Genomic DNA, 121,896 nt, shown 5'->3' on the forward strand with positions numbered 1-121,896 from the left:
AAAATGGGTTAACCAACGTGCGAAGTTTGATTTTGACAAAACTTTGCCGTGTCGCAACTCGATTATCAATAGTGCGCATAATGCACACGGCGGAGGGCGTAGATGCGCACCTTAGCGATGTGACTCGCGACACCGCGAAGTTGGTCAAAAATCGAACTTCGCACGTTGGTTCAAGTGTGCTTTCACATTATTGACCTGAGAACTTTCTTTGCAAATTGACCATTTTTTGCATTTTCATGCAATAGTCTTATTGCATTATTAAGCTTGAGCTTGATTGGCCGCCCGTGGTTGCTACTCCAGTATCGCCAGATTAGCTGCACTTACACAAGGAACCAACCAGATGACTGCTTGGGATTAACAGACACCCTCAGTGTATTAGTGCTGGTGATCTTCTATTTTTAGGCAACAATGATGCCTACCACGTCAGAATGTAGACCATCGAGGGGAAGGGGAAGGAGTTTATGATGCATTCAACTGGCTTCTACGGTAGACCGTCTACGCGTCTACGCCAGTTTATGCGGGAAGGGTGAAGGGATGGTGTATTTTTTATGGCAGAGAGGCTTGCTGGTTTGGTTAGCAGACTGCCTATGAGTCTATGCATGCTATAAAAAGTTTAACTTTTACTGTGCGCTTTGTTTTCAACATGCCCGTGAGAGAGAGAGAGCAGGACAGTACCAACACACGGCGCAAGTAAAAGTCAAAAGAATTTATAGCACGTACAGAGGCTCATGCATCAGGCGTAAGAAAAGGCATGCTATAATGATGAAATAATGGAAGCGTAGGGAAACGGTTTATTTCTGTCCGTCTCGGGTTCTAGCTAAGGCTATGAACTGTGATAGATACATCAACTGTGATATATTAGGAGTGGTAGATAGAAGCAAGTGAAAGATACAACTACAATGTGCGAGGAAAGGGACGGGCCTGGGATTGAACCCATGACCTTCTGCTTATGAAGCAGAAGCGGTAGCCATTAGACCACCAACCCCGTCTATTATTACAGTATACAACATAGCTGTCCTGAAAATTTGTTTGAAGATCAAAAGCTTGTTCATAAGACAATGTTTCGATTTCAAGCACTTCAACTTGCTATTGCAAAGCTCCAGAAAATTCGTCCGAGAAAATCCCCCTTGCCAAAATGATTCATGAATGTGCCTAAAGTAGTTGTTTATGCTATAAAAATTCTATTAGTTTTTATACAAGCTTCTAATAAATTAAAAAAAAATCTATAGTAAACAGTAGTTTGTTCTATGTTGACTATCTTTTCTGTGAATGCATAGTAAGGAGAAATCATCACCCCTATTTCCCTTATTTATTATATGATGAAGATACATGGCTGGCTCCTGATGAGGCGTTGTGCTTCGTTTATGACAACGACAGCTCATCTCAATGATAAAGATCAGACAGTGCACTGAGCCATCTTTTCCCATGCCAGGAAAAAATCTCATAAAAAACACCCGCCTTGGAGTGGCCTTTAGCAGAAAGGAAAAGATAGTCACCTTTGAAATCAGGAAAAAGGGCAACAGAAAACGTCTTCTAAGGAGTTCGGAAAAATGAAACACCATATGAAGTGTCATCTTGTTTTATTGACATCATATATAATCGGTCTCGTCTCGGTAAGCGTCCGGAATGACAACGGGTGGTAGCTTAGCGCCTAAAACCGACACCGTCTAGTTGCGTGGGTTTCGTATGGATTACTATTTTTATTGTAATGATTTAAGAGCGGAAAGGATTTTCAACTGGCATTCAATATAGTTTATTTTTTTTGGCTTCAGGGTGGATTCTCATATAATCCACGTGGATGGACATGATCGAAAAGCATTAGGATCGGTTGTATATCAGTTTTAGGGACTTTACTTCGCATAGCTCTGTTTTCAATCATAACAATTGAGATTGGCGTATATCACATATATGATTCCACCCCCAAAAATTCATATTTTCCCGAACGATGGCAAAATATTATTTCTCTCAATGATACGCTTCGATGGCGTGTATTTGTGCCAAATTGATTGAAAACCGAACCACGGTGTGTCTGAAACCGTTATTAACAGAATAAAATTACCATCCATTATGCAGAGTAAAAATCATTCAAAAGTTATGCCATCCTAGCATTATCTTCGTGAGTTTGATAATGTTTCACTGAGGGTAATAGAAGTTTCAAAATATTTGAAGATTACGGGTACCGTAAAACGGGGTGAAGTTGATCACTTTAGAGCGATTCTGTACTGTAACTCCTAGTAGAATACATGTACTGGTTGGATATCTATCGAATCATACAAACGAAATCGAAACGAAACCCAAACATATTGTGAAGTGTTTGATTCCGGTGTGAAGTTGATCAATTATTGCGATAAGTTTCCTAGGATAAAGAGATATACTATTCACTAAATTTGGGGTAACTGAATCTGGATCAAGTTACAACTTAATGATACATCGGTCAATTTTAAATTTGATTGTTGTAAATTACAGAACACACCACGTTAAATGCGGGGCCCAGATAGCCGTAGCGGTAAACGCGCAGCTATTCAGCATGACCATGCTGAGGGTCGTGGGTTCGAATCCCGCTGGTCGAGGATCTTTTCGTAAAGGAAATTTTCTCCATTCCCAGGGCATAGAGTATCTTTGTAGGGGCCCAGATAGCCGTAGCGGTAAACGCGCAGCTATTCAGCAAGACCAAGCTGAGGGTCGTGGGTTCGAATCCCACCGGTCGAGGATCTTTTCGGGTTGGAAATTTTCTCGACTTCCCAGGGCATAGAGTATCTTCGTACCTGCCACACGATATACACATGCAAAAATGGTCATTGGCATAGTAAGCTCTCAGTTAATAACTGTGGAAGTGCTCATAAGAACACTAAGCTGAGAAGCAGGCTCTGTCCCAGTGGGGACGTAACGCCAGAAAGAAGAAGAAGAAGAGTATCTTTGTACCTGCCACACGATATACACATGCAAAAATGGTCAATCGGCAAAGAAAGCTCTCAGTTAATAAATGTGGAAGTGCTCAAAGAACACTTATCTGAGAAGCAGGCTTTGTCCCAGTTTTGACGTAACGCCAAAAAGAATAAGAAGACCACATTAAACGCCTAAAAGTATGCATTTTTTTAAATTAGCAACTCACGCGCAAAAAAGTACATTTTTTACTAAGAAAATGATTGTTTATCCACAATGCAAATTCAAAACTGGATTCACAGAACATATCTGGAATGTATGAAACAGTTTATTTTAATTGTGTCTTTATATAGCCTTGTCAAAAGTCGATTGGTTGGAGGAGAACCCTTCAACAGTTCATCAACATTTCCTTAAACAGAATTTAGGATCATCAAGAGCAGCCATCAGGTAATACGACGCCACATAAATTGTGCTAATTGAAATCGAATCATAGCTCTCTTGACAGTTTATACATGTGGGTACGTGAATTAATCACTTCTCCCCACTATCGTTGGGCGATTTTGAATCGATGTTCCGAAAATCTATGTTTGCTTTCCGATTAATCGATTTTTTGAATCGATGTTTGGAACATCTAAAATCGGGTGAATCGATTTTCTTCATTCGATTCTTTGATTCGATTAATTTTGTAGAAATCGTTAAACATTTCTTAATGAGTTTATGGAAAAGAAACCATGTTTTATACTAATCTTGAAGAAGTAAATCTGTTCGATAGATTTTCGACACTTTTGATTGAAAGATGTTGAAATCGAATGCAAATGCATTTGGTCTCATTTCAAGCTTCATAAATTTCAATTTTCATCCGAGTCGAATCGATTCGGAAACACCGATTCAAAGGATTCGATTAAATCGGTGAATCGATTCGGCAGTTCAAATGTGAATCGATTCAGTAACATCGATGTTCTGGACAAATTTGCCCAACCCTACTCCCCATTGATCAACTACACCCCGAATTACGGTATTTCAGAAATGTAGGATATACATACAGTCACTTCTCCGCACATCTCAGTATTTCTCCCTATGTCGATGATTTCTTCGGTCCCTTCATTCTACATACAATTTCCCTCTCCATATCTCGATATCCATCTTATCTCGATGTGCTCCTGTTGATTTTCTGTTCCCAATTTTCTTTTCGTATGTCGATTTCACAAATACCGAAGGTTACTAGACCAGATTTTGGTGATTCGAAACAAATTAGGAGCGAGAGATAACGTGTGCTTGTTTATTATTTTCTTTATTTTCCTAAAAACGGAGCGGTTTTCAATCTAGTAGGGGAAGTGTACCAGTTTTGGCCACCCTAAGGAAAAATATTGTTTATACATAAATCAAACGACCTTTGGTTATTATCAATACATTAAACGAAAGCTTTCAATCCAAGCTTACTAGAGAAAATATAAAAACTAATCAGATACTTTGTTTTTGTATTAAAAACGGGGGTAGGAATACTGGACCACTTGCACCAGTATTCGCCACGATTTCAATTTCGGTTCCTGAATTCGCCACCTACGTTGATTTCTTATGGAGGGTGGCGAATCAGGAACACCATGGCGAAAAATAGGTGCAAATGAGCAACAATTTTAAGGAAAATGATTTTTTTCTATTTTTTTCTGAGAAAATTTTGCGGTTTCCAAGAATGTTTCCGAAGCATCTTAAAGCAATTTAGCGAACACTAAACAATTGGCAATCATATATGTCGTAAATCGGTAAATAATCCGGGGTGGCGAATAACTGGAACATGGCGAATACCGGTACACCTTCCCTATTCATAATAGAAATGTTCTTTGTCTCGATCTCTCTATATCTCAATAGTCCTTTCAATATCGAGATGTGGAGAGTCGACTGAATTCATATTTAAGCAAAGCAAACCACAATGATATACAGTTTTGGAAATATCTCCAAAGATACTTCTTCCAGATTCGAAATTATTGTTTAGCGTGACACAACAAAAAGTGTTTTCGGTTATTCGAGAATGCTTTGGTATTATTCAATCAATTGATGGTTCGGCCTTCCTTAGCCGAGTGGTTAGAGTTCGCGGCTACAAAGCAAAGCCTTGCTGAAGATGTCTGGGTTCGATTCCCGGTCGGTCCAGGATCTTTTCGTAATGGAAGTTTCCTTGACTTCCATGGGCATAGAGTATAATCGTACCCTTTCACACGATATACGAATGCGAAAATAGCAACTTTGGCAAAAAAGCTCTCAGTTAATAACTGTGCAAGTGCTCATAAGAATAACGTGATTTCGGGTGAAATTGATCATTTTTCACGGTTTTTCAAGTCTGTTTTCTATAATGTTAACAATGCCAAACAACTAAATGCAGGAAAACAAGTACGAAGGTGAGCCTCATCGACTTATGTACCGAAATTTTCTAACAAATGTCATTTTAGTGTTAACAAATATCTCTAAAATAAAAAATCAGAGGATCTCATTTCGGGGTGAAATTGATCACTTGTCAATGTCATTATTGTTAGTTTTCAAAACAACTCTATATGATAAATTTGAGCTCCCTGAATCCGAATATGCTTGTCAAATTCTTAACAATGCAATAATTATATAAATAACGAAGAGTTAAATTTCAAGAATTACGTGGAAAACGCCTAAATGTATGCAATTTCCTAAGGAATTCAGTGATATCTAACAGAAATTCCATTATTTCAACCATATGAGCTGATTGGTACGAGTTTTGGTGATGAAATCTGGTTTAGGGATATATCTCAAGCATCCTCACAAATTTTCAGGTTTATATCATGTTCAAATCTTGCTTATAAATAGAAGTTCATAGGTGTTTGTCAATACTGCACCGTGCATGATTTTGAAATTTTACATTATTTTCATAGTAATAAACATTCTTTAACGCAAAAAACTTCACAACACACAATTCAACAATAGTTACGACAAGCAACGTTCATTTACTGCAGCTTACATTGATATTTGTGCTCCATTACGCAAAAATAAAATCGTTTGATACGATGATCAATTTCACCCTTCTGATCAATTACACCCGATTTTACGGTACTAGGCTGAGTCGCTGGCTCTGTCCCAGTGTAGACGTTAATGCCAAGAAGATGAAGAAGATGGTTCGATATTCTAATATTTTTTAATCATGATTTTTCTGTGTAGCTACCTGGTCCAGTCTGAAAGATCACTTTTTCTAGTTAGAATTTATTGTTTCTTTAAGAAAGGAGTCCCAGTGTGTTGTAGTATCTTCTCTATTGATTGAAAAATCGTCAAGTCACTTGTGAAAAAAAATCATCAATTACAGCACCCCCTATGACAAAAATATTTCTTGGACCATTTTTTCTATACATTCGGCTAATCACCTTTTCTTCATATAAACTTCAAGCTCGTTTAGATCAAACCGCCTATATTAGAGCTAACGGATTTTACGCGTATTTTCATAATTGCTTCTGTGCGTCCAAATTAACCAATTTGTGGGGCGTAACTTACATGGTAAAAATCAGCACGTTAGATTGAATGGGGTGAACTCTTGACTTAATTCAAAACACCAATCATCATGGTTTGATTGAAGAGTCCTTTCTTTTAATCGGTATCAGACACACCGTGCGCACCAAAGCTGTAGGTATCATCTCCAGTAGTGATCTGCCTGAGTTTGAATGATTTTGCGTAAAATGCGCGATGATGAATCATTTACGCACGGTTTCAGCTTCATGTAGCTATTCAAAACATTCCCAAATACACCTTACGGGCATGGTCTTGCTTTTCCATGATGCACAGGCACAGGATGAATATTTTTCACATCATCAGTCATTTATCGGGGTTACACGAAGCCAAAGTTTACACAGCATTGTCAATTCATCGCGGAAAACTGGAATCACAACATATTGCACTGCACATACGGAAAGCGTGGCAAATAAAATATTTGCTGGGGAAGTTAACTTTTTAGAATGCCGGTTTTTCACGTTTCTCGTTACATGGGAAGCTACACGTGTCGATGATTTCCAGTCAATTGCATTCAAATCGAGACAAAGTTGCTGCGAAATTCATTTGGTATATCAAAATCCTTATCCAAAATTTAGAATAACCTCCTCGTCACCGGAAGAGATCAAACGAGTTTCAACTCATTTTTTTTCTCCTGGAGAAGTGCGATAGAAAATTGAAGAAATTCGTTTCTTCCGGCAGTAGCTCATCTTATATGCTATTCTGCCAACGACTCGAGTGGTTTTAATGAAAAGAAAATTGATCCGGCCAGATATGGGATAAAAAACGTATTCAAACCAATCAATCTCTATAACGAAAGTGTGGAGCCAAATGGATTCATTGGTTGTCTGAAGCATATCGCAGTCAGGTACGGATCATTTTCTCATTTCTGGGAAAATGGATTGATACAAATTGGATTTCGTGGCGAGATGGAATTTATCATGTATATAGTAGCAATAGTAAAATGTGCTAGAATGTGCTTCGGGGGAAAAGATTGCTAGGATTATGTTTGATTAAAATATATTCATAGAAAGAAGAATTTGCGGAGGAGGTATGATGAAAGTACGTGTCAACAAATTTACTCTATTTAGAAATGATTTTTTTATGCAATACACGTGTAAAAACTGAGAGAAGTTCAAATTACAAGGTCTTTCATCAGTATTTCTGATTTTTGCAAGAATCATTACAAAATCATTGTTCATCCAAACAACCTGCACGTGTTAAGCCTTGAAAACTACATAATATCAGATCGAGTATCGTACCGGTACTAATAAAAAAAAAAGGTATAGTAAGGATGGGTGAGATGGGTCACCTAAGGACTGTTCATTTTATAAAGTGGATACTTTGTTTATGCTATATATTATTTATTGATAAAATTGTAATCGGATTTCTGTGCATCGTTCAACTATTATTCTACAATGCTACAAATATAAGATCTTGGAAAAAGCTTTTGGTTGAAGAGGTAAACAGTTTACCCAAAAACTCTTGAGAAAAACTTATTACCAAAGTTAAACATTATATTTCGCAAAACAAAAATCCTCATTTTAATGAACAAATTGTATGTTTGTATCCTAACTATTCTACTAAAGGTGTAGCTTTAAAAAAAATGAATTATATTCCACCATTCACTGATACAGTAAGGACCCGATTTTGTCAGCCCCTCGATGAATTTTAGGCTGACAAAATGGGGAACCTGACAAAATCGGGTCATTTTATTTTGTTCCTGTTTTTCAAATTTTGACGTGTTACATGGTTACATGGACTTTTAAGTGGACAATGGACATGGTAGTAGCCAGTTTTTTATATCAGGGGCTCCCCCGTCCCTTATATTGGTAATATCGATTTTCAACACTTAATAAAAGGCGTTGCCATCGCCCCCGCTGGCTACAGCCAAGCGTGGATGACATCAAACATCACCATCAATTTTAATGTAAACGTGGTAAAACATGACAATAACAATTTTTTGACAAATTTAAAATAGGCTGACAAAATCGGATCAAAAAGCTGTCAAAATCGGGGGTAGACAAAATCGGGGGCTGACAAAATCGGGGGCTGACAAAATCGGGTCATTACTGTATTAGATAACATTAGTGATTTATTCATATATGCCCAAATTTTTTTGATATACCATCCTTTCACTCCCAGCAAAAGAGAAAAGTAAAAAGCGTATTCAAAACTAGTTTAGATTACTAAAAAAAACTATATTTGTATAAACGAGTGCTAAATCGTTAGTTTAAACCGCAGTCTTTAGTATAAATTTTACTTTTTATGGTCGTTTTACTAAAAAGTCTCATACTTTTAAAATCATGTACGCATATTTATCGATCTACAGCAAATCGTAAACGTTTTTCTCCATATATTTCTAATAGTAATCTCAGAATAACATATTATGAAAATAACATGTGGAAAATAAAATCAATTTTGTTACAGCAGTGTCGCCAGTTTTGATTATTGCAATTGTGCTGTAAAGCAATTGTTTTTCTATTGTTCTTTAAATATGACGTGGGGACTAATTAAGTAACTCTATGAAGGCGCAAGTTATTTTTAATATAAAAACCATATTACCACTTCCGTCAGGAAATACTTTAAACCAAAAAAAATTCTACTCATATCAGTTCCCTTCAAATTTAAAATATTTTTTTTTTTCAAAAATATCGGGGAAAATGATTTTATTATATCTGTAAAATTGTTGCTCCAAAAATAACTTGATTTTTTTCCATTAAGCTTCTGATTAATGTTGCTTTTGAAGAACAAGCCTTTTTTTTTTCAAATAAAAAATATAGATTGTCCAATTTTCTAGTCAATGTCTAACAATCATTGATTTTGACAACCTCAAAAAATCGCCCGTTCTAAACGATGTTCCATATTCGTGTGCAATATAATTATTTTGGAGAATATTTTATTATTACAACGTTGTACAATACTACTCGAACGATGTACAGGAAACTGATTGAAATTTTATTGATAAATCAAAAAGATACAGCATGCACAAAGTGTCCACTTTATAAAATGAACAGTCCTTAAGAAAAGGATCCCCATAACTTTTCATATACAATTTCTACAAATTCTTCCCAGACTCTTTTGAACACAAACTGTGATACAAGGCGAATTAAAAGTTTTATATCCGCCTTTAAGCGAGCAGTTTTTAGAGCGTAGAGTAAGGTTAGGTAAAAGCTCGACCTTAGTGGAAAACTATAGCTGGTGAAAAGAAATAAATACCACAAGTGAATCTGTGATACTTTTATGACTGGCATACTCTATATAAGCCGTAAACTTATATATTATATTATTTGGCTTTACATCAATTATCTTGATAGAGCCTCGCCAACAATAATTCGCCAATTCACTCGGTTCATGGCCGCTTCTCTCCATCCTCGACTGTGACCCACACTCTCCAGGTCCTGGTGCACCTGGTCAATCCACCTAGCTCGCTGCGCTCCACGCCTTCTTGTTCCGACCGGATTCGTAGCGAACACCATCTTTACAGGGTTGTTGTCCGGCATTCTTGCAACATGCCCTGCCCAGCGTATCCTTCCAGCTTCCAGCCGTATACTTAAGTTTGCTGAAAAATACACACGAAGTTTTCCTCTAAAAATTTTCCCAAAACAGAATTTATTGTAGTAGCCATTTTTCGCAAAACAAAGTAACTGAAAATTTTGGATTTATCTATAGTTTCTGAAAAGTGAAAGCACCTTCTCCCGCTTTATCAATCAAAATCGAATCCCTTGAAATTTGAATCCTTAGTCGTTACTACTACAAACTAGAAGAATAATAAAAATAGAAATCACATTGCAGCATTTTTTTTTCCGTTTCTTAGGTTAATAATTTGAATAACGCTCCCCTCTTGCTAAAGCGTTACATAATTTGTAGACGGCTCCTTAGTTTCGTTCAGTGTATCTAAACCAATCTTAAGGTGATTATAAAACGAAGCCAAACTTTGAATTTGAAGGTGAATTTTTAAGTTAATGAAGTCTTTATGACTTTGTTATTTTTTAAATTAATTTCAATACTTATGAATCCTTCTCTAAAAATCAATACTAGTTGGTTAAAAGTAGTTTTCTCGCAATGTTTTCTCCTTTAATTAAAAATAAAATGTTTCATAATAACTTCACAAATACTAAGCCGACTCTGTTTACATGCTTTTAAGCATTTCGGTAGTAGTCGCGTGTTGTACTTTGTACAACACCCTTGGTTTTTCGTGGTTTCATGAAATATCTTGCGATCTTAATTAAATATAGACAACCGTCTTCAGCAAAGTTATTAGGGAGGTGGTCGATCATTCAGGCGCTAGTGAGCATGAGAGTTTCAGCTAGTGAGCCTGACCACTTAGATAGATGGCGTCTTCGGCAAAATTGTTCAGTATCTCAAGGTATATCATTGTTCGAAGTCAATTCAAAATGTGTCATCAGGTGGCGCTAGGGAGCATGGAAGTTTTGTTTTGCGGATATCTAAGTATCCTGACCACTTAGAAATATGGCGCCTCTGGCAAATTTGTTCAGTAGCTCAAGGGCTATCATTATTTGAGCCAATAATTTCAAGATTTTGCCACCAGTCGGCGCTTTTATTTTACGGATATCTCAGTATCCTTGACCACTTAAAAAGATGGTGACTTTGACAACGTTATTCGGTAGCTCAAGGTGTATAATTATTTGAGCCAAGAAATTTAAGATTTAGCCAGCAAGCGGCGCTAGGAAAAACGAAATTTTTGATTTGCGAAAATTTGCATCTTGTCACTTTTATCCACAGAAGAGAGGATCGATGAAGATAAATTCCGCCATCCTACGATTTTTCCAACTTTATGAGAAAGTAGAGAATATTTTAGCTTCGTGTAATTGTAATCGTTGCTGCATGATTGTTGGGGATGTGAATGTACCTGTAAACAGTGCTAGAAATAATGTTGTGATTAGATATAAAACACTTCTAGAATCTTATGGTTTTGTTTGTTCTAATACCCATGTCACTAGACCGATTAGTAGTAATATTTTAGACCATTCAATTTGTAAATTAGGTGATGTAGGAAGATTGAAAACGATACAATTGAAAACGAGGTTAGTGATACTCAATAATCATTTCCTCTTTGGAATTGCCACTGGAAAAATCTAATGTCCTGCTCAAAAAACGTGTAGTTAATCAGCGTCAGCTTCAATCGGAATTTCATACCTTCCTTAACAACATTGCCGATTTCGATAACATAGATAATTGTTTAGAAAATATTATTGGAAAATACAACACGTTAGTCTCTGAATGTTCAAGAACAGTCTCTAAAAATGCTACTGTCAAGAGTTCTTTTTGTTCCTGGATGTCATTCGATTTATGGACTCTAATCAAAATAAAAAATAATTACCTAAAACGAGTTAAGAGAAACCCTTCTGATAGTCATTTAAAAGAAATGCTGCAGCATGTCTCCAAAGAGTAGATGCTGAGAAAACGCGTAGCAAACAACAATATTACGAGTCTCTTTTAAATAATACGCCTCATAGTAAATTTTGGAGAAATCTTAAACAAATTTTAGGGAACAAACCGAATGAAAATAATATTGAATTATCTTTTGATGGAAGGAAAGTAACTGATAGTCATGAAATAGCTAATGAGTTCAATAATTATTTTTCTACAATTGGTCATAATCTGGCAACTAATATCAAAAAAAGTTCTAACATTCCATCAATAAATGCTCGACGTGTTTCAGAGTCGATCTATTTGCGTCCAGCATCTTTCAATGAAGTCCTTTTGATTATCAATGATCTTAAAACTAACAAAGCATGCGGCCCTGACAATATTCCAGTAAAAATTATCAAAAATAATTGTAATGTATTTGCACATATATTTCAAACAATGTTTGATAAAATGATTGAAACTGGAAGATACCCAAATTGTCTCAAGGTAGCCAAAGTAATACCAATATTCAAATCAGGCGATTCTGCTGATATTGGCAACTATCGCCCAATATCAACTTTGTCTGTTGTCAACAAAATCTTTGAGAAATTATTGGTAGCTAGAATATTAGATTTCTTTCATAGGCATGATGTTTTCTATAATCTACAATATGGATTTAGACAAGGTTGCAGCACGTTAACAGCTATCACAGAATTAGTTGATAATATAATAAATTAACTTGACAGCAAGAAAATCGTTGGTGCTCTCTTTTTGGACCTCAAGAAGTTGTTTGATACGCTTAATCACAGAATTCTTTTGGAAAAGCTCGAAATGAACAGTATTCGTGGTGTGGCAAAGCGTATAATTCAAAGTTATCTGGAGAACCGCAAGCAATTTACAGTAATTCAGTCTGTGTGACTTCATGTCAAAAACGGTGGAAATAAAATAAAATAGAAATTGATCATGGATCATCTGGTTCCGGAGATATTCCAACATTCCTTGGGGGACCGACGCGTTAACCATAACCCACGTTAATTTCTCAGACTACAGACTTTTTATCGTATTCGAGTGTTCACTCCTCGGAGTGATACATTAATTCGAGTATGTTGTGAAAAAAGTTAAGCAATTCCCAAGAAACAATTCAATGCAATAAATAAACTTGCCTATTGCATAAACATTGAACAAAAGCGCCAGTAGTTGAATAAGATTATGTGTTGAATAAAGTATTGATTTAATGTTTCACTCACTAAACTATGCGCTTTTGTTCTTCAAGTTGTTGTTGTTTTTATAACTTATTGAATTGAAGTTTTATAATAATTGAATAAAATATTATAATGGTAGCCTAACAGCTTCTGAAATAAAAGCTGAACAAAAGCAGATTCTTCCATGTTGGAAGTTGTTATAGACAATCAAACATGCAATGGAAAAATAGTTTATATAATGTTGAACAATATTTGTGCAAATGTGTAATGCAACAAAAAACATAATGCCAAATAGAAATTTGAAATAACATTTCTTTGGAACATTTTGTAACCATTAACAAACAATGTTGATGAAAGATGCGTTAATAGCAGCAGCTTAACTATGGAGTAACTAAAGCTTTTTTGCAAATGACTTGCAATATGAGAAAACAACTTAATATTACAAGTTGAACCGATGAATTTCGCAAAAGTTGGTAAAACTATTTATTAAGCCTTGTTAAATTATATTTGAAATAAGATTCATTACAAGAACAATGGAAACAAAACTTATTCTTGATCTCGTTCTACTGATGTTCATGGTGTCACGCTCTGTTATTTCGTAAATATGGATAGTTCTACCAAAAGGACATGGAGGAGGACATGGGCAACGATGCAGCATTCTTCCGTAGTTCATTAACCTGCTTGGGGGGCAGAAGAGAGTATTCCCATTCACCCATTTGTGTGGGACCACTGTCAACACTGGCTTACCAGCCTCTATTGTTTGTACCACCACGAAATAGTCTGTAAAAGCATGCAATATATTATATTCTTCAAGTTTAGAATGAATCCTAGAATTATAATACATACCTTTACCCATTTTTCACAACATAAAAAAACTTACGCGGAAAAAGAGATCGACAGAACTGTTGTTGTTTTGGTTTGACATTCAGACACCATGAACAGAAAGTCAGTTTTACCAGTTTGTTTTAGAAGTGATTAATCGATTTTTATTGAACATTAGTAGCGCTTATAGCAAACATATACGTTTATAAATGATCAAACGGGAAACAACGTTGCGGTGATGGTTTTGTATAAGCACTAATAAACAACAGTGATAAAAATGTTTCTATACCATTTAAAAAACGGTAATTCAGCAAAGTGTTCCGTTTATATATCTATTCTTTAAGTACGCCTATAATACTGCTGAAACTTACAACCATGGATAGAACAGTGTGGATGTAGACAGCTGCCAATTAAAGGATCCGGAGATCGAGCCTCGTCGAAAAAAAAAATGTGTCTAGTGATAATCAATAAAAATAATAGCTTTTCAGATGACTCCAAAATACGATCTGTTATTATAAACATAACACTGTGATGAAAATGCTCAAAATTAATTTGTGTTTTTGTTCCTCTTTGTTAATTTATTTGAATGTATAAGAAACCTTATTATCACCTTTATTCAATTCTGTCTGTTCAACTCTATATTTACCATAGGCGAATAACAATCACGGAACGATTCTGTTCGGCATGTTTTGTATGTACTAAGGTGGAAAAAGCGTGGAATTAAAGTTGTATTATGCTTATTATTACGTTTAATGTTTTTTTCCACTTCTCTTCAACAATTAGACATTGATATGTCTTACACTATTGTTTATGAAACGTTGAACTGACACTTTTAGACTTTTGAAATACAGCTTAGGGTTTTAAGTGTTTAATAAAAGTGTATGTAGTTTTTTCATGGTGTTTATAATGTAGAACATCTGAGTGCATGCGATCGAACAGACGTTTATATATCACGCTTTTAAAACCTCAGTTGTTGAATAGGTTCTCCATTTCTGGGTGAACAGGAGTTGAACAATTGTTTCGACTCAAACAAATCAATTTTAAATGAACATATAGTTTAATTATGCAATTTCAAGAAACATCTCATCCAACAATAATTGTTTCTTGGGTTTGGTGCAACCGTCTTTGAGTATTGAGCATTTATGTATCTAGTACCACGCTGGACAAATATAGATCTTGAAAACTAAAAAAAAACTCATTGTAATTTTCAAATTTCTCCAACAATAATGAACCGATTTGTATGTTTTTTTTTTTTCAGAATAGCGCCTAATTACCAGGAATTGAGTAGTACATTTTTTTTTTTGATAAATTTATATGGAGAATGTCGGTCCCCCCAGGATCATCGGAATATCTTCAAAATAATATCACCCATAAATTATACCGACACGGGTTCTTAAACTAAAAGAGTTTTTTGAGATCTTGTGAAAAAATGGTGCAAAAATATTGAGAAACAAAAAAGTTAAGCTTTATTTTAATTTGTACATACAACACTTAAAGGCGCAAAAGAAAATGGCACAAAAGTCAGAACTGAAAAAGCAGTTTTCTCCTTTTAAAAATTTGCTCCCTTGAACCAGTAGTTGCCGTCGTGTTCCAGTAGTGGATCAACGGATGGAAGCAGTTTTTAAAATGAATGTATAAAAATAAAGAAAAGCCCTAGAGATGATATTTATGCTTCATTCGAAAGATATTAATTGCTGTTCCGAGGGAAAAATGTCAAACCTATGTAAATATTTACCATTTTGTTTAAAATTCCTTATACAATTCCCGAACGTCTACTACTGGAGCACTAGTGCAACTACTGGAACACGTGTACCAATAGTGGCTCAAACGGTTTTGTGCACAAAAAATAATTTTATCACTCTTTTTATATTTTTTCCATATAGTAGAGGTTGAAATCTTTCTGTTGACGCCAAAAGATCTCTGTTAAGGCTTTTCGTTATTTTGTTATGATTTTTTATAGCTTAGGTAGTCCACTAATGGCACCGGTACCCTAGTTATTTAACAACAACAGCCCAAAAACATGATTTGCCAAAGAAAAATACCAAATTTTACAAATTTTTACCAGCTAAACAACAATACCTAAGATGGATGTGGTTTTTCTCATTTGTTATATCTTCGAAAAGGTCTTATTAATAAATGTTCATGAGTTTGGTAACAAACATATTTTTTAAATTAAAAAAAAATGTACTATTCAGCTCTTAGAAATAACAAGATACTTTATAAACTTCAGATAAATAGATTCATTTTTTTTTCAGCGAAACAAATCTAAGAATTTAAAGAAATTTGATTTTTTTAATAAAAAGTCGTGTTTTTGGATAGCATCATAAGCATAAAAAAATGAATCATTTGAGTATTCATTATTCAATATTTATTATTTATTATTCAATAAAATAATGATAATTTTTAGTCAAAAGAGAAAAAGATGGAGAAAACTACTTTTAGCTAAGACTAGTTTTGTTTAAGACAAGTTTGATGTTAAACATTTTTTCATAAATTAAATTTAAAAAGATTATGCACAGAGCTAATAAATTGGTTATAAAATAACGAAGTTATGAAGACTTCACTGAAGGTCATATAAAATAACTTGAAAATTCTCCTTCATGTCACTTGCATCACCTTAATCTTTTGGCTAAAACTTTGAGATTTGCCTTTTTATGTTATTTGATTAATGGTCATACGAATTTTTGGTTTTGAGAACATTTGAAGAATAAGCCGCACCCAACTGTCTATGTTGAAAAACACAAACCAGGCACTCAAGCTCTGAAAATCAGATTCTTCTGTTGATGGCTGTTTTTCGTGGTTTCTTTTAGGTAAAGTATGAAATTTATCACAGTTTCTCTGTCTTTAAAATAAGAATGAAAGCCAGATTGTAGAGGTATAAGAAGTTCCATGTACCGTGTTGTTTCGAATTGCCCGGACGCTTCAAATCCCGGACACCGGCCTTAATTTACCCAAAAATTATTATTTCGTCAACTTTTATGAATGTAGATTATGTAAAAAGTCATAATCATGAATGTCAAGTGAAAAATATGAATTTGATAAAAAAAACATTGAAAAGTCGAGTCCGGCAATTTTAAGTAGCACAGTGTTTTGAAATTCTAAAGGATGGTTAAGAAAAATCATAATTTCTTTTACTTGTTTTAATTAATTATGATTCGTGATTTACGGCTAATCAGCCGAATGGAAGTTTGACAACTACCGAAAAACTAAACATTACATATATTTTGCAATTGGATTAACCCGTATACCTGGATGTTAGAGATAGATAAAAAAATCAGTTCATATTACTCACCTTAATCATAACGAAGTGTCCCTAAAATCTATCGGATGCTGAGAATAATAATCAACCATACATTACAGATAATCGTTGCAACGGGGAAACAAAAATACACAATACGAATTCATGCTGCGCAGCATGTCATTCAGCCAAATTACAGAATTCGGTAACCTTATAGTCCGTTTACCTAAACATCAGTAAAATGTTTTACAGTTTTCGGTAGCACTAACGATTCACAGATCTTTCGGTAATTTTTTTGACAGATATTCAACAGTTCACCGTAGTTCGGTAATTTTGTTTTTGGCGCGCTGTCAAAAACTGCTTGATTACCGATACATCGGTAATATCGTGAATTACCGATTCGTTTCGGTGATTTCATTTACCGAACTCGCATACTCTGTTTAAGTGTGAATGTTTATTTCGTTCTTAATTGCTAACAGTTGGCGCCAGCGGCAAAAAGTACAGGCAACAACCTTTCGAACATTCAGTTTCTGTCACCGGCCGCCGAGCGACGACACTGTTGTTTGTATTCCTCCCACTGATCACGCTACGCTGGATTCTCAAATGTCTCAAACTTTCAACACAAGCGCATGGAAGAATGGTAGTCGGAGAGCTGTCAAAACATATGGAAAATAATGAAAAACGTAAATTACTTGCAATTTGGAAACTGGATCAAAAAAGTAGTGATTAGAAATCAAGGGTAAAGTGAATAGATAACTCACAGACAAACAGACGTAACACTGACGAAATTTCCATCGACCACTCATTAACCGATCATTTCAAATACGCTATGTTACAAATCTCACAACCAGAGGCGCGCGCATCGTTTTTCTTCGCGTTTGACGTTTCACACTACCGCCATCTGCTGGTCTTGTTGCACGAAACATCTTTTCGTGCAACATTCTCACCAGATGATGATGATGTAAACTGGGCGATGGATTTTGAAGAAATTTGTTCTAAGTGTTACGTCTGTTTGTCTGTGGATAACTCTTTGTGTTTAGTTCATCTTCCGTAGAGCTATCTTGGCTTCAGGATTTCGTTTTTACTACCACTGAAAAAGAGCCATCTATTGCCTTTTCAGTTTTGAATATCGCCCTATTGTATTCCCATATGCTAAGCTGTACTTACCACCTCGCAAATAGAACATCGTTTAAAAATGAGGAATCTGGTTTTACATTCGACGAAAATGTAAAAGAAAAATTAACACGCCAACAAAATCAATCATGATGCTGCCTTTGACGTTTCCGGCTGTATGTCGGTAATCCTTCGCATCGTTTATTTCGTTCTTAATCGCTAACAGTTGGCGCCAGCGGAAAAAAGTACAGGCAACAACCTTTCGAACATTCAGTTTCTTTCACCGGCCGCCGAGCGACGACACTGTTGTTTGTATTCCTCATTTCCTCCCACTGATCGCGCAACGCTGGATTCTCAAATTTCTCAAATTTTAAACACAAGCGCATGGAAGAATGGTAGTCGGAGAACTGTCAAAACGTATAGAAAATAATGAAAAACGTAAATTACTTGCATTTTGGAAACAGGATCAAAAAAGTAGTGATTAGAAATCAAGTGTAAAGTGAATACATAACTTTTTGTGTTTAGTTCATCTTCCGTAGAGCTTTCTTTGCTTCAGGATTTCGTTTTTACTACCACTAAAAAAGAGCCATCTATTGCCTTTTCAGTTTTGAATATCGCCCTATTGGAATGCTTTCAGAGTTTCAACGAACCGTTTGTTGAAAAAATCCTACATATTTTTAAAATTTTCCATTGTGGTACAGACAATTGAAAGAATTCTATTATTCCAGCCCTCTGAGCCCAAGAATGTCGTCCGTGAAATCAGTTTTGGATAATGAATCATTGGTGAATGATAATAATCACTTTATGAACAATGATTTTTAAAGCCATAAGTTTAAAATTAAAAAAGTCTATTGTTTTATTAAAACAAAGATTTTCCTTCTAAAAATGGCAAAGGGCTTCCAGAGCCAGAAGACAATGTAACTTACTATTGTTGAAACTTATTTAGAAGTTTCAGAAACATTTTGTGTTTTTGTAGTTCTTATCTAAATATTTTGGGATTATTTTTTTCAATACGTTATTGATTTTCCAGTTGTTGCGCGGTTGACCACCGTCATGAGCACCGCGCTGATACTGTTCAGAAAAAGCGAAGTTTTCCACATGTGTTCTTTTTTTAATTTTTTTTATTAGTATCAATCCAACCATTACATTCATTTCTTATATCTAGGTGTTCTGTGTTATTAGACAACCCTATCATCCTAATTTGGTAGAACAAATTTATAATTTTATTAACAACTTTTACCTTTCATTTGCCGTAGCAGTTCAGGTTTTTTACAGGTGAGGTGATTTCACCTGCTTATAAGAAAAAAACACGTTTTGTAATTTACTTAACCTAACTTAACCTAAATATATAACGCATTAATCGTGGCAATAGAAGATTGTAACGATTTTTGCCTGAAATTATTAATTATTTTGTTTGACATTTGTTCCAATGTTTCAACATTGGATATTCTATGTAACTAATTGGTACTATACCAGGGAGGAAGCTTCAGAACCATTTTCTAAATTTTATTTTGAATTCTCTGCAGAGCTTTTTTTCTAGTATTACAACAGCTACCCAAGAAACAATTCAATGCAATAAATAAACTTGCCTATTGCATAAACATTGAACAAAAGCGCCAGTAGTTGAATAAGATTATGTGTTGAATAAAGTATTGATTTAATGTTTCACTCACTAAACTATGCGCTTTTGTTCTTCAAGTTGTTGTTGTTTTTATAACTTATTGAATTGAAGTTTTATAATAATTGAATAAAATATTATAATGGTAGCCTAACAGCTTCTGAAATAAAAGCTGAACAAAAGCAGATTCTTCCATGTTGGAAGTTGTTATAGACAATCAAACATGCAATGGAAAAATAGTTTATATAATGTTGAACAATATTTGTGCAAATGTGTAATGCAACAAAAAACATAATGCCAAATAGAAATTTGAAATAACATTTCTTTGGAACATTTTGTAACCATTAACAAACAATGTTGATGAAAGATGCGTTAATAGCAGCAGCTTAACTATGGAGTAACTAAAGCTTTTTTGCAAATGACTTGCAATATGAGAAAACAACTTAATATTACAAGTTGAACCGATGAATTTCGCAAAAGTTGGTAAAACTATTTATTCAGCCTTGTTAAATTATATTTGAAATAAGATTCATTACAAGAACAATGGAAACAAAACTTATTCTTGATCTCGTTCTACTGATGTTCATGGTGTCACGCTCTGTTATTTCGTAAATATGGATAGTTCTACCAAAAGGACATGGAGGAGGACATGGGCAACGATGCAGCATTCTTCCGTAGTTCATTAACCTGCTTGGGGGGCAGAAGAGAGTATTCCCATTCACCCATTTGTGTGGGACCACTGTCAACACTGGCTTACCAGCCTCTATTGTTTGTACCACCACGAAATAGTCTGTAAAAGCATGCAATATATTATATTCTTCAAGTTTAGAATGAATCCTAGAATTATAATACATACCTTTACCCATTTTTCACAACATAAAAAAACTTACGCGGAAAAAGAGATCGACAGAACTGTTGTTGTTTTGGTTTGACATTCAGACACCATGAACAGAAAGTCAGTTTTACCAGTTTGTTTTAGAAGTGATTAATCGATTTTTATTGAACATTAGTAGCGCTTATAGCAAACATATACGTTTATAAATGATCAAACGGGAAACAACGTTGCGGTGATGGTTTTGTATAAGCACTAATAAACAACAGTGATAAAAATGTTTCTATACCATTTAAAAAACGGTAATTCAGCAAAGTGTTCCGTTTATATATCTATTCTTTAAGTACGCCTATAATACTGCTGAGACTTACAACCATGGATAGAACAGTGTGGATGTAGACAGCTGCCAATTAAAGGATCCGGAGATCGAGCCTCGTCGAAAAAAAAAATGTGTCTAGTGATAATCAATAAAAATAATAGCTTTTCAGATGACTCCAAAATACGATCTGTTATTATAAACATAACACTGTGATGAAAATGCTCAAAATTAATTTGTGTTTTTGTTCCTCTTTGTTAATTTATTTGAATGTATAAGAAACCTTATTATCACCTTTATTCAATTCTGTCTGTTCAACTCTATATTTACCATAGGCGAATAACAATCACGGAACGATTCTGTTCGGCATGTTTTGTATGTACTAAGGTGGAAAAAGCGTGGAATTAAAGTTGTATTATGCTTATTATTACGTTTAATGTTTTTTTCCACTTCTCTTCAACAATTAGACATTGATATGTCTTACACTATTGTTTATGAAACGTTGAACTGACACTTTTAGACTTTTGAAATACAGCTTAGGGTTTTAAGTGTTTAATAAAAGTGTATGTAGTTTTTTCATGGTGTTTATAATGTAGAACATCTGAGTGCATGCGATCGAACAGACGTTTATATATCACGCTTTTAAAACCTCAGTTGTTGAATAGGTTCTCCATTTCTGGGTGAACAGGAGTTGAACAATTGTTTCGACTCAAACAAATCAATTTTAAATGAACATATAGTTTAATTATGCAATTTCAAGAAACATCTCATCCAACAATAATTGTTTCTTGGGTAGTCCATATTGGTACAGCATACAACATAGCTGGCCTGAAAATTTGTTTGAATATCAAAAGCTTGTTCTTAAGACAATGTTTTGATTTTCTATTAATAAGGGGATAGATACATTTTACATATTCATTACATTTGGCTTGAATGCCCTCAATGTGATTTTTGAAAGTTAAATTCTTGTCTAGCATGAGCCCTAGATACTTAACTTCATCTGACGACACACTCCGAAAAAATCATGTGATTTTACGAGATGCACATAAAAGAAGCGAGCCGAATAACATGAATTTATGACACATTTCAAATACCATAGCGTCTGATTCGGGAAAAGCCGATCATAGTGACATCGTTTTCGTGTCCTTTAACGTGTAAAATTAAAATTTTTGATCAATACATCTTCAAGTATACATTTTTGTGTCGTTTTATCATTTACATCATGTGCCATTCAGTCATACTATGAATTACGTCCACAGTAATTTCCATTATTTTTAAGAGTGCAATTTATTGGAACCCCTCTCATTGTGACAACGTGTCTACTTGAAGGTTTCAAGTAAAGAGCTTTTGGTTTATGTGGGAATATTATTAGTTGAGCTTTGGAAGCATTAGGAGAAATCTTTCATTCTTGCAAGTATGAAGAAAATATATACAAACTTTTTTGCAATCTACTTCTCACCATTGTGGAGTGGGCGTAGAATGTCATTGTACCTGCCACACAATATACGAATGCGAAAATGGCAACTTTGGCAAAAAAAGCTCGCAGTTAATAACTGTGGAAGTGGTCATTGGACACTAAGCTGAAAAGCATGCTCTGTCCCAGTAAGGACGTAATGCCAAGAAGAAGAAGAAAAAGACTATTTAATTTGATAGTAAAACCACATGAAAACATTCTTTCATACAAAATTTTGTATTACCTGCCGGAAGGGGAATATATGGTAAAATTCGGATGCCGATATTGGGGTCTAAACTAGCCCTTGAAATCCATGAACATAACGCTGAAATCCAAACCATTATGAACACTCATTCCAAATAACGCTTTTTGATGTGTGTATATTCAGTATGGTCCGTGACAACGTTAGGACATCCACCCTCCCTCTTCGGCAATATGAAATTTGTGAATACGGTGGCCAACCGCACAACTGGAAAGTTAGTTTTTTTTTGTCCTTAAACGCTCAATTTTTGTTTTAAGTGTATTTCCCCCTTGAAGTTCGATATGACATCTACTATAAAATTGATATTCTTGTAGTATAGAAAACAACCTTCAAAAGTGTAGGTTCTTATCTTAGTTTTTAGACCAAATTGTAGACAACGCTAGGGGGCGTTAGTGTTATTTATTTTAATCTAGTTCTGCCACTAGATGGTACTGTTCACAAGGCTGAACTGATTGATACACTATGAAAATGTGCTACATAACATAACAATCACGAGATCCATTTAAAAATTTTAATCCATGTCATTTTAAAAGTACACATGTTAACAAGTTAAAGTTCAAATCAAGAAGATTGATAAAAACAACCATTATTACATTATTCATGTTATTCTTAGAGAATGCAGAGAAAATATTACAAATGGGAAGGTGAAAAATTTAAGGCGTATATATGTTCGGGTGCATTCACATTCAAAACAGCTGCGTTGACGCTGGCCGACCATATGTCACTTCGATCATAAACAAACAAAAATGCGCACTTTCTGCCGTCATCTTCCCGGACAGAGCAGACCAAAATTATTTTAAACTTTGAGTGATTAGTTTAGTAACATTAAAGAAATTTATCGTGATAACAGAAGAAAACTAGTTTTAAGTGCCCAACAGCAGGTGATAAATTATGAGCCAATGGAAAAGACCCGACGAAATCCTTCGGCTGCAGCGTCTGAAGCAAAAGCAGAAAGCCCTTCAAGCGCGCATACAAAAGCCATCTGGCATCGGCGGAATTTCCTCCGGCAGCAATCACGAATCGAACCCATTCTCCGGTAGTCAGAAGCGGAAGAATCCTTTCTCCAAGTGGGTATTAAAATCGACTCATTTTTTCGTTATGCAAATTGCACTTCAACTTCGCAAATATCTACAGTATTGTACACAAAACATTTGCAACTTTTTGTTTAGATTTTACATAAATAATATCAACTTTGGTAAGCGAGATATCAATTATTTATGGACTGTTTCGAATGAGATTTCCACAGAATGTCACACACTGGAGTGAAATTTTTGATGAAACATAAACCAGTGGTTTTCTGATCGTGCTCCCCGTAGCATTTATTTAGCGAAGCTTTGGCAGGTACTTTGCGATACTTTTGAAAATTTCTACTGATGTTTTGATACTATCAGTCATAAAAAGATTAAATTAAATTTTTTGCTCTTGAAAATTTAGAACACGGTTTCCCAAGGTATTGTAAATATTAAAGTGTCGTTTTCTTCATAAAGCCTGATTTGCTGCTGACAAGTAATTTCTCGGCCTATCTTGATGCATGGGAAATTTCTGCAAGGAATCGATCAAGAATGTGCTTTTTTCTGATCGCAGTACGCAGTTGAAAAGAAATGTCAGTTCAAATGGGAGTCACTGAAAAACAATTTCTGCAAGGAATTGGTGAGAAATTTCTTTAGCGATTTCTTTTCAGTAGCAAACCAGGCTTAATAGAATACATTTTCAAATTGCGAACAATCTTTTGCAAGAAATCATCAGTATGATCAGATTTTTTATTTTTTCCAATGCCTAAACAAAATAACTTTGTTTGTCGTATCTTTCAATAAAAGATTACAAGCCTAATTTTAACACCCAGCTTTGATCTTTTTTTCCAGTGGAAACCTGAAAATGAAGATAAGCCTTCGTTAAAAGACGTATATATAAGAACGCCCAGGCATATTTTCAGCTCGATCCTTGCCTTTTGTTTAGCTTCCTAGAAAGATCTTCTAAAATATTCTTGGAAATTCCTTGGCGAACTATTGACAATCCAGTACTCAAAATTATTCGCTGTTTGTACTCAAATTAATCGGTTGATTGTAGAATTCCAAAGCTGGTCGCTTAAAAACAGGGTAAAAATCACTGATATGAAAAGTGGTTTCAATTGATATTCATTTTAAAATATGATCGATGATGAAACAGCTTAAGCGAAGTTTGCACTTCAACAGAAATGTAATCGCCTACCTCGATGCGTGGAAAATTTCTTGCAAGAAATACTCAAGAAAAGCATTTTTCTTTGATCGCAGTACGCAGTTGAAAAGAAATGTCAATTCAAATGTGGCTCACTGTAGAAAATTTCTGACCATTTCTTTCCGCAGAAATTTTTACTTTTCTTGAGCTGAACAGCATACCTAGCTTTAGAAGAATTGAATCGCCGAAAATATTGCAAGATAGGGTACAGAATCGAGCTTTGTCGGCCTTGAACCATTCTGCACACACTAGACTGGCCCTTAAACAAAAAAGTTGTAAAACTCAACGGGGCACCCCCTAGATATGAGCCTTAGGGTAAGAAAAACGCTCTCTCGAAATTTCAACTCAATTGGTGGCTCCACCAGCTGGCGCATTCGATTTGAAGTTTGCATGGGATATTCGTCTCAAATATATTGAAAATTGATCCTATGTCACTGTTTCGTTCCGTATACTAATTGTTCGCGTTCAAATAAGCCCAGAATGACAAATACACTAGTTGATACCCTAATGAACATAATTGCAGAAGGTTGTATCCGGATTTAATCTCATTTTTATGACTCTTTCAGTTGTTGAAAGTTAGGCTCAGATCAGCACTCCCGTACAGTCACTTATATGCATGCGACATGTGCCTCAGCTCGCCCAGCGTCATAGGTGGCTATGATGCGCTTAGTGGCTACCTCCAAGCTATTTTGAAGAAATGCAAGCAGTATTGCATGATATACTTCAGATGGTTAAAACACCAACTTTATTAATTTTGATCATGGTACAATCTTCTACAATATTCTTTGCTATTACATCAAGTATTGTTTTTGGCATTCTGGGTCCAATTGAACACGATCATTAATTTTCCTAAACCAAACAGTAGATGATGTGCTGTTGCTCATATGTTTGAGCTGGAAATCCCATATTAACTTCAATTCAAATGCGCCAGCTCATGGCACGACCAAATGAGCTGAATTTTTCAGAAAGGCTTCCTCTAACCCCAAGAAATAATCCTGGGGGTTGCCCCGAGGAATAATACAACTTTATTTTTCTCCCATACTGAGCTGGGCCAGTCTAGTACACACGGTACACCCACACTTTCAAGGCTGGTTTGCTACTGACAAGAAAAGGAATCGCCTATCTCGAAACGTGGAAAATTTCTTCCCAGAAGGCCAGAAATGATCCAAAAAATCTCATTCTTCTGATCGCAGTACGCAGTTGAGAAGAAATGGCATTTCAAAGGGGGCTCTCTGTAGGAAAAGGAAATTTCTCGACCCTCACAGTCAAGGAATTTCTTTACTTTTCTTGAGCGAAACAGCATACTTAGCTTCAAGATGAAACTGAAAAATTTAGAAATGTCCATGGTAGAATTCAATTGGAATACACACTTAAATTATTTTACGGATTCCTGTAAAAATCTCAACAGCTGAACAGTTCGGTGAAATAAATTAACGGAGTACGGTAAATTTTTACAGTATTCGGTAAAAAATCACCGGAATCCGTAAAATTTCGACGGAATTACGGTGTTTTATTTCACCGAACTGTTCAGCTGTTGAGATTACGGTGAAATTCACCGTAAGAGCTTAGTGTGTACTACGGATACGATCACATAAAAACGCGACGCGAGACGAAACACAACACTTATTGTTCTTACAAATAAAAGGGATATTAAAAATTAACTTTTTATGTCGACCGGTTTCAGGCTCGATGTTGCCCATCTACGGGACGATGTCCGACTGATTATTCAGATTCACAAACACATATTCATACTGATTGCAGCATACGTCGAGTGAGGGGGGGGGGAGAATTTATTGCTAGGTCATCCGTTTCGTCAAGTTGAAGAGGGTTGATGTTATTGGGGGATCGTCCTCATTCATGACAGGGCGATCAGCGGTAGCTATATACATAGACTCCCATGCGTAGAGGTGTGAAGCTTTTCGGACATTTTTCAGATCCTTCAGATTTCATAAATGGTCCTTCAGTGTGTTGCCGCTTTTATACACCACATGAATACCATGGTGTTTCAAAGCCGCCTGAATAGGGTTGGTCATTTGGGGGTAAAACGGAAGACTTATCCTTTTTATTTCTTCTTTGTCAGGGTGAAGAGTTGTGGCAGTCCGTCTGTGCTTTTTTCGTTCATGTTTACGGAGGATTTTGTCCGTAGCCTTTACCGTATCCATTCATTTCGGCTGCAAAGTGAATTATTTTTCGTTCTGCCACAAAATCCTCTTTTTCCATCGATATATTGAATAGCCGATGGGCCATGGAATGGAATGCTGCTTGTTTTTGAGCCCCGTAATGGTTTGAATCCGATGTGATGTACCGATCCGTTGACGTGGGTTTTCGGTAAATCGCATACTTTAGTTGATTGTCTGTTGTCAACGGATACATCCAAGCAAGCGAAAAAAATCATAAAGCCCAGTAGCAAAAGTGTAACGAATGAAATAAGCTCTTAACCATTCGTAGCTTAAGCGCCACTTCCGTCAACGGAAGACCACGATCGTATGTTTCAGTCCGGCCTGAGACTCTTTCCCTAAAGCGGGTCAGTTGTATCGCTCAAACACTTAGTTCCAAATGAACACCCACACGAAAAGACTCCGGAGATTAAATATCCGACTAAGGTTAAAAAAAAGTTGAAAAAGCTAAATAAAGGAAATTATAAGTATCTATTTACACGAACCGTCACTTCAAGAAAGATTGTGTGGGTTGGGAAGAGGAGAAAACAACGAATCTCATAGCTATGACATGTATTATCTGCTCCTGTTTGCTGCCAACTTGTTTCGGGACTATATATGTGCCCTGTTTCTTAAACTAAATACATTGGTTTGATCTAACCTGGATTTCTGGGGCGTCGACGAAGGTAACTGGAACAAAGTTTCCCCCTTCTACGGTGCTTCGAACGGTGACGTTCTGATGATAACTCACAGGTGGCGTTGTAAGTCACAATCGCCTGGTGTTTTGGCTAGGCGTCGTCTCGGTATGGTGTACGGTGTAATCACGTGTTACACTATCTACCCACGTTATCTGGGTAACCCGGTCGCAGTATATTCGAGGAGATATACTGTGGACAGTTCTTGCTAGCCTGGACACCGCTTCTGTTTAGCCGCCGTGGGTGTCGTTACCTCGTGGCCGTGGCCCGTGGGTGAGTTTGGAGATGGAAATCCTTGTTACTTTTTCCACCAAGGGGCTACCGAATGGTCCTGAAGCTCAGGTGGTGTCGTGGTTTTACCAAACCTAACCAAAAAACCCACGAAAGCGCGGGTTTGCAACCTGCGCAACGTATTGTATTAATATTTTGTCGTTTTGCACTATTTATTATACCAAATTACCTTCAAATTGAATGGATTACTTCTATTATCCTCCTCGATATTCACTTTTTCGAAACCTTATGGCTGATCTTATAGAGCGTAGAACAGTATAAGTGGAAATTGCGTACTAGCTTTATCACTTCTTGTACTTACAAAGCAACTACCTAGTTGCATACACTCTTTTGGACTTTTTAAATACCTTCAACTTGTACGCTCTTAAATTTTTTCACTTAGATTTTTCACCTCTGATAGCTTCGACAATCTTAACTGAAATGATCACCCGAACTGTAGCGGGTCAATGTGGCGCGATCCCGAATACAAAAGCCTGCTTTCATCTCCCTTTTACCTGTTTAGATTCGCCTCGTCATTGTCTCCCTACAGAAGGAAATCAGTTGGAGTTCAGTGGAGGCTAATAATTTCGCGTGTTTATACGTTAGTAAATCTTTCGATCGACATGCAGATGGCTCTGTCCACATGCTGTCAGTTTTGAAAATAATATTCATTGTTACAAAAGCACGGGCTATACTGAACTCTTATAAAGGAAATTTTATGGTAATAACTGGCCTGAGTGTCCGATCACTGCCCAAGAAGGTATCATCTTAAAAGGATAGGAAGCATTTTCTAAGTGTTGTTTTGTCAAGCTGAAAACGAAACGGTCGAGCATTTACTCTGCAATTGCGGAGCATTGCTTAATCAAAGAAAGTCAACATTTGGAAAAGGTTTATTAAAGCCCTTGGAAATTTGGCAGGGTAAAAGACTATGAAACGAGTTTTGTTCATTTGGGACAGTGCCTATCTCATCTCAATAGGGTCCTAAAATTTTTAATGAAATCTTGTTTTAATTTAATAAGACGAAAGAGCATGTTCTTGCAATCACTTTAGCAATTTTTTTCTGTTCAAATAATGGTTATATCACATTTAAAACTTAATTTAAAAAATAGGTTCAAATTTGAACCTTGACACTTAAGATCATGTTTGACATTCACTGAGTCGGCAAAAACGCCACAGGGGCTCATCTTTCTAACACTGGGGTTGTTCCTATTTGACATTTCGGAAGGGACACGGAAAACAAAATACACCCAATATTTGAGTTTAAACCAAGGGGTGTGACAAAATCTCAAAAATCAGAAAAAAACATGTTTTTTGGCCGTAAACCAACGAGAAGCATTCAAAAATTGTGTAAACATGTGTTTATGGCCTAAACTTAACCGTTTGGTACTAAAATTAGGACAGGGCTTTAGAAGCCTATTGTGAAAGAATATTTGATGAGCACCAAAAAAATATGAATCATATAAATCATGCCACAATATTCCTAAATAATGGAAGAAGTGATCAAAAAGACGACGAAAAAAAAACAACAAAAATCTTATTTCTCAATTTTGCTAGAATCGGAATTGAGCGGTGCCATAGAAAATGACGACTTTTTTCCCAAATTTCATTTTTATATTTTTTGATTTGGATGAAATTTTGCACATGCTTTCTTTATGCCCAAAAATGCCTTTTTGCATCATCGGCTCGCCATTTTGACTCTGGCCTTACTTTTGCGAAGGGCCTAAGAAAAAAATCCTTAATAATTTTCAAAAAATTATAACTTAGAAACGGTTTGTCCGATCAGTTTGGTGCCTTCCGCAAAGTTTTAGGTTATTGTTGGGACTATCTGGAAAAAAATATACACTGTAAAAAAAAAATTGTAATATTTTATATATCGAAAATAAAGCTTAAAAAACAATTTTCTCAAAAATCGTATTTTTGATTTTTTTTATTTTTTTATATGTTAAAGTAGACAAAAAATGAAGTCTTTTGCACAGTGGGTAAAGATGGAGAAATCATGGACAAAAAAGTTATGATTTTTTGAAAATAGGTGAATTTTTGAAAATGGTCATAATAAACTTTTTGAATATTTTTAAACTCGATTTTATGGAAGTAACTTTATATTTAGGTATACGGAAAAATCATTATAATACAGTGGGATTCCGTTTTTGGCAACCAAGTTGAAATTTTCAGTTGCCAAAAATGGAACCGTGCCAAAATCGGAACCCATATTTCAAATTTTATTTTTCAACTATTGGTTTTGAAAACATCATTACAATGTTAATACATCATTTTTATGGAATCATAAGGCGTTGAGACTTCGAAAATGTTCACTTCGAAGCATTTTACCGAAGGGTTATACTATGCTATGAATCTATAGCCACGTAGTGTTAAATCTGGCAAACGTTTTTCTAGTGGTGTTTTTACGCCTCAACGTCTTCAATTATTTTTTAGAAGCTTTAGGTATAATTTTTGTATAAGAGGGCCTTGTAAAACCAATAATCGCGTAAGTGAACTTTATTCAAAAACTGGACATTTTCCTAAAATTAAAAAAAAAATAATATTTTTGTTTGCTTATAAAGACGTATTTACGAATCAATTAGTATTGCAAAGCGGCATTAGCTTTTTTCTAATTGTATGAACATTTAAAATCAGTCGAACTTTTGGACTTAAGGCGAAACTGGATTGAATTTCCATGTTCGGCTTTCACGATTTTTCATATTTTTTTGGTTCATTATTTTCAAAATCGGTTTTCGTCGAAAGATAGAGGAAGGTTCAAGGTATCTTCTGATTTTTTTTTCCTAGTGGAAAATGTGTTCCGTTTTCGAGATTACCATTTTCCTGTGAAATTTTTTTGATTTCCCCTGAGCCAACTTTTGGCTTTGCACGCCGATATCTCGCAAAGTTGATATGGAAACGCAAAATTTGGAACTCGTCCAAAGATGGGGAATTTTACAAGGAACATATTCGCCGAAGACACCATATGTGGAAAATGCGTTTTTCGCAAGATTACCATTTTTCTAGGGAGCGTTCCACGGAAATTTTCATCACCCAGTAGTATCATACGCATGCGTGTATGTGTAAAACAAAAAACCAGCAGCAGATGACCGGTTTGCTCGGTCGATTAGGGATTGTTCAAATATTACGTAACGCAACAGGGGGAGGGAGGGGGTCTTACATAGTGTTACGGTTCATACAAAAATTTAAAATTTTCCATACAAAAGCTGTTACGTGGGGGAGGGAGGGGGTCTAAAATCGGCAAATTTTGCGTTACGTAATATTTGAATGAACCCTTACGGACGGCACAAAACGGAGAACGAAAATCATCAAGGACGGGTGGGATATTTGAACAGATTCCTGCAGCAGCAAACACATTTTAGCCATAGACTGGCGGATTGATGCAATGAGAGAGTTGGCATCATTCCTTCTGTCCTCGTTTGCCTGTTGCATTCGTACAACCGTTGTCAATTTGTTTGGCTCTATAAAATCCTCATTCGCAAGTCTATAGAAATAGTGGCTATACTCGCTATTTGCATTGCGTTGAAGCGTGAGCGTAACTTATATTTTGAGCAAATCGATTTACTCTGTAAAGGATTTATTGATGTGAATATCAATAATTTGCAACAAGTTTGTTCATGGTGGATCAGATTAGATTATATTCTTAGAAATTCAATGGCTATAAATTCAAAACTGCTAGTTTTGAGTACAACCAAGAAATACATACGAGAAGCAAATTGTTTCTAAAAATGGAGGAACTGTTTAGACAACGAAAAATACTGAGATTTCCTTTCCACTTTTGGTCGATTTACAAATACTGGGGATAATTTAAGTAACATAAGACAGTCTGAGAATAATCGGATTTTCTATATTGTTTTCTGGATAAGTAGTGAATGCTCAGGAATACTGAACGAATGATTCTGGCAGTGTCATATATGATTTTTGCAAATATAAAGAAACACTGGAATAGTTTATTGATGAATTTTTATCACATAATGATTAATATGTGCAACATGGGAATACTTCAGTTTCACTGTGAACTTCTTCAATAATTTTCAAACTATTCGTTATTGTTTCGAGCTACTGGAATAATATTTAAGTAAATCAGTGATTCCCAACCTTTTTGAGGGTGCGACCCCCTATGAATTTTAACAAACTTTCCGCGGACCTCTAAAAGTGATTGAGGGATCAATGCAAGAATTCTTCGAACACCATTCGAAGTTCACTAAAAATCTTACCAAGAGTCATTCAAACATCTTAGTAAGGTTTGATAAGAACTTTTTAAATGATCATACCACAATCCAATAAAAATCAGTTGGTTGAGAAGATTTCAACAAAAACAACCGACAGAAATTTTTCAAAAGTTTTTACAAGAGTACCTATAATCAAGATTAACCCGAGAAACGTTGTAAATTTGTTTTACAAGATGTGAAATATGTTTTCGGGTATACCCAAGTCTTCTACAAAAATCCGCGAAATCAAAATATCTAATGATTCCATCTATGCAAGCTGCTTCGAATATACTAAAAAAAAATTTTAATGAGCTTTTAAGGAACCAGATAACAGTCATTGGAAAAATTCATAAAACTTTTCATCATTAACTCTACAGAAAATCTTGTCCGATATCCGTCAAGAATTATACTGATGGAAATAGTGAAGAATCTCATTTTGTTTTTTAAAATCCCGTCAATATTTCGCTGAGGAACTGCTCAGAAGCTTTTCGAGGATCTCATCAAGAAGCTGGTGAAATCTGATAAGGGTTAGGCCAAGGAAAATATGCCAGGAATTTTCTAATTACAATGCTATAGAAATGATGTTCATTCTGTTTTCTAGTTTGCACTAAAAAAACATACAAATTTAGTGAGGTAAAGTTATACTGCGCATCCCGCTAATTTGAACGATACTCCATGTAAACCATCGGGGCTTATTTTTAATTTGAACTTGTAGTTACCCTCAGCACAACGGAAAAAACTTGTTTGTTTTGGATTCTGTGTCTTGTTTCACAACGTCCCATTTCTCTTCAACCATTTTTAATTTGAACGATTGACGGGGTCTTCCTTAGCCGAGTGGTTAGAGTGCACGGCTACAAAGCAAATTCATGCTGAAGGTATCTGGGTTCGATTCCCGGTCGGTCCAGGTTCTTTTCGTAAAGGAAATTTCCTTGACTTCCCTGGGCATATAGTATCATCGTACTTGCCACACGATATACGAATGCGAAAATGGCAACTTTGGCAAAGAAAGCTCTCAGTTAATAACTGTGGAAGTGCTCATAAGAACACGAAGCTGAGAAGCAGGCTATGTCCCAGTGAGGACGTTAATGCCAAGTAGTAAAAATGATGGGATCGAGTCCTTTTAAATAACGATCACTTGTAAAACAAGCGATGTTATAAATTCCTCTTATTTACTTTTCAAAAATGACACTTATTTAAAACAGCTGAGCGGACCCCCTGAGAAATCTGTACGGCCCCCTAGGGGTCCACGGACCACCGGTTGGGAAACTCTGAAATTAATAGGAAGGATAATTTTGACATTATGTTTAAACGTTACAATAAATTAGAATATTTTCAAATTATTGGTACCTAATAAAATCTTCTGAGAGTAATATTGAGAGAAATAAATATGGAAGTGTTGAGATTATTTCAGAATTATTCGAAGAATAAAAGATTATCTTTATTTTGGGGTCATGCACAAATTACGTCACGCGCCAAGGGGGGGGGAGGGGGTCAAGCCAAGCGTGACAACCCTTACAAACTTTTTGGAGGTTCCATACAAAAAGCGTGACAAAAAAGTTGAAATTTAGCGTGACATAATTTGTGTACCATCCCTTTTTGATGTATGATCAAAACTATAGGTTGGAAATTTGGGGGATATAATAATGTTTAAGGCTTATGACAAATTTTTGGATAATTTTTATGTTGTTTGTGAATAACGTGGTATTTTTAGGATATTTTCGCATGATTTATGAATGATAACAACTCTTAGGATAATATTTACAAGATATGGGAACGCTTGGGAATTACATAGGACTCTCCAATTCTTGAATTTTTTGAGGAATACAGGTATTTAGATTTTTTAATTGGTGAGAGGACGAAAAATCTAGGAGAATATTTGAAAGGAATGAGAAAATTTGAAAATATTTTTCAAGTTATTTAAAGAAAGCGGTGTATTCTGACAATATACCTAAAGATTTGGTGAGTGATCAATGCTTCTGGAAAATTATTTTAACGAGTTAGAAAGATGTTTCTGATATTATTTCTGAGATTTGTCTTAAACCCTTTAAAAATAATCTCGACACTTGTTTTCAACATTCAACTTTGACCAAATGTTTCCAAAGAATCTTTTAGAATTAGAACTCATCAAATATTGAAAAATATTCTTAAGGTTGTATTTGGTTCTCAATTCGCTCAGAAGTATTTTATGAATTTCTCATCAACATTCCAAATTTGTCCGGAAATTCTTCCAGAAATCCAAAGCAGTAACCAATAATTCATAAACAAAGGAATAAAATACTATAATCTTAAACTAATTTTGAATATCTAGAATACTCGAAAACTTTCATTATATAATAACCAAATCATTAATAAATAATGAGTAGTCTGTAATGCTTAGAATGCAATGTTTAGAAGTAATCTAGGCATTTTTGGTTCTCCATTCACATTCCCAGTTTATTCAAACATTCTCTCAGAAATATTAAAGCATTCACCAACTATTCTGGATTTAAAACAATTTTCTATCGAACTTCAAAAATTTTGAAATAATAGTGAAATAATAATTGTTAACGTTCAGCGTTCATATATGCATTTCTCAAATATTCCGAAGTATTCATCAAAAAATCAATAGCAATCGTTGTAAGCTTCAACAAATTCACAAATATTCTACAAGTGTTACAAGTTTTATATTTTTAAAACAAGTACTGGCACCCACCTCTCCCAACTATATACTTTATTTTGTTTTTCGAAAGATTTAAACATGTTTAAATAAATGTTTAAAGTGATTTTTTGATTCAGCTGATTTGGGGTAACATTGATCACCCAAGTAAACAACGTTCGGTAATATTAGAAATGTCGTTACTTACTATAATCATGGCCCCTGAATATGAAGACCAAACTCTTATAAGTCATTGACTTTTTGAGTTATTTCAAAATTAAAAACACATTCAATCACGGAATACGCCTTAAAGTAGGCAATTTCCTAAGGAAATTCTACATTCTTAATTGTAATTAGTCAATGGTGCCTAATTGAATGAACTTATAAAAGATTTGACAACGGAATCGTTTTTGGCGATGTCATATTTAGTAACAAGCGCATTTTTCTTGATCACATCGTCTGCAGAACTCATGTGAGACATGAATTTTCGGTAGTGTCAGTGAAAATGCTAGAAATCATTGTTTCAAAAAGTTGACAATATACGCATGAAGTAAACGCAATTTTGGCAAAAACCTTAATTTTCATTAGCTTCTGAATATAAGAAAGAGAGGCACCATTCATGATTCGAAAATGTTTCATCAATAAATCTTTATTTGAACTTTTAACGAGATGAGTCATTCCGATCAATGTTACCCCGCTGATCAATGTTACCCCGGATTACGGTGTATTCTGTAGCCTTCAATAAGTTCAAACATTAAATTAAAAAAATGATCTATGATAAAACTTCTTCATTCCCAATTTGTCTCGAAATTTCTTCAGAATTCCAAAGTATTAACGAACAATTCAGAAATTTTCTGTCATCCTTAATTTATTAGGAAAATAAAATTAAAAAATCTCGTCAGCATTTCAAATATGTCCAAGAATTCCAAAATATTTTCAAATAATTCACAAAAAATCTTAGGGTTCCAAGTGATATATATTCTAGGCATAATGTTCTTCAATACTTATTTCTGATTCATTGGTGAATAGTCTGGAATTCTGAAAAAATGTCTGGATTTATTTGGAATGATGACGCATAACGAGGGATTCTTAGGTTATTTCTGAACTAATTGAGGATTACAGAGAACTTTTAGGTCATTTTTGATTTTTTTTATGTTTCATATTTGTTGATGAATACTCTGGAATACTGAAAGTATCACATGATGAATTGGGGATGTTAAAGAATAACCAGAAATTGATAGATTAGTTCGTAACCAAATGAAGATCACATTAAACTCTTCGAATATTTCTGAATCGTTGGTAAATACTTTTGAATTCTATGATAATGTCTGCACAAATTGGGAATGCGGATAAAGACAAGAAATCCTAAGGATCGCCAAGAATTATAAAAATATGTCTGAATTGTTGTTGAATACCTGGTAGAAAGTATTAAAAAAAAAATTTGGATGTAGCCAGGTAATGACAAATTCCTGGAATATATCAGAATCGAACATAGATCACGAAAATATTCTCTCTGAAAGTATTTTAAAATATAAAGACGAAAAAACAGCGGCTGAAAGCTTGTTTTTCCTAAAGATAATCAGTTAATTAATTTTTTTTCTGAATATATGGTGATTAATTTAAAATTCTTATAGATTGTCTGAGCAATTTGGAAGTATTGACAGCAACGAGAAATTTCTTGAAAATTTCTTATTAATTGAGAATCACAGAGAATTGGTAAATTATTTCAGAATTGTTGTTGTACATTTTGGTATTCTGAGAGAATGCCTGGACATTTTTGTAATTTTTGTTTGAAATACTTTGAAATTCCCGAAGAATGCCCAGGCAAATCGGGATTGTTGATGATAACGAAAAATTGCTTCTTGACGATCGCAGAGAACAATAAAATTATTTTTGCATTATCCACATTTTTTCAATTGCTGTTGAATAATTTTGAGATTTGAGATAATGTTTTAATTGAGAATGTTGAAGGATAACGATCAATTCATAGAATATTTCTTAACTATTTGAAGATCACCGAGATCCCTGAGAGTATTTCTGAATTGTTGGAAAATACATTAAAATTATGAGAGAATGTCTGGACAAATTGGAAATGTTGAAGGGTAACCTGAAGGTTAACATAGACCTCTAAGATCTTTGATAAGAATAACGAGAACTTTCGACTTTCTCAAAATATTTCTGAATGTTTTTTTTAAATTGTGGAAAAATAATTTGTAACTCTCGCTCTGGACTTATCGTAAATGTTGAAAAATAACAAGAATTACCTAGAATATTTATGAACTAAATGAAAATCACAGAAAATGCAAAGATTATTTCTGAATTTTAAGTGAATAATTTGGAATTCATGAAGAATGTCTGTACACATTTTGAATTATCGCGGATTCAAGAGATCCCTAGGATATTTCTTAGCTAGTTGAGGATTACAGGAAACTTTAAAATTATGTTTAAAAATGCAATATTTATCTTGGATTGCTCGTAAATACTTTGGAGGATTGAGAGAACGTCTGAAAAATTGAGAATGTCGAAACATAACCAGAAATTCATAGAATATTTCTGAAATTATTGGGGATGCGTAACTCTGAAATGTTGGTAAATATCTTAAAATTATGGGAGAATGTCTGCGTCATTGGTAAAATTGGAAGATATTAAAAAAATCAGAATATGTTTAAGCTAATTGAGAACCACATAGATCTTTGAGTATTTATGAATTGTTGGTTAATACTTTGAAATTCATACAAATTTAAAATGTTAGATTCTTAGGTTATTTCAGAACAAAATATAAAAACAAAGAATTTCAGGGATATTTTTGAATATTTAAGATGATTGTTTAAATGTTGATATATACTTTGGAATTCTGAGAGAATGCCTGAACTTATTTGGAAAGTTGTACATAACGAGATATTCTAAGAATATTTCTTAACCAATCAAGGATTGCAGAAATGTTCAAGCATATTTCTGAATTGTGTTTACAAACTTTGGCAATCTGAGAGAATATCCGTACAAAATGGGAATGCTGAGAGGAAATTGTTTTGAACATTTTTGTTCCTATTGAGGATTTCAGAGAACCCTGAGTGTATATTTGAATTGTAGTTGAACGCTTTGGTTTTATGTGAAAATGTCAAGACAAATTTAGAATATTTATGATAACGAGAAATTCGTAGAATATATTCAAACTAATAACGTAACACAGTGATCTCTAAGAGTGTATCTAAATTGTTAATTAATAATTATTATGAAATACTGAAATAATGTCTGGGCACTTAGGGAATGTTGAGAATAACGAAAACTTTGTAGTATATTTCTGAATGTATTAAGCATCACAAAGAACTCTTGGATTATTTCTGAATTGTTGCTCAATATTTTGGAATCCTGGAAGAAAAACAAAGGCTGATGATAACTCACCAAGGATTTCAGAGAATTCCAGGATCTTTATTAAATTGTTGTTGGATACTTTGAGTATCTAAGAGGACGTCTGGAAACAAATGTTATACGGAAAGATAACGAGGGATTCTCATGTAGATTCTGAACTCATTGAAAATAACAAAGATTGCTAAGATTATTTTTGAATTTGTAAGATGATTGTTCAATTGTTGATGAATACCTTGGAATTCTGAGAGGATATCTGAAAAAATTAGGAGTATTGAAGTATAACGAAAAAATCCTAAAATATTTTTTAATTAATTAGCACGCAGAAAAACCTCATAGAGTATTTCTGAGTTGTTGATGAATGCTTTGAGAATCCTAAGAGAATATCTGAATAAATTTGGGGACGTTAAGGAATTACCAGAAATACTTAGAATATATCTGAACTAATTGAGGACCACAGAAACCTCTAAGCGAATTTTGGAATTGTTGTATACATTAAAATTCTGAAAACATGTCTGGGAACATGGGGGAAATGCTGATGATGACGAGAAATTTCTAGTATCTTACTGAACTTATTCAAAATCATAAAGAACTGTTGGACTGTTTCTGAATTGCTGGTCAATTCCTTCGGAACTCTGAATGAAATTTTGGACAATTTGGAAATGTTGATGATCCTAGACTATTTGTAAATTTATAATGGATTTCAGATAATGCTGAATTATTTTCAAATTGTTGTTGAATACTTTGATTATCACAGAAATAAATTAAAGTATTTCTGAATTGTTGATGAATAATTTGGAATTGTCTGAATAAATTTGGAATATATAAGCATTATCAGAAATACCTAGAATACTTCTTAGCTTATTTAGTATCACATAACTCTCTGAGAGAATTTCTGAATTGTTGGTATGTCTGGGCACGTATGGATCTTTCATGGTAATTAAAAATTTCCGGTATATTTCTGAACCTATTGGGGATCACAAAGAACACTTTGCTTATTATTAAATTGTTGTTTGATAACTTAGGCATTTTTTAGACAAACTGGGAATGCAGATGATAACGAGAAATTTTTAGAAAATTTCTAAACTGATCGAAGATTGTAGAGAATTTTAAAATAATTATTAAATTGTTGTTGGATACTTTGAGAAACAGAGAGAAAATCTGAAAAAAAATTGGTATATCGAAGGATAACTAGAATTTCCCAAGAAATCTGAGCTGATTGAGCAGAAATCTATGATGATATTTCTGAATCGTTGTTGATTACTTTAGAATTCTGGGAGAATGTCTGAATAATTCGAAGTGTTGAAGGATGACCAGAAATTTCCAGCATATTTCTAAATAATTGAAAGACTATACAGAAGTATAAGATTACTTCTGAATTATTGGTGAATATATTGGAATGCTTGGAGAATGTATGGACAAATTTGGAATATTTACGGATAACATGATTCCTAAGTTGTTTCTAAACACAAGAAAGATTACAGACAACTTCAAGTTCTCTTGGAGTTCTGAATGTCTGAACTTATTTGAAATGTTGAACATAACGAGACATTCCAAGAATATTTTTGAACTAATTAAAGATTGCAGAAATGTTCAAGGATATTTCTAAATTGTTAGTAATTTAAAAATCTGAGAGAATATCCGGACAAAATGGGAATGTTGAAGGAAAATTTCAGATCCTATTGAGGAGTATAGAGAACCCTGAAGAATGTCTGGACGGATAACTAGAGATTCATATGTTAATTTTGAACTAAGTAGAGAATTACCTAAAATATTTCTAAGCTGAATTAGGACTAAAGGAATCTTCGAGTTATTTTCTAATTTGTTAGCAAATAATTTAAAATTATGCAAGAATGTTAGGACACTTATGGAATGTTGCTGAAAAATTTACAGTATATTTCTGAACTTATTGAGGATCTTAAAGAACTCTTTGATTATTTCTGAATTGTTGTTGAATAACTAAGAAACTCTGGAAACTGGATGGAATTTTGTACAAATTGGGAATTCAGATGATAACGAGAAATTCCTAGATTTTTTAGATTATTATTAAATATTTTGAGAATATGAGAAAACGTCAGGATAAATTTGGAGAATAACGAAAAATTTAAAAACAAAAAAAATCTGGTCTAATTGAACAGAGATCTTTGAGTATTTATGAATTATTGTTGAAAACTTTAGAATTCTGAGAGAATTACTGAATAAATTTGGAGTGTTGAAGGATAACCAGAAATTTCTAGAATATTTCTGAACCATTTGAGGATTACATAGAACTAAAATATCATTATGAATTATTGGTGAAAATATAAAAATTCTCAGAAAATTTCAATGAATTGTTTTCTAATGTTTCCGAATTCAGAGATAGAGGTTTGAAAATAATTTGAATGTCGAAAGATAAATAGATATTCCTAGGATATATCTGAACAAATTAGGATCACGCAGATCTCTGAGAATATTTCTTAGTTGTTGATGAATACTTTGAAATTTAGAGAAAATATCTGAATAAATTTTAAGTGTGAAAGGATAACCAAAAAATTTTAAAATGTATCTAATTTATTTTAAGCTTACAGAGAGCAACAAAATTACTTCTGAATTGTTGATATATAGTAAGGAATTTTGAAACAATGTCTGAATAATTTGAAAATGTTGATTTCTCCTGGAAATTCTAGAAATATTTCTGAACCAATCGAGGATAATAGAGATCTGAGGCTATAGATAATTTTTGTCAATTATTTTGAGATTATGAGAGAATTTGTGGACAAATGTTAAACTTATTGTGCAACACAGAGATCTGTGAGAGTGTTTCTAAATTTTTTTTTAATACTTTGGAATTCTGAGCAAATTTCTGAACAAATTTGAAATTTTGAAGGATTATAATGAATTCCTAGGATACTGCTTAACTAATTGAGGATCACAGAGAGCTATAAGAATAATTTGGAATTTTCAGATGGATGGATGGAATTTTTAGAACTTACAGATAAGTTCTCTTTGATTCTCAATAATTTTAAAAATAAACTAAGAATATCTCATCATCCATCATCATTGCAAATATGTCCCGACATTCTTTCAGAATTTCAAGCTATTCATCAATAAATCAGAAATAATTGAAGAAGTCTCTATAGATCTCAATTAGTTCAGAAATATTTTAAGTATTCCTTCAACAGTCCTAATTTGTTCAAACATTTCCTCTATATTCTTCCAACGTATTTACCAACAATTTAGAAATTCTGTCAGAGTCTCTTTGACCATCTAGTTATTTGCAACTTTTCCAAATTGTCCAGATATTCTATCAGTAAAATAAAGATTGTGATCCTCAATTATTTTGAAATAAATTTTGAAATTGTTTATCGGCATATCGGTCTATTTTGCTCGAAGTAAGAGGGAGCATGGCTGTCTTGGTAGTGTCATTCTCAAAACACACCCAAGCCGTTCCCATAGGGGACGTTAGCCTCAAGGAAGTGACGTTTCAAGTAATACTGTTTCATATGGTATGCCCTCTTCAACATCTAATCCAATTTCTCTCGCCGTTCCCTTACGGTACCTATCCATCTAGTATTCATTGCTTTCTTCTCCATGCTCCCTCTTACTTCGAGCAAAATAGACCGATATGCCGATAAACAATTTCAAAATAAAATCATCACGGTCGATACCTTTGTATGTAAAATTTTGAAATAAATTCTAGAAATTTCTGGACATCCTTCCACATTCCCAATTTGTCCATACATTTTCTCATAATTTCAAAGTATTTTTCTAAAAATAATATATACACTCAGAGATCACTGTGATACTCAATTGGGTAAAACAAATTTTATAATGCCTCAATTTGTTTTGATATATCTTGGAAGTTTCTCGTTATCCTTCTTAATACTAATTTTGGTTACGCATTCTCTCGAAAAGAAAAACAATCTTGAAAATACCAAAATATTCTTATAGTTCTCTGATCCTCAATTATTTAAGCAATATTCTAGGCATTCATGATATTTCTTCAAAATTTGAAATTCGTTCAGATATTCTTTCAGAATTCCAAAGTATTCAATAATAATTTAGAAATACTTTCACAGATCTCTGTGTTGCTCAATTAGTTTAACGTTTGGCCACAAATTTTGTCATAATTTCAAAATATTATTAAAAAATATTTAAAGACTAAGAGATTTTTGTTATCCTCAATTGATTCAGAAATATTCCAAGAAATTCCAGGGGAATTCAACATTCTCAATTTATTCAAACATCGTTTCTAAATTCAAAACTATATATCAACAATTCAGAAGTATTTATGTTGCTCTCTGTAAGCTTCAAATAAATCAGATACATTCTAATTTTTTTGGTTATCTTTTATCACTTTAAATTTAATTAAGATATTCTCTCTAAATTCCAAAGTATTCATCAGCAACTAAGAAATATTCCCACAGATCTCTGTGATCCTAATTTGTTCAGATATATCGTAGGATTTTCTCGTTATCCTTCGACATTCAAATCGTTTTCATACATTCTCTCAGAATTCGGAAATATTCACAAACAATTCAATTGCAATCTTGCGAACTTAAAGGTTATCTTGCAGAACTCTGTATTCTTCAATGATTTCAGAAACGAATTAGGAATCTCATTATTCGTTTATTTTACAAATTTGTCCAGACATTTTCCAACAATTAGTTCTCTGTGATCCTCAAATGGTTCAGAAATATTCTAGGAATTTCTGGTTATCCTTCAACACTCCAAATTTATTCAGACAATCTCTCAGAATTCCAAAGTATTCAATAAAAAAACAGAAAACTTCTTATAGATCTCTGCTTAATAAGTTTAGATTTTTTTTTTAAGAAAATCTCGTTATCCTTCCAAATTCATCCCGAAGTTTTCTCAGATTCTTAAAATATTTAAAAATAATCTAAAAATTCCCTTAAATCTTCGATTAGTTCAGAAATATTCTAGGAATTTCGCGTTATCAACTGCATTCCCAATTTGTCCAAAATTTCTTCCAGAGTTCCAGAAATAATCAAAGAGTTCTTTGTGATCCTCAATAAGTTCAGAAATATACTGAAAATTTTTCGTTATCAGCAACATTCCATAAGTGCCCAGACATTTTTGCAGAATTTTAAATTATTTACTAGCAATTCAGAAAATAACTTTCCAGATTCCTAGGTTGTTTCTCAACTAATTTAGGAGTACAGAAATTGAATTTGCAAGATTTTTAAGATCAACAATTTACTTTGGAAATCCTGGGAGAATGTTTCAACGAATTAGAAATTTTCTAGGATAACTGTATAATATTTGTAGGAGGATTTCTGAACTGTTTGTAATACTTTGAAATTCCCAGAGATTCCCCCCCCCAGGCAAATATGGATTGTAGACGATAACGAGGGGCCCAGATAGCCGTAACGTTAAACGCGCAGCTATTCAGCAAGACCAAGCTGAGGGTCGTGGTTTCGGATCCCACCGGTCGAGGATCTTTTCGGGTCGGAATTTTTCTCGACTCTCATGGCATATAGTATCATCGTACCTGCCACACGATACATAAATGCAAACACATAAGAACATAAGATCATAAGAACACTAAACTGAGAAGCAGGAATTGTCCCAGTTGGGACGTAACGCCAGAATGAAGAAGAATATGATGATAACGACAAATTGCTTCTTGAGGATCACATAGAACAATAAAATTATTTTTGCATTATCCACATTTTTTCAATTGCTGTTGAATAATGTAGAATTTTGAGATAATGTTTAAACAAATTGAGAATGTAGAAGCATAACGATCAATTCATATAATATTTCTGTACCATTTGAGGATCACCGAGATCCCTGAGAGTATTTCTGAATTGAAAATACATTCAAATTATGAAAGAATGTGTTACCATAGACCCCAAAGATCTTTTATTATTTTTCTTGGCATTAACGTCCCCACTGGGGCAGATCCAGCTACTCTGCTTAGTGTTCTAATAGCACTTTCACAGTTATTAACCCTTCTACCGGCAGCTACACTTTTTACCACAAAATTCAAATTCAAATCGTTATAACTTTTTTGTTTCCCAATATTTTTGCACCATTTTTTCACGAGCTCTTAAAAAACTCTTCTAATTTTAGGATCTGTGTCGATATTGATCATTGGTCATCTGGTTTTGAAGATATTCCAAAATTCCTTGGGGGACCGACCCGTAACTAGAACCTCCCGTTAATTTCTCAGGCTACAGAATTTTAATCGTATTCGGATATTCACTCTTCAGAACAATACATTAATGAGAGTATGTTGTGAAAAAATGAAGGAATTTGGTGGAACCGTCTTTAAGTAATGACCATTTTGATTTCTGGAACCACGCTGACCAAATACAGATCTTAAAAACTTCAAAAAGCATCATATCGTAATTTTCAGATACCTCTGAGAATACTGAACCGATTTGTATGATTTTTTCAGAGAAGCTGCTTATTACCTGGTATTATATAGCCCACATTTAATTTTTTTGATAAATTGACCAAAACCAAAATGGCCGCCAAAGACATTTTATATGGAAAATGTCGGTCCCCCAAGGAACATCGGAATATCTTTAAAACCAGATCACCAATAATTAATATCGACACGGATTCCTAAACTAGAAGAGTTGTTTGAGAACTTGTGAGAAAATAATGCGAAAATATTGAAACACTAAAAAGTTATAACGATTTGAATATTTGTTTTGTGGTAAAAAGTGAAGCTGCCGGTAGAGGGGTTAACTGAGAGCTTTCTCTGACAAAGTTGCCATTTTCGCATTCGTATATCGTGTGGCAGGTACGATAATACTCTATTCCCAGGGAAGTCAATGAAATTTCCATTACGAAAAGATAATGGACCGACCGGGAATTGAACCCAGACACCTTCAGCATGGCTTTGCTTTGTAGCCGCGGACTCTAACCACTCGGCTAAGGAAGGCCCCCAAGATCTTTTATGATAGATGAATAAATGAGAATCACAGAAATCGCAAAGATTGTTTAATGAATATTTTGCAATTCATGAAGAATGTTAGCACAAATTTTGAATTATTACGGATTAAAGAGATTCCTAGGATATTTCTTAGTTAGTTGAGGATTACAGAAATCTTTAAAATTATTTTTAAAACATGCAGTATTGATTTTGAATGGTTTGTTAGTTCTTTGGAGGTTTGAGAGAATGTCTGAAAAAAAGAGAATGTCGAAACATAACCAGAAATTCAAAGAATATTTCTGAAATTATTAAGGAAGTGTAATTCTGAAATGTTGTTAAATACCTTTAAATTATGGGAGAATGTCTGCGCCATTTGGTAATATTGGAAAATGTTTAAAAAAAAACGGAATATTTCTTAGCTAATTAAGAATCACATGGATCTCTGATTTGTTGGGTAATACTTTGGAATTCGGACAAATTTAAAATGTTAGATTCTCAGGTTATTTCAGAACAAAATATAAAAACAGAGAATTCCAGGGATATTTTTTAATATTTAAGATTATTGTTTAAATGGTGATGAATACTTTGGATTTCTGAGAGAATGTCTGAACTTATTTGGACAGTTGTACATAACGAGATATTCTAAGAATATTTCCGAACTAATTAAGGATTGCAGAAATGTTCAACGATATTTCTTAATTGTGTTTACAAACTTTGGAAATCTGAGAGATTATCCGGACAAAATGAGAATGCTGAGAGGAAATTTTTTGAACATTTTTGTTCCTTTTCTTCTTCTTCTTGTCATTAACGTCCCCACTGGGACAGAGCCGGCTACTCAGCGTAGTGTTCTAAGAGCACTTCCACAGTTATTAACTGAGAGCTTTCTTTGCCTATGTTGCCATTTTCTCATTCGTACATCGTGTGGCAGGTACGATGATACTCATTGCCCAGGGAAGTCAAGGAAATTTCCATTACGAAAAGATCCTGGACCGACCGGAAATCGAACCCAGACACCTTCAGCATGGCTTTGCTTTGTAGCCGCGGACGTTAACACTCGGCTAAGGAAGGCCCCTTTTGAGGATTATAGAGAACCCTGAGAGTATATTTGAATTGTAGTTGAACACTTTGGTTTTATTTGAAAATGTCTAGACAAATTTAGAATATTGATGATAACGAGAAATTCGTAGAATATATTCAAACTAATTACGTTCCACAGTGATCTCTAGGAGTATATCTAAATTGTTAATAAAATTCTGAAATAATGTCTGGGCACTCAGGGAATGTTGAGAATAACGAAAAAAAGAAAAAAAAAAGAACTCTTGGATTATTTCTGAATTGTTGTTCAATATTTTGGAACCCTGGAAAAAAACAAATTTGGGATACTGATGATAACAAGCAATTCCTAGAGCATATCTGAACTTACCAAGGATTTCAGAGAATTCCTAAATTATTATTAAATTGTTGTTGGATACTTTGAGAATCTGAGAGAACGTCTGGAAAAAAAATGTTATATGGAAAGATAAAGAGAGAGAGTTTAATGTGAATTCTGAACTTAACGAAGATTACAGAGGTCGCTAAGATTATTTTTGAATTTGCAAGATGTTTTTTCAATTGCTGATGAGCACTTTGGAATTCTTAGCGAATGTCTGAAAGAAATACGAGTTTTGAAGTTTAACGAAAAAATCCTAGAATATTTTTTAATTAATTAAAACGCAGATAAATCTCACAGAGTATTTCTGTGTTGATGAATGCTTTGAGAATCTTGAGAGAATATCTGAATAAATTTTGAACGTTAAAGGAATAGAAATACTTAGAATATATCTGAACTAGTTGAGGACTACTGAAATCTACTGAAATAAATTTGGAATATATAAACATTATCAGAAATACCTAGAATATTTCTTAGCTTATTTAGTATCATCTGAGAAAATTTCTGAATTGTTGGTATCTCTGCAAGAATGTCTGGGCACGGATGGAATGTTAATGGAAACTAAGAATTTCCGATATATTTATGAACTTATTGAGGATCACAGAGAACTCTTCGATTTTTTTTGAATTGTTGTTCAATAACTTGGGAATTTTTTGGACAAATTGGGAATGCAGATGATAACGAGAAATTTTTAGAAAATTTCAAAACTGATCGAAGATTTTAGAGAATTTTAAAATTATTATTATATTATTTTTTGATACTTTGAAAATCAGAGAGAATACCTAAGTTGTTTCTGAATTCATGAAAGACAGAACAGAACTTCAAGATTACTTTTGAATTTGCAAGATTATTTTTTTATTGTTGGTGAATAATTCAGAATTCTGAGAGATTGTCTAAAAGTAATATGATAGTGGAAGGATAACGAGAAATTCCTAGAATATATCTGAACAAATTCAGCATCACAGAGATTTCTAAGAATATTTTTAAATTGTTGGTGAATACTTTGGAATTCTGAATGTCTGAACTGATTTTGAATGTTGAACATAACGAGACATTCCAATAATATTTCTGATCTAATTAAGTATTGCAGAAATGTTCGAGGATATTTCTGAATTGTTGGTAAATTCATTTGAATATTTGAGAGTATATCCGGGCAAAATAGGAATGTTGAAAGAAAATTTCTGATCCTATTGAGAAGTATAGACAACCCTGAGGGTATATATGAATTGTAGTTTAATATTTTTGGATTATGTGAAAATGAATAACGAGAAATTTCTAGAATATTCCTTAACTAATTGAGGATCGCAGAGAACTTAAAGATTATTTCTGAATTGTTGGTAAATAATTTGAAAATATTGAAAAATGCTTAGACAAATGAGGCATGATGACGGTTTTTTTTTAAATTGTTGATGAATACATTCAATTCTGAGAATACAACGGGATAAATTTGAAAGAAGGATTATCAGAAAATCTTTGAATATTTCTGAACCATTTGAGAATTATAGAGAACAAAAATATAACTTATGAATTATTGGTGAATATTTTGAAATTCTTGAAGAATGTCTAGACGGGTAACTAGAGATTCGTATGTTTATTCTGAACTAAGTAGAGAATTCTAAAATTATTTTTGTATGTACTAGTATTTTTTTTAGAATTTTCGATGAATACCGTTGGAGTTTTGAAAAAAATATGTGAACAAATAAGATTTTCCTTGAAATATTGAAGTATTACTAGAGTTTCCTAGAATATTTAAGAATTATTTTAAAATAACAGAAATAAATGATATTATTTATGCTTTGTTGATGGATACTTTGGAATCCTGAGAGAATATTTGAATAACTTTGGAATGTTAAAGAATTATCGAAAATACCTAGAATATTTCAAAGCTTAAAATCTACAAGTTATTTTCTGAATTGCTAGTAAATAATTTAAAATTCTGCAAAAATGTTTGGGCACTTATGGAATGTTGCTGATAACGAAAAATTTCCAGTATATTTCTGAACTTATTGAGGATCCCAAAGAACTCTTTGATTATTTCTGGAACTCTGGAAGAAATTTTGGACAAATTGGGAATGCAGTTGATAACGCGAAATTCCTAGAATATTTCTGAACTAATCGAAGATTTAAGGGAATTTTTAGATTATTTTTAAATATTTTAAGAATCTGAGAAAACGTCGGGATAAATTTGGAAGGATAACGAGATTTTCTTAAAAAAATCTAAACTTATTCAGCAGAGATCTATAAGAAGTTTTCTGTTTTTTTTATTGAATACTTTGGAATTCTGAGAGATTGTCTGAATAAATTTGTAGTGTTGAAGGATAACCAGAAATTCCTAGAATATTTCTGAACCATTTGAGGATCACAGAGAACTAATTGTTGGAAAATGTCTGGACAAATTTGTAAAATAAACGAATAATGAGATTCCTAATTCGTTTCTGAAATCATTGAAGAATACAGAGTTCTGCAAGATAACCTTTAAGTTCGCAAGATTGCAATTGAATTGTTTGTGAATATTTCCGAATTCTGAGAGAATGTATGAAAACGATTTGAATGTCGAAGGATAACGAGAAAATCCTACGATATATCTGAACAAATTAGGATCACAGAGATCTGTGGGAATATTTCTTAGTTGCTGATGAATACTTTGGAATTTAGAGAGAATATCTTAATTAAATTTAAAGTGATAAAAGATAACCAAAAAAATTAGAATGTATCTGATTTATTTGAAGCTTACAGAGAGCAACATAAATACTTCTGAATTGTTGATATATAGTTTTGAATTTAGAAACGATGTTTGAATAAATTGAGAATGTTGAATTCCCCTGGAATTTCTTGGAATATTTCTGAATCAATTGAGGATAACAAAAATCTCTTAGTCTTTAAATATTTTTTAATAATATTTTGAAATTATGACAAAATTTGTGGCCAAACGTTAAACTAATTGAGCAACACAGAGATCTGTGAAAGTATTTCTAAATTATTATTGAATACTTTGGAATTCTGAAAGAATATCTGAACGAATTTCAAATTTTGAAGAAATATCATGAATGCCTAGAATATTGCTTAAATAATTGAGGATCAGAGAACTATAAGAATATTTTGGTATTTTCAAGATTGTTTTTCTTTTCGAGAGAATGCGTAACCAAAATTAGTATTAAGAAGGATAACGAGAAACTTCCAAGATATATCAAAACAAATTGAGGCATTATAAAATTTGTTTTACCCAATTGAGTATCACAGTGATCTCTGAGTGTATATATTATTTTTAGAAAAATACTTTGAAATTATGAGAAAATGTATGGACAAATTGGGAATGTGGAAGGATGTCCAGAAATTTCTAGAATTTATTCCAAAATAATTGAGGATCACATAGACCTCTGGGAGTATTTATGAATTGTTGGTAGTTTCTTTGTTTTACTGATAGAATATCTGGACAATTTGGGAAAGTTGCAAATAACTAGATGGTCAAAGAGACTCTGGCAGAATTTCTAAATTGTTGGTAAATACGTTGGAAGAATATAGAGGAAATGTTTGAACAAATTAGGACTGTTGAAGGAATACTTAAAATATTTCTGAACTAATTGAGATCTATAGAGACTTCTTCAATTATTTCTGATTTATTGATGAATAGCTTGAAATTCTGAAAGAATGTCGGGACATATTTGCAATGATGATGGATGATGAGATATTTTTAGTTTATTTTTAAAATTATTGAGAATCAAAGAGAACTTATCTGTAAGTTCTAAAAATTCCATCCATCCATCTGAAAATTCCAAATTATTCTTATAGCTCTCTGTGATCCTCAATTAGTTAAGCAGTATCCTAGGAATTCTTTATAATCCTTCAAAATTTCAAATTTGTTCAGACATTCGCTCAGAATTCCAAAGTATTCAAATACAATTAAGAAACACTCTCACAGATCTCTGTGTTGCACAATAAGTTTAACATTTGTCCACAAATTATCTCATAATCTCAAAATATTTGACAAAAATTTTCTATAGCCTCAGATCTCTATTATCCTCAATTGGTTCAAAAATATTTCTAGAATTTCCAGGAGAAATCAACATTTTCAAATTATTCAGACATTGTTTCAAAATTCCTAACTATATATCAACAATTCAGAAGTAATTTTGTTGCTCTCTGTAAGCCTAAAATAAATCAGACATATCCTGAAATTTTTTGGTTATCCTTTCACACTTAAAATTTATTCAGATATTTTCCCTAAATTTCAAAGTATTCAAATACTAAGAATACAACTAAGAAATATTCTCAGAGATCTGCGTGATCCTAATTTGTTCAGATATATCCTTGGAATATCTAGTTATCCTTCGACATTCAAATCATTTTCAAACATTCTCTCAGAATTCGGAAACATTCGAAAACAATTCAGATATAATCCTTGCGAATTCAAAGGTTATCTTGAAGAACTCTGTTATCCTCAATGATTTCAGAAACAAATTAGTAATCTCGTTATTCTTTTATTTTCTAAATTTTTCAAGACATCTTCTGAGAATTTATATAAATTCACCAATAATTCATAATGATATTTTAGTTCTCTGTAATCCTCAAATGGTTCAGAAATATTCTAGAAATTACTGGTTATCCTTCAACACTCCATATTTATTCAGACATTCTCTCAGAATTCCAAAGTATTCAACAATAATTCATAAATAGGGGGAGATCCCCCAGTACCTGACAGCACCCAATACCGGACAAAATCGAAACATTGAGAAATCATGGTCCAATCAAGATTGTGTATTAGTAGAAAAGAAAGCTATTATGTAGACTAATGTTTGCGTAGAATCACACATCCTTGAAACATGCATCCCTTTTTAAAAAAGTAGAAAAGTTTGAAAATCTTTAAAAAATTGACGTATCTTCTTAATTTTGAGCCTATTAAGTAATTATTTTGAATATGAAAAAATACTTTGGATCCCGCAAGCATGATCGAACATAATCCTTATTTGATAGTATGAATGTATTTTGTACCATAATTGAACAAAATATGGACAGATTACAATTTTGGTTAAGCACCTCCTGTCCCTCAGTTTCGGACAGCTTGATTTGTTATATGATATCTTTGTAATTATTGCATCAGTGTCTCAAAATACTTTCATTTTTCATGGGTTCCGTCGACCATGGTATCAAACATGCAATAAAATTAAGAAGAATGAACATTCATAACAACATCGTAAAATGTGCTGTTTTTCATCATATATGAAAGAGGTTTTTGATAGGCATCTTGCAAACTAAGAAAAACTCAAATTATTTTTGTAAATGTTGCAATTGCATTGAATTGGTAATTATAAACTATTTCTATAGTGTACACATTCAATGATGTTCAAATTTACAGAATTCGAGGCATTTCCAGACCGTGTCCGGTATTGGGTGCCACCTTTCAAGATCGATCAATTTGATACTAAAATACATCATCAAAACTCAATGTCTAAATTCATATTTATATTTTCAAATTTATTTTTGTACACTATAAAAATGATAATATTTATCATAAATGGGTAACACGAGCCCATAAAATCAATATTTTTCGAATTATGAATTTAGTGGCTTAAGTGTCCGGTACTGGGGGATCTCCCCCTACTCAAAGATCTCTGATCAATTAGACCAGATTTTTTTTTTAATTTTTCGTTATTCTCCAAATTTATCCTGACGTTTTCTCATATTCTCAAAATATTTAATAATAATCTAAAAAATCTAGGAATTTCTCGTTATCATCTGCATTCCCAATTTGTACAAAATTCCATCCAGAGTTTCTTAGTTATTCAACAACAATTCAGAAATAATCAAAGAGTTCTTTAAGATCCTCAATAAGTTCAGAAATATACTGTAAATTTTTCAGCAACATTCCATAAGTGTCCTAACATTCTTGCATAATTTTAAATTATTTGCTAACAAATTAGAAAATAACTCGGAGATTCCTTTAGTCCTAATTCAGCTTAGAAATATTTTAGGTAATTCTCTACTTAGTTCAAAATTAACATACGAATCTCTAGTTATCTGTCCAGACATTCTTCAGGGTTCTCTATACTCCTCAATAGGATCTGAAATTTTCCTTCAACATTCCCATTTTGTCCGGATATTCTCTCAGATTTTTAAATTACTAACAATTTAGTAATATCCTTGAACATTTCTGCAATCTTTAATTAGTTCAAAAATATTCTTGGAATGTCTCGTTATGTTCAACATTTCAAATAAGTTCAGACATTCAGAACTCCAAGAGAACTTGAAGTTGTCTGTAATCTTTCTTGTGTTTAGAAACAACTTAGGAATCATGTTATCCGTAAATATTCCAAATTTGTCCATACATTCTCCAAGCATTCCAATATATTCACCAATAATTCAGAAGTAATCTTATACTTCTGTATAGTCTTTCAATTATTTAGAAATATGCTGGAAATTTCTGGTCATCCATCAACACTTCGAATTATTCAGACATTCTCCCAGAATTCTAAAGTAATCAACAACGATTCAGAAATATCATCATAGATTTCTGCTCAATCAGCTCAGATTTCTTGGGAAATTCTAGTTATCCTTCGATATACCAATTTTTTTTCAGATTTTCTCTCTGTTTCTCAAAGTATCCAACAACAATTTAATAATTATTTTAAAATTCTCTACAATCTTCGATCAGTTTAGAAATTTTCTAAAAATTTCTCGTTATCATCTGCATTCCCAGTTTGTCTAAAAAATGCCTAAGTTATCAAACAACAATTTAATAATAAGCAAAGTGTTCTTTGTGATCCCCAATAGGTTCAGAAATATACCGGAAATTTTTAATTACCATGAAAGATCCATACGTGCCCAGACATACCAACAATTCAGAAATTCTCTCAGAGAGTTATGTGATACTAAATAAGCTAAGAAGTATTCTAGGTATTTCTGATAATGCTTATATATTCCAAATTTATTCAGACATTTTCCCAGGATTCCAAATTATTCATCAACAATTCAGAAATACTTTAATTTATTTCTGTGATAATCAAAGTATTCAACAACAATTTGAAAATAATTCAGCATTATCTGAAATCCATTATAAATTTTCAAATAGTCTAGGATCATCAACATTTCCAAATTGTCCAAAATTTCATTCAGAGTTCCGAAGGAATTGACCAGCAATTCAGAAACAGTCCAACAGTTCTTTATGATTTTGAATAAGTTCAGTAAGATACTAGAAATTTCTCGTCATCATCAGCATTTCCCCCATGTTCCCAGACATGTTTTCAGAATTTTAATGTATACAACAACAATTCCAAAATTCGCTTAGAGGTTTCTGTGGTCCTCAATTAGTTCAGATATATTCTAAGTATTTCTGGTAATTCCTTAACGTCCCCAAATTTATTCAGATATTCTCTTAGGATTCTCAAAGCATTCATCAACAACTCAGAAATACTCTATGAGGTTTTTCTGCGTGCTAATTAATTAAAAAGTATTTTAGGATTTTTCGTTATACTTCAATACTCCTAATTTTTTCAGATATCCTCTCAGAATTCCAAGGTATTCATCAACAATTGAACAATCATCTTACAAATTCAAAAATAATCTTAGCAATCTTTGTTATTTTCAATGAGTTCAGAATCTACATGAGAATCCCTCGTTATCTTTCCGTATAACATTTGTTTCCAGACGTCCTCTTAGATACTCAAAGTATCCAACAACAATTTAATAAAAATCCTGGAATTCTCTGAAATCCTTGGTGAGTTATCATCAGCCTTTGTTTTTCTTCCAGGATTCCAAAATATTGAGCAACAATTCAGAAATAATCCAAGAGTTCTTTGTGATGCTTAATACATTCAGAAATATACTACAAAGTTTTCGTTATTCTCAACATTCCCTAAGTGCCCAGACATTATTTCAGTATTTCATAATAATTATTAATTAACAATTTAGATACACTCTTAGAGATCACTGTGTTACGTTATTAGTTTGAATATATTCTACGAATTTCTCGTTATCATAAATATTCTAAATTTGTCTTGACATTTTCACATAAAACCAAAGCGTTCAACTACAATTCAAATATACACTCAGGGTTCTCTGAAATCCTCAATAGGAACAAAAATGTTCAAAACAATTTCCTCTCAGCATTCCCATTTTGTACGGATATTCTCTCAGATTGCCAAAGTTTGTAAACACAATTCAGAAATATGCTTGAACATTTCTGCAATCCTTGATTGGTTAAGAAATATTCTTAGAATATCTCGTTATGTACAACTTTCCAAATAAGTTCAGGCATTCTCTCAGAATTCCAAAGTATATATCAACATTTAAACAATCATCTTAAATATTCAAAAATATCCCTGAAATTCTTTGTTTTTATATTTTGTTCTGAAATAACCTAAGAATCTAACATTTTAAATTTGTATGAATTTCAAAGTATTAACCAACAATTCATAAATACTCAAAGATCTATGTGGTTCTCAATTAGCTTAAACATATTCTGATTTTTTTTAATATCTTCCAACTTTACCAAATGACGCAGACATTCTCCCATAATTTTAAGATATTTACCAACATTTCAGAGTTACGCATCCCCAATAATTTCAGAAATATTCTATGAATTTCTGGTTATGTTTCGACATTCTCAATTTTTCAGACGTTCTCTCAATCCTCCAAAGTATTTACGAGCAATCCAAAATCAATATTGCATTTTTAAACATAATTTTAAAGTTTCCTGTAATCCTCAACTAGCTAAGAAATATCCTAGGGATCTCTTGAATCCGCGATAATTCAAAATGTGTACAGACATTCTTCATGAATTCCAAATTATTCACTTAAAATTCAGAAATAATCTTTGCATTTTCTGTGATTTTCATTTAGTTCATAAATATTCTAGGTAATTCTTGTTATTTTTCAACATTTACGATTAGTCCAGAGCGAGAGTTACAAATTATTTTTCCACAATTTAAAAAAAACATTCAGAAATATTTTGAGAAAGTCGAAAGTTCTCGTTATTCTTATCAAAGATCTTAGAGGTCTATGTTAACCTTCAGGTTACCCTTCAACATTTCCAATTTGTCCAGACATTCTCTCATAATTTTAATTTATTTTCCAACAATTCAGAAATACTCTCAGGGATCTCGGTGATCTTCAAACAGTTCAGAAATATTCTATGAATTGATCGTTATCCTTCAACATTCTCAATTAAAACATTATGTGGATAATGCAAAAATAATTTTATTGTTCTCTGAGATCGTCAAGAAGCAATTTTTCGTTATCATCAACAATCCCGATTTGCCTGGGCATTCTTCGGGAATTTCAAAGTATTACAAACAATTCAGAAATTCTCCTATAGATGTCTATGGTGCTCAATCAATTGAGCAATATTCCAGGTATTTCTGGTTATCTTTGAAAATTTCTAATTCGTTGAAACATTCTCCCAGGATTTCGAAAGTAAATTGTTGATCTCTAAAATAATCTTGTTAATTCAATACTGATCTTAGAGTATTCTGTACTCCAAAATTTGTTGAGAAACAACCTAGGATTCTCTCTGTTATCGTTAACATTCCTAAGTAGTCCAGACATTCTCTCAGAATACCAAAATATACAACATCAATTCTGAAATAATTTACCAATTCTCTGTGGTTCTCAATTAGTTAATAAATTTTCAAGAAATTTCTCGTTGCAATCAATACTTCCAAGTTACTCAGACAATCTATAAGAATTTTAAAATTATTCACCATCTATTCAGAAATAAAATAAATAACAATAAACTGATTATCTTTAGGAAAAAAAGCTTTCAGCCGCTGTTTTTCGTCTTTATATTTTGAAATACTTTCAGAGAGAATATTTTCGTGATCTATGTTCGTTTCTGATATATTCCAGGAATTTGTCGTTACCTGGCTACATCCAAATTTTTTTTGAGACTTTCTCTAAGAATACCAGGTATTCAACAACAATTCAAACATATATTTATAATTCTTGGCGATCCTCAGGATTTCTTGTCATTATCCGCATACTCAATTTGTGCAGAAATTATCATAAAATTTAAAAGTATTTACCAACGATTCAGAAATATTCGAAGAGTTTAATGTGATCTTCATTTGGTTACGAACTAATCTATCAATTTCTAGTTATTCTTTAACATCCCCAATTCATTCTGAGATTCTCTCAGTATTCCAGAGTATTCATCAACAAATATGAAACATTAAAAAAAAATCAAATATGACCTAAAAGTTCTCTGTAATCCTCAATTAGTTCAGAAATAACCTAAGAATCCCTCGTTATGCGTCATCATTCTAAATTAGTCCAGTTAGTTTTTTCAGAATTCCAAACTATTCACCAATGCATCAAAAATAAGTATTCTTCTTCTTTCTTAAAGAGACAATTTACACCGTCTTCAGCACATAGGCTGCACAGACTGAACGATCACTAACATTAGGCAACGGACAACACGAAACACCCAGTAGCCCAGCGATGAATTTTTCGTTTGACGAAAAGTCTCCACCGACTGGAGCGGGAATCGAACCCACACCCCGTGACACAATACGCCTAGACGACTGACGCCGCTAACCGCAAGACCACGAAGCCCAAATTGAGAAACAACTTAGAAATATATTGTCATATATATTGAGGTGTTCGGTAACCAAATCCCACTCGCTCTACGCGCGTGTGTGTATATCAAATTGATAAATATGGGTTGTAAGAAGCTAAGGGCAAATATGATCTCAACATCGATGTTACTGAATCGATTCAAATTCAACATGTCGAATCGATTGACCGATGTTTGCTCCTAAAATACGACCAAATGCAATTTCGTACGATTTCTTAATTGTTTCCATTGAATAACGATTGATATACAAAATTATATATTAAACACTTACAGGCTAATTCAAATCTAGGTTTATGATTTATCAAGTCATTAAAAAATACTTATCAATTTCTTCCTCTTGAATCGAAACAAAAAATTAAATGAAGAAAATCGATTCAATCGATTTTTTGTGCTCCCAACATCGATAAAAAAAATGAATTTTCGGAACAACCATTCAAAATCACCAAAATTTTAAAAAACTTCAAAATAATCTTATAGTGCTCTGTGAAGTTCAGAGCTTTTCTTCCCTTTCTTACTATCCTCCAACATTCAAATATGTCCACAAATTCCCTCAGATTTCCTAAGAATTTGCCAATATTTCAGAAATACTCAACGAAATCTGCTCTGAAAAATCAGAACAAATTGAGGTTAAGAAATATCACATATTTCCAATATGTCCAGGCAATCTCCCAGAATAGCAAAGCATTCACCACAACAATGCAAAAATAATCTGAGAGTTGTCTTTGGTTCTCAATTAATTCATTTTATGCTTCAACAATCTGATACTGATGGAGAATGAATGGACTTCCCCGCTATGTGGTTTCTTTCGATGACAAAACGAAGTTTTTTGTGGAGGTGCTGAAAATCGAACCCATGATCACTAAATTTTTTTGCAATAGGGTCGATGTACAAATAGCCGCATAGCTTAGAACAAAAAATCGTATAAAATCGACAAATAACGCTACCGTCATTATTTTTTCAACATCTGAAAGCTTTTTATCTTGGATTTGTGGGAAAAATATGAAAACTACGAAAACTCAAATGTTTGCATTTATTATCGCGTGTGCCACTATAGGAATACATGTGCCTATAGTAGCTCTATTTCTAATTTCTGTTCCTATAGCACTAGCATCACGGCGTTGGCAAAATACTTACCAAAACCGTATTTTACAAAACTTTTATATTTTTCCTACAAAGTGTGGATCAAAAGCTTTCGTTTGATGAAAAAAAAGTTGTTAATTCTTCAATTATTTTGTGAAATAAAAAATAGTTTCTCTCAGTAGTGCTACTATAGGAACAATAGGTTTACTATAGGCGCAAGGGAGCTCAAATTTTAAGCAAAACTAATTATTTCGATCATTTTTTGAACAATATCAAGCTGTGTATCAATGGTACTTAGATAAATAGCTCCTGACCTTCATGTCAAAAAATGTTTTGAAAAGGTTTATAGCTAAACCGCCGCAAAAAGCCACTAGTGTGACTATAGGGGACTGTCCACTAAGGGAACACCAACCCTAGATGTAAAAAAAATGTTGCTCACATTTTGTTTGCGGACAAATTGTTATCGTTTTTTTTTTTTTCAATTTTTATCAAACGTTTTGCAATACTTCTTACAATTTCTTTGATACTATTGAAATGGAAAACTAGCCTATATGATTTCAAAGCCAGGTAGATCGAATTTTCGATCCACAAAATATAGTTTATATCTATGCTATATAGTTCGTCGGAGATAACAATTCTCAAAAACTCATATCTATGACTATAGAGAAATTGACTGAAAATTATGATATTTTGCTCCACTGTGACAGGCTACCAAGGTCGTTCAGCCCAAAGTAAGTTATTTCAGTTTCTTGAGTAATTGTTTTGTTAATTTCTACCCGATTATGGCATTATTATAATTTCCATTATCTGAATTACACGCGATTACAATACTCCCCATAGCGGTACTTGGATGAGCTCACTACTACCAAGAAAATTTGAATTTGAAAGCTGGCTATGTTAATCCCAATGGAAAAGCCTCCAGTTTCGCCTTAAGCGTAAAATTTGAAAAATTCGGGCGGTTTAGAATTGCTCCTTCAATTTATGTTTCTGATAAAGTAAAGCATTTTATAATGAATGGTAAACTGCAACCAAAAAGGCAAATATAAACATGAGATGATGCATAAACAAGACTTGTAATTTTGTAGAATCTAGTTTTTACTTGAAATAATTTTAAATTGTGCTTGATATATGTTTGACACCTACCTTATGAAATCAACCGAAATTTACAGGATCCTGTTATGAAACCTCAAGAACCTTATAGGAATCTTCAGGTTCTCATAAGAGATCTACAGAAAAAACGCTTAAGCTCTAAAGCATCTTGCCAAGCATCCGTAGGATCGCACATAGAGTTCTCAAGATCTTGCTAAGGATTTTGCTAGGAGTTAACATCTTGGAATTCCGCTGCGATGTTGCTGAAAAATCTCAAGTCTCCGATGAAAAAAACATTTAAAGTTTATTATAATTAGGCTACCACCAGCGCACCTCAAATTCCTCTGAGAACCTTTCCAACTCCCCAAGCTTTTGACATAAATTTTAAAAATACTACTAGAAATTCACATTATTCCGCTTAAAATTTATAAGACGCCCTAGAGTTTGTTAGGAATTACCAGATTTTGGATAAATTCTTGGATCCCACAAGAAGCCCTCAGTGTCCACTTGGAATCTGCAGATATCCTCATGATTTCGATAAAATTTCTGAAAAGTCCCACAAGAACGAAGAATTCCTTAAGGATTCTTCAGGGTACAGTTAGGAAACTCATAGACTCAGCTCGTAAGGAACATTTTGATGTTGTTGAGACCCGTATCTTTGATTAATAATCTTCTCTCAACAAACACCTTACAGAGCCTATAGAAAAGAGGGAACGTAGCTTTAAATTGTTGACGCCGAAAGATCAATATACACACCAATACCATCGTAGTTATCGCACGCTTCAATAATATTATTGAGAATAAATTGTAGTTTTCACCGTATTCGCATTTGTCATGTTATTTAATGAAATTTATTAAAGGTTATGATACACGACATTTTGCTGTACATATTTGCATCTTTTATTGCGGTGTGTTTTTAAATGCGCAATGTATGTAAATGCATAATAATAAAGACAGTGGGCCAAGAAGATGAGACAAGATTTATGATTGTAACTCTGTGTGAGTCATAGATTTTTTGTTGCTCTTATATCGGTGCTGGTTCTTTGTTCAAACAAGCTGTTCCAAATCTGAAGAAAAATGTTTTTTATTGTATCACCTACTGGCAGACTCAAGCGGGCTGGTCACTCGATATGAAAGCCTAAGAAAAAAGATTGGTCTTTAGTTGAGATACTGGTGGAGATTATTGGTCTCATGAAACGTTGTCAATGTACGACCAATGACCATTCTGAAGTAAATAAGCGCGTACCCGAGTCCTTAGTAGTTGGTGAGATTTGGGAAAATATCGACGAAAATGGAGCTCTGGAATGTAATTGGTGTGGAGTTGACATACTATTCAAATGACTAAAGCAACAGACACGATAATATTTACAAAAAATTACAAAGTTTAATGGTATTGAAAAATGTTGCCAAAAACGGATCCATTTTGTTGCCAAAATCGGGGGGTGCCAAAATCGGAGCATGCCAAAAACGGAATCCCACTGTATAACTTAGAAACGGTTTGTCCGATCTGTTTGGAGTCTTCCGCAAAGTTTTAGGTTATTGTTGGGACTATCTGGAAAAAATATACACTGTAAAAAAAAACGTTGTAATTTTTTATATATCGAAAATAAAGCTTAAAAATCAATTTTCTCAAAAATCGTATTTTTGATTTTTTTATATGTTAAAGTAGACAAAAAATGAAGTCTTTTGCACAGTGGGTCAAGATGGAGAAATCATGGACAAAAAAGTTATGATTTTTTTTTAAAAGGTTGATTTTTCAATATGGTCTAAATAAACTTTTTGAATGCTTTTCGACCCGATTTTATGTAAGTACGCAAAATTTTCAATATATATATATATATATATATATATATATATATATATATATATATATATATATATATATATATATATATATAATATATTGATTTGTAGCAATGATTACGTCCGGCTTATTTTAGGTATATCTTTCTTCAATATGACTAAAAATTTTGAGCATATTAATTATTTAATGATTTTTTTGCATTTATTTTGCAGAAACGATGACAACACCGCCAAAAGCAGAAACAATTTGATCCGGAAATAATTAATGACGAAAGCATTTTTGAACTACTAAACAAGACTACCCCGAAAGAGATACCAGTTATTGATGCCCCCGTAGTAAAACCTCTCGAAAGCCGGTTTCTTGTGGACACAAAGCATCAGTTGGTCATCGCCCCAGAAGCTCACCATGAAACCCCCGATGAAGACCTTCGCAAGCCTTGCAAACATTTTCCAATCCACTGGGGCATCAAAAGTCGTTTGCGAATCGTTTGCAAGTCTTCACTGCCAGGAAACAACCTCCGGACGAATCAGGAAGCGAGTGGTTTGACGTCCTTCGTTCGGTGCATCGGTATAAAGGATTCGTCCGTCGGATTGGACATCTCGCCTGGGGCAAGATTCTATCAAAGTACTCTCTATTGGCAACATCCCCACCTGCCATGGCTAACACTGTTTCCAAGGAACGCAAAATCAAATCACGGTACCGTACTAGGAGAAACTGAACGTGCTTCCCTAGGAAAAGAGTGGGCCATCAGTTTCCAGAATCTGTTTCAACTTGTACGAGCCAGGCAATGTCCATACTTTTATGTTTGTGCCAACAGTTTTACGGTTCTATTTAGAGCAGCAGGAATCGGGGGACGTGTAGAGACTCACGCTTTACTCACACCGACCTCACGTGGTATGCGAGCAGCGTTAAAACAAGAGGACATAGAATTTACAATGCCCCTCAAAAAGGCACTCGACAAACAGGACATGAATCGATCGGGAGAGTCTGGCATATGTGTTAACAATGGAAGTTTCTCCAACTCATCCGAGGATCCAGGAGCGGTAAGTGCTGTAGGATATAGTTTCCCAAACTGTGTGTCGCGGCCCCACAGAGGTGTCGTATGTCGTTGTGGTATTTTAAGAGAGAAAGCAAAATATGTGAGACAGGGTTGGTGGTCTAATTGCTATCGCTTCAGCTTCATAAGCAGAGGATCATGGGTTCAATCCCAGGCCTGTCCCTTTCCTCATGCTTTGTTGGTTGTATCCTTCACTTGCTTCTATCTTCCACTCTTAATCAATCACATTTGATCGATTTGTTTATAGCATTTGCTAGAATCAGAGACGCATAAAAAATCGTCTGCTAACCCAAACAGCAGCCTACTCGCTGCCATAAAATTACCACCCCTACCCCTTCCCGCATGAACTATCGTAGATGCAAGAGTATATTCGATCTACTGTAGACCAGTTTTAAATGTGCAGGTGTTTCTCTCACCGAAAGCAATAAAAATGTGAGAAATTAATTACTATTAATCGAACGTGTTTATTACGAATGATTTACTCTCGACGCGGTGACAATAACAATGGCGAAAACGTTTTCTCTTAGGGTGATCCAAAAGCATATAGTTTAGGGTTGTGCGACAAGCAAAGGGTGTCTCCTTAAATGCATCATCAATCCCTCCCCCTTCCCTTGGCCCGCATTCTGACGCGGCAGGCGCCATTGTTGCCTAAAAATAGAAGATCACCAGCGCTTATACACTGAGGGTGTCTGTTAGTCCTAAGCAGTCGTCTGGATGATTCCTAGTGTAAGTGCAGCGCTTAGCGGACCACCAATCATTTAAAAAAAATGAGTAAGCAAAAGATTTGATTTCTAGGTCAAGATTCCTTATCTTTCATCGACATTTGTACAGTACTCTCAACAATTTACTTTTTAGAGACTGGGTCACTGTTTTAATGAACGTCTCTAAAAGGCCTCTATTTTTAATGAAAGATTTCTACCTATTTTTTGTTTAACCAAAACGCTCTCTAAGGTCACTTTTTCCGCAGTTTATTCTGGTGCAATATTCTATATGGTTCTGAGAAAAAAAAATGAATGAATCTTACACGATTATTCAACAGGCTCTACAGCAATTGCTTCAGAAAATTTTACTCTGAACAACTTCAGGAATCTTTCTAGTGTTTACTCTGGAGTATTTTCAGGGACACTTGCATGCATATCTCCAAAAGTTCATCTACAGATTCCACACTAATTTTCCTAGGAATTTGTCAGGAAATTCCTACCGAGATTTTTTAATGGATGCTTAGAGGAATTTCTCCAGGAAATCCAACTACTTCCTGTTCTTTTTTTCTCATCTGTAGAGCCTTTTAACCACTGATTCCATTATTATAATATTATGGTATGACCCATATTTTATTTGGTGCTCATCAAATATCCTTTCACAATTGAGATGTGATAGACATTGGTTGATATGTCACACTATCCCAACTGGACACAACTCGTTTTATAAAGTCTATTGTTCTATAGGACTACCTTTCCAAATTTCCAAGGGCTCTAATAACCCTTTTCCAAATGTTAACATTCTTTGATTAAGCAATGCTCCGCAGTTGCAGAGTAAATGCTCCTATTCTTAATCTTTCCCAGGATTCCTCCGAAGATGATTTCATTATTCTTCTACTGATAGGCACTAGTTATTCTAGTTTCAAAGATTCCTACAAAAGTGAAAAAAATCCTCAAAAGTTTATTCCAAAAGTCAAAAAGAAAAATAATTAGGGGAACCCTGCAAGGATTCCTCCAGGAGTTTTTTTCGTCGATTTTTTCAGTTCTCCTGTCAGTCATTTTCTTATGGATTCCTTAAATATTTTATCCACAGGGATTAAAAAATACAAGGATTATTCCAGAAAATCTATTAAGAACTGTTCCAGAAATTCTGTAATGAGATTCCTCTTTAAGTTCTTCCAGCAAGGATTACTTCTGATAAATCCTTATTCCTTATTGTAAGTTTCACCCAGCAAAATACTACAGCAGTTATTTTAATACTTCCTCAGACCATTCCTGCACAAGTTTCTCAGGGATTCCATATGATGTTTTTCAAAAAATTCTTCAGAAAATCCTGCTGGTTATTACCCAGGAATCCGCGTCCTTTTAAATAATTATATAGAAGATTCACCCACAATTTCTTGGAAGTTCAACATTTCCGTTGGATCTCTGACAGATCTCTGCAGGAATTCAACTGGAATGTATACAAAAGATGCATCAGAGTGTACTGTATGCCTTCCAAACATATCTCCTCGATTTTTCCAGGAATCTATCAAATAATTCCTAAACAATAACTATGTCAGTTCAATGCAAAATCAAGGATAAATGAAAAATTTCTCAAAAAAATTTGGAGAACTTCATGAAAGAAATCGAAGTGATTCCTGGTTGAAATCATAAAAAAAATCCTGAACGACAATTTTGAAAATAAATCTAAGAAATCAAGATGGAGATTACTGATCGTCACTAAATATGCAGTAATTCAAGCTGATACTGCTTATTTACTATTAATACTTGAATTCATGAAGATGTCTTAAAGCAAATACGGGAAATTTTTGTAGGTATCCACGAAGAAATGCTTGGTGGTAACTTTGGAATAGTTTAGGGGTTTGCCATTAGAAAAAAAAACAGGTTCAATTCTAGAAGATACCTTAAACAACATTTTCGGAGGAATTCCTTAAGAAAGAAATCCGTAAAAGAATATATGAAATATAGAAGTAATCTTCGGATTAATTCCCGAAGAAAACTTTGGGATTACTTGATATTGTTTTGAATGTTTTATTAACTACTTACTATACATGAGAACAGCATAAAATGTGTCTAGGTGGGTCGCAAATCCGAGTTTGGGAACCTATGCTATAAGTTGTTCTTCTGTGGAATGTAAATTTATTAAGTTCCTAAATCTTTCTAGAATAATGAACCGGATGAAGACGAAGACGATGAAGATATGGAAGAAGAGAAGTGGTTAGAGAGCTTGGGAGTGGAAGCAGAGGAGATCAAAAAGATCAATTACAACCAGTCAAAGAAGCTGCAAAATCGAGAATGTGAAGACGATTACAGTGATACATCGACAGTTCTTATTGAAGGCGTCGAGTGCCAAGCATTTTATAATTTTTTGCTCAATGCAAAAAGTACTACCACGAAAGTTGGTCGACTAGCAGGTGTTCCTCCCACTTTACTGGCCCCGGTGGCATTCGTGGGTGCCACTCTGCGAACGTTAACAACCCGGTCGAGCAAGATCAGAATGGACGGCGAAGACTATCACAGCACAGAACTGCAGGGTGTAATTCTACCACATGTGATGCCTTACTTGTGTGGACTATTGGCAGAAACGAAGGACAATTTCAGCACCACCTTAGTCAGTGTTCCGAGCACAACGGTTTTCAGTCGAGTGTCTCAGAAAATGATCGACGATACTGATAAGGAAAACGAAGCCACTGCCATTGGCGATCAGGTACTGTGGAAAGAAAACCTGTCGGATAGTGGCCTTTCAGAACACATCCTGGAGACAATGTGTCGAGCCAGTAAAGATTCCGTAAGCGACTTGGAACGACTGGTTTACTCAAAAGAAGCTGGAGGCTACACGTGGAGCTAATAGATACCTGAGGTAAATAAACTGATTGAATTGATACAAATATAACGGAAGCATCTTTCTCATTCAATTGAAAGAAAAATAAACGATTTGATATGATTCGCTTGAATTTATACAAATATCAAGTCTGGTAGTGCCTAAGCATCTAAAAAATGAGAACTTTAGACACCAACTTGCTTGAAGAAAGAGACCAAGTAGGAATCTAAACGATGCAGATCGAAAAAAAAAATCTAGACTAATCAGAAATCGAAGTATACTAGAGTTTAATTTTGTAAGGTTTTATTTTAAAGATTCCTTATGAATCCAATTAGACATTTCTTCTAGGACACTTGTAAGAATTTCGTTCTGGATTCCCGCAGGTATTTTGTCTTTATTTATGTCTTTTTTAACATAAAGGTAGCTCATCACTCAAAACCATCATCAGACATAAATTGAGGTAGTTGCTCGAAACTTGTTCAGAACTTCATGAGAAACCCCACGTCAAATTTATTGAGGAATTGCAGGACGAGTACTATAATCATATTTCTCCGAGTGGATTTTTGAAGGAATCTTTCAAATATGAAAATGTCTGGAAAGATACCTGGAGAAATTATAGTAAAAATCCTAAACGAATTCTTATAAAACTGTGAAATGATTGTTTGTGTGGATTTTCTTGAAAGTTCTCCTATGGGAGTCTATGCATATCAGTGGAAGAACTAGTCAAAAACTATCTGGAGGGAACACTGAGTCTTCTTTATCCTTATGGAATTGACAGAAAGTATATTCTTAGTAAGTAAGCCAGAAGAAATTTCTGTAGAAATGACTAGAAGAATTCCGAAAGCTTTTCCTCTAGAAATCTGAGAAGAAATACTTTAGTCTTTGAGGGTTGCTCTGGAACCTATTGAAATTGCATCAGGATTCACTGCAAGCAGATTAAGAAATCAATACCTTTATGGTTAAAATCGAGACTCTCCATTGTAAATAGAGACCGAGTCTTAACATACCTTATTCTAGGCACTTTTGATTCACTTCGGCAGTGGGTTTTTTTTAAAGGCGGCATCCACAAATTACGTAACGCTCTAGGGGGAGGGGGGAGTAGGCTCAAGCGGTACGAATTTTCATACAAAAAGCGTTACGAAGGGGGGGGGGGAGGGGGTCAAAAATTTCCAAATTTAGCGTTACGTAATAAATGGACGCCGCCAAAGCTATTTGTAGCTTTGGCTTTTATTTGGTAAAAATATGCGTCGTACTGAAGCGCAGGTTATTGAAAAGTTTCAGTAAATACGGCCGAGAACAGCCCCCCAGGCCAAAGTGAATTATAGAATTGCCCAAGTGGTTCTGCACCCTACCAGCCCTGAATTACGAATGCATCTTTCTCTATCAAATAAAAGAAATAAACGAATTGAGACTCCCTTAAAATATATTCAAACAAACTCATACCCATTCACGCAAACATACTTTGAACCGTCTTTTAATGATCGATGATGATCAGTTCGTCAATACTCCAATCTTCATACGAGGAATCCGGCAAAAACCGCCGGATAATAATGGGAATTTTGCGCTGCTTTAGCTCCTTCATAGCAATCTGCAGAGGATCGGTTTCGCCTTCCAATTCCACCATAATCGGAGCGCACATCGCAATCTGCAATGCCCTGGTGCCAAGAACTCGAGCCCGTTCGTATTTGGTCATATACTTGGTGGTAATCCGCTTCGATTTCGGAACTCCGCCACCGGCTTGACCGGGTGTAATCAGCTCAATATTATCTCCATCTTCCTCCTGGTTCAGCTCGTCAATGTTATCGTCCTCTTCTACGTCGTCAAATTCGTCTCCTCCGACACTGGGAAATTTCCGGAACATACCATTAGTAAGGTTAGTTTGCATTATGCTCCACTAAACAATGATTTTTACTTACTCGTCGTTGTCGTAATCGCCATCATCCATTGTGTGTGGCTTTTTGATAACTATTTAAATTTAAGCAACAACAATTCTGTGATTGTTTAAAGGTTTTAACTATTTGTTAGTAAAAAATGCGACTGGATCCAAAAAGACGCTCGCGTTGGGGAGTCTGATGTGTTCGAATGGAGCGAAACGTCAAAATACAATTTTTTTTTTCAAAGATATGTACCCGCAGCTGAAAACCGACACTCATTTGTCAGGAGGACTTTGAATACACTGTAAGACCAAAGTACCCTTTAAAGGGTAAAAAAGTACCCTCTTTGAGAGAAACTAGTTTAACTCATAAAAAGAGTAAAGGGCCTTTACTCATTAAAGAGTAAACCGCTTGTACGTCAAGTCAACGAGTGATTTTTACCCTTTATTCCAAATGAATTTTGTTTGAAATGAGAGTAAATTTTACTCTCTTTTATGACTTCATTATTATATGAAATTAATTAATAGTTATGAATAGTGATCCTATATAGAGAGATACGCGGAAGTAAAATGGAAATATTTGGCAACAGACCAGCAGTGCTGATTTTGCTCGGCGTCGAGAACAATATTGTAACACGGACATGACTTCATCATCGCTAAAAATATTATTTTGTTTCGTTATAGATCTTTGAGCTACACATTCAAACTAATAAACAGCCCAAAAAATCAACATGTGCGGTTGCACAACGTGGAAATCCGGGGGAAGGCCTCTCAACTGGCAGTCAAATCCTGCTACTGGCTAACAACCAACAGATCAGAGCTCAACAGGTAATCCGTGTGCTATGCGAAACGATATCCACCATAGACTACCGGAAGGATCTAAAATGGATCGGATCGCTGGGACACACTGTTGAAATCTCTTATTGGTGCTCCAGCAGCGGCGGGATTGACCTTGGCTTGCAATCGGTTGTCCGTGTGCAATCAAACCGGTGTCCGCAGTAGACTACCACTGGTGGGATCTAATTGCGGATCGGAATGAGGGGACCAACACGTATTGCCTTGCCGGGTGTTCTTCAATAACGGATGGACTGTAATGCGGCAACGGGTTCAACAGCAGCAGCAACGGAAAGCAGTCTTGGCAGCGGAATCGGAATCGGACGGTGCTCTCTGGAGAATGAAAAATCCGGATTCTCTTTTGACTTCGGTTTATTCGCGATCTTCACTGTATGACGGTTACAACAAAACTGATGCGCTCTGCGCAATGTGGATTACTTATATACTAATACATTCTCTATCGGGAGATTCAATTGACAGGTGTTAGGCTCCTCCCATTACATGGAAATGACGAAACAAACAAAACAAAAACGATGGAGAGTTAATCGGGAGAAGCTTACTTTGATGTTTGATGGTTGTTACAGTGGGGATTCGCTCGTTGGGGGTCCGCTACATGGAATGACTCGATGGTTGGATGTTCGCTGGTTGGAAAATATTCCAACTAAAAAGCACTCAAATGTCAACAGAAAATGTCAAACTGACTTTGACGTCTGAGTACCGTCGCATTGAAGTCTCCATATATAGAACAAATGCGTGTATATATGTGCGTTTCGTGACGATTTGCTCTACAGATGCGTTAGTGTGGAGCATTTTCACCAGCTGTCAGTCGTTCCAACTAACGGGTCGGATTCGATAGATGGAAGGCAGTCGTGTTCCAACCAGCGAATCCCCGCTGTACTGTACTTATAGCTAATATCAGAAAGGTATTGAATTTAGACAACAGTAATGGGAAAAGGGAACTATGAATGAGGAATTGGGATAAGTGGTTACGTTTCTTATTGCGTTTTGGGGAAAAGGGAAATAATCAACATAGATTTTATGACAGGGAATAACAAAACAAAAAAAAATCAAACAAGGCAAAACAAAATTCAAACGTTCGGAACCGAACATTCTCCCCCCCGGGCTTCAGTGCTGATCTGCGAGTGCGTCATCATTATCGTCGATTGGTAATGGTGCGAGTCGAGAAACTGGACGAAGGTATACCCCAGTTGAGGTTTTTATATCAACTACCCTAACTACTGAATCATTACCAGGATAAACATTTAAAACCTTGCCCAACTTCCACGATTGTGGCGGAAGATTATCTTCCTTCAAAAGTACGATAAGCCCAGGAACTACGTTCGGTGAACCTTTGATCCATTTTGAACGAGCCTGCAACGTATTAAGGTACTCGTTTGACCAGCGCTTCCAGAAATGGTCACGAAGTGACTGCAAATACTTCCATCGAGTCAAACGGTTCACTTGCACCTTTTCAAGTGTAGGTTCCGGTATGGCGATCAACTCTCGACCAATAAGAAAATGGCCAGGTGTCAAGGCCGATGGTTCGTGAGCATCAGAGGAGTTGGCAAATAGTGGACGCGAATTAAGCACTGCCTCAATTTGAGTAAGGACGGTGTCTGAGGACGACAAGTCTGAGACCAATTCTAAATGAATGGCCTTGGTAGCGAGACAAACAAAAATACAAATATAAGCCTTTACTCGCACAGATTTTCGGAGACCAACCTTCACGAAAACTGGTCCGGCAAAGTCCACTCCGGTGCGAGAAAATGGGGCGGAAGGAACGACACGAGCTTCGGGCAAACGGCCCATCATGGGCTGCAGACAGCTGGGACGAGATCGGAAACAGGTCACACACCTTGCCAATACTTTACGAATGGTAGATTTGGCATTTATCAACCAGAATCTCTGACGCAAAAGTGACATCAATCCTGACGGCCCGACGTGAAGATTTTCCAAATGCAAATCACGAATTAGAAGCTCGCAAACTGGGTTCTTATTTGGAAGCAATATTTGGTGACGGGCATCATAAGGTAGACGAGCGTTGTCTAGTCTACCACCTACTCTCAACAATCCGTCTACCAACACCGGATCTAATGCCCCTAAACGGCGGCTAGGCTTTCCGGCAGCAATCAATCGTATTTCATCCGACAGTTCAAGTCGTTGCACTAGCCCGATGATAACTAGCATTGATTTGCGCAATTCTGGAACGGTCAAGTTTCGGGTGAACACACGATTTGTAAGATCAGCCCTGCAGTTATTCACAAAACGTAGCACATAACCAATCACCCTTTGTAGCTTTCGAAATGAGCCGAAAGCTTCAAGGAAGGGAACGTCCTCAAGCACAACGTTCGCAGAGACAGTTGGCGTAAGAGCGTTAAGTTCAGGCAATTCGGGTTCTAACGGTAAATCAGGGACACTGACCTCATACTGACGCAATTTTAAGAACGGTGGTCCATTCCACCACAGACTGTTATGCGCAAGACTCTGTGGCAATTGTCCTCTGGACACGACATCGGCTGGGTTTTCTTCGGATCGGATGTAAGACCAACAATAATTTTCCGTAGACGTGTTGATCTCCGTCACGCGGTTGCGGACAAAGACTTCAAGCTGACCGGGTGACTTTTTTAGCCAAGCGAGCACTATCTGACTATCGGACCAAAGACAAACACGTTGAATGTCCATTTTCAACGAAAGAATACACTTAGGAATGAGTCTTGATAACAGCAAGGCGGCACAGAGTTCCATCTTTGGAATAGTCAACTGTTTTAACGGAGCAATCCTTGATTTACTACAGAGCAGCGAAACCTTGACATCGATAGTAGACACCACTCTGAGATAAACTACTGCTCCGTAAGCACAATTGGAGGCATCTGCGAAACCATGTACTTCAGCGTATTCAGTACTTGGCAAACTGACGAAGCGTGGAATTTTAAACAAGTCAACATGCTTCAGAGATTCCCTGAAGGTGATCCAAGACTGAAGGATGTCACCTTCCAACGGGTCATCCCATCCTATTCCATCTTTCCATAAACGTTGCATGATCTCCTTTGCCAGAACGACCACAGGGGCGACCAGTCCCAAGGGGTCAAACAGCCTAGCAATCTCAGAGAGGACGGTGCGTTTGGTTGGCATGGACAGGTTTTGGAAATGCAATCCACAATGGAAGCGGAAAATATCTTCATCCGGGTCCCACAGCAAACCCAAAGTTTTTATCACCTTATTCACGTCGGAATTCTCAAACTCCAAAAACTTTTCACGGTCTTCGTCAGGGACGGTATCAAGAATAGTGGCATCACTGGCACACCATTTGTGAACTGGGAAGCCTCCAGAATTCAACAAATCTGTCAAATCTGAACGAAGTTGAACGGCCTGCTCGATGGTATCAGCTCCTGATACCACGTCATCAACATAAACGTCTTGTTCTACCACCTTGGACGCTGTTGGGAAACGTTGTGACTCATCACGAGCTAATTGCTGCAATGTCCTGGTGGCCAAAAATGGAGCACTGGCCGTCCCATAGGTCACGGTAGTCAATTCAATAATCTGGATCGGATCATCTGGATTATCCCTCCAAAAAATACGCTGGAGACCGGAATGCTTTTCGTCAACATGGATTCGTCTGTACATCTTGGAAATATCCGCCGTTATCGCGTAACGATGTTTACGGAAACGGAGGATAATCGAAAAAAGATCGTCCTGCACAGTAGGTCCAGTCTTCAAAACTGCATTGAGAGACGGACCAGCTGCTCGCGACGAAGCATCAAACACAACTCTCAAACGGGTAGTGGAACTGCTTGGTTTCAAGATCGCATGGTGCGGCAAATAGTGGACTAGCTTCCCTGGGACATCATCTGATTCGGATACCACCTTGCAATGAGACAATGCTTTATACTCATTGATAAAGTCAACGTAAGCTTTCTTCAATTCGGCATTCTTAGCGAATCGATGCTCGAGAATGTGGAAACGTTTTAAGGCCAACGAACGATTATCTTTAAGCTCGCTTACGGATTCCTTCAATGGAAGATTAACAGTGTAGGAGCCGTCTGGGTTTCGAGCAGTAGTGGAATCGAACAGCTGTTCACATTCCTGCTCTTCCTTGGTTTTGGTATCAATAGACTCTACTGATTCAATAGACCAAAACCTTTCAATGCACTCTGTGAGGGGACGAAGACTGGCTGTGTAGCAATGCTGATTTGAATCGACGTCTTCAGCACCGCCAGCAACAACCCATCCCAAACGGGTTTCCTTCAGAACCGGCAAGCGATTACCTAGCATCAACTGTCCAGGCAACATCAAGTGGAAGAACAACTTGACACCAATCAAAAGATGTACTTCTCCTGGAATGTGGAAGGAAGGATCAGCAAGCGATAAACCGGAGGGAATATTCCAGGACTGAGGATTCAGTTTCTGACCTGGCAGAGGGCCAGTTACCACATCGGTAACCAAACATTCAATTTGGGCTTGATAATCCATGCAACGAGAACGGAACAAGATATTCACCTTCCGGTCCAACACCGACTTTTTACCGGTAGCACCAAAGACTTCAACGTGGGTAGGCATCGGATTGATTCCCAAGCGTTCCACAAATGAACGCGATACCAAATGTGGTTGGGAACCACAATCAAGGAATGCACGACAAGGATGTGGTTTTCCATTGCTATCAAGGACATCAACCATAGCCGTTAGTAAAAGCGTACCATCTGACCGGGGTATCTTGTGAACTGAACTGGACAAAGACGAAACGCTTTCAATCTGCGGAGGGACTTGGACACTCTCAACAACTTGGGCGGACTCTTGTTTAGGCTTTGGGCTCTCAACTACGGGCTTTGGATCTGGGTTTGGAAGTTTGGGCTCATGAAGCAAGGTATTGTGTCGGCTTTGACACTCCTGGCAAGATTTACTCGAAGGGCACTTAGAGGCAAGGTGGCCCTTTCTCAAACAATTGAAGCAAAGGTTAAGTTCTCTTACCTTAACTCTGCGCTGGGGTACCGTCAGTGAAACTAACCTGTCGCACTTAAAGTTGGGATGACTTGCACTGCAGATCTCGCACGTCGCCTCACTATTAGCTACGGGTGTAGCCATAGCGAACGACTTCGCCGATGGGGGCTTGAAGGTGGACTTCTGACTGGACTCCTTGGTGGACGATGATCTCGGGTGGCTGGCTTCACAACGCTCCAATAATAAGCACCGCTCCTTCAGGAACTTGACGGTATCTTCAAGGGTCGGTATCGTCTTATGCGGAATGGTGGCTTCCCACTGCTTCCTCGTCTCGGGGTCGAAAGCATCGGATAGGACGACGACAACAAAACGTTCGGAAACACCTTCCAAATCCTGTTCCAGTAGCCGCAATCCTTCGACGTGGCGGGTCACTTCGTTCAACAGATCTCGCATCTGCTTGGAACACTCCTTGCTCATCCGTTTGAGGCCCAGCAAGCCATGAATGTGGGAATCATCTGCCTTCCTTTCATCCTCGTAAACGTCAAGCAGCAGCTCCCATGCATGGCGGAAATTTCCTTCACTGAGCGTTTTCGGATCGATGATCTTGGCGGCGGAGCCTCCAGCTAGTGCCCTTTCGAGGTGATGCAGTTTGACCGCATCGGAATCTCTTGATCTGGCCATGATGTCGGAAAATATTTGCTGGAATCGTGGCCAATTCTTCGGTTTTCCATCAAACGAAGGGATTGGAACCGGCAGCGGTTGCTGCTGAACTACTATTTGCGGTGGCGGAGCACTGGATGTGGGCGTTGCAGCTGGAGCAGGCGACGGCGGCGATGCGGACTGGATCAGGGTTTCCACTAGCATTGCAGTTTCAGTGTGATGCGCCTCGAATTGCAGATAGGTTTCATCGTTGTCGTCCAGCTTCTCCGGTGGCAACAATGCGGCGATCTGGTGGTGGAAATCGAGGTATTCTTGGAAGTGAGCCTCCAAATTCCGGGAATACACCTTCAACTGCGCTAGCGTAAACTGCACTACTCCGGCTCCCGAAACTTCCTCTACGGTTTTCCGAATACGGGTCACTTTGGCCTTCGCTTGGCCACGGAGATGCACGAGCGTCTTCAGCTCGGCCATTTTGTCACTAGCACTTTTCTGGGGGGAATGTTTCAGCGACATCGATGCACTGTTTTTCTTCAGCCCACACGGGCACACTCACTAACACTACTATACTGTCTCTCCCGAAACTTGTTCGGACTTGTTCTTCTTCAGCCACTCTCGGGCACACAAACACTTCACAAATGTACTGTCTTTTTTCGTCCCAATCGGGCACACACACACACTACTCAACTGTCCTTTCCGAAACTTGTTCGGACGTGTTTCGACTGTTTCACTTTTCACACGCGCGAATGTACTTTCGGAACACGAACATTCGGAAACTTCTGGATGGAATTTTTTAATTCTCCACTAGAGCCAACAAGCAAACTCCTACTGCCATTGAATGCCACAAATGCTGCTATCCGGTTCGAAGGACCAAACAATGTGCGGTTGCACAACGTGGAAATCCGGGGGAAGGCCTCTCAACTGGCAGTCAAATCCTGCTACTGGCTAACAACCAACAGATCAGAGCTCAACAGGTAATCCGTGTGCTATGCGAAACGATATCCACCATAGACTACCGGAAGGATCTAAAATGGATCGGATCGCTGGGACACACTGTTGAAATCTCTTATTGGTGCTCCAGCAGCGGCGGGATTGACCTTGGCTTGCAATCGGTTGTCCGTGTGCAATCAAACCGGTGTCCGCAGTAGACTACCACTGGTGGGATCTAATTGCGGATCGGAATGAGGGGACCAACACGTATTGCCTTGCCGGGTGTTCTTCAATAACGGATGGACTGTAATGCGGCAACGGGTTCAACAGCAGCAGCAACGGAAAGCAGTCTTGGCAGCGGAATCGGAATCGGACGGTGCTCTCTGGAGAATGAAAAATCCGGATTCTCTTTTGACTTCGGTTTATTCGCGATCTTCACTGTATGACGGTTACAACAAAACTGATGCGCTCTGCGCAATGTGGATTACTTATATACTAATACATTCTCTATCGGGAGATTCAATTGACAGGTGTTAGGCTCCTCCCATTACATGGAAATGACGAAACAAACAAAACAAAAACGATGGAGAGTTAATCGGGAGAAGCTTACTTTGATGTTTGATGGTTGTTACTGTACTTATAGCTAATATCAGAAAGGTATTGAATTTAGACAACAGTAATGGGAAAAGGGAACTATGAATGAGGAATTGGGATAAGTGGTTACGTTTCTTATTGCGTTTTGGGGAAAAGGGAAATAATCAACACAGATTTTATGACAGGGAATAACAAAACAAAAAAAAATCAAACAAGGCAAAACAAAATTCAAACGTTCGGAACCGAACACAACAACTAAAAATCGCATTGAAAAAAATTCTAAAAAGTAAAACATTTCATTTATTTTGCTTCATGCAAACTTATTTTTGCCGAAATAATTTCAAGTGGATAACATTACTCCTCAAGAAAAGTTCAAAACAAACATAACGCATGTTCGTTTGGCTCACACTTTGACAGCTCTCGCTGCTCGATTGGCTTACACTTTGACAGAAATGTCAGCTTCCGCGAATCTCTCTTATAAAGGATTTCTAGTTATGAATAATGTGCACACAAATCATTGGGCGTTTTGTTTTGCAGTTTATTAGGATTTTCTTAAATAAATCTTATTAATTAACAACTAGTTAACGTTCTTCTGGACATGCTTCCGTTCATATAATTAGCTCTCGGACATAGTCGCAATTTTCTGTGCGGCGTCTCGCTCCAGGCCGTAATGAAGATTTTTGATGCCATATCACACCTGCCTGTAAGAATATCAATATTTCTTTAATTAAGAACGAGATGGATAACAAATCTCGATTTATTACTAACCTGCAAGATACTGCTCAATAACCTGCAATCAGGATACGACTTCGGTCGCAACGAAAGATAAAGATTTTTTTCACTCATTAAAGAGTAAACCATTGGAACTAACAAATGGGCAAAATTTACCCATTATGCGAAAATTTGAAATACCCCTATTTTTGACAGCTTCATATATTAGAAAAAAGTGGGTATTTTTTACACCTTAAAGGGTAATGCCAAGTTTACAGTGTACAGCAAGGACAGGACGTGACAGCTCAACTAAGACTGCCCGTTGTTTTTTAGTCGATAACATAGAAATAATAAACCATAGAAGAATAATGTCGCTGGTGTTCCCTTTGTTCTCGCTCAGAAACATGTTGGATATATTGTCGCACCGCCACCAAACCGGATCGCGCCAGTGAGACTCGCGACGCGCCTCAACTCGCGCGAGTTTGAAATTAGTTTTTTAGTGTGGCGCTGCATTCTTACGATTTTTATGAACACAGCGCACTATTCACATATTAGCTGCGACGCACAGGCCCCAAAAAAACAATAATTATAAATAAATGTTGGTCTTGATTTCTACCGGATACATAATATAAGTGTCAAACTGCATACATTTTCGCGTTGACATTTATAGCCCCACCTATTTCCACCAGCAAAAGATGTTCCAACTGCGACGCCAGCGACATTCTTCTTCTATGGTTTATTACTTCTATTGTCGATAACCTTGACGATGCAAATGCCAGTGCTACCAGAATCCATTTTAGGCAAATCTTGGGAACAAATTCAAATATCAAGGTACATAATCTTTTAGATTCTTTTACACTTCATTCATTCAATGCAATACAAGATGCTAGCGTTTTAAAAAATCAGGTTTTTTTTTCAAAACCGACGTTATTTTTAGAGAAAATTTACACAATTTCCACTATTTTGCTCTCAATTAAATATTTTGTATTTATTTAGCATTAAAGGAGCACATGCGGTAAACTTTATATAAAATATTATAAGATTTGAAACAAAAAAATTTCATGCAAAATGTACAAACTTTTGGTGAAAACTCTAATTTATGAACTAGCAACACTGCCTGGCTAGCAAAAAGTGCCCTGTTGCAATTCAACTCAACGAGGTGGAAGTAGGCCTTTGCCAAAACAACCCATGAGAAGTGGTCTTATTTGGCAGGCAATTGGTTCCGTTCTTGTACCTTGACCTGACACGTCTTGTCTTAGGAATACAGTACACGCTGAACCTGAAACTATTTGGGCCAAGGGGTGGATCACTTGTTCAATGCACATTAAATGTGCATCAGTTTGCATCAAATGCATTTTTTGGACATTCACATCAACTTAGCCCTGACCTGTTGTTGCCATATAGCAACGCGCCATTGTTTGTTTTAAAAGTTTTGAAACCGTTTCCAACAAAAATAAGCTTTCTCTGATATTAGGCAAATAATCGCATGTTTTATTTGTTTCAGGTTATGAAGTAGTTGGTTCAAACTGGAAATATATAAAATTTGAAATAGGAGCCTGACTGACGGTGCTCAGGGGTCTTTAAGCTATTGGGCGTCTGATTTTTGAGGACATCATACATTTATTCAAGGAAGATCCCTGCGTACAACATGGAGAAGATAAACATTGCTTATCAGGATTACATTGTCCTACGTTCCCATAAAAACAGTGCGCTTCAAAATCTGGATTAATTGTAACATTCTTCTCGATCAACCAACAGTGTACGCTTTACTGGTGGCGAGTATAAATCCACATCGAATTTTCCAATCCAAGTCTAGATGGAAATATTCAAAAATTACCCTCAACAAGGGTCTCGGAGTTCCGGAACAACTGTGTTTAATTGTTTAAGTGTGGTTTAGTAAATGAATCATTATAATAAAAAGGTTCGAGTCTTCGTCAATTCAATTTATTTCACGGCATTGCAAACACCCTCCTATAAACCACAACCCTGTTAAGAAAAAACCGTAACACAGTTTCCACAGATAATAGCTTCTTTTGAATCTACTCCTTCCTAACAATTATACAGCTGCCGTCTAGGAATTAGAAGTTTCGACAAGAAAACTATTTACTATTGTAGACATGTTTGCCTCTCCGTTGAGCACGCCAACAATCTGCTTTGGCGATGTGATCTGTTTTGCGCTCCCCCATAGCCGGAGTCTATCTTGTCAGCCGCCTTACTGCCAAAGGGGGGATTTGAATATTTTTTTAATTGGATTAATTACCCAAATGACAATATCCGAAACAAAAACATAAATCCAAGATATCTACAGCGTTTTTAGTCCCTCTTGAGGGCTGCTGCTGGGTGAGGTGGCAGCTCCTCTTGAGTTTGTGTAAGATGGAGTTTGACACTTCAAAAAGGACAACAGTTAGCTGAAGCAAGCCATGAATTAAAAATTTACTGAGTGTGCATTTAAATGCATTTCAATGCATGAAATTATTCTGATTTATCAGATGCATCAGAAGTGATCCACCCCTTGATTTGGGCCCATTCACAAATTTCCAGGGTGGGTGTACGGCTGTCAACTACAAACAAAGCTCGCCTAACAATCATCTCTCGGGCGGGCCGTCCCAAACAGCATCATCTCTCACGCGGGCCGACCCAAACAGCACAGGTCGAAACACGGGCCATGCCAGATAGCAAATGCTGATGCATTTCAACACTCAAACAGCGGGATGCCTAGCAGCGTTGTGAGCCAAACGAATACACCCACAACACATGGAACGGTAGGTGAACCTCGTTGCGTATACCCCCCCCCCCCTCCTGCAAATTTCAAAACGCTGTCCTTAAGATGTTGCAGCTCATACAAAATTTGAAGAATTTTCATACAAAAAGCGTTACAAAGGGGTGGGTGTCGAAAATGGCCATTTTTTACGTTATGAAATATGTGAATAAACTCTTTATGTAGAATTCGTTTTTGGTTGGAACTGGCGCATCCCGTTCTGAATCACAGTTTCAACCCCAACCCGATTCAGGTTCGATCGAACTACTATTTTCTTGACATTGGTTAGTTTATGTGTTGATCACCGACCCAGTTCCTAAAAACGAAAACGACATTATATTGATGTCAAACATTACCCAGTCAATCTTCCAACCACAAACAAACAGATGTTAACACGAGGCATATTTTCATCATACAGTTAAATAGTACTCAATTCTAATATTTGGTGGTTGGCTCACTTGTGGCGATTGCATCACCCGGATAAAAACGTACCATTCAGTGAATGGAATGGACCATTAATGTACAATATAACGTATTGGATACAATACAGCGTATTGTAATTCAATGTCAAAGCAAAATTATTCTTGTTCGAATATACAATTCAAAAACAATATAATATATTGTAACAGAACACTGTATTGTTTTTTATTGATTCTATACCTTACAATTTTGGTCAAAATCCCAAGTAAGTATTTTTTTATGGCTTCATACACGCAGCGAACTGGACTATCGATTTTTCCTGCTCAAATAACGGCTATATCATGTTTAAACTTTAATATAAATATTGGGTCCATAAATGAACCTTGACACTTAAGATCATGTTTGACGTTCGCTCAGTCGACAAAAACACCACAGGGGTTATAGTTTTTTCACTGGGGTTGTTCCTATCTGACATTTCGGAAGGGACACGGAAAACAAAATACACCCAAAATTTGAGTTTAAGCCAAGGGGTGTGACAAAATTTAATAAAAAACATAAAAAATGTTTTGTGAACTTAAACAAACGGAAAACAATAAAAAATTTAGTAAGCAAGTGTTTACGGCCTAAACTTAAGCGTTCGGCACTAAAATTGGGACAGGGCTTTAAGGCTGAGCTACAATGATGTGAGCGGCAACGCGGCGCGGCAAGATTTGACAGTTAACCCATACATTTTCTGTCAAAACCTGCCGCGCCGCGTTGCCGCTCACACCATTGTGGCCCAGCCTTTAGGACCCAATTCATAAATTTTGCCTTATGAAAGGAAAAAAACGATTATTGCAATGCGAGCGCTTTATGTATCGTTCTAGCATCACTCCACATCAAGGCGTCGATAGGCGCGTGGTATACGCACGGGCCTATAGATCACAAGGTTCTTGATTCAATTCCAGGTTGCCGCGTAAAAATTTTTTGTTTTCAAATTTTGGTTTCATAAGGCAAATATATGAATTTCAACCCCTTGTGGCGAATTTTCATAAGGGGTTCTTATGTATTGCGATAGTCCATTTGCCTGAGTGTAGGCAAAACACCTAATGGAGGGACCTTGGAAATTTAGCCAAATTTGGGTTATTGGGCTAAACTATGGTTTTGCGTTAAAAAAACTCGGGTATTAGTAGATCCGCGTTGCCGTGCGCATTAGACTGATGCAAATTTTGAAATTTTTGCTCCCCTATGTTTAAACGGTGCCTTTCTGGGTTCTTATGATCCCCTGAAAATTTCAATTTATTTGCTTTCAATTTGACTGTGCACACGCCATTTGAAGTTTGTATGAAAATTACTATGGAAAGTACAAGCTATTCATTGCGGGTGCAATAATACTTGCCCCCATAATTCTAAAATTATTATTTGCACAGATTCATACAGCCCAAGTTAGGTACTGAAAAAGTCCAGAACACATGAAACATGTAAAAACTAAGGAAAAAATGTTATTCGATAAAATTCATTTCGGAAACTTTAATGATGATCTTTTATTTATCATTTTGGGAACACTGCTAAAGGAAAATTCTTCCTAGTAGGCTTGCAAGAAAGTTTGTTTTGGAAAATGACAAAACGGAAAATGAATAAGGTGAGCATGGTTGTGCACACGCGAATTGTGCGCTTGTTATAGGACAAATCACCTGTTTTTTTTTTACAGGAGGGAAATCTGCAAACAGACGCCTGAGAAGGTATCCCAGGGAGTGTGGGGATGGCGCACCAACGACGACCACTAAAACTAGCCAATGCACTGTACTTGAGCAATTCTTCTTGTTGAATTGCTCAAGTGGTCTACAGAATGCACAGACATTACCCTTGGTCTCAGACCCTCATATCACCGGAACCACCTTACGGTATTTCTTCGGGGGAGGGGCAAGTGCATATAACACAAAACATGTATCAGAAGTAGTTAGGCAAACAGTTAACACCATCATCATCTGGTGAGTTTTGCGTACTATTTTATGCAACAAGAACTGCAGATGACGGTAGTGTGAAACGTAAAACACGAAGAAAAACGATGCACGCGCGTCTGAGTAAATATAGAAAACTACATAGCAAATTCAAAATGATTGTTAAATGAGTGGTCGATGGAAACCACAGATGACACTAACGGCACCATTACGAGAGCTTCTAGAAAAAATTCAGCCGCAGTAGCTCCGTACTTGATTAATAGTAATCGGCTCAATTTAAGTACGATTAGCCAACTATTTTTTTTTTTACAACTACCTACTGAATTTGGTAAAAATTGTATATCCACTTATAACTTTTGTGGTTGTTGAAGTTGCTACCGCTCTTGAGTTGATGGTTTAATTTGAAACTTTATCATATACTTTTATACTATACCCGAGGATGTACAAAATGTTTAATGGTGTTTTTTTTTCATAAAACAAAAATGAACAAGACATTTTATCAGGATTATACATTTCATATTTATTAAATTTCAGTGTTTCAGTGATCGATGATACTCCACAACTTGTAGCAAAAATTGTTCTTGTTCAGGATCTTTGGTCAGTTTGCCATTGAAGTCAGTTGCCATTTTAACTGCCCTCTCTGCTATGTCATTTACAACCTGTAAGGCTTGAACTCGCTTCTGTGCCATCGTGTATTCTTCAATTTTAGACCAGTCTGCAGGATCTTTTGAAAGAAAAACTGTCTCAATATTCAAAATTCTGAAAAAATCATACGTTCCTTGCGTGACAAAATCACTTAAGGATAAGTGCGTAGATATGTTTGTTGGCTTTCGTGACGGTTTGAATTCGCTTTCCTGCTCTTCAATATGAATGATTGGTTTGTTCAAAGATTGGATCATTTTCTTCTTTACCTCCACGTCAACTTCATTATCAAAAAATGAAAGAGCGATTGTTGCTTCACTGAAGTACCACAAATGATTAGACATCGCGCGTGTGGCAATTTTAGCGTATTTTTTGTCGTGAAATTGAGAAATTGCGTTAATAAACTCATGATCTACGTGATTAGCAGCAGCACTTGTTATGCGAAACCAGAATTTCACGTAGCACTGCGCAATAAAAATACATATCGTTTTGTAGTGCCGCATCAGATTGGCATCGACTTCTTTCATTTGTTCTCCAAGCATCCATATTTTTAAAGTGTAAATAACTCGGGCCATCCATCGTGCTCGACTTATTGCGCCGGCTTTCCGAATACGAGGCCCTTTTGGGGGTGTTGCCCCCAAGAACATAATCACCAGCTCCAAAAGTTCTTTGTAGTCACCTCGAGGTTGCTTGTCTTCAAGTTGCTGTTGACAAAACGCAATAACTGAATCCTTCCACGGAATAATCAGACGTCGCATGCCAGAATATTTCACGGCTGATCGATATTTTGTAGCATCAATCAAACCATCGTTAAACTTTTTTTGGAAATCTTTAAATTCATCAAATGTGCCGGATTTTGTGTTTTCTCCAACTGCTTCAAATACATGCTTAAGTATTATCTCCGCCACGTATTATCTCCGCCGGAAGAGCTGGAACAGCCAAAATTTTTGATACGTTCTCACCAGTAACGAGAATTGGAAGACGGTCAACCTTCTTTCCGTGTTGGTCGGGGAGTAATTTTCCATCTCAATGCACCGTGAGTGGGACATTTGGCTCGAAATGGGCTCTAATCTAAAGGAATCGGTTTAAATTGAGAAACAACATTTTAACTTTAGTCACAAAAAAATAAATTCACCTCATCCGAAAGCTTTGCACGATTCATGATACGGTGCCTACGGATCGAACTATAGTTGATGTTATAATTTTTTGATGTGTTCAAATGGTTATCCAAAACTAAAGCTTCCAATATTTTTTCAGCGTTCCGGTCTGTAACTCCGGTCCTATCCAGAGCAGCAGTAACATTTGATGTAAATATGTTATATTTCTTGGGGGAAGGAGTGCACTCACCATTTCGTTCAAATTCCGTAGAAATTTCATTGTTAGTTTTTATTTCGTTGGCAGAAACCTACATCGCAGTGTTAAAATTAGACATTGTTCAAAGCCCAAACGCAGTGATAGGAGGAATGGCAAAGGACACGGAACTGGTTTCATTCTGGCTGAACCGGTTTCGCTTCCGTTTCCGTTCCGCTGTCATTGCGTTCGGGCTTCAATTATAATTACTCTACTGTATACCATGTCTTTGTGGCTCTTAAGTATGCAATTGAATGGTTTTTCCACGGAGCGAATGAACTTAACTTCACGATCGCTATTCGATATCCGTTTTTTGTTTGAAGCCAAACCTAAATATTAAATCACATTTTATAAAAATAGAGCTGTGACTTCAGTATTCAAATATATCACCTCGCCAGATTTCATATGATTTTTTTATTTCCTTTTTGATGTGATCCTTTCGTTTTATGTTTTCCAATTCCAGGCACGTTATTTTATCAGCAGCTCTCTGCATGCTTTCCCATATTGAAAAACCTTCAATTTTGTTCAAATAAAAAAAGACTTGCAGAACGTTTTTCTTGCTTGGGATCTTGGTTAGGAAAAAATCTTGTTTTGCTGGCCCAACCAAAAATATTTCATAATGGGATCGCAAAAGCTTTCGACTGTTCTCCATTTTGTTTTCCTTTTCGTTTTCCATTTTGTCATTTTCCAAAACAAGCTTCCTTGCCAGCCTACTAGGAAGAATTTTCCTTAAGCAGTGTTCCCAGAATGATAAATAGAAGATCATCATTAAAGTTTTCGAAATGAATTTTATCGAATAACATTTTTTCCTTAGGTTTTACATGTTTCATGTGTTCTGGACTTTTTCAGTACCTAACTTGGGCTGTATGAATCTGTGCAAATAATAATTTTAGAATTATGGGGGCAAGCATTATTGCACCCGCAATGAATAGCTTGTACTTTCCATAGTAATTTTCATACAAACTTCAAATGGCGTGTGCACAGTCAAATTGAAAGCAAATACATTGAAATTTTCAGGGGATCATAAGAACCCAGAAAGGCACCGTTTAAACATAGGGGAGCAAAAATTTCAAAATTTGCATCAGTCTAGTGCGCATCTTACAAGCAACTCCAAAGTTGAGTGAAATTAATAAACTTTTGGATACTTTTGCTTCTCCGTGTACAATGTTCAGTGCCGGGTGACAGCGAGGCTCAGATGGCACTCAATTCTGAGCTACTTTTGGTAAACAACGTGCGCTGCGTGCGTTTAGCAACAGTAGCTCAATTTGTTTTGAAACTTCTCCATTTCGCATTACATGTGCTGTTGGTTTTGCGAATTTGTTCCGTGGAAAAATCGTTGTTTTAGTTGATAATATTGATTTGCCTGGTTTAAATACAATTTTTCAGTATGGCAGACGACGGTGGTTTTACTGATAAGCAAAAGTCCCACAAGAAACGGCTTGCAGGTAAGTTGCAATGCAATCTTTTGTGAACCACATGGCGATGTACGTTTTTCGAAATTTCAGGTGTGAAAGCTGATAAGAAGAAGGCTAAAAACAAACCGACGGATAAAGGTAAAAATGTGAAGGCTTTTGCCATCACGAAGGCACGTAGTGCCGAAAAGCGCTTCCGCAGGAAAGAGGATGTACTTACGAAGAAGCACCACATCCCACTGGTAGACAAAACGCCGGAAGAACCTCCGCCGGTTTTGATTGCAGTGGTTGGGCCACCCAAAGTGGGGAAATCAACTTTGATAAACAATCTGATCAAAAACTTTACCAGAACCAACGTAACAAACATCAATGGTCCGATTACGATAATCACCTCGAAAAAGCGGAGGATCACGCTGATCGAATGCAACAATGATATTAACAGTATGATTGATATAGCAAAATGTGCGGATTTGGTTCTGCTGATGGTGGATGCCAGTTTTGGTTTCGAAATGGAGATATTTGAATTCCTGAACATTTGCCAAGTGCACGGAATGCCGAAGATAATGGGAATTCTGACCCATTTAGACACTATAAAGACGGCCAAGGCAGTCAAGATGCAGAAGAAGGTTCTCAAGCATCGGTTTTGGACGGAGGTTTACGATGGGGCGAAGCTTTTCTATCTATCCGGTTTAATCCACGGAGAGTATGTGAGAAATGAAATCAAGAACTTGGGAAGATTCATATCCGTTATGAAGTTTCGACCTCTTTCTTGGAGAGGAGCCCACAGTTACATTCTGGCAGATCGTATGGAAGATATAACTAATTCAGAGCAGATTCGTCTGAACCCCAAATGCGACCGGGACGTAGTTTTGTACGGTTACGTGCGAGGCGTCCCTCTAAAGAAGGAAAACATGGTTCACGTAGCTGGCCTGGGTGACATGAAAATTGAAGAGCTGAATGCCCTCCCGGATCCATGCCCTTTGCCATCGACAGAGAAAAAGCGAAACCTTCTGGAAAAGGAACGTCTCCTATATGCCCCGATGTCCGGCGTAGGAGGAATCGTGTATGACAAGGATGCCGTCTACATCGAACTGCAGGGATCGCACAGTCACAAGAGAGCTGTGGAAAACACTGAACAACAGGAATTAGTAAAATCAGTTATCGAGAAGAAGGAAACTCTGGATGTGCAGATTGAAAACCAAGAGTTCCGACTGTTCAGCGATGGCGATGTCATCAAGTCGAGGGAGTTTCAGGTGAGTTGTAGTTGAGGAATTCTTGCTAAGAATAATTCACTGTATGAACTTGGTCTTTCAAAAAGTTCAAAATTATGCTTTTTTTCGAAAGCTCTTGTTGAGTAAGATAAGAAACTGCATACGGTTGGTCAAATTGTTGGACCCCTCTTTAGTTATGATCAAAACCGTTTTTGAAGACCTTTCATTTTTGACAATATTATTTTGGCTCGTAGAAGTAGTGTTTGGGTTCAAACCAGAGGACAGTCAAGGGGAGTGATTATTGTTGCCGCTGTGTGGAGTTCACCAATATTACTGCATTGCTTATCCAACATCAATGCTGCAAAGGGAGCGAATGTAGAGAAACGTTCCATTGTTATGCAATATTTCTAAGATACTGATCTTATATTATTCAGATGTTTCACATCGCGCTACATATCCAAAATGAAATGGTGATTGGTATTTTACATCAAGAGTTAACGTTCTGTATTCTATTCAGCATAAAACCACAGACAAACAGACGTCACACTCTCATCATAGTCCATCGACCACCTTTTAAACGATCGATTCAAAAATATGGTAGGTGGCCAATCCACCACCCGCAGCGCTCGCATCGTTTTTGTTCGTGTTTGACGTTTACACACTACCGCCATCTGTTGGCCTGTCGGCCAAACACACCAATTTTAGCATTGGGCGTACATGTCCTCGTGACTATGATTTTGATCGAGATTTGTTGTAAGTGTTACGTCTGTTTGTCTGTGATAAAACTGTGCAATAATTGATGTCTGAGTTTATAATTATAATGTATTATAGGGGAACTTGGTCCAACTTTACCCTGTTCTAATTCAGATCATGAAGTATTTCTCGATATTGGCGTTGCTGTAAAAATTCTTTGTCCCATTTTCTACAAAGCATCTGATTCAGATCTAACACAAGAAATTTGACGCCTTTCTAATTTGTTGTATTGGAGTGCCTTGGTGTACTGTGTTTTAGTACTACTTCCAAGCTTCCGTAAGCAACAGGAATTCATCGATATATCTGTGCCATACCATATGGTTTTGGTAAGTCTATTCACTGTTTGTGCTCAACTAGTTTAAAAATCACAAAATATGTATTGGTCCAATCCGGCCTTTTGACATGGTTCAATGCGGATCTTTTCATTTTGAGCGAGCACTTGGCCAATTCCAAGAGCTTCATCACGTAAAAGTTTACTCGACGTAGTAAAAAACCATGCAATTAGTCATAAACTATAACGCCTTTGTTTTTTGTTGTTATCTAGAGTCCTCAAGCAAATCAAAGAAACACAGTAGACAAAAAAAAAGAATCGATTAATATACTATTCTAAAAGCATCTCCATCAATTTCACAGCCATGCTATATCCAGAATAGTTTGACAATACGAATAGCACGCCTGATACATAGGCAGTCTGCTAATCAAACAGCAATACTCTTCGCCATAAAATTACTACTACTACACCTTCCCACATGAACTGGCGTTGATGCAGGGGTTTATCCGGTCAACTGTGTTTAAAAGTTTCATCTCCCCTTACCCTCATTGGTCTGCATTCTGACGTGGCAGGCGCCATTGTTGTCTAAAAATAGAAGATCACCAGCACTTATGCACTGAGGGTGTATGTTAGTCTCAAGCAGACATCTGAGTGGTTCCTTGTCTAAGTGCAGCTGATCTGACGACACAGGAGTAGCAAACCCGGCAACCAATCAAGTTGCTCAAGCTTACACAAATAAAAAAAAAAAACTTTGTAAGAAAAGACCAAAACTAACAACAGGTCGAAGAAGAGTTCATTTATTAGGTAAGCAGATCTCTTTTTGGGGTTTTGGTCACCATTTTAAAGCATTTCTCTAAAAATTTATTTACTATGCGTGGTCTCTAAAGTCACTTTTTTGCCCAGTCTTCTTCCAGTGAATCCTGGTGTAAAATTTTAGAGGCTGCAGAGAAACCTTCAGAAACTATAACGCGTTTATTCCACAAGTTCGCAATGATATTTTCTCAGATCCCAAAGAATGTTTCAGGAATTCTAGTGATTTCTTCAGAGACTTCTTCTGGGACAGTTTCAGGAACTCATTCACGGATGCTGCCATTATTTTTTAAGAGATTCTTAGCTGATTTTTTCAGCATTTAATTGCTACCTCCAATAATTTTCACACATATTAATCTGAAAAAAATTCTATCGATTGTCCCAGGATTTCCTCCAGATGCTTTCCACTTATTTTTTTCTCCGGTTTTTCTCAGTTGAGGAGATTTACTACGGATCCTACAGAGGTTTTCCCACAAATTCAGAGGTTCGACATTTTTCCAAAAAACCTTACAATAATGTCAACGACGATTTATTTTTCTTTTTTTCATAAGGATTCTTTTAAAACAATATCTAGGGTAACCAATATATTTTGGACCTCTATATATTTTGGACCCCCTGGGCCATTTTCCTGCAAATTTTCCAGTTTAAATCGAAAGACCAAAATAATCCGCATGCCATTTGGAAAGATAGGACCATTCCGCACTTGCATCAAGCGTTTGTGCATGGAAATTGTGTTTATTTTATCTGAAATTAATTTAATTTAATCGGTTCATCCATGCAACCGTTACAACATGTTACACACAGAAATTGAAGACGTCAGAAATTTTGCAAGTGTAAACAGAAACTTTTTTCTAATTTCTGAACTAAAAGCGTAGAATTGCCTCGTTTTTCCATTGTCAATCGATTGATTAGACTATGGGCAAGCATATTATACAACCAGTGTCGTGGACTTTGTCGCCAAACGATAAAAAATTGCCGGGTGTCCAAAATATATACTTTGAGGGTCCAAAATGTATTGGTGTGTCCAAAATAATGAAAAACAGTGCATCACAATTCAATTATTTTCGACGCCTTTTGGATCCTACATGCCCGTATGGGCATTTTTATCTCGTAGAGGAAGTTTTTCTCTACATTTTGGTATGTTATTTGACTTGGTTACGCTGTGCAATTAATTAATTGGGACAAAAATGTAAAATCACTTCCTTAGGGGGTCCAAAATACGACCGTTACCCTACTATTACTTATAGGCGTTGCTCCAAAAAATCCTTCAGGCCTTATTCTATAAAATCTATTTCATAGAATTTTATCCAAATAAATCTGAGAAAAATCCTTGAAGACATTCTGGGATGAACGACTGGAATGTTGGAGAAAGTCCTAGGGAAACCTATGGAAAAATCAATGGATATTTTTTTGGAGAACTAGGGACTTCCTTGAAACATGAAACGGTCTATGGAGGGATTCCTGATAGAACATCCGTAGTAATTTTTGTGGTTCGAATTCTTGAAGGTATCTGAAACGAAATTTTTGTAAGAATTACTCAGAAAGTTCGTGAAAAATCACAAACTTCTGAAGAGACTTTTGGAGTATCAGAAGGCCGGCTCCAGAAGCACGTTCCCCGTCATTTGGGAGATTTGTGCCATCGCCATATTTGAGCCTATTTCATCATCTACATGATGGGAGAGGAAAGGGAAGGGAAAGGTGGGAGGAAATAGGAGTGGGGTCCCTTGAAGAGGGAAGATCGCATAAGCGAATTGAGAGCATGTAGCTCCATACCACAATGGGTTCGAACAGCGCCCTAAAAAGGGCACTGCAAAACGCAAAAGCGTAAAGAGAGCCTATAGCTCATTACCACAGCGGGATAAGAATAACAGAATGTCCTGAAGATTCAGGATGCTGAATTCAGTTTCTACTTAATAAGTGTTTACCAAGTAATTAGTATCGCATTTGCGCAAAAATTGGACAGTTGCATATCAGGTGATACGAAGTTCCATAATCGGAGTCACAACTATCATACACAAAAGAGTCAACACGTTGAATACTTGTCATGTGATAGTTGAGTCGGTAGTGGCCTGTCAACGCTCTGACCAAGAGACTGCAATTCTTTTTTCTGACGACACGACTCCAAACTATTCCAATATTGCTTGTGCTGAGTTGCCGCCCAAGAATTAATCTGAAGCTTCACCCAGCACTTCGAAATTGGAATAGCCGGCTCAGGGCCAATGGAGCTTTTATAGCAGCCTGACCTGGGAGGGAGAAACCGATACAAAATTTCTGTACGTCATAGTGAGCCGAGATTCCGCTGTCATGAACTGTCACTGTGAGCCCACACGGAGAAAACGGAAAACACATATTTGAGTTTTTTTAAACTTACTTTTGAGTTATTTTTCTCTCCCTATTTCATTCGCTCTTTCTATTGTTGTCAGAGAGCGAAGAGCAAAACAACCCAAAAACCGAACCTTTGTGCGTTACCTCAAATTTGAGTAAGTGACATAGTACTGGAAGTTGAGTTATTTGATCTGCCGGTTGAGTGAAAAGAACTTAGCTAGTAGGTATTTTTTCGAATGGCTGCAAATGAAAACAACTTCTACCCCATCAACTCAAAATTAGGTTAACGCACGAACCCCCGGAATTGAGTGGAATGAACTCACTTTTGAGTACTTCATTTTCTCCGTGCAGATCTCAAACATTGGACTAACATGAAAAAAGCGCGTAACTGATTAAAACACATTTTTGCATTTTATCAAAAGTGACAAAAATCGAATGAAAATCAATTCATGCGCATAATGTAAGTAATGTCACGTGAGCACCTTTTAGTCTGATTGAATATAGAGCATTGAAAAACGTATCGTTTTACTTTTTCCAATGAAAATTAATATTTAGTGCATAGAAAACTGTGGCCCTTTTTCATGTTTGTCAGGAAAGATCGAAGGTACACAACGAAAAAAAACTAGCGATTTTCCCCAAGCCTGCTTTGATTGTTGTTGGCTAGCTTGCAGTTCAATAAAACTTTGTTTTATATTTCGTGTGTAATATCTGTGCCTCCCTCCCAGAGCCTGACTATCTGATATACCGTACACTCCCGTTAATTTGAACGGTACATCATGCAAACCATCGGGGTTCATTTTTTAATTTGAACATTTAGTCACCCTAGAAACGTGTTTCTGGTTACCTCTTTCATTGTTTTGTTTTGATTCTGAATTTCGTTCCACAGCGTTCCATTCCACTTTACTCCGTTCCATGAGCTAAATGACGTTTGAACCATTTTTAATCTGAACGATGTGTAAATTAGCGGGGTACAAATTAAAAAGTGTTCAGATTGAACGTGGTCAAACCAACGGTGGTACCCGGTATTTTACAAACTGCCAGACGTCCACTTCTCCTGTGAAGGGAGTTGTGTAGAAAATTTCCTATAAGCAAAGTGCCAAGCAATTGTGAGATCACTCGAAGCAAGGACAATTGTGTCCCAACTCACCGGAAGTGGAAACATCCGTATCACTAGGATTTCCAATGGACGGAGAGAATCCATGGAATTTGGTCACAACCAATTCCCAGTATGTAGCGATGATCAGATAATGATTCATCATCTGATTCATACCAATTCGTCAACTTGTGACTGATTCTGTTCGAGCAGAGCATTATGTCTAACACTTCTTCTCTAGCAGATACCATGAAGGGCGATTTCCTAAAATAAGTAATCCAAGATTTGAACTACTTAAGCACTTTATCAGACTGGAGATTCTCAAATTGATAGCTGAACTGCTCCAGATGATGTGATGAGTATCAGCATCACTGCCACAATCAGCAGAAGGCCTCTTCATAGGCAGTGAACGACAACTGGTTTGAAATCATCCATGGAGGATGGTTCATCATGTGGTAAATACACCACACAACGAAAGACGTATTTCCTATTGAGGTCACCAACAGAAATATCAATTGTGACAGCACATACATCTCTGGTTGTTAACTCAGAAATGAGTGTAGCAACGATAGCGCTATTTACGAGCACGCATGCACGAGGCATGGCACGCGAGTTTACCATTTCATGTTTCTGAAAGTAGCAAAAACTGCTAATAGTCCACAAAAGTAAGGTTTTTGAACTAGCGCCATTTGAGCTGTAGCATTTGCATGAGTCTACAAAGATTGATCATTGCTGATATTTTATGCTGAAGATTGGTCTAACAAAGCTATCCTAACCGTAGCCACTACCCAAACTAGGTAGGATTAAGCTTTTCGCAATCTCAGAACGAAAAAGACCAGCAGCGAAAAAACCATATCGGTATCTCTTAAAAGTCGACATAGGCGAAAAGCACAGAACACACTGTGTAATACGCATAATGCGAAACCATAGAGGTGAAAATTTAAACTAAGTTACTACGTAGGTATTAATAATCACACCCTTTTTTAACCTCAGGCTTGAGACTTAAGAAGGGCAGCCGATTATCTCGGAAAAACACAAGGTCACCTGTACCATTGCTCCGGGTAGCACAGGAAGGGCATAATACTGTAGAGGGCGCCCTGGTACTCCACAGGCTCCGTTTGCGGTTAGGTTTTATTTAGACCCCCCTAACCATTCATTCTTAGGCACGGTAAGCTTAAAGCCGCATGAATTAGGGGTCACCTGTTAGGTGGACTTTTACCACCGGAACAGGCAGTCCGTAGTGTTAATTCTTAGCCAATTGAAACAACCGCTACCGACACTTCGCGGCTATCTGGGCTGATCGGGAAGGAAGTTAACATTGATGATTAACTCCTGACGTGCCCAATCAGCCTTAAAAATCAATGGATATTTTTAAGGAGAACTAGGGACTTCCTTGAAAAATGAAACGGTATTTGGAGGGATTCCTGATAGAACATCCGTAGTAATTTTTGTGGTTCGAATCCTTGAAGGTATCTAAAACGAAATTTTTGTAAGAATTACTCAGAAAGTTCGTGAAAAATCACAAACTTCTGAAGAGACTTTTGGAGTAATATGTGAATGAAATACTCAGTAAAAGGAGTAGTTATACTTGTCGTAATGTCGCAAGAAATAAAAAAAAAGATTAACGATGTTCTAGAGAAATGTCTGTTCAAATGAGGAACTAAACTAGGGATGGGTGCGATTCAAATCTCTTTCGGTTCCACACGCGCTGCTGCAAGACAGCACCCATAATTCAAAGGGGACTTTTTGCGTTTTGTACACGCGTCAAAAATTCCACTTGAATTCATTTTATTGATATGTGTCTGCCAAAACTCTTAAACACGATGAACACAATTAGCCATCACATTATGTTTCTGACTTTACCAAATATATTATGATCCACAACCATTAGTTTTTGCAAAGCACTCAATAAGCTTGTCCGCTTTCAAAGCATACCTCGCTGAAATTTTTCTAGAGTGAATTTTTGTGCTTTCACGAAAGAGATTGAAAGAGTAGATATTGTGCTTTGCTTTGTATCGCACAAAAACAAATTGTCTTCTGTACCTTGCTTTGAGTTGATTCGCAACGAAAAGGAGACGCACAATGGGTTACATGAATGGCCTGATTCACTACTCATCAAATAGTAACGCACATGCGCTAGTGTCCACGCACGAAAAATCGCTAAAAGGTAACGCGTAAAACATTTGTATGGCGAAATGCATCTAACGAATTCTTTTTCAAAATTGGGTACTATTTTCGAAAAAAATATTTGGTACCGGTTGTGTGTAATGATGAAGGCTATCACGTCTGTCGAATATTTTCTCGATTAAGCTTGCAATCAGAAGATATTTGAAGTTAGATCAAGGGGTGGATCACTTGTTCAACGTACATCGAATGTACATCAATTTGCATCAGATGCATTTTTTGAACATTCAAATCAACTTAGCCCTGATCTGCAACATCGTGTCGTGCTATAGTAACGCGTCGTTGTTTGTTTTGAAAGTCTTTACAGTTTTACTTTTCCTCATAAAATAATTATTTATTCATTTATTTCAGATTGATCTAGAAAAAAATATAATATATTTGAAATATATGCATGAACGGTGCCGTTTATGTATATGTCTCTGAGGCATCACATGTCTGATTACAGTGCTGTTAAGGAGCAGGAGTAACCGGAAAGTTCCCGAGAAACGAAAGTCTGTGCCTTACTGGAGACGAATAGAATTCCACTTAAGTTCTTGAATTAAAACCTTAGTGTAGCAATAAAAACTGTGATAATTATTTGTTCAATTAGCTTGTTTTATTCCCTAGACTGTTGATAGAGGACAGGTAGAGTACGATAAGCTTTAGAGTCCAGACCCACGTTTCCCAACTTGCAGACTCCCGGCCATATAGAAAAATCGTGAGACAACCTTCCGTGGCCGCCTAAGTTGGAAAACAAGTCGTTGAAATATTTATTCTTCCTCCTCATGATAAAACCTAGGACGATAAAACTATTACTTCAGGAAACATTGCTTTGAACTTTCCATTACTATTTCTTTGACATGTTCATACAAAAATGTTTCGTAGCTATTGAGTTGCTACCCGTGGAGCAGATATTTTTAGGCATGTTGTAATAATTCTGTTCATGTGAAAGGGCAAACATTAGACTGGCGGGATATAAGCGTATTGGATCATCAGGGTCATAAAGCACATAAAACAGCCACTTCCGGATGTACTCATGCTTATAACAGTCATAAAGCTGCGCTTCCCCGTAGCTGAAGTCCACCTTATCATCAACCTTACTGTCTACGGAGAGATTTTATCCTTCTTGATTAAGCCGTTACCCAAACATCGATATCAGATTCTCATTCTACTGCACATGTACTAAATGTTTTTAGTTCCTCTGGTCAACAATTTTTGAATGAGTATGGGAGAACGATTTTGACACTTTGACAAAATCAACAACCAATTGTTGGAGCAAGCCATGAATTGCTTTGTTGTCGAGTGTGCATTTAAATGCATTTAAATACATGAATTTTTTTTCCGATTCATCAGATGCATCAGGAGTGATCCACCCCTTGAGTTAGATGCCTTTCCCCATACAAAATTAAATGAGAAAACTTCTGCTGATCGACTGTGAACATGAGCAAAGCAGGTAGTCCATTAATTCGGAGTGGCACGCGTGTTTTTGGCAGTACACCAAACTCTCATAATTCTGTTGGGTTTCTTTTTGTGTTCATAATTCACGTATGATTCATGTTTGTAATACACTAAGGTTTTTTTTACGTCGGTCGACATCCCCTGTAAAAAACGCGTCAATTCAAAAACGACGTAAAAACCGCATTCATTCAGAAAACGACGTAAAAAAAGACTTCGTGTTTTTCGACGTTTCATGACAATACGAATCATTATGTAGAACCTTGTTTTGTATGGAAAAAATGACTCAGGATTTACGTCGGTTCTTGAATTAAAAAATCCGTGTAAAAAAACCTCCGGAATTCCTTAAGGGACCGACATTTCCCATATATAATTTCTTTGGCCGCCATTTTGTGTATAGTAATCTTTTTTTTTCGATTTACCAAAAAAAAAATGCGGGTCAGGTAATAAAGAGCTCCCCTGAAAAAAAAAACATACAAGCTGATTACTCAAAAACGGTTGCGCCGATTTGTTTCACTTTTTCACAACTGATCCTCGTCTAAGTATAGTTTTGAAAATCCATTAACCGAACACCCCTCCCCTTGGTTATGCGACCTTGCCGCGATGGGAGGGCATAATCCATTAGCCCATATGATGGAAACCAAAGGCGTAACCTGTAGTGGTGGTATCACATTTTGGCATTTTTTGCTTAAAGCCGCGTCACAATTCATATGGCATAGACGCAATAATATCTCGGATGTGATCCAACGGACATTCTGCGTCATTGATAGAATTGATGCCCATTTCAAATAATTAATCTATGCCATACAATTTATTTTTCATTTTCATACAAAAATCTTACCATGGGGGGAGGGGGGGGGGTGTTGAAAAATCCCGAAAATTGTCTTACGTAATTAATGGACAGCCCCTTAGGAACTCTTAGGAAAATGACTAGTAGATTCACTGAGTAGAAATAAGTGGCGACAATCTTATTTTAATATGGTTTTTACATTGCCATATAAGAAATACCTCTTTTCTAACAGCAGTACAAACAATCTAATTCCAGCTTCATTTTCGCAAAATTTACAAGTAGAAAGTAGGCGTTGTGAAGCATCGCATTTGTCACCGAAAAGTGAATCTTGTAGGAGACTGTATAATAGAAGCCTAAGGTAACTTTACTCTTCAATATTCACTATAAAAATGACTATGGAACGTAAGACGCTGAGATCGATCATTAGGGTACAATTGCTAGTTTCGAAAAATTGTTGAACAGACAAGGAAAGCGACTTTTTTCTTTAAGGATATATGAACGTAATGACCATGAAATACTTTTAACAACAAAAAATGACTCTTACTAAACAACCTAATTTTGTTAAGACTTGACGACAATTGACATTTAAGACTCTAATCTTACGTAAAAGACAGGAGTAATCAGAATAGCACTTGAATGACAAATTATTCAAAACCATTTCGACTAGACAGTATCTGAGACGAGACTCGCGAAGACGGTCTTCTTTTTCTGTGATTGCTGAGTTTTTTTCTTATTCCACTTTGTGCATACCAATTATGCGCATGCTGTTCAAATCCTCACATGAACCTCTCAGCAAAAAATGATTAAGTTTGCATCACATCGAATCATAAATAGCCATTTGAGTGAAATTTCATGCCAGCAAACGTAGCAGACATTAGAAATCATTAATCTTCTGCTTAGATTTATCAGCAACTTTGGAAAAAACTGCTCCACCGACTGAGGTTTTTAATAACAGTTTACTTTGGACACAATACTTTTCACTTTTTCAGCCATAAAAACGGTGGGCTGCATTTGACGTTTCGTGAGAGGGGAATCTGGGCTGCATATGACGTTGATATTTTTCCTCTTCGCGAGTCTCTCTCAGGACAGTATTAGCAATGACACTACTACACTACTATTTCAAACAAATTCTGATGGAGCTGCTGATTTTCACAATGCTTCCTTTTGTCAGAAGCAAGAGAATATGGGTACTTTCCAAAACTACCACGTCACAATACTAATAAAAAAAGCAGTATTCATGTGTGCGCCATTGCCTAGTCCGTCTGAGTATTGGTCCTGGTAGAGGGGAAACTTGGCAAAAGCCAGACCGAGGGTTCAGCCTTGACCAGAGGGCCGACATGATGGCCATATTTTGTTGCCTCTTATCGAACGCAAGCAGCGCTCACCAATACTATTACGCTATAAGCAATGCAGCTGGTGTGAATGTGGGAAAATGAACCTAGGCACACAAAATCTACGCATATTGTTCGTTATTATTTCCATAGCGTAGCTCGCGGTTTAAAATATAAGTAAGTTTCATTTATATTATCATAAAAACCACAATGAAGTGTTTTTTTTTTCCTTCTTTCGGTATCGATTCTCATAATCAGAAGAACAATTATCACGATGATAACATTTCACATCACAAGTTTCCAACCAATATCGATGCGCGGGATAGATGGCTAAATGCTATTGCGAACGCGGATTAAACCACTGATAAATAAACCGAAGACTTTCAATGCACATTCTCACATACCAGCTTTGCGCAGTTTTTGTCTTGTTTGGCGCATTTTGTACCATTTTCACTCATACGGAAGGTAAACATTCAACAAATACATGAGTGTGCGTGAGAATTTCAACTGGAGTATAAATTTATGCTCCCGATAAGAAGGCACAACTAGACCTGTCAAATACCATAGTGAAAAACTATGATGCCATCCCTCTGGCCTTGACAAGTTAAGCTGTCAGGCAGCTCCAACTGAATACCATACAAAAAAAAAGAAAAGCCATTAACCGAACTTGAGCAAAAATCTGTAACTTAGGTATTCACGTGGGTCATGGCTACGCGTCGGTCCCCCAATAAATTTTGGAATAGGCTCTTCAGATCATTTGATTATCATTGATTTTTTGCAATAAGGTGAGAAAAACTTTGAAATTTATCGTAAGACTTGTTTTGTTTAAGTGTTTCTAAGCCGAACTACTTTTCTGTGGAAATTTTTAGTCATACAAATTGACGATTTGTCAGTCTTCTATATATTTTGTAGAATTTTATAAACATTACGCATTTGAAATGAGTATGGAAATCACTTTTTAAATCACTCCTCGACAAATTTCAGTTCGGTCGAGCTGTATTTATATGAATTGAAATGTAATTGAGTCTACCGATTGAAATCTTCTTTAATCATTTTAAGTTTCAAAATCAAGATATTGAAGCGCAATTGAAATATGTTATACTGATGAACAACCCAATCCTTCCTTTGCCGAGTGGTTAGAGTCCGCGGCTACAAGGCAAAGCTATGCTGAAGGTGTCTGGGTTCGATTCCCAGTCGCTCCAGGATCTTTTCGTAATAGAAATTTCCTTGGCTTCCCTGGTCATAGAGTAGCATCGTACCTGTCACACGATATACGAATGCGAAAATGGCAACTTTGGCGAAGAAAGCTCCCAATTAACAACTGTGGAAGTGCTAATAAGAACACTAAGCTGAGAAACATGTTCTGTCCCAGTGAGGACGTCAATGCCAAGAAGAAGATATATTAAAAATTCTTCCTCAATTAATTCGCCCAGTGCTCTTTAAGTTCCTATACAATGTTTTACAGGGTTTTCTTCTATATTTCGACGAATTACTCTTGTAGTTTTTCTCTATTTTTTTCCAATGTAAAATCTTTATGCCTTCTTCCAAAAATCATATGCGGATTCTCGCAAGCAAATACAAGTACTGTAGCAAACATTTACCGCCTCGACATTTACAGTGGCCCAAATTCATATTCCTCCGACGGCCGTAATGTCACATGGTTTGCAGTGTTGCTAGCCCTGTAGACAATATGGGAATAGATGCGCGCGTCGGCCTTATGAAATAGGCCAACACTCCCCCAGGGTACGCCAACATCCGGTTGGCTTACGGATCCACGCGCTGAACATCTAGGACTGCCAACTTTGCTACAGGACGCTCGTACACTCCGGTGGATGTCTGCACGGTTGCTGATCGCACTTGACCGTCACGACCGGATTTTGTAGAGATGATCCTTCCCTTTGGCCAGCAGTTCCGGGGTAATTTTGGGTCGACGATCACGACGACATCTCCAGTTGTGATAGCTTTAGTTGACTGGAACCACTTAGTCCGGCGAGTAATCTCCGGTAAATAATCAGTCACCCACCGTTTCCAATATGCATTTGCCAGGATCTGCGAGGTGCACAAATTCTGCTTGAGTGTGTATACGCTGTCGTCGAAGTTGACAAGAGGTTTTGAACCATTGGAGGAGCCAACCAGAAAATGGTTTGGTGTTAGGGCCGGACCAGAATCTTCATCAACTGGTACGTGCGTCAAAGGTCTAGAATTCACAACGTTTTCGATCTCTATCAGCAGATTCCTCAATACTTCGTCAGAAAGGACCTTGGTAGAGCAGACGGCTAGTAGATTTCTTTTGACAGATCTTATTAATCGTTCCCAGCTACCGCCCATATGTGGTGCTAGCGGAGGGTTGAATACCCACTCTGTTTCAGCAGTCGTGAATTCTTTCATCACGTCATCGTGGTTGATCGCCGCCTGGAGGTTCTGCAGCTCTCTGTTTGCCCCAATGAAGTTGGTTCCTCGGTCACTATAAAATTTACGAGGTTGACCACGACGAGCGATAAAATTCCGAATGGCCATAATGCAGGAGTCAGTGCTAAGCGAATGAACTATCTCGATGTGCACCGCTCGGATAGTCAAGCAGGTTGCTAACATTCCCCAGCGCTTTTCATGTCTTCTACCCACAACAACTTCGATAGGACCGAAATAGTCCACGCCCACGTGAGTAAATGGTTGACAATACGCTGCCAGTCGTCCGGGTGGAAGGTCGGCCATGGGTGGTATGTTCGGTTCAACTCTATCGTTTCTGCATCTTTGACACTTTTGGCGCACTTGGCTGTAGCATGAGCGTAAACGGGCAATTTGGTATTTTTGGCGTAGCTCGTTTATTACGGTTTCATGGTTCTGGTGGTGGTATTTGGTGTGGTAGTGGTTTATTATTAGGGTAGTAATGTGGTGTTTTCTAGGAAGGATGATGGGATTCTTCGTATCTTCAGTTGCAAACTGGCAGGCAGCAATACGAGTCTTCATTCGCATAATGCCACGGTCGTCAACTCACGGGAGAAGCTTGTATAGGGGACTTGATTTTGGAAGTAACTTCATTGAGCTTCCGGCTTGTTGTGGTGTACTTTGGAGTATGCGAAGTTCTTCCGGGTATTCTTCTAGTTGAGCAATGCGTACCAGATGCGCTTCAGCTATGCAAATTTCACTTTTGGTAAGAGGTCCGCGGTTGATGGGTTTCTTCTGTATCTTTAGGCGACAGTTTGTAATGAATCGCTGCACAAGCGCCATGACATGTTGTAGCCTTTTCCAGCTGGAGAAGTTTTGAGCGTGAATGATTGGATCTGGGGGTGAGTGATGGACTAGCAAACTTGTCGACAACTCGGTGTCCGTTACCTCAGTGTGAGTGGAAGACGTTGGCCATTTTTCTGCGGTTTGCCAGAGAAAACTTGGGCCTCGAAACCACCTGTCGTCCGTAGAAAGTTCTGGAAGCCCATGCCATTTGGTAGCGTCATCAGCTACGTTCAGCTTGCTTGGCACGTATCGCCAATCGTGAGACTCAGTGGACTCTAGTATTTCAGTAACCCGAAAGCCGACGAACTGGCTATAGCGCCTGTGGTCGGAGTTGATCCAACATAGAACATCCCGAGAGTCGGACCAGTAGAGTCTCTTAACTATACGGATCGATAGTGTATCAATCACAGTTCTTGATAGTCTTGTTCCGATGACTGCCGCTTGTAACTCCAGACGAGGGATGGATGTTAGCTTCAGCGGAGCCACTCTAGCCTTCGCTGTTACTAGTGAACAATAGATGTTTTCCCCGGATGAGAATCGCAAGTAGCATGCAGCAGCCATCCCATTTTGTCCTGCATCTACAAAAGTGTGAAGCTGTACATCATCGGCGTCATGGATTATATGCTTAGGCCAAAAACATCTTGGAATTTGCAGCTGCTCAACTTGCGGTAAAACGCTCAGCCAGTCCTGCCACTTCTTGAATTCATCGTCGTTAATTTTCTCGTCCTGGGGCCCAGATAGCCGTAGCGGTAAACGCGCAGCTATTCAGCATGACCATGCTGAGGGTCGTGGGTTCGAATCCCGCTGGTCGAGGATCTTTTCGTAAAGGAAATTTTCTCGATTCCCAGGGCATAGAGTATCTTCGTACCTGCCACACGATATACACATGCAAAAATGGTCAATCGGCAAAGAAAGCTCTCAGTTAATAACTGTGGAAGTGCTCATAAGAACACTAATCTGAGAAGCAGGCTTTGTCCCAGTTGGGACGTAACGCCAGAAAGAAGAAGAAGAATTTTCTCGTCCCAGGTGATACCTGATCTCCAGACGTCTTGAAGAAGAACTTTCAAGTAAGCGAGAAAGTGGGCGATTAGTCCAAGCGGGTCGAATATAGTCATTAAGACACGCAGCACTTCCCGTTTTGTGGGACGTCTACCACATCTGAGCAGTTCAGGATCATAGCGATTCCAGCCTACTTTAAACGTAAAGGCATCGACTGACGTATTCCACCACATGCCTAGAACTTTCTCGGTTGATAATTCAGTTGACAGGTCTAAACTCTTCTGTTGGTCCGCTTTTTGCCCTTGCAGCGCCTCCACAACATTCCTGGAATTACTTATCCAGTTGCGGATCTCGAATCCGCCCTGAGTGTGCACGTAGCTAACTTCTTTCGCGATGCGGATTGCTTCTTCTTCCGTTTGGACGCTAATTAACATGTCGTCGACATAGTGAGATTTGGTAATCGCTGCGCTTGCTGCAGGAAACTCAGCCTTGAATCGCTCCGCATTAAGGTTTTTGACATACTGCGCACTGCTCGGAGAGCAGCATGCTCCGAAAGTCATCACTGTCATAGTATAAACGACCAGTTCTCCACTTTCATCTGTCCAATAGAAGCATTGATACTGCTGGTCTTCTTGACGTATCTTCACTTGGTGGAACATCTCGCGGATGTCCCCTGTTACTGCAACAGGGTGAAGACGAAAGCGTAGAAGAATGTCAAGAAGAGAACATAATAAATCGGGACCCTTCAAAAGGACAGAGTTCAACGAGACACCGTGGGATTTAGCTGCAGCATCCCAAACTATACGGACTTTCCCAGGTTTGTTCGGGTTCGTTACGGGAAAAACAGGCAAATACCAAAAGTCGCTGGAGAGCTGTTGGACTTCATCTTTGGAAAGCTTGCGTATGTAACCCTTAGCGCTGTAGTCGGCGATCTTCTGTTGTAGTACTTCTGCAAGTTGTGGATCGCTTGCCATGCGTTTTTCTAGGCATCTGTGACGACGCAGGGCCATTGACCGGCTGTCAGGCAGACGGACGTTGTCATAACGCCAGAGCAGGCCAGTCTCGAAGCGGTCGCCAGAGAATCGTGTGAGGGACGTCAGCAATGTCTCAGCTCGTTGATCATCTGCTGATAGAAGTAATTTTGAAGAACTGCCAACTCCTAGGCTGTCTATGGAAAAATAGTCCTTCATTGCTTGGTGCATATCATCATTAGACGGTTCATTCAATGAACATACGTGGAAACTGTAATGAAACATGCTCGGCCCATTTCCTGATCCCAAATTGCCACAGATTGTCCACCCTAACCGAGTCTTGGTTGCGATTGGTTCACCGAATTTACCTTCTCGACTCCTGAGTGTCAGACCCAGCTGCGCATGCTTCGTTCCGATCAGAATGCGAGGTCGAGCATCGGTATACGATTTAATGGGCAAACCTTCTAAATAATGATACGTATGTTTTAGTTCATCGAAATCCAGTGTCTGTCGTGGCAGCAGGAGCTCTTTTACTGTTTGAACATCCTCTAATGTGAACTTCTCCGCTCCAACGTGTTGCCCCGCGACTTGTAGACGAACAATACAAGAGTTTTTCTCACACCGCTCGGTGCCACCGGTCCACCGAAGGCATATCGGATTAGGCTTACCATCCAGCTGCAGTGCATCGGCTAGGTCTTGATCAAAAAGCGTTGTTCCTGAGCCTTCATCAAGAAAGGCATAAGTGTGGATACTCTTTTCTGGTCCTGACGGTACCACTGGAAGATAGCGAAAGAGAACAGAGCTAGAAACCGTTTGATGAGTATTGCAGCCGAGCTCAGCTCCGCTCGTGGTTGGCTGAGGATTCTCCGCTGCTGTACCAGAGTTCAGTTGCTTGGGTTTTTGATCGTTATGAAGGAGCTCGTGGTGCCGGAAGGAGCATCCGTCCTTTCCGCATGGATTCGCTTTGCACGATCCTTTGTGTTGACGAAGGCATGTTCGGCAAAGCCCGAACTCTCGAACAACAGCCCACCGGGAATCCCTTGAAAACTCCAGGAACCGCTTACACTTCTCAAGGGTTTTACAGGTGCCTTTACACACAGGACAGGTTTCTCTCGCCGGCCCGGATGTATTTGCTTCTTTCGGTTTTGCAGACAATTTAGTGTCGTTTTTATTCGGAGTTTCTACGTGAGCGTTAATGTACGTTTCTCCTTTTCCTTTCCGACGAAGTTCATTTCGCGTCGATTTCATCTGAAACGACTCGGTTGGAAACGTTACCGAACTAGCTGCTTCGGCAAGCGAATATATCCACTCACTGAAAGTCGCCAGGTTGACGGTCAGCTGTGTCTTCCGGTGTTGCGCCCACGTAAGCTTTATCGATGGTGGAAGCTTTCCAACAAGCTGGTGTAGGAGACTTACATTGTACATGTACTCTTCTAGCCCGCATGAATCAACTGTCGCACAGAAATTCTGTACGCTAACCGCAAAGTCAACCAATGTCTCCAGGCGATCTTCTCGTATCGGCGGCAGAGAGCTTATCTTCCCAATCAATGAGTGAACAATGATCTCCGGTTGCCCAAACAGCATTTTCAGCGTGCTCATTACACCCTGTACGTTACCCGGATGCATCAACCTACACTTAACTGACTCGTAAGCTTTTCCCTTCAAGCTTCTTTGCAGCCGCACGAGATTTTCCTCCTCCGTGAATCCACACATAGCTGTCGTGCTGTTGAACATCGATAGAAAAATCGGCCAATCTTCCGGGCTGCCAGAAAATGTTGGTAAATCCTTTGAAACCGCTTGCCTCGCTGCGATTTGAGAGCGGGACAGCTGGAACGGATCGTATTCGTCTAGTTGCATCGCCTGGTTTCGGCTGAAGGCCCCATTGTTGTTCTGCTCTAGGACTGTCGAATTTGCTAGAGATCGGGAAACATGGTTCACCGCCGGCTGAATTCTCGTAGATTGTGGCTGAACATTGGGATTAAAATACTTCGACATTCGGATGGCTTCTGGCTGACGTGCGTCGAACTCCTGCTGTGCTGGTAGCTGATTTGCTTGGCTCCGCTCTTGCTGTGCTGGCAGTTCGTTTGGCTGTTGCATTGCCTCGGAATGATACCCCTTCTCGATCCAGTTCTCCACACGGTTCCGGGAATAGACGCTACTTGAACACCGACTCGATCCTCGTTCACTGGCTAGCTGTTCCAGTAACTGATACTTTTTATCCAGGAACGCTTTATGTTTCTCCGCTTCTAGCTGTTCAGCAATCCGGCGACGCTCTGCTTGTTGCTCTTCGAAGGCCTTTTCCTCTTCTAGTCGCTGTAGCTGCAATTTGGCACGATTACGTGCTGACCTCTGAGATGACGAACACGAGACCTCCGATGATGCTTCGTCCAATCGGATGGCAGGCAGTCCCTCTAATGATGGAACAAACAGCTTTTTTCCAGTCCTATGCGGCTCTTGCGACGAGCGTACTACTGGATCTGATGTAATCGGTGGCCCGTGACGGCTACCGCTCGATGATATCTTCTGCCCTCTGGTAGAGCCTGCCTTTTGCGATGAAACACGTTTAGACGAGTGTTCTGTGTTGGCATCCTTCAACGCTGGATTTTTGTCTGATGTTGACGTTCGCTGGTTCCATGTAGCAGTCTTGCAGTTGGCACAACACCAGCTTTGATCGACAACTTCATCTGTGACTCCAACGCACGCAAAGTGATGTCATCCATCGCACTGGTCACACTGCACCATATCATCCGAATCGGCTCTTCTACAGGTCTTACAGGTGTATCCATCGATGGTCCTTTCGTTCCCATCCACCACCACTACTACCGGATCCATATCCTCCTCACCGACCACTTCACTAACCACTTCACCTTCCTTGGCCTTCTGCCCACTCTTGCCACTCACTTTGCTACTTCTGCCGTCGGACTTTGCACCACGACTCGACATGCTCGCGAACCGAATTTTTCGTAGTAAACGAAAATTATATTTTGTTGAAATTTATCCAACGGGAATTTCCAAAATTATGATTCTCCCTTCGGAAATAAAACACCGGATCCGTAGTATCAGGGAAGAATATAATTTTCCTAAGGAAGGACAACAAGTTTCATTTTTATAACGTAAATGTTGGAATTGGTTGATACATATTTGTCTATTCGGAAGTGTGCTCCGTAGTGTTTGTGGGGTGAACCCCTGTGTTATATTTTGGGCTATGACCAACATATATGTGTGTGCAAATTGTACTTTTAAGCTAATATTCTGTATATAGTAGTTTTACTTACGTTTAGTCCCTCTTTGTATTCACCTGTCGGTTTTATGTCAGTCAAGAGTCCGTATAATTGTCGATTTAGTCGTAAGTCCTAGATTTAGTTGTAAGATAAATTTCAAGAGCTTGTCTGTATAGTTCAATTGGCAGTTTTCTTACCGATTGCGGCAGCTTATAGAACAAGAGCAGGATGAGCAGATTTACTAGGTATATCGACAACTCCCTTAGTTCCAATACAGATATGTGATCTTAGGTTTTCTAGTTACAACTTTTCATTAGATAGTTTTCATAGTTTTTAAAAGCAAAAGGCTCACCTGATAAGCATGTTCATACTAAGTATAAGGATAATATTTTAGTTCACTAGGTTTATATGTTAAATTCAACGTATTATAGATTAGTTTTAAGCACAATTTTAGATAACGATCATCACTGCACCTTTGCATTCCTTGCTTTCCTATTTTTTCTATTGTTTTCAGTTTTTAGCTGACTCACCCGGTGACAAGGTGGATACCTGTCACTCCTCCGACGGCCGTAATGTCACATGGTTTGCAGTGTTGCTAGCCCTGTAGACAATATGGGAATAGATGCGCGCGTCGGCCTTATGAAATAGGCCAACAATACTGATTCCACATCAAGTTAGTAAAAAACTATTAAATAAAGTATTGAGCTACAAATACTTTATCCACATTGAAGGTAATAGGTGTCATCTATTGTTTGCCAATCACAAAAATCTTTGGATTAATAGAAAAGTATTGAATTGATGTCTAAAATTCACCCAATTCCATATTCGTACACCTACAAAAATTCAAACGCACAACGTTCAAAACTAAATTTAGAAGCTCTATTTGATTACTGAAGTGCTTTATTATGATGTTCAGATGTAGTGAAATACATTTGGACAATTTATTAGTGGACATATATAAAATTTAGGTAAAATTATGAGAAATGCTAGTTTTCCAATGATTTTTGCTATAAAATCCAACAATTCGAACAATTACGTTTATTTTTGTCATTGGATCCAATCTATAGATTATACTCGTAAGCTCTGATAGAAATTTAGTTGAAATATATACACTTTACAGAAATCATAAACAGTTTTTATCCCTTTTGAGTTCAAAAAATTGTTGTGCCATAAGTTCAAAGCTCTTTTAAAATTATATTTTTAATCAATGTAAACCAAATTTTCATTCTAAACAACAGGTAAATGTTAATTTCGAATTTGTCTGTAAAAATAATTTGAACTACAAACTTCGTTTTGCAATAAAGTACCCTAAACTACGCTGTACATACCTCCACATAATTGATGTCATCGTAATATTCAATTATCTTTGAAATAATATTTAAATTATATTCAAAATAGCATTCTATTTTGCAATTTATTGATTTTATAAGAAAAACACAAAATAACTTGAATGAGCAGAAAGCATTGATACACTATTTAATAGAATATATCCTGTTGTTTTCATCATTTTAAAAACACGTTTGTGTTGCAGTTATGGCAATAATATTTATTCTTTAAATCTCTATAATCATGTTTGGTAGTAAAATGTAAATTAAAAATGATAATTACGCAATGTTTTGATAGGAACATTAACTATGGATTGTGTATATACATTTAGGAGCCAAACATAAAGAAATTGACTAAAATTTTTGGTTTTGGATTTGTTATAAATATTATATTACCTAAGATTCAAAAGTATAAGTTGTCGATATCCACTCTTAGCTACTCTAAAACTGATTATAATTTTTTGAAACTTGTGCAATATTCGCAATTATCATTCTTAAGGAAGTGATGATGAAAAAATGCAATTTATTGTTCGACTTACCGAATATTTTAGCAAAAAACATGGGAAAACTGGTATTTTTCTTAAATTTACTTAAGTTTCAAATATATCCGTTTATAAATTTTCCAAATGTATTCTACTGCATCTGAACAACACAACGAAGAGCTTAAGTAGTCATCTAGTCCATTAAAAATTAGTTTTGAATGCTGTATATTTCTTTTTTGTTAGGTGTACGAATATGGAATTGGGTCAATTATAGACACAATCTCAATACTTTTCCATTATTCCAAAGATTTAAGCAAATGAATACAGTTTGTCATTGCCAAACAATAGATGACACCTATAACCTTCATTATTGATAAAGTATATCGAAGTCCATGCACCATTTAATAGTTTTATACCAACTTGATATGAAAACAGTGCCCCGTACGAAAATGAAATTGAGCCACTGTACATGTTTCTATACGACCATCAAAATCCAAAGCAAACCATGACCGTTCAAAACTGTAATCTTCTTCTTCCCAACGTTTTTTTCAAACCAGAATGCGAAAAGACTCGAGCACAGTGGTGACACGATTTTTGCGGTTCTCGGGGTTTTGCATTTTTGCTCGATAAAGGCCATAAAGGCAGCATGATATTGAACTTGTTTCTATGTATCGCAACGGAATGATTGTGCTCTTGCTGTTGGAGCAAATAGATTTCAATTAGTTGAAAACACAAGCGAACCATTAGCGATTGCATCATTTAACATTTTTCAATCATTCACCTCGCAATGGCTGCCCGAAAACGATCATAGTGGAGAGACAAAAACATCCAAGCAGTGTGTGAACCGTTGGCAGCGCAACGCCTGATGGTATTGATGCTGCTGCTGCTTTGTGTTTTGGTTGACTGGCAGAATCGACGAACTGTTGTAAATTGTGTGTGGTTCCCAAGCCTGAGACTACAGCATTTATTCCGATCATTTCTATAAAAAAACCCTCGGTGTTTTTTTTTCTATTAATTTCTATTAATTAGAGTATGTTGTGAAAATATGAAGCAATTTGGAGCAGTCGTCTTTGAGTAATGAGCATTTATGTTGCTGGTACCTAGCTGACCAAATAAAGATCTTGAAAACTTCAAAAAACCTCATATCGTAATTTTCAGATATCTCTAAGAATTCTTAACCAATATGTATGATTTTTTCAGAGTAGCTCCTTATTACATAGCATTATATAGCCCACATTTTACTTTTTCGATAAATTGACGTAAAACAAAATGGCCGCCTAAGACATTTTGTATGGAAAATGTCGGTCCCCCAAGGAACATTGGAATATCTTTAAAACCAGATCACCAATCATCAATATCGACACGGATCCTCAAACTAGAAGAGTTTTTTGAGAACTTGTGAAAAAATGGTACAAAAATACCGAGAAACAAAAAAGTTATCGCGATTTGAATTTTTTTCTTGCGGTAAAAAAAGAAGCTGCCGGTAGAGGGGTTAAAGATCCTTCCAAGAGTTCTTCAAGAATATCTGCAGAAATTTCATTCAAGATTGCTAAAGGATTTGTTTTGAAATGCCTTCCAGATTTTTAAGGAATTTATCCAATAATTGCTAAATATAATTTTTGACAATTCCAAGGAGACATCCCTGGATTTTTTTTTTTGAGTACATCTTAAATTCTTAAGTAATACCTAGTAAAGCTAAATTTTTGAGTAAGATAAAGCTCCTATGTACCATATTTCTAAATATATGTCATTGTGAGAGGGTCATCGAAGAAATTTCTGAGTTATAATGAGCCACCAGTTGTCCAAAATTTGGGGGCCTCAAACGGTTTTGATCATAGCTCGTCAGTTTATCCAAACATATGTATTTTATTATAACATAATTTTACGAACTCGACAAGAGCTCAGAACAAGCATAATTTTGAATATTTTGAAAGACCAAGTGTAAATAGCGGGTCGGTTTCATCGAGCTTTACTCATTATGAAGTGTTCTCTAGCTTGATATATAATTTGACCATTTTCAATCATTCAGATCGATGATGATAATTACAATGAGGACAGCGAAAACGACGAAGAAAGCGATCAAGATTCTGGCGTTGAGGAGTCTGATGATGAAACAGGTGGCCCTTCACGCATTGCACGAACTGGCTGGAATCCAGAAGATCAATCGGAAGACGAAGACGATGATCACGATGAGGATGATGATGAGGACGACGATGCGAATGGTCTTTCAGATGGGTACGGAACCAAAAAGTCAAGTGGATTTCTTTCTTCTGATGAAGAAGATGGAAACAATGAACGGGTGTCAAATTCAATGGCGTGGAAAGCAGGACTGGCATCTAAGGCTAGAAACGATTATTTGGAGCGCCAAGCGACCAGCAAGAACCTCATGAAAATTGTGTATGGAGTATTCAGTAAGTTCAAGAAGGATCGAGAACAAGAAGAATTAGAAGAGGACGCTGAAAATCAGGACGATGATTTGCTTGGAGGGCTGTTCAAGAGCGTAGCCCAAAAGCAAGCAGAGATCTTGAAGAAGAAAACTGTTCAAGATGTCGATGAGGGTTGTTTTTTCGAGGAATATGCTGATGGAGTGAGGGATTGGACAGAGGACGAGAACAAGAAGTTGATAAGGAACTGCTTTGTGACTGGAAAATGGAAAGCTTCTGAGGATGCTGAAGAGCTTCTAAAGTTGGATGACATGAGCGATGGAGATAGTGAAGTGTATGGAGATTTCGAAGATTTGGAAACTGGCGAAAAACATGCTGGTAAATCTGACAATGGTGGGCAAAACAAAGCAGATGAAAATACAGATTCGAAGGAAGGTGAGAATACACTCAAAAGAAAGTTGTCGAGAATTGAGGAAAAGAACATGTCTAGGACTGAACTGATGGCTAAAAAGATGAAGTTAAAGGCAAAGTTTGATGCTGAGTACGATAACCCCGAGAAAGATGATCAACATATAGAAGGAGATCATCAATACTATGAAAAACTGAAGGCTGATGCCTTGCGACAATCCGAGTTGAACAAGAAGGAATTTTCCAATCTTGACGATGAAGTTCGACTGAACATTGAAGGATATCGAGCAGGTCTTTTTGTAAGGCTAAACTTCAAAAATGTGCCAAGTGAATTTGTGGATCATTTCGATGCTCAATATCCCGTGTTGATAGGAGGGCTCAACATGGCAGAGGAAAATGTAGGCTACGTAACATGCAAGGTGAAAAAGCATCGATGGTATAAGAAAATTCTTAAAGCGGGCGATCCACTGATCATTTCTCTCGGCTGGCGACGCTTTCAGACTGTTCCAATATTTGCAAAGGTCGAAGACGATTTGAAGCATCGCTATTTAAAATACACGCCAAATCATGTAACATGCAGTGTAACCTTTTGGGGACCAATCACTCCGCAAAATACGGGTATTCTAGCGATTCAATCGATTGCCTATGATCAACAAGAAACTAAACGACTTGGGTTCCGAGTAGCCGCAACTGGAGCCGTCAGCGAAAGTGACAAATCTGCCCAGATCATGAAAAAACTCAAACTCATCGGTACGCCGTACAAAATTTACCAGAAAACAGCTTTCATCCAGGGAATGTTTAATTCAACCCTTGAAGTAGCAAAATTCGAAGGTGCAAAAATAAAAACAGTATCCGGAATCCGAGGTCAAATCAAGAAAGCTGTGCCCCCAGAGGGAAGCTTCCGTGCCACGTTCGAAGATAGGATCGTACTAAGCGATATAGTCTTCTGTCGCACGTGGTTCAAGGTGAACGTTCCGAATTTCTATGCGCCAGTCACAAATCTGCTGCTTCCGCCAGAGAAGAAAATAAAATGGGTTGGCATGAAGACGTTATCCCAGTTGAAGCGCGAAAATAACATCCAATTCGAAGCGAAAGAGGACAGCTCGTACAAGCCTATCGAAAGGGAAGATCTACAGTTCCGCCCGTTGGTGATTCCTAAAAGCTTGCAAAAGGCGCTGCCCTACAAAGACAAACCTAAGCTTGGACCAATCAATCCTAAGAAACCGTTGGATAGCGGACGCGTTGCAGTTGTCCACTCGCCCCATGAGCAAAAGGTAAATACATAAAAAGACCTTAATATAAGAATCTACTCTAATGTTCGAATTTCCTTTCAGGTTAACAAAATGATGAAAATGATCAAAACTAACTTTGAAAATAAAGAAGAGAAACGAAAACAACTCAATAAACAGAAATCGGAAAAATACAAGAAGCAGAAAATCGACAACGATTTCCGGAAACTGCAACGTCAGAAGGAGCTGAAGAAGAAGGTGTTCAAAGCGATCAGTAAGATGGAAGCCAAACATCAAAACAGTGCCGCTAAAGGAGGTGGCAAAAATAAGTGATTGGATGTGTTTAAATTTTATTTTATTGTTACTTTAAATGCTCTTGCTGTAAAGTTAAATAAAAAGCAATTTATCACAATTTATTAAATGCCTTCCAATCCTTCGGGTCAGTTTTGATCTAATTTACACTATGTGTTTTCAGATAAATATGACATGATTACTTGCATGTCATATTTATCTGAAAACACATATAGTTTTTTTTTTCATGTAGTTTTTCACATAAGGTTCATCGGTTTACAACATGAACGTTTGCGATTTCATTATGATTGCATTCATCGGATAAAACACATACATTTGATCAGAAAAGTATACATGAGTTAATTGATCTTTTTAATGAATTTTAATGGATGATTAAGATGAAAATAATTGGTTTTGTTCGTGATTCTCATATGATCGTTAAATAAATTTTCAAAGAATTTGTTTTATATTTTTGAGATTATTCTACTGAAATAGTCAAAACACATAATTTGTGTTCTAAATTATTTATTCAATTATTATTCAAAATTATTGTATACATATATTGATTTTGAAATATGCGATTCTAAGTCAGTTTTCCTGCCATAATCCATCGTCTGCGTCTTGGGTATCCTAAAGATTTCCTTCATCTTTCTGTAAATTTCAAATAGACTAGCGAATTTATACCTGGTTGTTTTGTATATAAACATTTAAATTACCCAACGTTGTCGTTCAATCATTCAATGCACACTGGTCCAGGAAGCTAATTTAGACGGACATGAGGTTTTCATCAAGATTTATTGATTTTAGAGCCATAGTTTCTTCTGAGAATATGTTCAGAATTCCCAGTACTAAAAAATGTACGGATCGAAAAAAAATGTTTACGGTGATCGCAAAAGTCTGTCTGATGGCTGTCTTGGCCAAATAAGTTGTTGAACATCAATTTTAGCAACTTTTCCTAGCGCTAGCAGCCTAGAGAGCCGTGTAGTTATCGGTAGCGGTTGACTCAACTGGCTAAGAATAATACTACGGATCGCCTGATTCGGTGGTAGAAATCCACCAGACAGGTAACCCCAATTCATGCGACCCGTGCTGATGGATGAATGGTTGAGGGGGTTTAAAAGATGCTCAATCGCGAACGGAGCCTGGTGTGTACCTGAGACGAGACTCGCGAAGACGGTCTTCGTTTTCTGTGATTGCTGAGTTTTTTTCTTCTTCCACTTTGTGTTTATACCAATTATGCGCATGCTGTTCAAATCCTCACATGAACCTCTCAGCAAAAAATGATTGAGTTTGCATCACATCGAATCATAAATAGCCGTTTGAGTGAAATTTCATGCCAGCCAAAAAAAGCAGACATTAGAAATAATTAATCTTCTGCTTAGATTTATTAGCAACTTTGGAAAAAACTGCTCCGCCGCCTGAGGTTTTTAATAACAGTTTACTTTGAACACAATACTTTTCAGTTTTTCAGCCATAAAAACGGTGGGCTGCATTTGACGTTTCGTGAGAGGGGAATCTGGGCTGCATATGACGTTGATATTTTTCCTCTTCGCGAGTCTCTCTCAGGTGTGTACCAGGGCGAACTCCCCAGTATGTAGCCCTTACTGCATTACGGCGAGGCATTGATGCAGCGGACCGTTATTCCCCAGCGACTCGTGGGAACAAATATGAGTACAAATCAAAACAACAACAATCTTGAAGGTGTCGATTGCCTCTCTCAGTCGGAGCCAATGGTAGTGGAGGACGTGCAGAGCAATACTGAGCTAACCGAAGAGCAGTTACTTGCAAGTTCGCAGGAGGATATGCTTACCGACGCAACCGAAGTAAGCAACAAAAATTCAACAAACCATCCGTATCCGGACACCCAACTGCACATGGACGACGATAATAACGATGGTATAAATGTTATCATCAACATCCCAGAATCTCAACCATCAGGATCTGAATCCAAAACGGATCCTTCATGTCATCAGAACAACGCGAATGACCAACAGACGACAAAAATAAACCTCACGAGAGGACAAAGGAAGAAGTTTAAAGCACTGATGCAGAGCGGCGTGAGTCGATCTGAAGCCCTCATTCAGCTCGGGAAGGGTAAAGATGAGCTAGCTTCCTCTAAACGTGGCAGGACGGACCTAGACAACTCGGCTACCAGTGAAGACGTCCCCAAGCAGAAACGAACCAAGAAACGCCTGGATCCCAGAGATCGAGCTGAGCAATCGAACCACGATGGCCCAATGGCTCAGCAGTCAAGTGACGGTCACCAAAATAGCGGAGAAAACCAAACGGCTGGTCATAGCTACAGTGACATGACCAATCGTAGGAAGGTCGGAGTTGTTCCGAAACACTTTCCCACATCCCATCTTTCCACGACTCAGCTTAATGCTCTTCAGGAGGCCCTGCTGCTATAAGTGGAGAAACAGCGTAATGAGCCGATGAAACCAAAATTCTGCAACCTGCTCTTACTTACTTACTTTTGCTGGTTCTACGTCCTTCATGACATGACCTGCGCCACAATGTTACGCCAACTAACTCGGTCCATGGCTGCTAACCTCCAATTCCTCGATCGCCCCACACTTCCAAGATCCTCCTCCACTTGGTCAAACCACCCAGCTCGTTGCGCTCCCCTTCGTCTTGTACCGGCCGGATTTGAGTTGCAACCTGCTCTACAAGTCTGGATACATGGTCCTTGTCTGCAAGGATCTCGAGACTGCAGACTGGGTAAAAGAAATAACTCCTTCACTCATCCCTTGGGAAGGTGACGAGTTGGAAGCAATGGACGAGGAGAAAATTCAGCGTCCAGAACCAATTCGTGCGTTCTTTCCCCAAAGTGCGAAATACTGTGATGAGCGCATAAAAACGCTCATCGAGAGTCAAAACAAGATCACAACCTTTTTTTTTTTTTTAATTTCTTTATTAGTGTCATTCCAAACATTACATTCATTTCTTATATCTAGGTGTGCTGTGTTATTAGACAACACTATCATCCTAATTTGGTAAAACAAATTTAAGATTTAATTAACATTTTGTTAACAACATATTACATTTCATTTGCCGTAGCAGTTCAGATTTTTTACAGGTGAGTTTATTTCTCCTGCTTATAAGAAAAAAAAACGCTTTGAATATACTTAACCTAAACATATAACGCATTAATCGTGGCAATAGAAGATTGTAACGATTTTTGCCTGATACCGGAGCGAGGCAGTATGACCGACCATCTTTCGGAGATAATTCTACTTCACAATCGTCTCGCTGGAATAGGAGAAACGATGACAGACCACTGGCTGGTGTCGAGAGGGCTCGAGAGAATGGAGCCTTCCAGAATCGTATAATTCCCTCATCATGTCGCTCGAGTCTCGTCCGGAAGAAGAACTTTCGTTGGATTTCGTACGAGGGCGACTCTTGGACGAGTGGAGGAGACGGTGCGGGGGTGAATTTCATAGCAGCAGCAGTGCAGAACAGCATCATCGTGCCTTGCAGACTGGCACAAAACCAAAACAAAAGTGCCATTAGGGATCATCCAAAAATGACGTCCATCGTAAGGGGGAGGGGGGGGGGGTCTACGAGAGTGTGACAGTACGTGTGGAAGGTATTGGAAAAAGCGTGACAGAGGGGGGAGGGGGGGTCTAAAAATCTCAAAAAACGATGGACGTCATATTTGAATCGTCCCTTACTGCGGCAAGGAGGGGCACTTTAAGCGAGATTGCCGCAAGTGGATCCAGGATCAGCAGCGAAAAGGCGACGGCCGCGATGGTGCCGGCCGTGGTTCGGGCAGCTCGAAGCAGAAAGTAAACAAAGTGCAAGAAGAAAATGAAGAAGTGTGTTTCAGTGTTCGGTCGAAGAAAGAAGATGAACATTGGTACCTACACGGAGAAAACGGAAAATACTATTTACCATATTATTTATGACATTCTAGACATTAGCCCACTTTAATCGATGCAACTGATAACAAATATGCTTGGCTTTAATATTTTTATACTTTATCAATCATATTGATGAGTTATAATCAGCTGTGCATAAAGCAAAGCAGATATTATTCTGGCGACTTTGTAAAATTTGCTAGTAATTTTCTCTACCTAGTACGGAACGGAAGCCATTGCAAAAATTGCCAATTTTCACCTGTGTTTTCATAAGCTCAATTTCAAGATAAATTACATTCAAATAATCATGTACTATTCACGGTAAGTTTTTCAGCAAGCGTTCCATGTATTCGAAAATTACGACATTACTTTTCCCCCAGAAAACAAGCTCGTTCTGTTTGGCCTCGGCTTAGAGCGCATCGCGGAAGCCTCCATTTTTCGATCTGGAAACGGTATTCCAGGATCTTTGCTGGCACCCTATCAACACCAAGCAACTAGAATCAATGGTAATTTAATAGTGAGAAACTGTTCCGCAAAGAATCAGACGATTGTGTTGTGTCCCGCTACTCCGAATCGGATCCGTACGATGTGCGACGTTGTTCTTGGTTCGGCATGGATAAACTGTTGGACATGATTGAGTTTGCACGGATTCTACGGGAATATCGCCAAAATAGAATAGAAGTTTCACTTTAGTAACAGATGTAGTATATTGTTTTTATTAAATTGTTATTCATCACATATTTGCGTTTCATTTATTATTAATAAAAATAAATAAATAATATAAACACAAAACTTTTAAATGGAAATGATGAATAATACCGTTTAATGCATGACGTTAATAATTACATAATAAGCATGCTCATACATAATTGTCATTTATACTAGCAAATCATAATGTTGAAATATGCATGTCCAGGAGTGAATAGACCAAATATGGTTTTAGTATGATCTTTACGCTGCTTAGCATATATTTTTTTAACCGTGTAGATTCGGGGTGCACCTCCCATATGACTGGTGACGTTTCGAAGCTGATGTCAGTGAACGATTCGCGGAAGCAAACAATTTGTTTGGCTGATGGGAACAAAGTGCAATCAAAAGGTGTCGGTGACTGTCGTGTTGACGCGTGTGATGGTAGTGGTGTTCCCGTGAATCTAAAACTGAAAAACGTTCTGCTCGTGCCGGATTTGAAGAACAATTTGCTTTCGGTGAGCAAAATCGCTGACGAGGGATACGATGTAACGTTCAGCGAAAGTGAGTGCTGTATCACGAAGAACGGAATTGTTATCGTTGTCGGTGTCCGTGATGGAAATTTGTATCACTTGAAGCGTGAAAAAGAACAATCGTTGTTGGCGGAGACGAATCATCGGGCTGGATGTCAGCACATCTGGCATCGCCGGCTTGGGCATCAGCACCCGGAGGATGTAACCAAGATTGTTCGAGATGGACTCGGTACTGGACTGCCCGCAGCAAAACGGCAAAGCTGAGCGAATGAACCGGTCGTTGATCGAAATGACCCGTTGTCTGCTACGTGACGCTGAAATGGACAAGAGGTATTGGGGTGAGGCCATTAACACCGCCAACTACCTACTCAACCGGCTTCCTTGTTCCGCTACTGGTAAAACGCCGTTCGAGCTCTGGAGCGGAAAGCTGCCGGATTACAAACATTTGCGTATTTTCGGATCTGCTGCCTATGTTCACGTACCGAAAGAAAAGAGGAAGAAACTTGACCAGAAGAGTATCCGGATGATTTTTGTTGGTTATGCGGAAGGAAGAAAGGCGTACCGGTGCCTTGATCCGGACACGGATGCTGTGACAATAAGCAGAGATGCGGAGTTCGTCGAGGAGTTCTCGAAGGGGGAAGATATTCGTGAAGTTTTTCCAGTCTCGGTTGCAGTATCGCGACAACCGAAAACCAGTTCGACGAAAGAAGGTGTAGTAATACAACACCACAATCTCACCCGCTTCATATTTCTACGAAGCACATACTCATAAATTAAACACTTCCTCTATTTGACACAGCAACAACCTAAAATCTGACCACCCATATTTGACCTACTGGGAAAGTCTCAGCAGGCCAAGTTTACACAAACTATATTTTGCCTTCCTTATTATGATACCTCCAAATTGTTACCATATGTGCACAACAAGCACTGTCCGCATTTACGACATCTGTTTATCAAATATACCAAGCGTTGTGCTCACTCCTCGTTCAACCATTCTTTACCACATTAGGTTACCACTTAAGCCTTCTCCGAAATAAAGATTCATTCGTTAACCATCACTCAGTTAGTTAAGTCAAGTTTAATATCCGAAGTCCGGTAACCTATTACATGGCTGACCGTGACGAAAGAATTAGCTCGTCGGTTTAAAGTGAAAATCTGGTGTAACCGAAGCAAAAATGGGTTCAACCGAAACAAAACCAGCAGTGCCACCGGTTACACACGAACAAATTGTGAGCATAATCAATGCTAGCAACGCGAAAAACAAGGAACACGCCGAGAGAACCACAGTTTCGACGGAAGTTATTGCGTACACCTTAGTGGCCATAGTGATTTTCGTACTTATTTACCTGGCGTATAAGTTAATCACTAACTACGAACGTATGCATACCCAGACACGCGTGAACAATGCAGTTAGCCTGAACAATCTGAAAACAAGTGTAGTTTAATGCGCGTGGACAAAAGTTAATAAGGGAACACTCACTCAAAATGTATCAGCCAATTGCGCTTTTCTGTGTAGCGGTAGCTCTTATGCAAGCGACATTCTACATCTTGTGCGCGATAATCGAACAACAACTTAATGAAGTGTCACTATTTCACTAGACGAAAACACGGAGAGCACTTGAAAAGGCTTTGAAAAACAGACTTTGACAGTTCACAAAATTCAGCAACGGTATCGAAGTGATAACAGTAAAGTACGTCAATCCACCGATAGACGAGTGACAGTTTACAAAAAAAAAAAATCACACGGAAAGCAGCAAGCAGGTAGCTGCTCAACCGTCCCGCAGTGCAAAACGTAGCCGTGATGAGCCAAGCAGAATTAACAGTACGACAGTGCAAAACTTAGCCGCATAGCCGTGATGAGCCAAGCAACACCAGCAGTACAACAATAACAAGGTATTGGCCGAGTATGAACAGGAACAGCATTGTACAAACATGTATGTATTAGAAAACTTGATATGTATTCGATTTTGTTATGAATTACCCGAGAAAACAAATCCCACCAATAGCAAACATTTTATTATTCCCAACTATCAGGCAAGCAATAAGCGACCTAAAAAGAATCAAAGACAACCTTAAAAAGTCAATCTACAAGCAAATTTCTAAAGACACTTTAGAGTCGAATCTTAATTTAGCCAAAGAATTAAAAGAAGTGATCGAAAATTGTCTAGACGAAAGGTACCAGGAATTACCGTCCAACTAATTCAACGAAATCTGTAAGCAAACTAGAGACATCTATTGGGAAATTTGCACAATAACTAAACGAAAGTTAGCCAGCTCAGACGAAACGCCAAAAATGCCGCCGCCGGAAGAAAATTTTGATCTGAAAAATGCTATTGCGCTGGTACAACCATATGATGGTTCGCCACAACAATAGACCATTTCCGTCAAAAAATTTTATTTGCTCATGAGCTTTCTTTCAATTTACTGGACAAACTTTCCTAAGGAACCCATATGTTTTGAAGCCCCTAACTAGTGAAAAACAATGAAAAACTGGTGGCACGACAATTCGCCCCACGGTCCCGTACATATTATTTCTCTCCAATTTTTATCAGGCCCCTTTTTCCCCTATGATTTTATCTCCACGTTGTGGTGAATTTTGATCAGCTGTTCCTCTGCGGTCTCCACTCAAGCTTCTGGATTTACTGCAACGATCAAGATTTACTCAGGTGGCGCAGATCATTGATGCGTGACACTAGTTCTCTCTTTTCTTCTTTCGCTATTCTTATGCAGAGCAAATAGTGACGTCAGCCGGAAAATAAAAGAAAGAAAAAGTGGCACACAACAATGATTTGCGCCACCAAAGTAAATTCAGAACATTGGTCTCAACTTTGTTGATATTCGGGTTTGGATGCACTACCAAGACCCCAAACAAATGGAAACTGGGACCATCAGGAAGAGCCGTCGCGATGAAATTCTTCGTGGACAGATGAATGATCCCCTTCTTATCCTTCGCATGAAGTTGCTGTGGTGCTCCAGCTAAATAATTCTCGAAAAGAGTGCTACTCGCTCCTGGTTTTAAGGCCACTGGAAAATAGGCGACAAAAAATTTCACAGCGTGGCAGCATAACATCTTTGGGCCCATTAGCATATTTCATAACGCTGAAGGGGGTGGGTGGGTGTCTTCAAGATGTTACAAGTCATACAAAATTCGGAAAATATTCTTACAAAATGCGTTATGAGGGGGTGGGTGGGTGTTGAAAATGATTATTTTTGGCGTTATGAAATTTGTGAATAAACCCTTTTAAGCTATTTGATCATAATTCGAGATCCGTAACAATGCCGCTTTCAAGGTTGCAAGAGCTGTTTGATTAATAAATTTGATTCGGATTCTGCCCCGGCTTCCATGGGATATCCGGTAATAAAAATGAGACGCTTCCGAAATCCTCGTTGCCAGTTTGCCGCCGGCCATAAAACCACAAAAGAGCAGGAACCTATCGCGGATCATCCGGTGCACCACAGCAGCTTCAGCGGTTTATTTGTTGTGGTCCTGAAGGATTTCAAAGTTGAGAATATCATTAAATTCCAACTACAAGGACGGCCATTTTTCGTGGAGTTCTTGTGATTTCGGTGACTGTTTGAGGGCATAGAAGCAGCACGCTAAACCAGATTCACGCATCGCATGAGTTCGATCTGCATAAAATAAGGCAATGAATGCAAAAATGTCTGAATAAGTGAAAAATCTGTGCAATTCGCACACATTCTTTGAGCCTATACGTAAACATGTTGGCCATTGTCTATATGCAAATCACTGAAAATAGAACTGTCAGTCATCACCCATGTGACAGCAAACAGTTGACTGTTGGTAAGATGATTTCTTACCGGGAATTTTTTCATCGAAAAGCTGAAAGATGGTCACATTCACGAAATTTGTTTCCCCATTTACTTCCGCTTTAGATATTAAAATAGAAAAAAAACTGAAAAACTTAAACATTGTCATGTTTTCATAATCAAAAGAAAAACGGAAGCGAATTCCGAATTTCGAGCGTTCTTTCGCTGTGCGTAATTTACTCATTGATTTTGGTTTACAAGACATTGCTCAATAATGAATACAACCTATTTTCACAGGAAACGTGCTGCATGTGAAGGGGCCAATTTTGTGAACCCGCTACTTATTTTTGAGCGGAACAAGTTTAGCGTGAGGTTGATAAACAACAAACCAACGAGCGAGTCAATTTTGTTGTTGCTGGATTTGACATTTTGTTGTGTCTACAAACATTCAATGCAGGGATGTTGTAAAAATTTTGAGAAATCTCCACTTTCTACACCCAGGGTTGAAACAACTGTGCCGCACGACGAATTTCACCTCAAATTCCCAAATTTTCAAAAAATTGTAAGAAAATCAGGAGTGCATACAAAAAATACCTGAAAGCGCCAATAATCATTAAAAAGTATCGCCTTTCGAAGAAAAATATAAAAATTGGGGGTAAGGTCTGACGGAAATGGTCTATTGTTGAAAATGCATTAACCTTTAATATGATTTTAGTTTCATTGTCCGGTATTCCGTTGATTAAGGCGTCGACTCCAGCTTTCGTTGCCATTTTGGTGGCAACATCTGTTGGAATCTTGCTTTGGATGTACATGGTGGTCAATTGGGTTGAAAGCGCTTCAACTTGTTCCAAAAAGTTTTCTGCGCGTGTACTGCACATAACTGCAAAACAGTAACATTCGACATTTTTGACAAAATGGAGTTAATACCATGGAGTGTCATCAAATGATAAATACTTTCGATCAACTTACTGATATCTGTGAGATTGTTCTAGAAAATTCGAAAAAAATACCAAGTTGTTTTGTCACATTGATAATTATAACCGCATAACAGTCACATTGAGATTATAAATGGGCCTAGTAATGTGATAGCAATGAAATTTCAATCAGAATTATTTTCGTACAATTCACCTAGTATGCGATATGAGTTGTACAAAATATCAGCCTCAAATAGGCACTTTTAAGTTCCTGGTAATTTTTAGAAATTTTAGTTTCCTCCCATACTGCCATAAAACGCACACTTGGTATTCCATTTACTCAATGCCTACTTTTGTCGAATGTTACAAATATGCAGTTATGGGCAGTGTATATCTTAACCTGTTTAATTTTGCCAACACTGTATCTGGTGACTCAGTACTTTTACAGTTATTCGATACCGCGTCGATTATTCCCTGGAGTGTGGCTACGTTAGTGGGTAAAGCTAGACGAGCTCTCCCACTTAACCTTGTTTTAACAAATTTTGTTGCAGTAAGCATTTGGTCGGGTTTGATTAATTCCGACAGTAAACTTACTGCGTCAACGAAAGCTTCCAATAGACCATTTCCGTCAGACCTTACCCCCAATTTTTATATTTTTCTTCGAAAGGCGATACTTTTTAATGATTATTGGCGCTTTCAGGTATTTTTTGTATGCACTCCTGATTTTCTTACAATTTTTTGAAAATT

General features: G+C 37.1%; 3 protein-coding genes and 2 long non-coding RNA genes across 5 annotated transcripts; 3 read left to right on the forward strand and 2 right to left on the reverse strand.

The window, feature by feature from the left end:
* Window positions 1-61,224: 61,224 nt before the first annotated feature.
* Window positions 61,225-65,654, forward strand: LOC5578485 (protein downstream neighbor of son homolog; the record flags this gene model as incomplete). Its single annotated transcript, XM_021843830.1, has 2 exons — window positions 61,225-62,046; window positions 64,926-65,654. Coding segments are annotated over 2 exons (1,506 nt in total), but the record flags the coding sequence as incomplete, so codon positions are not given.
* Window positions 65,655-66,987: 1,333 nt separating this feature from the next.
* Window positions 66,988-67,686, reverse strand: LOC5578487 (DNA-directed RNA polymerases I, II, and III subunit RPABC2). Its single transcript, XM_001663831.2, has 2 exons — window positions 67,499-67,686; window positions 66,988-67,423 (listed from the first exon to the last, which is right to left on the reverse strand). Exons 1-2 carry the CDS (start codon window positions 67,525-67,527, stop codon window positions 67,057-67,059), a joined length of 396 nt encoding a protein of 131 aa, XP_001663881.1. The 5' UTR covers window positions 67,528-67,686; the 3' UTR covers window positions 66,988-67,056.
* Window positions 67,687-77,419: 9,733 nt separating this feature from the next.
* Window positions 77,420-78,066, forward strand: LOC110675524. Its single transcript, XR_002499572.1, has 2 exons — window positions 77,420-77,548; window positions 77,624-78,066. It is a non-coding gene; the product is annotated as an uncharacterized LOC110675524 (long non-coding RNA).
* A 6,420-nt stretch (window positions 78,067-84,486) lies between these two features.
* Window positions 84,487-111,509, forward strand: LOC5578491 (ribosome biogenesis protein BMS1 homolog). Its single transcript, XM_001663830.2, has 4 exons — window positions 84,487-84,674; window positions 84,735-85,894; window positions 109,102-111,138; window positions 111,199-111,509. Exons 1-4 carry the CDS (start codon window positions 84,617-84,619, stop codon window positions 111,424-111,426), a joined length of 3,483 nt encoding a protein of 1,160 aa, XP_001663880.2. The 5' UTR covers window positions 84,487-84,616; the 3' UTR covers window positions 111,427-111,509.
* A 5,852-nt stretch (window positions 111,510-117,361) lies between these two features.
* LOC110676341 lies at window positions 117,362-118,651 on the reverse strand. The gene is made up of 2 exons (XR_002500286.1): window positions 117,948-118,651; window positions 117,362-117,891 (listed from the first exon to the last, which is right to left on the reverse strand). It is a non-coding gene; the product is annotated as an uncharacterized LOC110676341 (long non-coding RNA).
* Between the last annotated feature and the right edge of the window lie 3,245 nt (window positions 118,652-121,896).

This window comes from Aedes aegypti, chromosome 2 (assembly GCF_002204515.2).
Source record: "Aedes aegypti strain LVP_AGWG chromosome 2, AaegL5.0 Primary Assembly, whole genome shotgun sequence".
NCBI lineage: Eukaryota > Metazoa > Arthropoda > Insecta > Diptera > Culicidae > Aedes > Aedes aegypti.

What these genes read in the sequence shown, in the direction of transcription:
- LOC5578487 (XM_001663831.2), bottom strand. Translation starts at nt 67,527, where the DNA reads ATGGATGATGGCGATTACGACAACGACGA. An exon ending in GGCGATTACGACAACGACGA is followed by an intron (nt 67,424 to 67,498) that starts GTAAGTAAAAAT and finishes GAAATTTCCCAG; the next exon opens with TGTCGGAGGAGACGAATTTG.
- LOC5578491 (XM_001663830.2), top strand. Translation starts at nt 84,617, where the DNA reads ATGGCAGACGACGGTGGTTTTACTGATAAGCAAAAGTCCCACAAGAAA. An exon ending in TCAAGTCGAGGGAGTTTCAG is followed by an intron (nt 85,895 to 109,101) that starts GTGAGTTGTAGT and finishes TCAATCATTCAG; the next exon opens with ATCGATGATGATAATTACAA. An exon ending in ACTCGCCCCATGAGCAAAAG is followed by an intron (nt 111,139 to 111,198) that starts GTAAATACATAA and finishes ATTTCCTTTCAG; the next exon opens with GTTAACAAAATGATGAAAAT.